Below are 144,179 nucleotides of genomic sequence, written 5' to 3'. Positions count from 1 at the left end.
GTAGTTAAGAAGCTCCTTGGTGGCAAGGCTCCAGGGGTGGATGAGATCCGCCCTGAGTTCCTCAAGGCTCTGGATGTTGTGGGGCTGTCTTGGCTGACACGCCTTTTCAACATTGCGTGGACATCGGGGGCAGTGCCACTGGATTGGCAGACTGGGGTGGTGGTGCCTCTTTTTAAAAAAGGGGACCAGAGGGTGTGTTCCAACTACAGGGGAATCACACTCCTCAGCCTCCCTGGCAAGGTCTATGCAGGGGTACTGGAGAAGAGAGTCCGGCTTATAGTCGAACCTCGGATCCAGGAGGAACAGTGCGGGTTCCGCCCTGGTCGTGGAACACTGGACCAACTCTTCACCCTCTCCAGGATTCTGGAGGGTTCATGGGAGTTTGCCCAACCAGTCCACATGTGCTTTGTGGATCTGGAGAAGGCATTCGACTGTGTTCCCCGGGGTATTCTGTGGGAGGTGCTTCGGGAGTACGGGGTACATGGCTCTTTGCTACGAGCCATTCAGGCCCTGTACAAACAAAGCTGGAGTTTGGTTCGCATAGCCGGCAGTAAGTCAGACTCGTTCCCAGTGAGAGTTGGACTCCGTCAGGGCTGCCCTTTGTCACCGATTCTATTCATAATTTTTATGGATAGAATTTCTAGGCGCAGTCAAGGGATGGAGGGTGTCCGGTTTGGTGACCTCAGGGTCACATCACTGCTGTTTGCAGATGATGTTGTCCTATTGGGGACATCAGGCCGCGAACTTCAGCTTTCGCTGGATCGGTTTGCAGCCGAGTGTGAAGCGGCTGGGATGAGAATCAGTACCTCTAAATCCGAGACCATGGTTCTCAGGCGGAAAAGGGTGGAGAGCCCTCTCTGGGTCGGGGATAGGCTCTTGCCTCAAGTGGAGGAGTTCAAGTATCTCGGGGTCTTGTTCACGAGTGATGGTACAAGGGAGCGGGAGATTGACAGGCGGATTGGTGCTGGGTCAGCAGTGATGCGGGCTCTTTACCAGTCTGTTGTGGTAAAGAAAGAGCTGAGCCATAAGGCAAGGCTCTCGATTTACCGGTCGATCTACGTTCCCACCCTCACCTATGGTCATGAGCTTTGGGTAATGACCGAAAGAATAAGATCGCGAATACAAGCGGCCGAAATGAGTTTCCTCCGCAGGGTGTCTGGACTCTCCCTTAGAGATAGGGTGAGAAGTTCAGTCATCCGGGAGGGACTCGGAGTAGAGCCGCTGCTTCTTCACGTCGAGAGGAGCCAGCTGAGGTGGTTCGGGCATCTGGTTAGGATGCCTCCTGGACGCCTCCCTCGGGTCCACCCGGGAGGAGACCCCGGGGAAGACCCAGGACACACTGGCGCGACTATATCGCCCAGCTGGCCTGGGAGCGCCTCGGAATCCCCCTTGGAGAGCTGGTGGAAGTGGCTGGGGAAAGGGAGGTCTGGGCTTCATTGCTTAGGATGCTGAATATATCTTTGAAACAAGATATTCTTATTACCATTCACAGTGTTTGTGTAGTTTTATCCTAATGCTATAGTGTTTCCCTGGCAAAACACATGTATTGCCTAGGGAAATAGTTTTAGACAATTTTGTCAACAAATGTGTCTAAGACGTATAATAACTTATACTTCATGGCTGTGGTGAGCGGAAACAATATAAATGAAGTGCCACTGTATAAACATAGCAAAATAAATCCTATCACACTCAAACCTTCACTTCTTTGAGTTAATGTACACACAAAAACTGCACATATCCAGTTTCTTTGTGTGTTGTAATGTACAGAGAAAGGATTCAGTGAATGGAAACACAGTGTGGGATACTTCAACACAGATACACTGGAACATTCCACATAAAAACGCCATAATACTCCACCACAGCCTCACACACTCCCAACATCCCCACTCCCCCAAAAACACACACACAAACACAACCCTTTGTACACACAATGTGGTAACAGACTCCTACACTGCAATTTGTCTTGCTGACTACAGAATTACAGCACGTGCTGTCAGGAGGGGCGAAGTGAGGGGGGAGCCGATAACATGCTTCGAGGAAAAGGAAGAAGCAGAGTGAACTGGATTAAGCCAGACTGCCATAAACACAGTCACGTACAGAAGAGCATGCAGGGAGAGGTAAAAGGGGAACAGAGAGGGAGAGAGAGAGAAGTGGTATAGTCCCCATAGCTTCAAAGGCATAGCAGCGCAGTATACAGCACAGCTCTTGCTGAACGTACTTGCTGCTTTAAGAGGCTCACACTGAGAACAGCTGTAGATATCTGCTTCAGCACACAAACATGTACAGGCCTACAAACATCTCACTCACTCTCAGTACAGTCAAACTCAGAAACATAATAAAATACTCATTAGAATTAGATAAGATATTCTAGAGATATAAGCAACTCCTCTCAACTGAAAGTATTTTAGCTATCACAAAGCATCTGAAGAGACAGAGGAAAAAGTATATTACACAGGCACTGTATGTAGTTGGATGCAAAAGTTTGAACACCCCTGGTTATATTTGTATTTTTATGTTAACACCTCCTCTTTCTAGAGGAGGTGTTAACATATTTTTACTAAGAATATATAGTCCATATATAGTCCATATACAGTCCAGCACTGACACTGAGGTGTTTAAAAACTCCAGTAGCACTGCTGTGTCTGATCCATTCAGACTAGCACAACACACACTAACACACCACCACCACATCAGTGTTACTGCAGTGCTGAGAATGATCCACCACTCAAATAGTACCTGCTCTTTGAGGGTCCATGGGGGTCCTGACCACTGAAGAACAGCATAAAAGGGGGCTAACAAAGTATGCAGAGAAACAGATGGACTACAGTCTGTAATTATAGAACTACTAAGTGCACCTACATAGTAAGTGGAGCTGATAAAATGGACAATGAGTGTAGAAACAATGAGGTGGTCATAATGTTATGCCTGATTGGTGTATGTGTATATGCTGTAAAATATCTTCAGTCACTCTTCAGTTGAGGCTGTCTTGAGAGCAAAGAGAGGCCCTACCCAGTATTGTTATTGTGTTCTTAACAAAGTGCTCAGTGAGTTTATGTAGTGCTTTGTGAAAAATATTCAACCCCTTTAAAAATCATCTTAAAGGGTATGTTCAAACAGGGTCAGTCAAAGAAAGAGGATTTTAGTCTAAAGTACAAGTCAGTCAAAAGTCCAAAATGTGTTTTGAACTCTTTGAAACAACTCTGTGGAATGATCTATATATACTGTCTGTTAACAGTAAAAAGTTTGCAAAAGTTTGAAACACATCCTCTAAAGAGAACACACTACTACACATACAAAATACAAAATTTAGGCTGCATTCTATGATTTTTTTTTTATGTTAAATTCAGGAAGTAAAGAGTAATTGGGCATTAAATTATGTAGTCGTGTTACTTATGTTCATTTAGAAAATCAATAAAACATGTCAAAATCATTTGATCAGGAGCACCCAAACTTGTGCACACAATTGAATATATATATATATATATATATATATATATATATATACACACACACATACACTCTTAATGTGTTTTTTCCAGGATTCTGAATTTTTTTATAGAACCATGAACACTCATTTGCATGCTTATAGGGCTCTTTGCATCACAGAATGTTTAGATGATGGTGATGGAGAATGTGTTGTATATAATTTTATATACAGTCTTTTTAAAAAGCATTCTACCAGGCTGAAAATAGCAGAACCGTTTTTGGTGCAATTTAGAATCATTTTCAAAACCAGAACCATATACAACACATTATCCATCAACCTGAAGAACCATTTCACGATGGAAAGAACCCTTTGAGCATGCAAATGAGTGTTCATGTTTCTATACAGAACCACAGTCTTTACTATAGAACCCTTGAAGAATCATCTTTTTTGGAGTGTAGTTCAGGGATAATGACAGTATCTGGTCTCCTGTAATAAATGCTGCACAGATGTCATCCTGAAGACACCTTGCTTTCTCAAACTAAATAGTGTGATATTAATAACAGAAGTAAAAAGTTATCAGCTATTTAACAGTCATCTACTCCACGAAGAATGTAACAAGTAGCTTTACCTAATTTCCTGGTTGAAAATGTGTTTTGTAATGGCATGGCTTTGGAAATACTGAAAATGTACCTAAAGTAGAAGCTTAACTTCTTCTAACTCATCTACTCTGCCACACAGACTATAAATCCCATTTACACTCAGTATTCAGTTGTGCTAATTTATCTACAAAGTCATTAAGATAGATTAAAGGTTAAAACATCACAGTCAATATGAAGAAAGCATATACTGGCAAAATCAGTCATTACTGAATGCACTTCACTGTGCTGGTGATGAAAGTTTTCCCGTCCTTTCATTCAGCCTTGATGGACTTGGCACTAATTAATCAGCAGAACATCCACAGTTCATCAGACAAAACAACACTCATGTCACATGAAAGCAAACCACAATACAAATCACGTGTTGAGTAAGAGGAATGATTGTGAAAGAATGTAAAAAGCTCTGTTGAATAAAACAATGGCTCAGAAATTGCCTTTAATGGTGTACTGAGAGCAAATGAATGAAAAAAAAAGCCACATGGTGGATACACACTGTGATGGGCGGTGGGGACACACAGGGTGGTGGGGCCAGCCAAGACAAAGGACACAGTTATTAACGTGTGTGAACACATTTAAATGTTTAACCACACAAAAAAAACATTCACAAATAAACTCTCTCTTTCTCTCTTACACACACACACACACAGTAACAGATTATCTTGCCTTAACATAGTCAATGCTGGCATACAAATTGTCTTAAGCAGGCAAAACATGCACAACATGCGCACACACATAAAAAGAACACCAAACAGATGCTGTCTCCGCCTTATAAATACACACAAACACACAGCTCAATGGGGTGTGTGTGTGTGTGTGTGTGTGTGTGTGTATATATATATATATATATATATATATATATACACATATATATACACACACACACACACGTAGTCCTCACAAGTATAGCTAGACGTGTACACACACACACACACACACACAAAAACACACTCCAAAGGAAATAGGAGTGTGGCGGATAAAACCAGTCCAACATGACTGATAGAGAAAAAGGAGACCTGATACAGATACTAGAATATAAGAGAGAACACACACATAAACACAGACAGGCAGCCAGATAGACACACACACATACACACACAGTCACACATCCCTACATCCCTAACCTTAACCCTAACCCTAGAGTGAAGAGAACTACATGTAACACAAACATCCCAGTATCACTGTTGAGCAAATTCACAGAGAAGGATTATAATAAGTTAGACTGAAGCTGTTGTGAAGAGCAGCAAAGTGTCCTGGACACATTGTTCCTAGAGCACATGTGTAGAGCTGCATGGTAAACACGCTTCTCAAATTACGCTCTCTCAAATACTCACGCCCCTCTCTCTCTCTCTCCCTCTCTCCCCCACTTCAGTGATCTTCTCTCTCCTTTCTTCTCTATCCCCCCCCCCCCCCCCCAACGGTCTGTAAATATACACATTCCTCTTTCCCATGCTGAGGTAACACACTACAGCCCACGATAAAGTCTCTCTCTCTTTCACTTATGTTTTTCTCATGTCTTTTCTCCTATTTACTCCCTCTCTTACTCACTATTCTTTCTCCATCCAGCTGTCTCCCTTTAGCACTTCTGGGTATGTTGTGCAACTCTCTTAGAAGCCATCCCTCTCATGTTGCTGTAATTTAGCTACCTGCACAGGCATCCAAGGGGTTGTTTTCTGGAGTCTCTTTATTTATAAATGTGCATCTGTTTGAATGTTTTCATGATTAAATGATGTTTACAGGAAAGAATGTTGACATGGTAGAATTCAGGAGTCAATATCTGTGTGACTGAAAAAGTCAATATTTTCTATTGAAAGTTACTGTGAATTGCTGTGTACACAACCAATTTCTTCTACAATCATATTTGGCCAATAAAGACTGAGAGTGACTACACTCTCAATTGCAACTGAAAAAAACGAGAAGCAGGCACTTTAATGACTTCCTGGTGTGTCATTCCTCTGAGATTGTCTTTGCGATTGATTTTGTTCATTTTCAGCTAGCCATAACTGTAGAGAAATCTGATTTATGGCCATAAATGTGTATATATATATATATATATATATATATGTGTGTGTGTGTGTGTGTGTGTGTGTGTGTGTTGTGCATATATATGTATCAAATATTGGACATATATGCATAACATTTGTATACATATAAATCTAATACATGATTGAATAAAGTTATATTTTTAAAAAGATCATAGTTATAAAATCATAATTATTTCATATTCTAATGCTTTTATTGCATTACCTACAGTGTGTTTGCTTTTAAAGTTTAGTTATGTAGCTATTATACTATTTTCATTTGATGGTATGTGGAAAAGATAAAGAAGATCCATAAAAACCTTATGAAGTTAGCCTATATGACTAATATAGGCCATCGATTTGTGAATATCGGTTTTTGTATTTTTAAATAAATGTGTTACACAAATATGCCTGAATATGTTTATATATCGCTGAAATATATGTCCCATATTTGAAAATGGCCAATTTCAAATACACTGTCACATATATGTCCACATGTGACAAATGCACTTGAAATCAAATAAGGAAATCCATATATGCTAATATGTCATATATTGGAAACCTGTATGCTACTGTACATCAGATTTCAGCCATAGCTACTGTTCCAGTGACTTGAACCATATTTCATATATTTAACCAGACTGACCTGCAGTGTGTATAAGTGAAGGTGATGTCATGATGCACTAAGGTTAACATTATGATTACATGGACTTAGCACAGCTAGTCGTAGGTTAGCACCTGTTCCAGTTACTAGCATGGTTATTTGTTCAGCCTGCAATGTGTAAAGTCAAAGGAAACACCTTCATTGACAAAGCGGAAAAAATAGAAATCGACTCTCTGTTTTCTATGATCTGCTGAGATTGTCTTTGTGACTGATTTTGCAAAGTACAGCAAAATATACTAATTATATATATATATATATATATATATATATATATATATATATATATATATATATATATATATATATATATATATATATTAGCTGTTCCAGTGACAAGCATCATGGTTCAACTGTTCAGACACTACGTACAAGCAAAGAAACACCCTCAGTACCAGAAAAGGAAGATGACATTTCAACTGTAGAAAGTTGCAACAATGCAAGGAAATCTAGCTTTTTTTGGAATTCCATGTCTAGCATGCTAGCAGCTTTGATCAGAGAAAGGCAAAAGAGAAACACTAGACAGAAGCTGTCAGTAGGATTACTCTTTCAGAGCTTATCTAAAATTCAATCAAGTCTTTGCTGGCCTTGTGATTGGATTTGTGTCTGTGTAGTTACGTGCCTTATTGGGCCAATTTTCCAGTCACTGGTCAGCAAACGGGCCTAAAAGGTCCAGTTATTTATTAAGCCCATATCTCTGCAAATCTCTGCACGTTTCACTGCCCTGTTATCAACAAAGTGTGATAACACTCTTAAGAGTTGCTGATCTATAGTAATATGTTGGAGTTTAAACCCTTGGGCACCACAGCATGTCTTACTCACCCTGTCTTTATGACTATCTGCTGGCTCACACACCAACTTAAAAACTGGTGCTGTTTTCCCTGCACATCTTGATTTTCAAGTTTACATGTACGGCATTTAGCAGATGCTCTTATCCAGAGTGTGTTTGTGTCTAATTTTCTGTGGTAATTACTGACCTGTTACTGCAGACATGGTTGATTCCAGGCTTGGGAGGCCACAGCACTGCACGGTGAAGCTCTGACATGGAACATTCGGCTCATTAGCTCATTGATTTAGGCATATTAGAGTAGGGGCAGCTATACTATACAATGCTACCATGCAGTGGTATACAGTGGTATTTCCCAAGTCTATGTTTATGCATTATAACCCCAGGCTTATACTATTAATAGCATACACAGTGACTGTAAAAAGGACATATTCAGTACAGTGCATGATAGTGTTAACCCCTTAAACCCTGGTCATATCATTCAGTTATTAACCTTAAGACTTTCTGTAACTACTACAAATCATTCTGTGTAGTTAGGACAGTGAAGAATTGAGGAGTGGGCACAAACACAGGCTATTGCAGTTTAAGCAGTTAAGCTATTAAGTATGTCATTTGATTCAAAAAGGTTTGCATTCTTTCTCCACCAGTTATCACCTCTTCATCACTCTGTCTTTTTCTCTCTCAGAATTTGAGCTATGTGCTGTACACACAGTCCTTCTTTGCTTCATCACACAGGGTCAATCAGATATTGCTGGACAGGAAAGCACCCATCAGGGCTCAAACCCTCTTACTACTCATTTCCTCATGTGTTTGTGGAGCAAGAGCTAATCAGAAGCTGGAGAAGTATTGGTTTCTTCTTTACCTGTCTCTGTTGTACTGATTAAAATGGCAGAATACATCATTACAAACAGAATTAGAATAGCCTCTGTGACAAGCACCTCTATTTGTCCTTCAAAGTCACAACAGCCAAAGTGTTCATTTAAAATTTTAAATGACACTTATTGTCATATATGGGGATTTATCCAAAGGATGTCCAGTCATACACCAGCTGGAACAATAAAGTGATATCATGGCAGTGGCACTGTCTCTGGGCTCTATTCCCCAACGCAGATAAGAAAAATGTACAGGTATGAAATTATGAAACTGCTTCGCTATTTGTGACTGTGAAGAGAAGAGCATGGCAGACTGCCAGTTGCTGAGATGGTATTAATCTAGCTTATGTGTGACCTAATGTCCTGATTCTGTCTCTGAGCCTGTTATGGAAACAAGACAGTAATGAGTACTAATATGAGTATATTAGTAACCAGAGGAGGATCCACTGCACTTCACTTCATTAGGATTTGTATTTACATACGTAAGTGTATTTGTTGTTGTACCTTTCATGTGCAGGACACAAATGTCCTCACTTTGTAGAAAAACAAGACTGAAACTGACATAGTTGGTCCTGACTTACAAAAAGTTGACAAAAAGCTCCATGTTTCATTTTTGTTTAAAAACATTTATTGGGGTTAAGGCTAAGTTTAAGGTTAAGGTTTAAGGTTTAAGGTTAGGCTTCCATTTTTCATGTAAAAACAATGTGGTATATTATTATAGGTACTTACATATATAAAACAAAGGGGGCATATAATTAATACATACTGGTACTTGCATGCCGCTGCCAAAAAAAACATAAACATCTCGGTTTTTGTCAATTTGTATTTTTTTTACAATATTTGAACACACTAGCTGCCCTTTATGTTGTATGAAAATTCCACAATGAGAGGACCAATAGAAAGCTCCAGAATTGTTTGGAATAAAACCTCTTTATGTTAACTTCCAGTTAAGGACATTTTTGCCCTTTTCTGTAAAGTTGCTATTTTGGAGACACTTGTTTTTCTTTGGACACAACAATATAGGCAATATTGGTATATATTATTGCATTATAGGTGTACATATATAAATGATAACTTTACAGGAGAAAGAAAAAACATATTTACTTTTAATATAACCATATAACCAGACAATTTTCCATGTCATTTTGGGCATCTCTTTGCTATCAGGACAGCCTCAAGTAAAGTGACAACAGTGAAGATACTTTACAGCATATACATACACACAGATCAGGCATAACATTATGACCACCTCCTGGTTTCTACGCTTATTGTCCATTTTATCAGCTCCACTTACTATATGTCCACACAAAAAAGTCCTCTATTGTTGCCAATTTATATTTCTCTATGACCTTTCATATGAAAGGTCATAGAGAAATATAAATTTGACAACAATGGAGGACTTTTTTTATGTGGACATATATTCCTAATGTGTATATGTATGCTTGCAATAAAGCACATTCCTTTGTGGAGAGCTCACAGCTGTGCTAACATGACACTATTTTCCAGTTCAGGTGAGCTGTAAAGCTGTGTTATTATGGTTTTAGTGACACATGGAAAATATAGCTGAAGCGAATGTATCCAGTGAAAAATTAAAAGGCACAAGTACTGGAAATGGTGAGTATTGCACATCCTGTGACAGCCTCTGTTTCCCTAAATACTTGTTTATTTCTCTTGTAGCAATAATGAAAATCGCCGCCTTATCATATTGGCAAATGTGCCCTCTCTCTCTCACTCTCTCTCTCTCTCTCTCTCTCTCTCTCTCTCTCTCTCTGGCAAATGGCCTTTGATCAACACTACTCCAATTAGTATGCTGTGCTACAATGTTCTTGCCTTGAATGCTGCGGCAGGATCGTCATGCGCTCTGTTCCTTCATTCATTTTTGACAGGCTCTCTGATATCAGAGTTTTCTCAGGTTCATATCTTTGAGAAATGCGTCATATAAGCTGTTTTTCTGTAAAGCTGCTCTGAGACAACATTAGTTGTAAAAAGGACTATACAAATAAATGTTGTTGTTGCTATATAAGCATCAAAAAACCCTCACATGCATACATACATGCATGCATACACACCCACAAGGTCAGTATCGCACACATGATTCACAAAATATTGTTTATCTCTAACAGCTCTAAATTAACTCTATCTTACAGAGGCCCACTGACTCTTTAATTTGCATTGATTATGCTAGTTAATGGGGGACAATCGTGCAGGCAGGACTACAGTTACTATACATTTCTGTATACTATACAGTTTTGGACACATGATACAATATGCAGCTAAAAATTGCAAGAGCGTAGGTATGAACCTGCATGTAAAGAACCCTGTAAAACAGGCATCCGTGGTTGTTAGTGGTGATAAGATGTTTTACAGCACTGCTAATGCTTCTTGATAAGGTGTATAGATGGGAGCAGAGGACAAATGGAGGGTGCGTAGCCCTAAATGAGCTTTATTCATTGTTGTAGAGGAATTGATGGTCAATAAGTCTCTGGGTGCGGCCCTTACGTAGTGCTTGTGTGCATATATGCATGCGTTTAAATGCGTTTAAAGGGTTTTTGATACCCATATGACATAATGATCGTTGATATGTATGTGTGGGGGTAGAGAAGAGATACTCTTGGAAAAACGGCTTGAAATGTGTATGTGAGCAGGGGGGTGGCGTTAGGATTAAAGAGGAGGCCAGCTGTACTGGGGGGGGGTTGGGTGAGGTTTATATTGGCCAAACACGACAGACTGTAGCTGCTACTATTTAGCAAAGGCTGGTTACTCCTCCCTACGTCACTGTGTACAGGTTTTTAAGAGGCAGCCGAAGCTCCTCGCATCACATCACTGTTTATCTAGAACCCCCGTCTGCTGAGGCGCTGCCTTCTGAATTTCACACCTGACGCGAGGCAGCTGTTTGGATGTTTTCTTCGCGAGCGAAGCTGGTGGTCTAAACAGGGGGGATGAGTCCACTGTGGATTTTTTTCTCTGTCTATCGTTGTTTACCTTCTTGAGTGATTTCAGTCGGAGATATTGACTCCGTGTGTATTTGTAAAAGAGAGAAGGCTCCACACGGACTCTCAAACATTCCTATTGGAATATCTGAAAAGTCACATTGACTGCTGTTATTGACTGCTCCTTGCCAAAATCATAGAAAGCTGCTATTTCGTACTTCGATCGATATCGTGCTCTTTTCGTTCCCCTGAGGTTCTGTGAAGCGCCTGGTTTCCTGTTTGTTTTTAATCCGTCGCGCACGCGATGCTGTTGTGCTCACCTCAGAATTTTTCACACAAGACGAAACGCTAGACACTTTTTGCTGTCGTTTAAAGAAAGACGGTTGAGAAAACCATTCACTCTTTGTCCTACCGGCTCCACAGAGGTGTCAGACAGAGGTGTACTTTCTCGTTTGTGTCCAAACGGTGCCTTCAGGCAGCAGAGCAGCCGCACAGCTCAAGTCTTACAGCGAGTGAACGACTCAACCTGCAAAAATGACGGATGGACCGAGACAAAGAGGCAGCGTGGCGACGGCAGGTAGCGGGGATGGAGCTGCGGGGGCTGCGAAACCTGCCGGAGAGTCTGTGGCACTGAAGAAGGAGATCGGTCTGGTCAGTGCCTGCGGGATCATAGTGGGTGAGTGCTGAGTTATTCTTTAAATTGAGCTTAAAGGGGGTGATATGGTGCAGTCTGGTGCATAGACGTGCTGCCATTCAGTCATGTGGTCAATGTGCTGTCAGCACAAGATCTAGAGTCACACTAATAAGACTTGTATAGTGCTGCATAATGTAATGCATAATAATAATGTTGCTCTGCCTGTCATCTATAATACCACACGAGTCGTTTATTATAGGAATCTTATAGAAGCTCTGCATCTCCTTTTCATAAAGTGCCTATCAGAAGGCTGCTTTCTTCCTCGTTCACAGACCGCAGTCTTACTAGTCAGCTGACTGATGAGGGCAAAGTTCTAAGCCAGAATGGGTTAGAAGTGGCCTCTGTTGTGTCTTACCCAGAACTTTTCCTCACGGTTTGTTCTCACACACAAATTGTGGTATAAGTATGTAAATCTCAAGGCTGCTCTCATTCTCTTCTTTTATCTATCTATGTCATGCACTCACAGCAGTCAGTGCCACTCAGCTGACTGCTGAAGGTAGATTTCTAAACCAGAAGGGGTTAAAGGTGGTCCTGTTGAACACTTTTCCTCAAGGTGTGTTCTTCCCCAAAGGGACAGACAGATAAGCACTCGCTTTGCTGCAGCAGAGTAACTGTATTGCAGAGGCCCATCGACTGTTTTGTTTGGGTTGATTAAGCTGCTTGATGAAGCAGAATAGTGCAGCCAGGACAACTGAGTTCAACTCAGGCTGATAGGTTGTCTGTATTTTAAACAGCATTTGACACAGACAACTGTATGTCAACAAGGCAGCTTTTGTTTTGAACTGATCAGAGGCCAGTTTTAGTGTAGATTGTGTAGTGGCTTGCATTTGTGTTTGCATGAGGAGAATCAGCATAAGAGTGGCACTTTTTCTCACAGGATTGTGAGAGCCAGGTGAGAGTGACCTTGAGGAGAAGCATGGCTGGGAGGTTTCTATGGCAACGGAACAGTCTGAATACATTCAAAGGGATCTCAAGGGGGAGATCGTTCACAGTAGATAGGATGACGTTTGTAGAACTTGCCCTTTTAACGTTCTGATCTGATCCGTTCAGATTGGTAGGCTCTTTGTTACTGCTCCAGCTCATGTTTAGGCCTTTAGTAGTAAAATCTGTGGAAATTTCTACGAAGCACAGATTTAATTTTGAAGAACTCATTCATGATGCAAAGAACCCTTTAGTCATGCGACGGGTTCTTTGAGTGTTCATGGTTCTATCTCGAAGCATTTTCTTTACTAAAGAACCCAACCATTTTTAAGTGTGCAGACATAATCCATGTCCAGGAAACCGGCCCTAAGGATCTTTATATGGGTCCACTCTTCAGCTCCTCACTCTCATAATGGTTAAACATATGTATGCATTTTATAGAGATTGCTCAGAATTAAACAGGAAGAAAAGCTGGCACAAAAATTGCATGACGTAATAATATTCATTTGAAATCAAGTGCAATAACAGCCCATCTGAAATAAGCTTGAAAAACATTACAGTCCCTACAACATCTAATTAACAGTCAGATGAACTACCTTCTGGCTTTGGCCTGGTTGCTCTTCCACACACTTCTCACGTGAATATAATTATCAGCTGACTGTCGAATTGTGTCTCGCAGATGCCCACCGGTCAGGCTTTGTTCTGTGCCTGCTTCACTGAATTTCTCAGAAAGCATTAGAACCACTTTCAGGTATCGCTTCCGTGCACAGAATCTTTAGTCAGCTGACAATGACCCCTAACCCAGATAATTCCTTAATATTAATAGAGCATTAGGTCTAACTGGCTTTGCTCCAAATGGGTCTAGTTGCAGCTTGTAGGTTCTGGCTGTAGGTCAGCAGTGCACAGTACATTGTAGCATTCACCGCTGTTAGAGGAGACACTGCTCTCGCGCAAGTCGTTGTGCTTTATTTTCCAGCTGTTGACGGTCATAGCTGCACCCTATATAAGTGAAGATTTTTTTCCTGTCGAACAACTTGGTCTCTACCCAGCTCACATTTCTCTCTCTCTCTCTCTCTCTCTCTATCTCTCTCTCTCTCTCTCTCTCTCTCTCTCTCTCTCTCTCTCTCTCTCTCTCTCTCTCTCTCTCTAAACAGATTCCATATCAAAATGAACCAAGAACAATAAATGCTGCAGAACACATAACATAAAACTATCATGCAGTAATACTTCTTGAACTTGCTAAAATATTGTTTGAATATTTAAAAATGAGCCAAAGCTAATAAATCACAGTGTTTCTTTACAGTGTACTATGAGCACCTTGACCAATCACAGTTCCAAATGATGGAACAATGCAGGCTATTCTTTAACCGAGTCACTTTGTTGTGTCACTAATAGGTTCTTAATGTTGCAAGGCATACATAAGACATACAGCCTTGTTCAGTCATCTCCAGCTGAGTGGTAGTGGTGCGGTTTCAGCTGGCTCATGCAAATTCCAATATTCTCACTTTCTAAAATGCTAAAAGAGTAGGAAAGCAGTACCTAATTAAGATGATGGAATGAAGAGGACTAACTAACGGGAGTGGGAAAGAGGGTCTAAGCTCATGCATTCTTCACCTTTGCTATACTTGGAACCGATTAGACTCAAACTCAGGTGAGGGGTGCTGGATTACCTGCTGGTCTACTTGGACTACATCCAAAAAGTTGGTGTACATTAGCTGCCCACTAGCTATGACGGTCTGGGCTGTGAAAGTAATTGATGGCTAATCTTTTGGTTAGGTTTTAGGCCCAAGTCACTACCATTCATCAAACGCCCAATTACCTGATTGGAGATTAATCAGCGCTCACTTCAAAGTGCAGTAGCTCTGAATACAAATCAGAAGGTTGTTGATTTGTCACAAAAAAGATGAAAGTGCTGCATGAATAACCATCCTCATTGTTCCTCAGAACTAAGCAGCACCTCAATATAGTTGTGACGCCTGTCTTTGTAACACAGGCATGGAAGCAGAAATGAAAGCTGCTTGTTCAAAAGAAACTGAAAAAGCACAATCTCTAATTTTTACTCAGCGGAAGAGACTTTTTGGGAACATATTGTTTATTGTAGGATGCAGGCTCAATGGCTATTGTTAGTGTATAATATTAATAGTGTTCAATACGGCTACTGTATACAGGATATGTTCTGTTTGTGTGTAAAATCCTTTCTATAGAAAGCACAAAGAGCCGTGTGTTAACTCAAGATGCAAGTTCAAGTTTCTATACTACAAATATACAAGGAATAATAGGGCCGTATGCACGTACTGTTCTCCTGCAGTGCGGCGTGGCCACAACCTACTTCTGCTTCCTGTTGTCATGTTAAAAGTAATGACATTAGTCAAAGCACTGACCAGCACAGCCTGTTATCACACTCAACAAAATTCACCATATATTCTTCCCTATTTACAGTAAAATAAACCCATATATAAATACTACTGATTGGCCATGATTTAGACAGGAAAGCTCATGTACGCTTCAAGGCTGGTGATCAAACAGGCTGACCGATAAACAGTGCAGGAGATTATAGAGCAACAGAGCAGAATCAATAGGGGGTTGGAGGGGATTAGCAGCAGGCAGCCTGTTGGGGAGATTTATTAGTACAAGATAATATAATTGAGATGGTGGAATCACAGAGAAATTTTATAGCCTCTGAATGTACAGCATGGCTGATACAAACAGCTGGCAAATCACAGATAAAATAAAGTTGACACGCTGACATACTACATTGATTCTCTTCAAGGAAGCAAAAGCAGGTTTAATGGACCTGTGCACTGTGAACTCTGCCAACAAAAATGCTTAATGCTTAAAATAAACTTTTTTTTTTTTCCAAAAAACATTCAGAACTTGTTCTACATTTTATAAATCATATATATGCTGTGTAGCATATGGGTAGCTATGTACACGGAGCATTGATAGGTCAATAAAATAAGTTAGGCAAGTCCTTAAGGTTCTCTTTATTTAGATTAGTGCCAAAAGTAAATAGTCCAGTAACATCGGTGCCTGTAGTGACAAAGCTGCTGATGCTGGATTGTACAGGTCTCACACACACACAAAGAGGAAACGAGGAGAAGTATTGGGGACAGGAAGCACTCATGCTCGGGTGTTCCGCTGGAGTCAGCAATGCATGGGTCCACTTTGTGTTGGAATTGCACATGAGCTGTAGTCTGAAAGGAATTCTGGGCAAAACTGGCCATAACCAGAATGTTGGTCTGCTTTGAAGTCAATTAGCACTGGGCCGCTGTGTTTCTAGGAATTAAAACCAGCGAACTAGCTGGAACCAGATCTTGCTTAAGCAAGCCACTATATAATTCCACAATGCTATGGATCATACAAAGTTGTGTATTTTCTACTTTGGTGGCATGCTCCATGCAACAGTTTCACCAGTTTTGGATCCTACCATAAGAAAAGGGGATTAAAGTGGAAATGAATATGGATGATTGGTACCCAGTTGTCTCACCACTAATGATTCACTCATGATTCACTGTTGATACGTTTGAATCAGTTTGCATATTGCTAAAACTTACTTACTTGCTAACACAAATTTGCATGTTTAAGAAGGATGAACAGAAGGGAATATTCATGCAATATATCCATTAAATGAGTAGGTATAAATTGCCATCATATCAGTCCTGATCTTTTTACTAGTCATGAGGAATGTGATACAGCCCATGTGTGACCTTTGGTCTAGTTATCCATGTAAGCCTTGTGCCTGCAGGAGCTGTTGCCCAACTAGGCCTCAGCTTTGCAGATTTATTTAGTTTTGTTTTCTTTTTAATACTAGAGATTAAGATCTCAGCCCGGGAAGCTGACCTAAAGATTAAGATCAGAGGAAAAAACGCTGTTAATGTTAAGCATCCAACAGAGTGACAGTAAAGGCGTCCTAGGATGAAGGTCAAATTATCCTTTTCATGTGCGCCAGTTATTTTTCTTTTCCTCTTTTGTTCTTGGAGCCTGTTCTCAATAGGCATGAACATCTGATGGGTATGGAGGGTGTCAGGAGTATTATTCAGGTTAAAACACATGTGTGCATGCATGCATGTAGCACCATATTCACACGCTATTCATTCACAGGCCATGTTTTGTGTAAAGCTCTCCCTCTCTCTCTGTCACACCCACACACTTGGCCCAGCTGAACTCATTCACCTCACTCTGTCTCCCCATCCTCATTTCTGACTCAGCAAATTACTCTTTCTGTCTGCTGGCCTTGTGCTTCCCCGCTCTCACCCTATCCGTCTCTCTCTGTCGCTCTCTCTCTCGCCCTCTCTGGCTCTCTCGTTCTCTCTCTCTCTCTCTCTCTCTCGGTCTCTCTCTCTCTCTCTCTCTCTCTCCTCTATCTCTTTGACATGCTTATTTCCTTTTGAATCACACAGCCAGGTCTCTGCCTTTCTCTACCTTGCTGGTCTTTTTATTTCTCCCCATTTGTCTCTGTCAAGGGTTTCTCACAGATATTAATGTCCTGTCTCTTTGCACTGAATTGGCCCCCTTAGCTTTCTGTTTCCTCAGTGCCAAATCGAGAATGGCTTTATTTTCTGATATGATCCTATTAGTTCCCGAATTCAGTTACTGTGTGAGATCATGCATTTTAGGGCCCACATTGCAGTTTCTAGGGTGGTCACAATTAATCGACTGAACTCACTGATTTAAAGCTTTGCTATGTAAGTTCTGGAGATTTGAAGACATCTCTGGTGGAAATGTGTAATTACATTCAATGTATAGTAAGACATTTTGTAATGTTGGTTGTGCCATGGACCTCTTCCCTGATGGGATGAATATGATGATTTTGAGCACATTAAAAGAGTATTAAAAAATAACTTAAAAGAATGTGTCTTCTGAGGATGTGAGTTATCCACTCCTATCATTATTGTCAGTATAATATTGATTTTGCACTTGAGACCTAAACATCCAGACAGACTTCTTTTTGAACCTGGGCTTGCGACATTAATGAGTAAAGCCATATGACACGGTCCGAAAGACTCCTGCAAAATCCAGCCTGACACCTCTGACTTTTAAATGATTAATTCAGGCTTTATAGCATGACTCGCACCAGCACACACAGAACATATTTCAGAGTGTTTTTTGCTCCTGACTTAAAACGCATAAATAGTGTGCCTTGTACTGATTTTGATGGCAATTTCCATTTGATTTCATATTAAGAAACAGAGCCTGATGGGCACACCAATCTTCACGTGCAACGTTATGAAATTTGCATGATTTTTTTCATCTTTTTTTTCTTCTTATCTTCTTATCTTTTTCCTTATTGTTCATTAAAGCCCATTTTTTATTGTTTTATTGTTGTTTTCAATTCTATTTATTTGATCGGTTATCAAAGTAATCCTACAGAAGTTGATTAGTAATAAGTTTTATAGTGAGAGCCATAGTAGCTTCTCTTCCCTGTTCAAACCTTTGATGGATTTGCTGAGTGAGTGTTATTACTTTGCCCTTTGACTGCTACGTGTGTTACACCCTTATCTGAATTTGAAATGATTGCCTGTTAGACACACAGGACGCTTTGAAGCTCAAGCCCTGAATGTTTTTTTTTTTTCCAATTTCACTGTCATGGTCAGTGGTTCTTATGAAATATCTCAGCTATCTTCCCTTACTTCCTCTAGTCCAGCAAAACATTCTTCAAATGTGTTAATCAACCATGTCAGTAGAACACAGCACAGTGTTATCAAAAAGCTTAAATACCCCAAATAAATCATAAGTATGTCAAAAGTTTAGTGTTCCACTTCATTAACCCTTATCTGTCTGGCTCTTTTTGTCCCAGGTAACATCATTGGCTCAGGCATTTTTGTCAGCCCTAAAGGTGTGCTGGAGAACGCCAGCTCTGTAGGCCTAGCACTCATTGTCTGGATCATCACAGGTGTCATCACAGCCATCGGAGCGCTTTGCTACGCTGAACTGGGCGTCACCATTCCCAAGTCTGGTGGCGACTATTCTTATGTCAAGGATATCTTCGGAGGACTCGCAGGGTGAGAGTTTTTAAATGGGAAAAATATTGTGTAAACCACAATAGTTATCATGCTTCAGTGAACCAAGACAAAGCATTTCTCATTATTTGGGTTTTATATCACTGACTTATCATTAGTTGACTTTATGAGTGATGCAAACACACAGGAAACCATTGTGTCAGCTGTGGATTTTCCTGGGCCTACATTTCAAGCTACATCTTGAATGGGATGTCTTTCATGAGTAATTGAAAACACTAGCAATTAAAGATAGCGGTATTCATTAATATGTAATTATTAATAGTAATTCTTTGTTAATTTAAGCGTTCTTTGAACAGTCACTAATACAGAAGTCCTTTTATTATAATGTTTTGGATCTCATTGCATTAGCTTGATGAAGATGTAATGTCCCAAAGCTCAACGGTATAAGGAATTGCAGACATTAAGCTAACAAAGTTATCAAAGCGGAGTGTAGACAAAATAAGCTTCTCCCAGAGCAAATGCAAAATGAATGGAAAGTGGCTGCTGTGTTTCCCCTGCTGTTTCCAACCTTCCACACAGCTAAATCCCACTCAACCAGACCTCATACAGTCCTTGTGTTAAATGAGAAAACTCCCTCACCCTTTACTGCCCTAACACTAACCCTGTTAGTGCAAGTGTGTCCAAATCAGTTGTTAGCTAATAAGCCCATGCGTGATAGCTGCTGGACTGCACTAAGAAGACATTTTCTAATACTAATACACAACTTATGATAGGCTTATGCATTACTTACATACCATTGAGTATCAGTGATGGATTTAAATTGAAACAAAGAAGTGAATATAAGCTTTAATTCAGAAGTATTTAAATATATTTTGGTGGAACCATACAGAAATGACATGCCCTTTCATATGCCTCCAATTCATGCCTCAATTAAACATAAATAAAATACATTTTTTGTGTATGGTAGGAAATATTTTGCCGTCAGTCTTCTTGAAGTCTGTGACTCATACCCATTAGCAGATATTATGTATCTGTTGTTGTAATGCTTCTGTTGTGAAGTCTCGTGATGGCATTTTCAGTTCTTCCTTGTTTCGTAGGTTCTTCACTCATGTCTGTCTTGAGTAAGTAAAATATGTTGATTGAGTGAAACTCGGCCACTCAAGAACAATCTACTTTTTGACCCAGAAAAAATTCCGTAACTGCTTTAGTGAAATGGGTCAAGGTGGAGTGTCATGTTTTTAGGTATTTGGTTGGATGTGAACAATTATAGTGTTTTATATACTTTCAGTTCAGTCAAAAAAAAAAAAAAAAGCTATAAGGTGAGCCAATTTCACTGGTTTCCATGCCAAAATCTTTCACAGATGATGTTGTTTACTTTGGATCTGTTCCCTTTTTCTTGACTCTTTCTTATTTTACCACTCTGGTACATTTTCATCTCTTCTGACATAAGACATTGTCCCAGATATCTACAAGCTATTTGTGTACTTTTGCAACAAACTGTAAACTGGCCTTTTTGTTCTTAAGAATATTCAGTAGGTTGTTATAGTGGTGAACTCTGAGATCATGCTTCTTAATTGTGGTTTTGACTTATCCAAACCTGCATCCTGGATGGCCTTCTTAATCTGTTCAGTATTTTTTCTTCATTATTGAAAATATAATTTGAACGTTTCTTGCTGTGGTCTTCTACAATCTGCCAGCCTGTTTGCTATTGCAGTGCCTACTAGTGCATTTATGATGTACCAAACCAATTTGATTTCAATGCAGCTAATGTTTTGACTATGGCTGTGATTTCAGCCTCATAGTGGCTGGCTTACCTTGCAATTAAACTTTTAAGGTCCTCATATAGATCAACAACAGCATTGCAGTAGCAGATGCAAATACTTTATCTAGAATCAGCTAGAATCAGTGATCTTTTATTCCTAATGTAAGTGCCTTTGACTTCACCCTTTAAATGGGTAGTGCCCCTCGGTGGGTCCGCAGTTTTATTACACACTTCTATAATTTAAGAACAGCTCAGCCGGTTTGAATTGAAGTCCCTGTACCACATAGTAAGCTTTGCATGTAATGAGCCTGGGTAAAAACTGATAGTCTGCTTATGTCACAGTTGTTGTTTCACTTCAGAACTAGTATGCCAGAGCATTATATCAGTGTGATCACGTTTGTGTATGTGTATTTTTTATTTTTTTTACAGGTTCCTAAGGTTGTGGATTGCTGTGCTGGTGATCTACCCCACTAACCAGGCAGTCATTGCTCTGACCTTCTCTAATTATGTCCTGCAGCCCCTCTTCCCCACCTGCTTTCCCCCGGAGAATGGCCTACGTCTGCTTGCAGGCCTCTGTCTATGTAAGTCCTGCTGTATACTGATGGGGGGTTTTCACTTATAGCTCAGTGGAACAAGAAGAGAAATTCTGTGAAAAGTCTGGATTCTAAGCTTCCAGTCAATACCACACCTGTAGTTGTAAGTAGAAAAGAATATATTTTATTTTGATGCAAGAAAAAAACTATTCTTTATTCCTGACATTGGAACAAACAAAAATGTCAGAGTTGTTGACTCGACCCTGTGGTAATAGAATATGAATGGAATTTTTGCGTAATGAACTAGGTAATGAAGTCTGTAAATATATAATTACATTTGAGTAATGTAGCAAAAACAGTAATACATTTTGACCTCTAAAGGCAAAGAATATGCAGCATGCACAAAAAGTCCTGAAAAGCCCCATAAGAACACTTAAGACATTTCAGACACATTTTAGGACCTGTTCCCATTCCTTGTCCTCCCTCCACCAACTCACCACAAAAGAAACAACAGTTTATATGTACATGCTTTATTTCCTCATCTGTTTGTGATTTTCTTGTTGTTCATACCAGAACATATTCAGTCATGGTGCTTGCGCAGCTTTTTCTTGTAAAGGCGCTGGGTTGCTATAGCAACTCACCTTGTGTAGATGGTGGTCCCGTACTAATAGTGCTAACCCAGAAACAGATTTTTACAAGTGGTTCACTTGTAAAATAAGGACATGCAAGAGGTCATTGACACTTGATCAGTGTTACTACTCTGCAAATGCAGCCTGGTTGCACTGGCTAAGCAAGTCTGTGGGCTGTGATTGTTTTATACTGATCAGAAAATGTCTCAGTACTTATCCAGGATCAGCTGTACACTGTTTATATAATCAGACTGATCATTATACAAAAGTCAGAAAGCAGGAGTTATTCAGTTATTTGCTTCTTTAATAATTAGGTCCCTACAACTAAATAGTGAAATATTTAATATTGAAAGTAGTGTTACTGATTCCATGAAGCAATTTCTGACATGTGCACTGAGTGTTGCTTGCATGTAGGCCAGTAGATAGATCTGAAGCTGAAGCAAGCAATGTAAAGATTGGTGGTGTGAGATTATTTCACGTTTGAGACAAACAGTTGTAAAAATGCTCACTGCAAAATCTCTAATGGAAGTTTAGATTGGAGGCTTGAGAGTAAGGATTCCAATAAGTCCTATTTTAATTAAGCATTTAAAGAAGACCCATGCCAGTAAGCACAATAAAAATGCAACACAGGCAGGTGGAGATGGATAGATGTGTGAAGGACAGAAGATGGATGAGTGGATTGCCCTGTGGGTCATCACCCAGCCTAGAGCATAGCCTTTAGACAAACCTCACACTAATGTTACAAATACTACAGGGTGTGTGTAGACAGATCTGACAGAGACAGAGAAAAGGGGTGAGAGAGAGAGAGTGCGAGAGACAGAAAAATAGAGAGAGAGGCACTGGATAGAGTTATCATTGCTGTCATAGTCTCAAACCACATCCAAAATGTCCTTACTTTTGTTAAGTACATAATTAACCTGTGCATTACTGTAACAAGATTTTGTTCCAAGTAATTTGGGAGAAATCATGAAATCCTAAATTGGCCCTTGCCATGAAAAAACAACTTTAGCTTGCTCTTTTGAAATAAGAGTTGTAAACTCTTATATGTATATGTAAACATTGTTAAAACTTCAAAACCATTCTCTACCCAGTCCAGGCGATCTATATGTGGAATCTATGCTGCAAAAACAGCACATTTTGAATTCATTGTTTCTGTGATGTCATAAGTCATATATGTCATTTATGTCATTTACATATAACCACCTACTCAGCCAACATCACTTGTATCTCTGCCCATTCATATTGAAATTATATGGAGTATTATAGCTCTGAGTGCTTTTGAATGAGGTGCAGTACAAGACAGCAAATCAGAACAGAGCTCATTTACCTTTATCAGTCATAAAGGCATGCTAACAAAAACAAACTGTTTAATCATAATGGACACAGAGAGGCTGGAAAATGGTCATATAAAATGAATTATGGCCAAAATGAACATGGGCCCCTTAACACAATGTAAAAAGCAAATGTCATTTTAAAACCAAATACAAAATGACAAAAAATATTTTTTATATGACAGCAGTGATATATTTGCTGGTATTCACAGGTTTGTGCTGTTATCTTAGCTTAACTTTAACATCCCCAGTTCAGGAACCAGAATATTTTATGATATCAGAGACTGACGCATGACTTAGTTTATCTTTGTACATATTCAGATGATAAGCATGTTTGTTTTGGGGGTTTTTTTCCAAGCATACCTTGAAGTTGTTTGAATTAGGCAGCCTCTAAGACACTGCTCTGTGTGTTCTGTATGTTTGGGGAATGTTCCTCTGTCCTGGTTTTAGCTGTTGAGCTCTGGGCCTTTGGGTGGTAGGGGTTGAAGTGGGCCATCCCTGCCTCTGCCTCTGCTCTACTTCTGCTGTTTCTCTGTGATTGACTAAGGCACTCAAGACTCACTGTGTTTAGACTTGTTCTGTTGGCCAGATCAAGTAGATGTCAAGCAGCCAAAGCTGATTGGAGGAGGTCTCTTAATTTTTTCATCTTTGTTTTGGTTTACTCAAGAGAAAGACAGGAAGTAAAGGAAAGGCTACAGAGGAGATGCTGTTTAATCATTGACTTAGCTTCTGTATTTCACTTTTTCTTGACACACCAATTGTGTGTTTGCTTCTGTCATATTTAAACATCCTCCAAAAACGCTGACCGAGTGAAAGAAAACTAGGAGAATAACATCTTTGCCTGTTTTGACAGATGTGTATTTCTCTATGTCTCTGCTTATGCTCAATTGTTTTTGCCAGCTTGTGTTTTTTTAACCTGGTGGTGTGTGCATAAATCTATTTTGCTACTTGTGATACATGCAGATGGTGTGTGTTGTCCATGAGACGAGATGGATGTAAATGCCAGTCTCCATTACGTGTGTGTATTTGTGCCTTCCCCCAAGTAATGTGTGGGGTGCTTAGATTACCTCACTGCTTCTCCTTCCATCTGATGGTGTGGTGCAATGTCCTTGTTTTTCTTTTTGTGCAGAGTACAGTTTCAATAACATGTCAAAGCTCCTCCCTCTAAGACATGCAGTTCATTACCCAGAGTCCTTGTCTTTTTATCTGAAAACATGACTTCAGAAGACTTTTGTCCACACTGCACCCTGTAAGCTAGAGTTCTTCTCACATGTAAACAAGTCCTGTTTTAAAGATAATTAATTACAATTTATATTTAATATTATAACCCCTGTCAACACTTGCACAGTATAGTATAGTCTTAAAACTCAGCTTGGAAGCCTGCATGGATTCTACTTATACATACACCAATCAGCCATAACATTAAAACAACCTCCTTGTTTCTGTACTCTTTGTCCATTTTATCATCTCCATTTACCATATAGGGACACTTTGTAGTTCTACTATTACAAACTGTAGTCCATTTGTTTCTCTTTATACTTTGTAACCCCCTTTTAACCCATTCTTCAATGGTCAGGGCTCCCACAGGACCAACAATATTACAGGTATTATTTGGGTGGTGGATCATTCTCAGCAATGTAGTGACACTGACGTGGTGGTGTCTTGTTAGTGTGTGTCCCCTCACTGTCAGTGTGTAAGTGTTAGTGTGTGTAGAATGGACTAGAATGGACAGTGAGGGGACACAGTGCTGTGTCTGATCCACTCGTACCAGGGCTGCGCACACTAACAAGTCACCATCACGTCAGAGACAGTAGCCCATCTGATGCTGCACAGTTTTTTTTTTTTTTTTTTTTTTGTTTTTTTTTTTGGTCATCCTCTAGTCCTTCATCAGTGGTCACAGGACACTGCCAACAGGACACACTTTAACCCCTAGCAGCCACAGTTATTGCTAGCTATAACAAATTATGGGGTATTTTGATACAGATTATTTCTCACATTTAGTTTGTTGAAACAACCAGATAAACTCTGCTGAATGTGCAGTATTTGTCTTTAAAAGTAGAAAGAGATATTTCATTATGATTTGAATCTGATGTAAAAGTACTTGTGTATAGCATTGTTTTTGTCCTTTGTTGAAATAGGAGGTTGGAATGGAAAGCTTGAATTCAGAGTGTAGATCAAATGTAAATGAAAGTCTATACACAGGTAATGGTATGGTAAACAAAAAAGGCAAAATCCTCACTAAGTGCTGAATATGTGTAAAAGGTGGTGTTTTTAGATGGGGATTTAGCAATATGTGTGCACATGTTCAACTGAACCTGTGATCAGAGCTATCTAGGAGCTTTCCAGAAGTTCAGGGGTTGAAGTACACTAATGTTCTAAGAATTAGCTGAAAGAAAAGGTTGCCATGACACTTCATTTTATGATCCACAACTGCACTTTAGTCATGTGTCTGTAGTACTGTGTGTGTGTGTGTGTGTGTGTGTGTGTGTGTGTGTGTGTGTGTGTGTTAGAGCCTCAAAAGCTATCTGTCATTTTCTAACTCGTCTAATCCTATTTGACCTGTTTTACTAGACTCCCAAGACTGTGCAGCTAAATCAGGAGGATAAATAGGATATTTATTTATTCATTTATCATTTAGAATTAGAATTTCTTCCACTCCCTGAGCTAGATGGTCAGAGAATATGTATGCATGCATAGATAAATAGACAGTATTTATATGGAAGATGTTTTTGTCATTTTTGTTCTTCTGTATGTGATTATATGAACAGACAGGATCTGATCCACTTTTAAATGCTTTATAAATCACAAGACCTCAGTATCCCTCATAAAGGGTACACCACCACAGGAGTGAGTGGGTGCATGTTTGTTTCCTTAAAAACAATCATGGACATTTCTAGGAATAACACTGGCCAGATCCCAGGATCTTAATAAATTTGGCAATTTCAGTGATTCTGACTCGCTAATTTACACATTTTACTACAGATTCATTAACCACAAAGCCTCATTCCTGGACAAGATTAAAGTCTACTCTTTCACTTATCTGTAATGCCAGTGGTGATTAAGCAAAAGACTTAAGATTAATCTCAGTCTGAGAAACAGGCACATAGTATGTAAGTGTGTGTTGTGTAAGGATTGCTCATGATTTTCAGTTAATGTTTCAGCTTGGCTTGTGCCGACAGAGGAGAGTATCATGATTAACTGATAGATTCCATTCATCGTGTTTGGCAATATAGCTGGATGATTTAAAATCAGAAAACAAATCATTTGCAGCTTTAAGACGTGCAAATGTAATCATATTTGTCTTGCAATCTTTGGTGGTCTTGCTTGTTAAACAGATAAAGATGTGCTGAAGCCTTCCAAGCAAAGAATGGCTTTCCACATGAAACACAAATGAGGGCTTAAATGATTTTGATGTGGTCCAAGCCTATAATTGTTATTAAAAGCTAAATAATAATATATAGACTACACTAACAGTGAAAACTACAATAGCAGAATCCTGTAGACTTCACTGTAAACACTAGCCACTTTATTACTTTAACAAGAGCTGACATCGCACAATTTATTAAACCTAGAGCAAAATCTAACTAATCAAACCATACTAAGAACAAAGTTAGTTCAGACGTTTCCAACCAGAAACTCAAGCATGTTCATTTTCTCAGCAGTTTAAACAGGCTGTTGTGTGGTTCACCACCTAACCTGTCATGTTGAGATGGTTTATTGAAGAAAGAGACCACAGAAAGGAGCCACCTCTCTGTTTATTGGAAAGTGGCTCTTACTTGACTGTCACCACATGACTTTGGGGTGATAGTATATTGCACACGATCTCATCAGCCCAGTTCCAGAGTATAATGTTCCTTTATTGTTTAACACTAATTCTGTCTTTTTGCCAAAAGGTTGGATCTTGTTAAGAATATTTGACATATCTATCTAATATCAATTGTTCATTTGCTCATAATTCATTTTCTCCTAAATGCAGCCAATGTGCCATATCTACAGATAAAAGACCATAGAATATATATTGCACTACAGAACAATGAAGAGGTATCAGTGTGATACAGCTTAATAATCATATGTATGAGCTTGTATGTAAGCATGTATATTAATGTCCTCATGATCTCTCTCTTTTAGTGTTGCTGACGTGGGTGAACTGTGCCAGCGTGCGTTGGGCCACCCGTGTGCAAGATATGTTCACAGGAGGGAAACTGCTGGCTCTCATCCTCATCATCATCATGGGCATTGTGCAGATCTGCAAGGGTATGAGCCATCTGCCTGCATGAGTCTGTGTATGAGAGAGAGTGAGAATGAGAGAAGAGAGCGAGCGAATATAACAGGCTGTCCATCTGGGACTGTGTGTGCTCGAATCTGTCTTCAGTCCACTCTGTACTTTTACCTCACTAATCTGAAAGTGTGCTAATAGACTGAAAATATGTCAACATTAACTGCAATTGCAAGTCTATTTAGGCTGACCCTGCTGCACTGAATTGAATGGACTAGAGAGGCATATTTAATTTCAGTTCATACTTGTTATTAGCTTTCCCTATTGTTTGAAGAGAAGCCATTGGGTTCAAAACCACTAGTGAAGGAAAGCTTTAATAATGCTGTTTTTACAGCATGAGCGTCACTGGGGATTAGATAGGATCACGGTACAGAGGAGGTGTTATTGGAGGTGTTATTCCACGGACTGTTCTGATATGGCCACAGCCACAGCTATTATCAAATGCTGAAAGCAGAAAGAAAACAGGACTAATGTGTGCTTGCCACCATCTATGTGTGACCGTCTTGTTGGTCAGTCATGTGTGTGGACAGACTAATAGAGAAGGACAGAGGGAAAGGATAGTTCAAAGAGGGCACAGAGATATGACCCACAGACCTTTTTGACCATATTAGTGGAATAAAATTGCACTGGAAAAATGTATTGATTCACCAGTCATAACACTCTATTTAGTATTTAGTCATTTTAGTGTGTGTGTATGTGGATGCCTGAATATCAAACTTAATTAAGCTTTTTGGACTTTCCATTCCAAAATGGGCTTTAATATTGAGTTGAACCCCCCTTAATGGCTATAACACTCTTCACTCTTCTGGGAAGACTGTACACAAAATTTTGGAGTGAGTCTGTGGGAATTTGTACCCATTCAGTCAAATGAGCATTTGTGAGGTCAGCCACTGATTTTGGACAAGAAGACCTGGATCACAATAACCATTCTAATTCATCCCAGAGGTGTTCAGTGAGGTCAGGGCTTTGTGCAGACCACTGGAGTTCCTCCACACCAAACTCGTGTCTTAATGGACCTCGCTTTGTGCACTGGGTCACAGTTTTACTGGAAGGGACCTTACCTAAACATTTGTAACAAAGTTGGAAGCATATAATAGTCTGAAATGTCTTTGTATGCTGTAGCATTAACAGTGCCCTTCACTAGAGCTGAGCCCAAACCTTGAACAGTAGTCCCAGAACATTTTCCCTCCTCCACCAAACTTTACTCTTAGTAATATGCATTGTGGCAGGTAGTGTTCTCTTGGCATCCACAAAACCCAGATTTCATTCTTCTGACTTGGTGTAGATCTAGCAGGGTAGAAATGTCATGAACTAACAGAAAAAGATGGCATCCTATGGCACTGCCAGGTTTAAAGTCACTAAGCTCTTCAGTATGACTCATTTTACTGTCATTGTTTGTCTATTGAGATTATTTGGCTATGTGCTTAAATTTAAACACCTAAACCCAACAAGTAGGAAGGATGTCCATATACTTTTGTCCATATAGTGTAGAAGCAGTCCTAGAAATACTAAATGTTAGCCTGTTAAACACCTATTATTTTATGTAGAAAATATTGATCTTTCTCAATAATAAGTTTACTTTATAATCTGTTTTGTAATATTTCTTTTGCGATTTTTCTCTCCCGCTCTTTTTCTCTACAGGTGAGTATTACTGGTTGGAGCCAGCTAATGCCTTTGAGCCTTTTCAGGACTATGATGTTGGTCTGATAGCCCTAGCATTTCTGCAAGGTTCTTTCGCTTATGGAGGTTGGAACTTCCTTAACTATGTAACAGAAGAGCTGGTGGATCCATATGTGTAAGCCTTCTAATTCTGCTCAGTCTGATTTTCACACAGCATATAGCATGCCATGCAATAATCTCAGTCATAGCCAGTAGCTAATCTTAGCTTGATGTTAGTAATCCACTATGTTCTGTGGTGCATGTACATTTCTTTGAATACTCTTTGTGGGGGCAGTGGGAGACAAATTAACCTCCTAACCCAGTTTTCTGGATAAAACCAGACAGAAAAAAAAATTAGTCATTAGTAATATATTGAGAATATATAATGTGTTGCTTGGCAAGCAAAATAAATCTCTTCCAAGCCATATTGGTTCTTAGTGTCTTTTCTCCCATAAAATTGGTCAGAAATTCAGGTTATTCAGGTAATAATAATTCATAATAATTTGGTTCAACAGTTACAAGAAAATGATTGCTAGAGGAATAAACCTTCAGAGGAGCCATGACAACTAATCTTCTCCATCTATTTCTCTCTCTCTCTCTATGCAGAAATCTGCCTCGTGCTATCTTCATCTCCATACCCCTGGTGACGTTTGTCTATGTTTTTGCTAATATTGCCTACGTCACTGCCATGAGCCCTCAGGAGCTGCTGGCCTCCAATGCTGTTGCTGTGGTGAGTATCCTCTTGATTGGACAGGATTAAACTATCCACCAATTACAGAAGACATGGGAACAACTGAGCATCAGACAGAACACATTTAAACTAATGCTTTTGGCTTTGGAATGAATTGATTTCTGTGAATATATTAGTGGTTATTGCTGAGAAATTTTGTTTTGTTTAGAATATTTTGTGACATATCTAACTAAGTATCAATTGTTCATTTTCACAATTGATACTTGTACTGACTCCCAAATGTAGCCAATATGTCATACTTACATACAGGGACCTCAGAATGTCCACAGGTTAAGATGGATTTCATAGAACAAAATATATTCAACAGGCCTCCTTCACTTCCTTCTGCTCCACCCTCTCTCCCTGTGTATCCCTCTTTCTCTTGTTCACCACTCTTTTGCTCTCTCCCAGACGTTTGGTGAGAAGCTGTTGGGAGTGATGTCATGGATCATGCCCATCTCGGTGGCCCTGTCCACCTTTGGGGGAGTCAACGGCTCCCTATTCACTTCTTCCCGGTCAGTCTCTCCATCCATTCATCCATTTATCCATGCATAGTTTTTTTTTTTTTCCAAATGCAAACTGGCCTTCGCCTTGGGCCCATTGTCTTTGTACTGTTTCAGCCAAGTTATATTCTCCCTTTCTTTTTATATGTTGTCGTTCTATTCAGCATCATTGTCTATCACTCCCAAGCCATGACTGGTCACTTCAGATATGTCGTATTGTGCCTTTTATATGTTGTAATAGAGTAGTACTGTTTCTGCTTGCTTCTCCAAGTCTCTGTCTCTGTTCCTCTCTTCATTATTTTCTCTTTCACTCAGTTCCCTTGATGTCCTGATGTCTCCTTTTGAATATAAGAACATACAATTACCTCATTCTTCTCTTTTCTCTTTCTCCATCTGCCAGGTTGTTCTTTGCTGGTGCCAGAGAAGGCCATCTCCCCAGGCTGCTGGCTATGATCCATGTGAGGCGCTGCACACCTATTCCAGCCCTACTCTTCACTGTGAGTGTCTTCATACCCATTCGTATTCATACAAATTATAGGCATCTTTATATATAAGAATTTTTTAAAGCCTAACACTAAAATTAACCCCAATGACCAAATAGAAATCCCTTTCTTTGTTTTCCCTTTCAGTGTATCTCAACTCTTCTGATGCTGTGCACTAGTGACATGTACACACTTATCAACTATGTGGGTTTCATCAACTACCTCTTCTACGGTGTCACTGTAGCTGGGCAGATTGTGCTGCGCATCAAACAGCCAGACATGCACCGACCAATTAAAGTAAGTGCAAAGAAAGAATAATGACCCTCATTAGCAAAACATGCAGACTTTCCATTAGCAAAACATGCAGACTTTCCATTAGCAAAACATGCAGACTTTCCATTAGCATGCTTTAGGCTACTGTTATTCATTCCCAGTCATGATTCAGCTAATCAACTAATTATTAAGCCAATTGAATCGGGCCTGTCTCGCAAAGCTAGTTCAACATAGAAACTGTTCCTAAGTTTCAGCTTCACAAAACCTAACAACACAATGAGAGTTAACAAGTTTCTCAGCTAACTCAGCTTAGATACTCTGTTATTAATCTCAATGTGTTTATGATGAACAGCTAATGAGCCAAACACAAGGAGGAGTTGAGCATCATTAAAAAAATTAGAAAGGAATAAAAAATAAAAAAACGCTATCTCTACAATAATAGTGCCTAATGGCATAGTAATTGCTTTATATTTTTATTTTCTATATAGTACAATTTGCCTTCCCTACAATAAAAAAAAAACAATGTTCTTCATGTGATCAACACCACAAACATCACAATGAAAAAAGTAACTGGAGGGGTACACGTCCATCATCCCTTATTAGTTAGGAGCTTGCCTTGATTGGTTCAAGAGCTGTTCATGATCTGAAATCCTGAAATTAGCAGGTTAGGCATGCAGCACAGGTACCATGCCAGTCTATCCTGGTAAAAAGTGATCCATCATGAGATAAGCATCCCTAGCCATAAATCCTGCCTTGTGAGACAGACCCCTGGTGTGTTAGTGCAGTGAAAACAATACAATGCAGTTTATTGTGCCTCCAGGAGCTGAGCTTCTGACCAGTTGTCCTTAAGAGCTGATATAGCAATTACATAGAGATGAATATGAAACTAAGGAGCTGAATGCCAGATATGTCATCAATGATACACTCATAGGCAATGTTCCCTTTATCTTGAATTAGAGCTTTTTATGTCCTACTGTGATTCTTATCATTATATAAAAGATGCATGTGCCTTCCTATATTTTTTGATGCATTGTGATAGTTTCCAAGGAAGCTCATTCAGAGGGCAACTTGCAATTCAGCTGTTGTCAGAATAACAGTAAAACATTGTGTGACATATTTCTGTTTACACAATTTCAAAGTGTTCAAAATGGTAGTTTTGACAGACAAAAATCAATGGATTTTTTAGATTAAGTTCTTTACAAAAGCAATATTCAGCAAAAATTCAGTTATGAATAGAGGAGTTTAGTATAAACCGCAGATATTTGCCTTGCCTTGGCCTTAATGGGTTAAACTGTAATTGCCTGTAAGTGGGTACACATTTAATTTCATCAGCTCTCAAAACAAGACAGCTTACATATTACTTTCATAATTGGTTGATAAAAGCTGAATAATGAACCTCCAGTTTAGTGTGTTAACTACAGGATGAGATACTGCATATTGCATAACACTGACTTTTTTTGTGATCTCAGATCAGTCTGGTGTGGCCGGTGATCTATCTGCTTTTCTGGGCCTTCCTGCTGATTTTCTCTCTCTACTCTGAGCCTGTGGTGTGTGGCATTGGCCTGGCCATCATGCTCACTGGTGTGCCTGTCTACTTCTTGGGTGTCTACTGGGATAACAAGCCTCAGTGCTTCAACACGTTTGTGGGTAAGTACAACAAAGATTACAGTTCCTTGCTGCTCTGTGACAATGTTATGGTAATAATAATAAATGCAGATTGCTGATATTAAGAGTAATATCTAGCTCTGTCACCCTGTCCTTCCTTTGATTAATCCTTGTTTCTAGTAGCCACGTGGCGTAGACACCAGCATCCACACACACACACACACACACACACACACACACACACACACACGCCTACCTACACGCACGCACACCATTTAAACCACTTATCACCAGCATCAACCACTTCAAGACAATAATTTTAATTTACTAGGCCGCACTCCACACTCTAATCTAGCTTGTTTTAGATGTCAGAAGCATTTATTCTGTCATGCTAACAGTATAAGGTGGGTAGAATCTAAAGTATATTACTTGTATATTGCATGTATGCATTCCTTTGTATTGTGTCTGAGACAGCGTTCTAGGAATTTGCTTTCTTTTCTTTCATTTAAAAATAGCCACATTTGTGGCATTTAGAATTTGTGTTAATAAGAATAAATTAGAAGGCAGTATTAGGCATTAAGATTCTACTCCCTGTGTAATGTTGCTGTTTATTATGACAGTAGAGAGTCGATAATTCCATTGTTTTCGAAGGAGCAGCAATACAAATTTCCACCATGGGTAAAAGCAGAAACTTTTTCTGTCAACTCTAATGCTTTAATGAACTGGATGTTGATTTTTGAAAACTAAGCAAAATCATAATGGCTAACCCCTGCCTCCTAATGTACCTCGTATCATTAGTCATTTTTAGTGCCATGTAAATACATCGTAAAGGGGTTGGTTTACTGACACATATAAAACATTGTTTTCCTCTGTAGAAAAAAAATAGTATTCTGAATTTTCTCTTCACCATTTTCCCTGCAGATAAGATCACGTGCCTGGGTCAGAAATTCTGTGTGGTTGTGTACCCAGCAGAGGAGGAGAAAAACGAGGACTGCTGTGGAGAGGAGATGGAAATGAAGACGGAGACAGCTCCCCTCTCAGGAGCAGATGAGGGGGAGACGTCAAAATCCGCTGATTACTGAACACAAACACAAAATGTGCATACACATAAACATGATGCAGGGTGCCAGTCTGACACATACTCTACTGGAAAACATGGGTGAAAACTCATGAATCACACACTACTAGTACACCTTTCTGATTTGCACATCAGCTGGTGTTTAAGGAGGGATGGTATTGGAAGATAGAGCCAGAGGTCAGAGGAGAGAGCGAATAAGAATTAACCTTGATGCTAAAAGCTGAAAAAAGCAAAGCATTGAATGTACTTGATTGTAACATATATATTTTTTTTTCAACTGGAATGAATTATATTACACCTGCACAATTTTGTCTTTCAGCTGACTTACATTTGGTAGTATTTGTGTTATTGTAATATATTTTACATGGAACGGATTTACACCTTGATTCACGTAAATTCAATGCATCTCTTCAGTGTCATGTAGCAGTCCTTTATGTATAACTGCCTGTCTGCATTGGTCTCTATGTAAAGGCATTCAGCTCTATTCCTTGGTACTGCCTCCACTTCCAATGGAGTTACAACTTTAGATTCTCTGATGGGATAAGAACTCCAGAATGTGCGTACAGCTATTGTCAAATTAGATCAGTGTTATTAATTGTGGTTTCAACTATAACATCGTAATCACATCATTTACTTTCCATTCTATTGTTGTAACTCTGATCCCCCAAACCCAGCTGAGATTACACCTCTACTCTGAACTATAGCTCTTCAGCCACATGGATAAACACATAGATAAACACTGCCACATTTAAATCCACCCACACTGCTTAGAGCAGTATTACTCCTTCTTATGAAACCATTTTCATTGTTTTTTTTGTTTTTTTTTGCTGTTGTTTAGTTTGAATATGCCAAAGTATTTGGATTTTGAAATCTCATTTGAGATCATTAAGATCATTCAGCTACAGCAGTACACTAAGAACCATTTCTGATTTTGATTCCAAAGCATTTCTGTTTTTATCTCTTTTCCTTAATTGTCATAGCCTAATTGTTTATTTTTTGTCATGTTCTGTCATTATTATTATTATTTTGTGTCATTTTCAGTCTCTGTCAGTTGTTTTTATCTGGATGATAACTCTGGGATTTCCTTTGTAAGGCAGAGGTAGGATATATAAAGGTATATATATATATTTAAGAACCAAGTTTTGTTGTCTAGAGTAGTTTTCTACCAGAAACTTTCTCTGGTGTGAGTACAGTTCTAGCTCTTTACATTGCCTTAATTATAACACATGACAGCCTGTGCTTAAGCATTCTAATGATCAGTGTCATTATCACTATTGAACAATTATTTTGTTTTGTTTTGTTTTGTTTTTTCCTTGATATTTTTAAAGATAAAAGATCTTTATGAAAATCCAAAAAAGCTTTGAAAGTGTTGACTGGTGACATTCGTCTGCATTTCTTTTATTCACAAACCCTGAAATCACACATCTACAAACTAAATACTCACATACATATGATCAGTTGTAGATAGTTAAGTTATTTTAGTAAATTGAAAGCCCTAAAACTGATGAAAGTTGAGAAAAATGTCTATTTTTATTTCTAGTGGTCAGCTCAAATAAGCTGTTGGTTACGTAAACATATTTTTTATTGAAAAGCAACAAAAAGGAGTAATGTAGTGCTATTTTTGGTCTTTACATGTGATTGTGGAACAGATGCATATAAAGCAATAGTGGCATTATAAATGTGTGCTTGATCTAAAGATATGTATTTGCAGTCAGATAAATAATTTCATATTAATAGTCGTGTATTAATACTCTGATATTATATAGATGTATTATAGATGTTAATGTGGGTGCAATAACTAACTTTATTTGACTGACCAGGCCAGGCCTCATCTTCACCTTCTATCTCATACATACTGTGATCATACACATGCTGTATTCATGTTAATTCTCAGATTAATATCTAGAAAATATACAGGTGTAGATGTAAATATGGGTGCAATATCTGACTTTAACTGAGCAAGCTCAGCTGCTGATTTACCTTCTATATCATGCATACTGCATCAGACACGTGCTCTATAGCTCTATACTGCCAGTGTTCAATAAAAACTCACTTTTGTCATAGCTGACTCCTTTAAGATGGTCCATATTTGCAACTATTATCCACCAAAGAGTAGACAAAAACAAAGAGTAGACTGAAAAAAGTGATGTATTAAATTTACTTGGTCCACATTTATATATAATTGTCTCATAAAATTGTGTTGATGTATGAAATGTTGTTTACGTTAAAATGATGGATACATTGGAATCAGTTCAATTCAGTGCAGCACTTTTTTCACTGTAGAACAACCTCAAAGCTACTTTTGTTATCTACAGGTTTTGAAACAGCTGTGTGGACCTCCTGCACATAATGCAGAGGATTTTATTGACTGGCCAAAATACTACATAGTATAGATCATATTTTACTACTGGAGCCCTCAGTTCATGTACTACAGGTGTGAAAGAAATTAACACGAGTTACAGTTTTCACATAGTCATTTTCTGATATTCAGCACTCCATATGACAAAATCAATGGAGATAGAAGGGATCAGAGGCTGCTGTGTGGCTTTTTGTGGTCACAGGGTCTTTGTGTTTGATGACACATGATTTGTCAATGTGCCTATGTATTGATGTCACACTATATTGATGAAAACATGACACTGCGTGCCAATTGTTGCTGTATTTGTTTTCCACTCACAATGGATAAATGTAGTGAACATATATAGGTGCTATAAAAAGCAACAGAATGTATAGATTCCATTAATATTCATTCATTTCAGAACACTTAGTAGTGGATTTGGACATGAGCTTCATCCGGATCAAATCAGGATGAAAGAGAAACCTTTCCTTAATACATATACTGACTTTTAGATTATATTCCCATTCAAATCAGTAGGAATCCCACCACTACTGTTATGAACTATTACATGAGTGAACTAAAGTGTTATAAATACAGGTTAAACATGTACTTTTCAGTGGAGAAGAACTGGTTGCATTTCGAAAATGTTTGATCAAAAAAAGTGCAAAACAGGTTTTTGCTTTAGTTTAACCCAACTAACAATTTTCTTATGAATTATTTCATTTTTATGTGTTATTATGAACAGGAGACTCTAAATTACAGTGATGGGCTTTATCTGTGTGTAGAAAACTAGAATACCAGCTCAAATTTAGTGTACAGAATGTAGGAGCCCTACACTAATGCTGCAATTCCATTCAACACAAACTGCCCATGTAGGTCTATTCTGTAGAGTCATGCACACTTTCGAGAGGACACTTTGAACACCATGCTAAATATTGGCACAATCCACAAGACCATGATGTTTTCATTGTATATGACTGTACCCACCATCAGCAACAGGTGATTGATGTTAGTGATATTCTGAATGTCTACCACATTAAATGTATGGAAGTCTCTTATGTTTATGTTATGTAGGCTTTTGTATATGGCAGTATTACTCAAGTTCATATAATAATCCCACAAACATTATACCTGGGTGACCTGTTTCTACTGAAGTTATTTTTTCTGGTTTCTTATGGGTTTTGTACTCTTCTCAACTGTATATAATGAGAGATGAATAAACCTATATAATGAAGCAAGAAAGACAATTGTCTACATCTGTAAAGGCCAAAACAGTTTGTTGTGAATTGGTGCCCCCTCTAGAAAAAAAAGAGATTTGCCAATCATACGTTATGATCTAATAACACTGTGTGCTGTATAATTGAAAAATACAAGGAATTTACAAAGGAAATCAACGTGCTTCAGAAAAGCTTTCAACTGTATTGATGTTAAACTGTGCAATGTGGAGTTTTATATATGTATATATCGCTGCTGTCAGAACCAAAACCTTGTATCTCCATTTTTGTCATTTTTCAGTTTTTGGCATTATCTAAAAATGTCTGATGCTCTTTACATTGTGTGTGAATTTCAATGGACCAAAAGAAACGTCCCAAAATGACCAGCCATTGCCATTGAGAAGCACAAAGACCCAAACAAGAATCATTCTACAGAAGATATTCTTTAGAAACTCTGTACCAAGCAGTCACAGCTGACTTGACAACTCTTCATGATAAATATGTATTTTCTACAGGTTTGGTTAGTGTCCAAGACATACACTGAAGTGAATTAAATCATTGGTAGTCATTGTTTCATTGATTTTTGTACTAAAATTTAAATTTTGTATATATTAAAGCTTACTTACAGTCAGGGAAACAAGCCCTTAATAAGACAACAGTAGCCCAAGAGTAGAAGTTGAATGCATTTATGTCTCAAGTCTAACTCGGTGTTGTATATTAGGATGTACAATGCAAAAGTTGAAGAATTCAACACTGTTTATTGTTTAAATTGAGAGATGTTACTCCATCCATTTATACTTTGCTGTATATATATATATGTTTTAATACTTTTGTGTACTGTTAATTGATACTCAATAACCAGCAAGAGTGAAAAATGCCAATGTGATGTTTTATTGACAAATAATTCTACGGCATCAATTTCACATTAACAATGATTACTTCTCACCGCTTTAAAGTCATGTTAACAAACGGATCAGGACAGTGCTCCATGAAAGATAAGTTAGGAGAAGAGGGGAGCTGACAGGAAGATGCTGCAGCAGTTTACAGAACAGAAGTGCAGTGGAGTTGACACCATGGAGTTTAAAGGACATCATTAAAGGAACGGTGGCAGAACCACAACTGTGCTGTTGGGGCTGACTGGATACTACAGTGGCGAAGTCTGGTGATTATAAGGCCTGCAGGTGGTTCCTGGGATGTTGGTGTTCTCGCCCCCCTCTGAGTGCAAGAACCAGATGCAATACAGAGCCTCCCTGGATTTTATAATCTGCTGCTGTTTTCTCATCGTTCCTAAAAAAACAAAGAGAATATGCTGAAACACACTGAAATATTGTATTTTTATGACTGTTTTCATTATAAAATGTTTTATGTTTTAGTTAATTCAGCTATATTTTCAGGGCTATATTTTCTAAAGTGCTTATGCTCAGAATTTTTTTTTCTAAATCAAACATTTAAATTGCATATTGACCAAAATCCATGATAAGTAAAGCCTGCAAAGACAGGTTAAACGTTGTGAACAGTAAATCTGAATGTATTCATGCAGAGCACAAGCGCAGGAAAAACACTAAAATGTGCAGGGATCCCACTCTAGGATCAAGTTTGGGAACCACTGTTTCGAGTGGGAGAGTGAGGAGAGACAGAGAGGAGAAACACAAAGGAGGGAGAGGAAGAGAGGGGATAGGAAGAGAGGGAAAGACAGAGAGAAAGAGAGGGAAATACAGAAAATCACTGACTTAACCAAAGTCAAAGACCACCCTATAAATACTATTTAAGTAATGTTGACCATTTTGGTGGTCTATTAGGTCTTGCTTGGTTGTTAGGAGTTCCTCTGTAACTTTATCAGTTTTTTAAATCCAGATTTAAAACTCCTATATATATATATATATATATATATATATATATATATATATATATATATATATATATATATATATATATATATATATATATATATATATATATATATAACATCTTACATCTGTTTCCCACTGTAGATGAGCCTCTGTTGCTGAGGGGGAATGCCCTCTTTCTCCTCCACTCTTTCTTTTATTCTCTCCACCTGAACGCACAAAGCACATTACAAGGCAAACATATCACAAATTGCCTTTTTTACATCAAAGAAATGTAATATTACCTTAAATCAAATGAGCTACAGTATTAACAAAAGGGATGCACAACCCAGTTATCAACATCTAACATCAGTCTAGTTACAGTAACATACAACAGGTGCTGAAACAGCTCTGCTCCACTAATGCAACTGATTTAACCTACCTTGTCTGTTGGCTCGATGTCAATTTCAATTTCTTTTCCAGTCAGGGTCTAAAAGCACCATAATGTATAGTCAGTAAATGCTTTGCTATTATTTTCCAGGTCCCCATTACCACAGCAGAAAAGACATTTTCAGAGAGGATGGTCACTATAAGCCACAAATTTGGGTTGCTATTATGTATTAAGTCATTTCCATACATTCACATGCTATAATAATGTAAATATGTTAAAACACTACAGCCCAGTTTCCCAAACATGGATTAAGCCTGGTCTAAACTGCAGTGTTGGCTGTGATTAATCATTTTAAATGATTTTTAGTTTATAACACGTCACTCCAATTCATCACAAGGGTGGCTTGAGCTCCATCGAGAACACAGTTCAACTGCTGGGAGGCTTAATACCCAACTAGCTGACTCCTGGCACTGGGCATGGTGACCATGGGCTCACATGCAATTGCTCCATAGCATCCCAATCTTTTAACGTTTGTTCTGCATATTAGCTATTTGTGCAGAACTGATTTGTTCATCTACTTAAAGTAGCCGAATTCACTCATTAGTAAGATACTTTGAGCATGTAGAATAAAAAGCAGCATAAACTGCTACCTTCTCTCTCTCTCTCTCTCTCTCTCTCAGAGCAAATGAACAAAACTCATGTCTGAACTGAACCTAAGCAGCTCACTCTGGTGGGACCACAGCTCTATTTTAGTGAAGTAGGCCAGATTGCTAAGAATATATGAAAGAGGATGAATTTTTCAAGTGTTGGTAGTATCGATGCATACCTCGCATCTGGGTTAATGTGTATTAAATCTATTGTTTTAGTGGCTGAGTATTTTTAACAGGGATATATGATACTATGGGAACCATATCAGTATTGGTAGGTAATTGCTTTAAGAATTATTGGCCAGATCTTTATATTTGACCAATATTTCAAATTGATATTTAATGAGGCTAACAAATTACTCTGGAGAAGCAGAATGTTTAGGAGATGCAGGATCGTTGCGCTCAAAGGTCTGAATTTCATTCATTTTACTGCATTTGCAACTCTGTAGAAATATATATTTCTCTGTAATCCTAATCCAAGTGGATCTCAACTGCTATGTTTTATAAATGTTTATGTACCACCATCAGTAGAAACGTAAACAAAACTGTCTGAAATCGACATCAGTGCACCTCTCCTTTATAGTAAGTGACAGTGTACTTTTAAAAAACGGTTCTTTAGTAAAGGCAGTGGTTCTATTCAGAACTATGAGTTTTATATAGAACCACTCCAAGATTAAATGGCTCTTTACATTGGGAAATAGTTTTATACTGAACCTTTTTATACAGGACCAATAAGCATTTTCTATTGCTGAAATTCTGTTTAAAAGATGTTTAAGGTTTTCTTTTATAAAGGCAATGATTTTATATAGAACCATGAACACTGAAAAGAACCATCTGCTTGCTTACATGGTTCTTTATATGGTTATTCAGATTGATGAGTGATGTGTTGTATACGGTTACACATAGAACCTTTTTGAAAATGGTTCTAGCTATATAGTTAGCACCAAAAAGACTCTTCCAACTATCGCTACAAGCCTGACATCGCAACGATAGAAGAACGCTTTTCGGTACTATAAAGAACCTTGTTCAGAAAGGTTCTATACAGAACCATATACAACACAACTATTTCACCACATAAAAGAAATTTAAACGTGAAACATTATATCTAGAACTCTTGGTTCAAAACAGCACCACTGTCGTTATTAAAGAACCCTTGAAGAACCACCTCTGTTTCAGCCAGCTAGTTAGGCGAAGTGAGTAACGTCGTCGTAAGTTGACGAACTCTGACCACCGGCTTCTCCGCAGCTAAACGGAGTGTTAAACCACAGCTGCGGAACCCAGAACGGCCTCGGGAGGACCTAAACACCCCGCCTGCTGTGTGAGGCCGACTGAGGTCGGCGCGCAGCCCTGACCGGGTTTAAGACGTTGGGTTAGTTAACTTGGCTCCAGCCAAACTGAACGAGCTCTGACGCCGCTAGCGAACCGGCTAACCGGCTAACCGGCAGCGGTAATGAAACAGCAGGAATGTCCGCCTCACTTACCTTAACTTTGATCAACATTGTGGCTTTTGTGTAGTACGAACACGCACAGCGAATAAAGGCAAAAATAAAACGAATACAGTAGAAAAGAGCAGAGTATTCCTTTATCAAGAAATCCCTCGATTTCACTCTTTCACTAATTCAACAGAAGTTCCTGAGCAACTCAAAAACATTTCCTGCCACCCTGTGGCACTGAATAAAGGTTCCGACAGAAAATATTAGGCTACATTAAAACAAATCTTAGATAATGATATCTATAAAAATTATAGACATATTGTAATTAAAATTCAATTCTAAAAAAACAGGTAAACCATCTTTTTTTAAGATATAAACGATTTGTGCTGGAACTAAAATCTGCAGCGTCGGTGCGACAGCAGGTGTCTAAACGCACCGTCGTTTAGTAGTCCATAAAGACGGCGCTGTGAACGAGCGCGGGCGGGAGATTTTAGTTTGTAAAACTACAGTTCGTGTTTTGCTGTAGATCCGGGGCAAAATATTACCGCCTTGACATGTACGTCAAGTTGGTGCCCGGAAAAAAGTGATGCGCATCCTTCCTGTCCTCTTTCAGAAATTCCAGCGGTGACAGTGTCCACAGCTCCAGGAGAAGGTAATGCCGTAACAGCGCTTTTAATGTAACGCACTTTCACCTTCACCTCTGAAATATGTGTATTTAGACTGTAATTAAGATTATGTGTCAGCGAAACTTGCTTATATAGCGGCGTCCTCGCTAACCTAGCTAGCTAGCTTGCGACAGATGTTGTCAGTTTTGTTTGGCAGGCTAAGAAACAGTCCACAGAGGTCTGTACACTTGGCTTTGTATGTAGCTCCAGGTGCCATAAGCCTGGTTAGTTATATTGCAACCGTGAATTCGGTTTTAAACTGATTAATCAGCTGCAGCCTGTACGCTTTCTGACATGTGCATGACATGAAGCCGGCAGGGAAGGGAGGGGTATGTGAAGGGTTTTCCCTCTAGCCTTCACATCATAAAGCCTGGGAGTTTTTCTTGTTTGTCTGATCAAACAGACGGTACAAGGACTCCTACGCACAGCTGCTGTGTTTGAGTTTAAACAAAGAGGGACACTGCAGAAGTCTCAAGGGAACCGAGAAGTCAAGCCAAACAGCCATGCCTCGCATCGAGAATGACATCAAGCTCGACTTCAAGGACGTGCTGCTTCGTCCCAAACGCAGCACCCTCAAGTCCCGCAGTGAGGTAGTTAAAATACTCATTCATTTGCTTCTTAGTTAATGTGAAACAGAACAACCTTCTTGCTGCATTGTATGCTGTGTATCACTGCAGCTAGAACCCCTGTACAAACCCTGACTGTTTCAGTTTTACATCTTATGTTTGCACCATGAGTCCACAGATTTTTCAGAATTTCTGCATTATTCGGTCATAGAGATGTAATCAATGTAATTCAGTGTCTTTACAGTCGTGGTGATGGGAACCAAGTGTCTTAGTGTCTACAACACAAATATACTAATTTCATTTACTATCCAAAACGACCAAAGCACCTAGATGTCTTCCGTGCTTTTATATGCAGTGACAATGATAAAATACTGGTAAAAGTGGACAAAATCTTACAAAAGTACAATAAAACAATGTCTCATTAATCAGGAAAACACAATCGTAACAATTTCGTGGAATAGCTTTCTTTGAGGGAGCTTTCAGAGGCCATGAATGCTTCAAACATCTGGCTCCTATCTGCGAACAGTTCAGATTCTGTAAATTTCTCTAAAATGACATTTCAAACCACTGCATTCAATTCCCCATTAATATAAAAGTGAATTCACTTACTACTTCATTTTTCTTCATATCACTGCAGCTGGGACCCCTGTGGAAAGCCAGAATGTTTCAGATTTCAGTTATTCTTGCTAAAATGCTTATGAACTTATAGGGATACCTCTGTAACCATTAATATCCATTGTATCCATGTATGCATTAATACCTTCCCCTTTCCTGTATTCTTTCTCTGTTCTTTTATGATCTTTCTCTCTCAGGTGGACCTGATGCGCAGTTTTACTTTCAGAAATTCGAAAGGCAGTTACAGAGGTATCCCTATCATAGCTGCTAACATGGACACAGTTGGAACTTTCGAGATGGCTGTGGCGCTGCATCAGGTAGGGCTGAATTCGCACAGCATCAGAAACCTTTTGATCTCTCAGAATGTCATATCCTTGTACTTTAAGGCCACTGTGGTTATGAAAACTGAGTTGTGCTGTCCTGAAGGTCCATTATTCTGTTGTTAAATGCACTTTATCTTACAAACCTCCATTTTCTTACAGTTCTCACTGTTCACTGCCGTACACAAACATTACTGTGTAGATGACTGGAAAGAGTTTGCCACAAAGCACCCAGAATGCCTAGAAGTAAGAAAGCATGTTTGGCTTCTATGTCTCTGGCACTTCATTTGTTAAGGAGTAATAATTGGACTTTACTGCTGTTCACAAAGGTCACATCGTTAACATTTTCTCTCCCTCTTCCTCAATTTTTTTCTCCACAGAGCGTGGCAGTCAGTACAGGGACGAGTGAGGCTGATTTTGAGAGGCTCGGCGCCATTTTAGCAGCTGTCCCTCAGGTCCAGTACGTTTGTGTGGACGTAGCAAATGGATACTCTGAACATTTTGTGCATTTTGTCAAGGACGTGAGGCAGAAGTTCCCTTCACACACCATCATGGTCAGTTGTTAAAGCTTATAGCAGAAACAAAATATTATTTATCCAACAGATCTAGAGATTGTCCAGTGCCATTTTTGTCTGCAGTTGCTACGATAGTAATGGTTATGGTTGTAATCATGATTGTAAAGTGTAAACATTATTTTCCTTCAAGGCTGGTAATGTAGTGACTGGAGAAATGGTGGAAGAGCTGATTCTCGCTGGTGCTGACATCATAAAAGTGGGCATTGGTCCAGGTGATAAAAATCAAAATGACGCTATTTGATTCAGTGTTTTTGGGTTTTAGATAGTTTTGCTCAGTGCCACAAATACATCACTGTTTTGTGCATATTATCTGTTGCTATGTATGTACATCCTTTATCCTAGTTATGTCTTTGTGTATGTATCTGGCATGTACAGTTCTGGGCAAAAGTCACCCAAGCACACTGTTTAAAACCATATACTTCAGCAGTGGGTGCAGCAGTTTACTTGTTAAAACATCATATATCATATCTGAGGACATGGCTGAAAACTAAACTTGCCAATGAAAAGAAAAGGTTCTTTTATTTATAATTTACCATTTTATTTCTGCTTTTGAATTAACAGAAAGGAAGGGACTAGATTACTAGTTTAACTTGAAACGGTGTAATTTTTAAAATAAAATTAAATATTGGCATCATGAAAAAATGATGCTCCATGGTTTCACAAAGGTGCCTCTGCAACAAAGTCAGCAGTCTGAAGTTTCTCCTGCAGAGGGTTCTGTTGGCACACATGTTGCTTTAGAAAAAACAGTCATAAACCTCAGCAGGATTTACTGAACTCACATGTTTGCATTACCAACTTCCAAAATGAGATGTTGAAAAGTTTATTACCAAATAATACTGAGTTACTCTGTATGATTTATGTAATTTCTATTAAACATTTAGTTAAATCACTCAGTGTTAAAAAGTCTTAAGTTAAACACTTTCCAGAATGCAAGTAAAGCAGACTTTGTGTTTCACTGTTGATCTGCTGCTGCTAGTACTATTTGAATGCATTTTTGATGGTCAGTGCAGAAGAGCAAAGATAAAAAACAGCATTTTGGTCACTATTTCTCATTTTCATCTCTCAATTCGTTGTTAGATTTTGACATTTCATTACACAGCTATTTAATCTTTTGCCTTTTTTGGACCAAATTTCAGCCATTTTTCTCTTTCGGCTGAAACTTAAAAGAGACACTTTTGACCATTTTCAGTGCATCCCTCATTAGAATGGAGGCAGACAAACCTAAATACAGTAACAAGTATTTCTCATTTTGAAAAAAATTAGTTGGTATCTTGTGAGCTAAAAAGATGTTTATCAGTGTGCTTAAGTGTCTTATTCCATCTTGTGAGCTAGTTTAAAGAACATTTCTCATTTTCAGAATTCTCCTAACCATCCCCAGCCATCACATGGATCTGTTAGATTCCATCATGATTTAACGTAACAAAGCCAAAAAAGTACTGGATGATAAGAGAGGTTTGGGAATAGTTAAACGAACACATTGGCGTATACAAAATCACAATTTATTGTTTTTATGTTATTTACACTTATTATGAGCAAGTAAATGCTGAATACTCAGATAAATAGGTTTTTAAACATAAATGTCTGTTTGTTTGTGTAGGCTCGGTGTGTACAACCCGTAAGAAGACAGGTGTGGGCTACCCTCAGCTGAGTGCTGTAATCGAGTGCGCTGATGCTGCACATGGCCTGGGTGGACACATCATCTCTGTGAGATATTCACTGAGTAGCTATGGACAACTGCTTAGGCCATATTAGTCACTCTTATTGGGAGTAATGGATGATCTTGCTAGATTTTAAATATTGTTTCTCACTCAGGATGGAGGATGCACCTGCCCAGGTGATGTTTCTAAGGCTTTCGGTAAGTGACTGCTCTAGTTTTTCACGACACTCGAACAGACCATTTTACTTATATTTGCTGTTAGAGGAAATTAGGGATGTCAAATGATTAAAAATGGAAGCACCAGTGTCTGCATGTTCCAACCAATGAGTGTATATGTCATATATACAGTCAATGGTTCCAATTCTTCCATGATTATAGCCCTTCGCTCTTATTCTCATTCATGCAACGCTTGTTACAGTGAAGGCTCTTAAGATGAGCTGGTGCTTCTCTTGCTGTATGTTGATTTTATTCTCAGGTTCTTCACAAGCACTGTCCAGTGTAGTCTGCTAAAGGTGCTGGAATTAGTTTAAAAGGCTTTATTTGAATGAGACAATTGCCATTTCTGAAATAGCAACTTACGGCATACTGCAGTTAGGCTTCAGCCTGAACTAATATGGATGGTTAAAAGGGTCAAACTAGAAAAGTAGGCTAATGTTTTAAAAAAGTACTGGCATAAGTAATGTGTGTTAACTTTAACTACCACAGAAATTATAGATACTATTAAGATAATTCTTCTTTACTACATCTGCTACTATAGCCAAAAGATAAGTGTTTTTTGTGCTCCTAGTGTCTGAAACTCGTTGAACTTGAATTTGATTGGCTATTGTGTGTGATGGACAGGTGCAGGGGCAGACTTTGTGATGCTAGGTGGGATGCTGGCAGGTCACAACGAGAGCGGGGGTGAGATCATTGAGAAGAATGGGAAGAAGTACAAACTTTTTTATGGCATGAGCTCTGACACAGCAATGAGGAAGCATGTAGGAGGAGTAGCAGAGTACAGGTAAGAGACAGTGAGAGAAAGACTGAGTAATCACTGAGTGATTGTTGTCTTGGTTAAACTCACTACATTTTAATCAATATTTGTATACTGTAGAACGTTTAATCTGCATTAAAAAAAATAAAGGGAACACACAATATAACTCCAAGTAAATCAAACTTCTGTGAAATGTGGATGGTATGAGGGTGGGGGTTGTGCTCACAGCCCAACACCGTGCAGGACGCTTGGCATTTGCCAGAGAACACCAGGATTGGCAAATTCGCCACTGGCACCCTGTGATCTTCACAGATGAAAGCAGGTTCACACTGAGCACATGTGACAGATGTGACAGAGTCTGGAGACGCCGTGGAGAGCGATCTGCTGCCTGCAACATCCTTCAGCATGACCGGTTTGGCAGTGGGTCAGTAATGGTGTGGGGTGGCATTTCTTTGGAGGGCCGCACAGCCCTCCATGTGCTCGCCAGAGGTAGCCTGACTGCCATTAGGTACCGAGATGAGATCCTCAGACCCCTTGTGAGACCATATGCTAGTGCGGTTGGCCCTGGGTTCCTCGCAGGACAGTGCTAGACCTCATGTGGCTGGAGTGTGTCAGCAGTTCCTGCAAGATGAAGGCATTGAAGCTATGGACTGGCCCGCCCGTTCCCCAGACCTGAATCCGATTGAGCACATCTGGGACATCATGTCTCGCTCCATCCACCAACGCCACATTGCACCACAGACTGTATAGGAGTTGGTGGATGCTTTAGTCCAGGTCTGGGAGGAGATCCCTCAGGAGACCATCCGCCACCTCATCAGGAGCATGCCCAGGCGTTGTAGGCAGGTTATACAGGCACGTGGAGGCCACACACAATACTGAGCCTCATTTTGACTTGTTTTAAGGACATCACATCAAAGTTGGATCAGCCTGTCGTGTGTTTTTCCACTTTAATTTTGTGTGTGACTCCAAATCCAGGCCTCCATTGGTTAATAAATTTGATTTCCATTGATGACTTTTGTGTGATTTTGTTGTCAGCACATTCAACTTTGTACAGAACAAAATATTCAATGAGGATATTTCATTCATTCAGATCTAGGATGTGTTATTTGAGTGTTCCCTTTATTTTTTTGAGCAGTGTATATAGATTCCCAGCAGCTGATCTTGTTTGCTACTTACAAGGTCTTAGTGTGAAAAGAAAGATATATGCTCAGTTTGCTAGTTCAGACTGTGACTTCAACATAAGGTGGTAATATAAGTTTGAGGGAGGGGAGGAGAACTCTAAGAACATGGACTGCAGTTCTGGGCAGCTTCTTCTTGGAGCTAAAAGGCTGGTCACCCCTTTTAACTATGGTATGACTGATGTAAGACTGAGGAACAGAGGAGAGATGGGGTGGAGGTGAGGATTGCAAAAACAGAAGGTAGAGATGGGAGTTCATATGCCGTTACATTGGAAGGAAGAAGGGTTTCAGACAGGACCCTCCCCTAAATTTCAGTTAGTCCACAACTCCATTATGTACTGGATTATGTACTCACACTGTGGTTTGAAATAAAGAGAAATGTCAGTATTTATAGTTGCTGATTAAAACATTGACAGAGCAGCACAACCTTCATATGTCAGTCTAATTCTCAACAACTGCTATAAAGAGTTTGTAATCCAGTAATTAGCACAGTGCTGCTGGGTAATGGTGCATGATGGTTGTGGTCACTGAATGTATCTTTTTTGTGTGTTTGGGTGCAGAGCATCCGAGGGTAAGACGGTTGAGGTGCCATATAAAGGCCCAGTGGAGGACACCGTGAGAGACGTGCTGGGAGGTGTTCGCTCCACTTGTACCTACGTAGGAGCCGCTAAACTGAAAGAGCTGAGTCGCCGTACCACCTTCATTAGAGTGACTCAGCAGCTTAACACTGTGTTTGGTACTGATAACTAGACCACTACTGTTGCAGGTGACCGCTGGGCTGATCTGAGAACAGTCCAGTCTCAAGATGTAAACAGGTCCTTAATGAGCAAAATAGCCATGCAGTGGGTAATATATTTTATATAAATATATTTTATATTCTTTCTCTAGTAATAATCTGATACAATGAAACATGCGTTTAACTCATACACAGCACACACCAGCGCAAACCGCGCACATTTTCCTGACAGTGTTTTGTTTTCGGCCAGTTCATGAGGAGTTTTAAAAATTTCGTAAATGTTCAGAATGTAACGAAATGGCATCATCTGTATTAATTTTCTTGCCCATGTCTTCTGTCTCTCACTTAATGGTTTGGACTGCACTAATGAAGCGATATAGAGTGTACACTTCTGACATTGAGGACCAGTTCTAATATTCCAGCCTTCACTGCCGTTAATTCATTCACACTGTATGTATTTGTCTTAATATTTCAAATATTGTTACTGAGCCTTATTTCTTTTATGCATTTTAGGAATTATTTTAGTTTTCAATTTTATTTATATTTTTAAAATCGGCACTCATTGTATTGGACCAAATGCAGAAAGCACTTCCGCTGTGTTTGCCATTCCACATCACTCTTCATTTCAGTATAACTGTCTTAGTAAAGTCCTCTATGCACCGATGAATAAAGGAGACAGCTGTTGGTAACGGTTTGATCCTGTAAGCAGTTTATGTAAAAGTGTTCTGGTTGTGCTGGACAGTATAGAGGAAATGTATATGCATGCTGGTATGAGACACTGGACACATTCATTCCGTTACACAATTCAAGAGTGTTTTGAACAACCCTACCTTTCAGTTTTACATGGAGTATCTGCAGTCTCCATAATCCTTAGTCAGGATTGTATTGTAGACTGTGTTCAGTGATTGATGTGCATCTTGATGATGTATACTCTGTTTCTGACACATGCTGCTTGTAATGAATGTCATATAACTGAAAAGGTAATGTCCATTTGGCAGTTAAAATGTTTTTCTTACGCAATTGGCTGCAAGTTTCATTTTTTATATAAGTGATTCTCATAAAAACATTTTACACCTTTTATTTGTGTGTGTGGCTGATATACTTGTGGGAGGTTCTACATACTGAGTTTCCCTTCAGTCTTTCTGATTCTGGCTGTGAAATAGTTCACAAATGTTCCATGTGTTGAATATAAAGCTAATTAAAAAATGTTATTATGAATCATTTTATCTGTGTTGAATTTGTTCTTTCATTGATGTTTCTTATGTTCAAATTACAGATGTGTAAAGACAGATGAGCGCTTGATTTAGACTAGAATGCAAAAACTACAGCCTGTGTTTTCAGATTGTCATTGGGTGGAGCAGAACACAAAGAAAATGAATAAATTTAAGGCAAAAGAGAAAAAGCTTAGGTTAACTGAGGGTGACGTGCAACCAAAAATCATAAAGGCCACAAGATCAAAAGTTATCAATATTTTGTTTCCCACATTGAAATCCTTCATTAGATGTACAAGACTCAACATGATGCTCATTTAAGGGGCCACACCTGTTCTTAATCTTAGTGAGGTATTAAATTGTTTTGATTCCTTAAAGAAGGATCATGTTGAGTTGTGTATTTCTGATGAAGGCGTTGAAGGTGGGAAATAAAATATTGTTAACCTAATAAAGTGTTTTTTTCAGGTATAGTGTAGAATGTGTTGCACCTTTTCTTGATAAACCTTCACAAGTTCAGACCATATCTGAATGCACAGCAGGTAATAACATATACTGGGCAAAAATGGGCCAGACCTCAAATGTAATGTGTTTTACTGATTTACCTTATCATAAACCCTATTTGGTCTCACAAAAAAGAAAAACTAGCTTGGAAATGTTTTTCAAAGCAAATCAGTAGAAAAATACTGACTACTCTTTCTGTAAAGCATTCATTCATTCATTCATTTTCTAAGCCGCTTCTACCTCAGGGTCACGGGGGGTGCTGGAGCCTATCCCAGCAGTCGTCGGGCGGAAGACAGGATACACCCTGGACAGGTCACCAGTCCATCGCAGGGCAGCTTTCCGCAAAGCATTTTTTTAAAGAAAGCAAAGGGTAAGATATCCCATATTACGTTACTTTATCCATTTGTTTATTATTATCCATTAAAAGCTTTAATGCTTTGCCATTTTGAGTTGGGCTCTTTTTTTTTTTTTTTGCTCAGGCGTGTACAGTTAGGTGAAACCTAGACAAAACAGTGGTAGTGTTGTTCAGATCAATTACATGCAGATGGTATTTGTATACAGTAGATGTAAATCTTCTTGTAGAAATAGTGATGGATAGTTATTGAAACACTGCTGCAGGGGTCAGCACACCTCCAAAGTGGTGGGACAACACAACTTGGTTCTGGTGGCTGATATATTTCTTTACACTGTCTGCAGTACGAAATCAAAACATACTCTGTAGTTTAATTTCTGCCAGAAAGACTCAGGAGGCAAAAGTGAAGGAAGACATTTGATGATCTCGATGGGATTTCAGAAGTTGAAAGATAACAATTCAGTAAAACTTAAAGGGTCTTTGGTGCAGGTCCTGTCCTTGGTTCAGGTGTAGAAGTGTCAAGAAAGATAATTGTTACATAGAACCTTATGTTTCCTCCATGTATTTTACCATGTAAGTAATTTATTTATGTTTTTAAATCTGCACTTGCTGGAACAGATTCATCAACGTAGTGGTAACAGCGCTAAGCCATGCAAAATACACAACACAGTAGAAAAGCTATTATAAAGTCACCTATTCATAAAGTCTTTTAATGCTGCAGTGTTTTCACCAGTGTACTAGGCAAGAGCAAATCAAAGCTAATATATTAATGAGGTAGTCGTGGGCTGGAAGTTAGGGAACCAGCCCTGTGACCGGAAGGTTGAAGGTTTGATCCCCTTGACTGACAGTCCTATGACTGGAGTGCCATTGAACAAGGCACCTAACCCACAAATGCTCCCCAGGTGCCGTGGATAGGGCTGCTGACTGCCAGTAAGTGTGCTCACTGCCCCCTAGTGTGCATGTATGAGGGTGTTTCACTGTACAGATGGGTTAAATGCAGAGGTCTAATTTCACAGTGACAAATGGTTCAGTCTTTTTCTTCATATCCATTAAAGACATGTGCTGGTGAAGCTCCGGTTTGGCTGCCAAAATGGATACAAAAAAAGAAACAAAAACAGAGAAAACCAATAATTTTAAAGAAAACATGGTGACACAGGAAAAAACTGGAACATATAAATGCCACAGAAAGTGTAATATGAACTGTTAAATGAAATGTGAAAGAAAAGCGGAGTCTTAGCACTCAATGTTTAACTCAAACTTAAAAAACAAAGTATCTTTATCAGAAAATGCTGTTGATATTAGAAAAAATGGTGTATAAAAATCTAATTATTGCATCTTACAACTCAACTTTTAATTATAGGAATATTATTTTAGTATTTAGAATTTTTATTTTAGTATGTGAGGTTTTATTTCTCATTAACATGCAGCATTTTTTTCCCACAATTAAAAATTAAATTGACATGCTGAAATTATGATCTCCTGTTTTATCAGAATTTTCATTTGTACAATTCCATTATAGTAAATTTTAAATGTTGACTGGTTATTAAGTTTAGTTTTTACTTATTGTTGCTACTAAAATGTCATTTTCACATGAAGCAAATTACTCTTCACTTATGTGGATGACAGGCTAAACCTGCTTTCCACAATCAGGAGGGGTTCACCAAACATGAAATTCGCTCCTTGTGTACTAGTGGGGTCAGAAGGTTTGGCATGATGCTCAAAGTATCTTTTATAACCCTGTGTTAAGTCCAGGGGATTGGGGTCGCAAACATGAGAAAGGTGTGGTGAAAGAAGAGAAGCGATTTATACACAAGAGACTTTAAGCTAGAATTCCACCACATATATTCTACAACATATGCAAGATGGACTCTTTCAGTAACAGTAACAAGCCTTTTTAGAAACCAGAAAAAACAGCGATGTGACCTCCCACAGAATACCCCGGGGAACACAGTCGAATGCCTTCTCCAGATCCACAAAGCACATGTTTACTGGTTGGGCAAACTCCCATGAACCCTCCAGAATCCTGGAGAGGGTGAAGAGTTGGTCCAGTGTTCCACGACCAGGCCGGACTCTCTTCTCCAGTACCCCTGCATAGACCTTACCAGGGAGGCTGAGGAGTGTGATTCCCCTGTAGTTGGAACACACCCTCCGGTCCCCTTTTTTAAAAACAGGCACCACCACCCCAGTCTGCCAATCCAGTGGCACCGCCCCCGATGTCTAAGCAATGTTGAAAAGGCGTGTCAGCCAAGACAGCCCCACAACATCCAGAGCCTTGAGGAACTCAGGGCGGATCTCATCTACCCCTGGAGCCTTGCCACCAAGGAGCTTCTTAACTACCTTAGCGACTTCGGCCTCAGTAATGGACAAGCCTATTCCCATGTCCCCAGACTCTGCCTCCTCACTGGAGAACGTGTCGGTGGGATTGAGAAGGTCCTCAAAATATTCCTTCCACCGCCCAATGACGTCTTCAGTCGAAGTCAGCAGCACACCATCTCCACTATATACAGTGCTAGTGGCACACTGCTTTCCCCTTCTGAGTCGCCTGACGGTTTGCCAGAATCTTTTCGGAGCTGACTTAAAGTCACTTTCCAAGGCCTCACCAAACTCCTCCCATACACAGGTTTTTGCCTTGGCGACGACTGAAGCCGCAGATTGCTTGTCCTGTCGATACCTGCCAGCTGCCTCTGGTGTCCCACAGGCCAACCATGCCCGGTAGGACTCCTTCTTCAGCTTGACGGCATCTCTCACCTGGGGTGTCCACCACCGGGTTCGAGGATTACCGCCCTGACAGGCACCAACTACCTTACGGCCACAGCTACAGTCAGCCACTTCAACAATGGAGGAACGGAACATGGCCCATTCTGAGTCAATGTCCCACACCTCCCCTGATATCTGGTCAAAGTTCTGACGGAGATGTGAGTTGAAGATCAATCTGACAGGTTCTTCTGCCAGACGTTCCCAGCAAACCCTCACTATACGTTTGGGCCTGCCTGGTCTGACCGGCATCTTCCCCCACCACCTGATCCAACTCACCACCAGGTGGTGATCAGTTGACAGCTCAGCTCCTCTCTTTACCCGAGTGTCCAAAACACATGGCCGCAAGTCCGCTGACACGACTACAAAGTCAATCATTGAACTGTGGCCTAGGGTGTCCTGGTGCCATGTGCACTTATGGACATCCTTGTGTTCAAACATGGTGTTCGTGATGGACAAACTGTGGTTTGCGCAGAAGTCCAAAAACTGAACACCACTCGGGTTCAGATCAGAGAGGCCATTCCTCCCAATCACACCCCTCCAGGTCTCACTGTCATTGCCCACATGAGCGTTAAAGTCCCCCAGTAGGACAATAGAGTCTCCAGGACGAGCACCTTCAAGCACCCTGCCCAAGGACTCTAAGAAGGTTGGGTACTCTGAACTGCTGTTCGGTGCATAAGCACAGACAGCAGTCAGGACCCGTTCCCCAACCCGAAGGCGTAGGGAAGCTACCCTCTCGTCCACCGGAGAAAACCCCAACATACAGGCACCGAGTCGAGGGGCTATGAGAAAGCCCACACCTGCCCGCCGCCTCTCACCATGGGCAACTCCAGAAAAGAATAAAGTCCAGCCCCTCTCAAGGAGATTGGACCCAGAGCCCAAGCTGTGTGTTGAGGTGAGCCCGACTATATCTAGCCGGTATCTCTCAACCTTGCGCACCAACTCAGGCTCCTTCCCCGCCAGTGAGGTAACGTTCCAAGTTCCAAAAGCCAGTTTCAGCAACCGAGGATCAGAACGCCAAGGCCCACGCCTTCGGACACTGCCCGATCCACAAAGCACCAAACCCCTACTACTGCCCCTCCCATTGGTGGTGGGTCGACGGGAGGGGGGACTCATGTAACTCCTTCGGGCTGGGCCCGGCCTGGCGAGCCCCTGCCCCAGGCCTGGCTCCAGGGTGGGGCCCCAGTAACCCTTTCAGAGCTTCAAATGGAAAAAGTGTATTCAAGTGAGGAGAACTGCTTTTACCCTTTTAAATTGATACTGATCTTGATATTGTCCAAGGCTTGAGAAACTTTTTGGAGTGAAATGTGCAGAGCTGAGGTTGGTGTCCTATTCACCAGTTTCTTTTAATAATTTTCGGTTACACCTTAAATGGTGCTGCACACTCCTTATTTAACTTTGCCAATGTAAATACAGTTTTCCATTCTTTTTTCTGTTATCAGAAATACACAGAAAGAGGGTGACAGATGATAATTTAAGCTCAGCTTGTAAATCTTTTTGGAATTAAAAATTGTTAATAAACAGAGATTTTGGAGGCTGTTTATTATAAATGTTGTTGAACTGTATTTTAATGAACCAATATAAAACATTGCTTTATTATTTGTGTTTACAGAGCTTGTAAAGAAAGCCCCGCTGGTGACATCTTGTATAAATAAGTTGTGGCCACGACTTAGTAAGACGTGGGAATTAGATGATTAGGTGGTGGCCACAACTTAGTAAAGTGTAGGAACAAGATCCTAATGCGTGTCCACGACTTAGTAAGCTGTGATCTCATTCCCATACCTTACTAAGTCATGACCATGCATTAGGACCTCGTTCCCATGCGTTAATAAGGCGTGGCCACGCATTATTTTTATCTATGCAGAATGTCACCAGTGGGTCTCCGTACAGAACACACATGAAACAGTAAATGTGTTTAACACAAGAAACCGGTGTCGTTTGTCATGTTAATGTAGATCATTTAGAAACATGGACCCTCAGAGGGCCAGATTCATAAAATGCACTGTCAGATTTATTGTGAGTTTAAGAACAAATAGTGTGGTGGTAGGACTTTTTTCATGTGGATTACTGGTGTGTTTTACTGCTTGTATGATGATTGCTCCAGCAAAGACTGTTATGTTATGACACGCACTGCAAATATAGATTCAAGATGAGCAGTAGCAGATCCTTCAACAATTTACACATAGATAACCACAACAGCATTTTAACAATCTTCCACAAAATGTTTCCCACACCTTCAATTAAATGTAAACAGCTGAGTGATTCATTAGTTTTGTTGCAAAATGTCTTATTTTTTGTTTCTCTCAGTGGATGTGACTCTGGATGCTGATACAGCCTACCCCTTTCTCATCCTGAGTAATGATGGAAAACAAGTGAGATGTGGAGACACAGAACAAAAGCTTCCTAAAAGCCCAGAGAGATTTGATAAATGTCCCAATGTTCTGGGAAAGGAGGAATTCTCCTCAGGAACATTTTACTATGAGGTACAGGTCAGTGGGAAGACTAAGTGGATAATTAGGAGTGGCCAGAGAGTCCATTCACAGAAATGGGGAGATTAAATTGAACCCACAGAATGGATTCTGGACTGTGTGGTTGAGGAAGGACAATGAGTATAGAGCTCTTGCCGGTCCCTCATCCATCCTCTCAGTGAAAGAGAAGCCCCAGAAGGTGGGGCTGTTTGTGGATTATGAGGAGGGTCTGGTCTCCTTTTATGATGTGGAGTCCAGATCTCATATCTACTCTTTCACTGGTCAGTCATTTACTGAGAAACTCTATCCATTCTTCAGCCCCTGTGATATTGATGGAGGTAAAAATTAGCACCACTGATCATCTCAGTTGTCAATCACAATGCATGAATATCTGTTCTTCTTAGTATTATATATTTACACAGATCAGGCATAACATTATGACCACCTCCTTGTTTCTTCACTCATTGTCCATTTTATCAGTTCCACTTACTCTATAGGTGAACTTTGTAGTTCTACAGTTACAGACTGTAGTCCATCTGTTTCTCTGATACTTTGTTAGCCCCTTTTTACCCTGTTCTTCAGTGGTCAGGAGGCCCATAGACCCTCACAGAGCAGGTACTATTTGGGTGGTGGATCATTCTCAGCACTGCAGTAACACTGACATGGTGGTAGTGTATTAGTGTGTGTTGCGCTGGTCTGAATGGATCAGACACAGTGGTGCTGCTGGAGTTTTTAAACACCTTAGTGTCACCGCTGGACTGAGAATAGTCCACCAACCGAAAATATCTAACCAACAGCGTCCTGTGGGCAGCATCCTATGACCATTGATGAAGCACTAGAGGATGACTAACACAAACTGTGCAGAAGCAGATGAGCTATCGTCCCTGACTTTATATCTACAAGGTGGATTGACAAGGTAGGAGTGTCTGATAGAGTGGACAGTGAGTGGACACAGTGTTTAAAACTTCAGCAGTACTACTGATCCACTCATACCAGCACATCACACACTAACACACACCACCACATCAGTGTTACTGCAGTGCTGAGAATGATCCACCAACCAAATAGTACCTGCTCTGCGGGGCTGTGATCAGTGTCTGGGCTGCTATGGAATCTGTGCTGCTGATCAGAGATTTGAAAGATTTCTATCTGTACAAATGATGAATTATAAACATTTCACTGCTTGTCCTGTTACACTGTACTATGGGAGATATTGATGACAGTAGATTAACATGATTTGGATTGTGTAACTGAGTATTTTACATGAACTAGACTTTATCAATTGGCAGTCTTTAACGAGAATTATTTATTCCTTTTCAAAGACATCGATGATGAAGTGTTCATGGATAACAAAGACGGTGTGGGGAACTATTCACACAATCTGTGTAGCAAGTATAAAAATGTAACTTTTTAAACATTTGGCCATAAGGAACATAAAATATAGAAGTTCGGGAATTACATTGAAATTCACTGCTACAATAACATTAACCACAAATTGTGAGTATTACATAGAGGAACAGTTCAATAATAAAGTGAATATGGAAAGTGCTTTATCACTGCAACAGTTTAAGTCTTTATTGTAATTTACCAAAAACCAAGGATTATTTAAGTAAATTTAGTCAATTTAAAGTCATTGCTGTGAAACTTGGCTTGTTGGACTGGATGGATATGAGCTGTTTACAGTCAATAGGAACAATAAAATAGGAAGAGGCTATGACAAGTTGTTTAGGCCAAAATTCTAAGTAACCTCTCACACTCACTATCAAACCTCTCACACTCACCATCAAACCTATCAAACTCACTATCAAACACTCTCACATTCACTATCAAACTCTCTCACCACACCATCAAACATCTCACACTCACCATCAAACATTTACACTCACCATCAAACGCTCTCACACTCACCATCAAACGTCTCACACTCGCCATCAAACATTTACACTCACCATCAAACGCTCTCACACTCACCATCAAACGCTCTCACACTCACCATCAAACGTCTCACACTCGCCATCAAGTGTGAGAGGGTTTGATAGTGAGTGTGAGAGGTTTGATTTTGAGTGTGAGAGATTTGATGGCGAGTGTAAATGTTTGATGGCGAGTGTGAGACGTTTGATGGTGAGTGTGAGAGATTTGATGGTGAGTGTGAGAGGTTAGTTAGGATTTTGGCCTAAACAGCCTTTCATAGTGGGAGGGAGGGAAGAAGGGAGGGAGTGACCAGTTAAACCGGTTTTCCTACTTCTACAGAAAATGAAAGGACTCCTGGCTAGACTTTCAGAACAGAACTCGAAGCCTAACGAGAGAGATTTTCTCACTTTTAAAGTTCAATATGTAAAGCTTGAGTGTGGTAAATGACAACAGAACTTTCAAAATTGTAAAATAGTGTTTATTACTCTGTGGCAATGAGAAGAAACTGTTCTTCAAGGATGAAGTTTCTCTGTGTGACACTGATTTTCTTTGTCTTCATGGATTCTCAATCAGGTATATTCAAAGTGTGCATGCTTACTTTGGGAATTTCTTACTGCACATTCATAAACAAACAACAATTAACAGAATTTACAGTACTAGCTTTTGTTTATTTTATTTTAGGGACAGCTGGAACCATCACAATAACCACAATCATTATTTTTATTGTCTTTGTGGTTGTCTTTTGCATCTCATTTGGCTGATTAGCTATCATGCTTGGTAATTATAGCTAGCTTAACTCAGTAGCTGACATGAAAAGACTGAACTGATATATTCTGTATGGAGACACTGACACAAATGTCTGCAATTACACAGAATCATGTGTAGAATAATGCAAAGCTTATATTTTTCTGCTAAGGGTGAAACTATGAGAAACACTTATTCTATAAGGGTAGCATCAGAGGTGTGGACTGGAGCCATTTTGACTTAGGACCTGATTCAAGACTCGAGTGTCAAGACTTGACACTGACTTGTTACTTAGTGACTTGTTTCCACCTCTGGCTGGCATAAATAATAATAGTGGTGGTTTTATCTTCTAAGTAAGAATTTGAAAAATAGCAAATTATACATTAACATACCATTCTCATTTACATTGTGGTGAACTTGTTGGTCATGTAACAGTGTTTGGTGACTTTATCTTCACCTGGAAGAGCAAAGAAGTTGATAAATTGTCATTGACTTTAGCTAGAATGTTAGCAGACACAGAGGAGCACATCCTGGTCTTGGCCCTTTGGTGCCGGACCGATGATCAACAGAAAAAGGACACTTCATATTTTCTGGTACAGTTCTGGTACTTTGGGCAGTAGAACAATGCTTTATATGTTGTGCATATATATATATATATATATATATATATATATATATATATATATATATATATATAAAGCCTTACTAAACATAAAACTAAATATGTTTCTCGGTGAAATGAAAGTTATGACTTTCAGTTGTTTAGCTGACTAATAACCTTCTTAAAGTTAAAAATGTACTGGTTTGTTTGTTTCACAATACAGAGTGTTTGAAGGTGGTTGGTCCAGCTGCTCCTCTTCTTGCTGTAGCTGGTGAAGATCTGGTTCTGCCCTGCTCTATCCAACCCAACACCAGTGCTTTAGATATGAGAGTAGAGTGGTTCAGAGTAGATGTAACAGACTCATTAGTCCATCTTTATAAAGACCAAGAAGACAAAAATGAAGGACAGATTTTAAGCTACAGGGGAAGAACAGCACTGTCGAAAGAGGAGCTGCAAAAAGGCAATGCTTCTCTCAAACTCTCAGCAGTCCGAGCCTCAGATGAGGGAGCTTACAAATGTCTTGTTGAGGCCAAATCCTGGTATGATGACATTACTGTTAATGTCATTGTTGAGGGTAAGAGACATTTACTTGGTTGATTTTCACTGAAAGTTCAGCAATGCCACATATTTTTGCTGCTGTATCCATTATTGTTTTTTACCTTCAGTATGGATGTGGTAGATGTTTAAACCCTACAAAGAGAAAATCTAGTGTTCCTATGACATACATGATACCTTTATAAGCCCTGAATGGCACCTGAAAAATATATTTTTGTTCTAGCTGATATGTACCAGCCTTTATTCCAAAATGACACAATTTGATAGCTTTGGAGACAACGGCAATCTCTAAAGATGACTATCAAGTTTTCTTTACTTTATCTTTTAGTTTACTTGCACATTGCTTTCATATCCTCAAAACATCATACATACTGAGGCAAAGCAGGAGCTTAAACATTTCTGTAGTGCAAAGAAAAATATAAAAGTATAAAAAAGGTATAAAATGACAGTAATGCTTTATGACACATTATGTCAACTATAACATGGAATATGTATGAATGTGTATGTGTACTGGTTATGTCGTGTTCTGAAGATGTCATTTTGTCAGCATAAAAAGTTAGCTAGTGATAATTCTTTTGATGATCCCTGCAGTTCTGGGAACTCACCCGGTGATCACTATAGAGGGTTATGACAACTTAGGAGGGATCAATCTAGTGTGTGAATCTAGAGGCTGGAATCCTAAACCTGAGGTTTGGTGGCTGGACAGAGAAGGGGTCACTTTGACTGCTGAAGATACAGAGACACACAGAGACACTGAGGGCTTCCAAGTGAAACACAGCATCACTGTTTACGATAGTGGCTCCAACAGATTCTACTGCAGACTTCAACAAAAGCATCACATGACGGAGAGAGACATTATCATCTCGGGTAAATGTGAATTTCAACATTTCTTTACAGTTTTGGTCATAATTGACTGTACATGCTCATGACCCCAGACAATCGCTTGATAATTTTGTGCAACAGATCCTGTACAGATTAAACACATTTTTAGTTCAGTTACAGTTTCTTTCAGTTTTCAAGCAGTAGGAAATAATCACAGATACTTATTTGTTATTTGGGTATCTGTGTAAACATATTCCTCTTTACTATATTTAAATATTAAATAATATGTAATATTAAATGATGTGTAATGTACATGTATGTATTATAAACATCCTTACCCATGAAGAAGGACAACTGCTATGTTGTCTAATTTCATCACATTTCTATTTCAGGCAAGGTCTTTCATGCATGGAAGTTTGCTGTCTTCAGTATTTCAGTTTTAGCAGTCATCTTTGCTGTTGTCTTCACTGTAACTATCACCTGTGTTTGTCAAAAGAAAGGTATTATTTTTAATTAATCTTAAAAAGCTTAAAGCTGTATTGAATATGTATTTAATATATTACTTAATATGTAATTTGGGGCTTAAGAGAAATTATATATTTTGAGGATACTTCTAAGGAAAATACTGGGAAGTTGCTGAAAGCGACTTGCAGCAGAATATTTTTGTTATATCAGCTGTGCTGCCCTTAAAGTTTCTGTTTGAAAATATTTGACACGTTTAGTGAGCAGAATAAGGAAGTAGTTTTAATGTTTGTCTAATGTTTGATTTAATGATTGGTATATACTCTTGACTACAGATGTTGTAGACTTTATAAGTTGACTACTTAGTTGTAGTCTATATAAACTGTGCAGAACTCTGACAGAATTAGAGGATTCATAGTTAACCTGGTACTAAAAAATCTGAGTTTATATGTCTAATTATATGCTTTAGCACTGTAAATTAAATATGTTTTATTCATTATATTGTACATAGTGTTGTAATGTCTTCATTAATAATTACTAGTTTATCTGTTTTAGCAATTCAGAAGAGATTGGAAGAGCAAGGTAAAAATAATTTTCAACAAAAATTCAAAAATTCTTTGGCATAAACTCTGACATTTAGTACATTAGATGGACTAGGTCAGAGGTGCCCCTTCTGGTCCTGGAGATCTACCAATCTGCAGAGGTTAGGCTCTAACCCTAATCTAACACACCTGATCCAGGCAATGAAGACCTTCAGGGGCATCTGAATATTACAACCAGATGTTTTGGATCTGAACTTTTTAGGGTTGTAGATCTCCAGGATCAGGATTAAACACACTGGCATTAGATACATTTTACGTCTTGAGATTTCATTTCATGCACATTTTTGTAGTGTCTCATTGTGTTGCCCTTATTTTTATTGTCCCTTTTCAGAGATTCTAAGCAAGAAACTACAAAATGGTACATATATATTTTTGTCTTCTATCTAGACGACATTATTATTATTATAAACCTCTCTTTCTTAGAGTTCTGGGAGTTTTTAGGTTCTGAGGGTAAAGGGTGGTAGATTTGCACCAGTAGTCAAGGATTTACATGAAATAGACCCTTAAATTGTGTTTTTATGTACTTGATTCTTGATTCAAGAAACTAATCAGTGGATAATTCAGCAAATATATATTTTTTAACATATATACTGAATAAAGTTATTAGAGTAGATTTCACAACTGTGATTTGTTTTCTACCATCAGTTCACTTATTTGAATCAATTATTTATGTTTCCAGATTTTGAAAAGGAGAGACAGTATGCAGGTGAGGACTTCTGACTTTTTGTCTTTTTGAAATCAGGACGTCTGTGATGAAGACATTTCTGTCTCGAGAGATGGATATAAGTTGGAAAAATAGTTCTTAAATGCAAACCTGGATTCTCCACAGTTTTGTTTTGTTGGTTATTTGTTAAGCTGTTTTGATGTTTCTTAAGAATAATGCAGCGCATAGATAACACAGTGTTTCTTTCTAAATGACAAAGAGGCACAATATATATGAGCCAAAGCCAAAATAACAAGGATAATAGCCCAAACAAATAAACTCAAGATACATGAATGAATAATACAGTCCAAAATCCACTAAAACCATAAATTAAGTTTAAATTGACAAACTTTAAAAAGAGTGCAAACAAGGAAGAAAAGGAAATGGCTACAAAGTACACAATCACTGATAGGAGCTCCTAGAAGAGGGTGTGACATACCTTTTGTACTTTTTTGTACAACCCCAATTCCAGTGAAGTTGGGATGTTGTCTAAAACATAAATAAAAACAGAATATGATGATTTGCAAATCCTTTTCCACCTATATTCAATTGAATACACTACAAAGACAAGATATTTAATGTTCAAACAGATAAACTTTATTGTTTTTTGCAAATATTCACTCATTTTGAATTTGATACCTGCAACATGTTCCAAAGAAGTTGGGACAGGGCCAACAAAAGACACATGGGCTCAGGAACACTTCAGAAAACCGTTGTCAGTGAACACAGTACGTCACTCCATCTGCAGGGACGTCCTGCTTATTTCAGCAAGACAATGCCAAGCCACATTCTGTACGTGGTACAACAGCGTGGCTTCGTAGTAAAAGAGTGCAGGTACTAGACTGGCCTGCCTGCAGTCCAGACCTGTCTGCCATTAAAAATGTGTGGCGCATTATGAATCTCAAAATACGACAACGGAGACCCCGGACTGTTGAGCAACTGAAGTTGTACATCAAGAAGAATGGGAAAGAATTCCACCTACAAAGCTTCAACAATTAGTTTCCTCAGTTCCCAAACGCTTATTGAGTGTCGTTAAAAGGAAAGGTGATGTAACACAGTGGTAAACATGCCCCTGTCCCAACTTCTTTCGAACGTGTTGCAGACATCAAATTCAAAATGAGTGAATATTTGCAAAAAACAATAACGTTTATCTGTTTGAACACTAAATATCTTGTTTTTGTAGTGTATTCCATTGAATATAGGTTGAAAAGGATTTGCAAATCATCGTATTCTGTTTTTATTTATGTTTTACACAACATCCCAACTTCATTGGAATTGGGGTTGTAGATTTCAGTTTAGAGTTTCCATTATAATACTATATTTTATAATATATAATCATAAAGAGGTTTCAATATAATACTGTAAGAATCTAGAGCACATTTATTATGTTACATGCTTTCAAAAGACATTGTAAATATGGCTATAAGTATTTATAAAATTGCATCACGCATCATATTTTTAGTATGCATTTTAAATTGTTCAAATGATGTTATAATTAATATTTATAACATGCTATATTGTCAGTGCCAAAGAAACAAACCTATCGTCATAAACTCATGCCATGATTTCTTTGAGCAACTTATGAATTCTGATATTTTAACACTTTTATAAGAACTTGTAGGTTGTACCTGAGAGCTGTAAGTGAAATGTGTTTTAGACTTTTAGAATAAGAAAGCTTGCTTATTTATTTATTTATTTATATTGTTGTTAATTATAATGATTAAACTAGCATAATATGACTTGTTATATGCTAACAATTCATAGCGGGTACCTATGTGTAATGCATTTTTATAAACATTTATTACCATGTTTGTAATGCCTTATGAATTGATTATAGCTTGTCATGAATGTTTTTATAGGTTTTTTTAGACGTAACATTAATGGAAAGTGTTACTAGAAAAATATTTTAATCTGTTAATGTAGTTCTTAACCTCACTTTCAGTTAGTGTGAATAGTTGGATTTAGACCTCTAAGCAAAAGCCTTTTGACCCCAAATAAAAAAGTAAACCCAAGTTAAAAAGGCATTCAGTCTAAAAAATACATTTTAGGAATAGTTAAAAGTAAAAGGCATGTTTGGGACTTTTATTAGCTCACAATTCTGTGGTGCATAGCATGGAGCTGTTTTATAGTTTTATAGCCAAGTCAAAAAGAAACGGACTATAATTATAATGGTTACTGACATTATTTAAGTGATTCTTTTGATATTAACAGTTCTATTTTGTCTGTTTTCAGAAATCCAGAGGCAGAGGGTAGAAGACGGTAAATTTCTTTTCAAGCCCTACACGTAAAGTCTTTTTTTTTTTTAGATTTTCATCTCTAAAAATGCTGCAGCGAGTGAGTACCCTGCTGAAAATAATCATAGTAACCATTAAATATTAATATTCGTTCCTGGTTATCATCCAGTAGCCACTAGTGTTCTCTTGTGTTTTCCTGATTAGCTAATACAGTGACCACTAATTACAGGTTTAATGCATTACTTCATTATCTTAAGACTTATGTACAGTCACTACAACCTCTTGCTAAATATTTTGGAATAGTTTTGCTCAAGTGTTAATCACAGCTGGAAATCCTGCAGTTTAATCAGATCATCACTGAACCTAGCATAGTTTTCAGTTCATCTGTATAATTACATACATACATAAGGTATTTAACTTAATTTTGTCTGGCATATCTGCCACTGTATATTGATTAAACTCATTTCTGTCCTCAGAGTTTGAAAAGAAAATGAAGCATGCAGGTAAAAATGGCTTTTTTTTCTTTTTGTTTTTGTACTGATTAATCACTCAAGCAGCACGCACAGAAAACATCTACAATAGATGGGTAACCTCCATAAACAGGTCAAAGGCACAATGCCCAGCATGATGAAGAGGCAGACATATGGCTTTAGTTTTACTGAAACAGATCCTGATAAGCTCAGATGTTGAGGTGCAGGGAAGTGTTAAGCAGGTGTATCAGCACTGAGAGGACCTAGCGAACAGGATAAGGAAAAGAGGAGAATGGTAAGAGGGTTATGGTGAAGATGGTAATTTAAGAAAAGAAATGCATCCTTGAGTAGTCCAACTGGCCAGCATGTTAACAGAGACACAACGGTGTCAATTTTGAATGAATAAGAAAGTGCCACCAAGTGCAGAGTCCACAGTCAAAGTACAGAGTTAGAGAGCACTGAAGTAAAACCTCCAGTACTTAGATTACACGCCATTATTCTTCTCAGGCAGGGCTAGTCATCCTTCTGGTGATTTGAGCAGAGGGAGGGTAAGTGGCTTGTCTGGGCATGCAGACATCTAAACCTGGGGAAAGCAGCTGGAAGCTGGGGTGGTGGACATGGCTAAAGTATGGCGATAAGATCTTTCACAGCAGTTCCAAAGTCCTGAAGCCTGATCTGAACCAGCCTGGACTAAATCCAATCTAAATGGAGGTGCCTTCTGCTTTTCAAGAGTAATCAGCTGCATCCATAAGTGTTGGTGAAGTCTGCTGTAGTGAATGGTTTAAAGATGTAAGATGAATGCCCAGGAATATTTACTAGACAGATGCAAAGTCAAAAATCATCCAGGCTACTGCAAACAGGCTACAGTAGACATTTCAAAAACTTAAAATACAATAAACAAGTTGAGACATAGATCTGGCAGACAGGATGATGTAGGATAGGAAAACTCGAAAAACTAATCACAGACAGGAAGTCTAAACATTGTTTAAGGCAGATCTGTCTAACTGAGAGCTTATATGCTCCAGCTAAAATGATCTCAACGGGGATCCAGGCAGTGGTCCTAAGTCCTTTAATGAGTAGGTGTGTCCAAAAAAATGAGTTACTGAATGCATTTGTATTTCAGTCATCCTAAATCAATGGCTTCACATGGATATCTGTCTTTCAGTGAATGTGACTCTGGATGCTGATACTGCAAGCCCAAAACTCATCCTGTCTGGTGATGGAAAACAAGTAACACATGGAGACACAAAACAGGATCTTCCTGACACCCCAGAAAGGTTTGACCATTGTCCCTGTGTCCTGGGAAAGGAGGGATTCTCCTCAGGAAAAATTTACTATGAGGTGCAGGTCAGTGGGAAGACTAAATGGGATTTAGGAGTTGCCAGAGAGTCCATTAACAGAAAGGGGAAGATTACACTGGACCCACAGAATGGATTCTGGGCTATTGTTCTGAGAAATGGGAATGAGTACAGTGCTTGTGTTGGTTCTTCCATCCTCCTCTCTCTGAGAGAGAGGCTCCAGAAGGTGGGGGTGTTTGTGGATTATGAGGAGGGTCTGGTCTCCTTTTATGATGTGGAGTCCAGATCTCATGTCTACTCTTTCATTGGTCAGTCTTTCAATGAGAAACTCTATCCATTCTTCAGCCCCTGTAATAACAAAAGAGGTCAAAACTCAGCTCCGCTTGTTATTTCTCCTGTTTCCGAATGAGGTTTTGTCTAAAAATCTTAGGATCCTTCACTGTAAGGTCACACTGAATGGAAGCACTCTGTCTGTGTGTGTGTAAGTGAAAGAGTTTTAATGTTTTAATCCTAAATAGTCTTCCATTCTTTTTTGTTCACACTCTTTCTGTGTAATCTGTACAATATTCCACAGTATTATTTCATTAATGTAACTTGCACTTGCAGCTATGGTGTCATATAAGAATACATGTGCAATGTGTTAAATTGACTAGACTAGAATGAGAATCACTGAATCACTCAGATTCAGACGAACATTTAACAATAGTCTTTTGAGTTACATTCTCAAATGCCATATCTAAAATATCCTCCTTTTAAGACATTTTTCAGTTTGCACCCTGAACAAATATTTCACATCATATTAATGACATTTAAACTCATTAGTAAGAACACATCTATCTATTACTCTAGATTTTTGTGAAGCTATTTTAAACCCATGGTGTGGCTTCAAATATTGCATGCAGAAATATCATAGGTTTGACAGTTATTCGGGAATATTATATAAAGGAGTTAAACATTAGTATTAAAAATGACCAAGAACTGAACAAAAGCCAAAAGGTTTAGTGCACAGCTTTAAAATTTTGCTTTAAAGCTTTTTTTTTCTTTTTTTACATGGAATGTCATTTTCTCAAGCATCAACAGTTCTATATGCTGATGAATGTATTATTATAAATGAATTTTGCTATTATGAATTTAAAAAAAATAATAAAAAGTATTTTTAAAAATCACAAAAAAATTAGTTAGATATATTTTTTGATTGGACACATTTCTGGATGTTTTTATATGATTATTTATATTTAATATCAGCATCATGTTTTTTTGTTTGTGTATTTCCATTAGCAAAAGATCCATGTATATATATATATATATATATATATATTTCCAGGTAAAGCCATTGTTAAGCTGGACTTAATATGGGTGAATATTGCACATGATAGAAGCACTTAAGTCTGAGTACAGACAGAAGTTCAGACAATAAACTCACTCAAGGATTCTTATTGGTTTAGCATGGTGGTCTTGCCTGGGCTGGCTCTGGTTGACCATCAGCTCATTTGATTAAAATTCATCCAGCAAGAGAGAGAAAACACAGCAGGGTGTGCGGCATTGTTTCATAGAAATGTACTGTGGTCTTTCACTCCAGTCTAGCATGTTATAATCAGTGCGCAAAATGTGTGTGCAGTTTGCAGTGTGCTGTGGTTTTTGGGGGCTCCATATTGGCTGGCTGTTAACTCACTCGCCATAGCAGCACTGATGCTAGCTTCAATGTCAATAAAATGTTTGGTTTACAGTTCCTCTTCTGAAAATGCTAATTTCTAATTTGATAATGTGCCTTTCCACACATTAACTGAGATCTCACGCATCTGCTCTGTTGGACAAACTAATGTGGTACAGCGCCACCCTGAGGCAGACCTTTTATACAAGGACCTCCCATATTTTTTTATTATCAGACATTCTGATAGATCAAGAGGTTAATTAGGAAGTCCTGGGCCCCCCTAGTGTCCCTAGTGTGCCAAAGGTATTTACTGAAAAAAAAGAAGCTGGACAATTCCACTCGTTTACATTTACATTTTTATCCATTTTTTCATTATTTTTATTAAGGACCGTGAACTTGAACTGAATCCATAAACAACAGCATTGCTAAAACATATTCAATGTAAATATTAATGAAAATGGAAAATATGTTAGATTGAAATTAAAATTGGAAATATTTATACCCACTGTCCTTAATCTGTATGTGCCTTATGTCACTTTATTGTTCATTTCAGACACCTTCTTATATTAATGTTTATTTATTTTTACAATTAGTGTTTAGTGTTTATTTAGTGTCTATTTAAAATTCACATATTTCGTGTTTACCATCTATTTAATGTTATTGCTACACCACTTGGTCTGAGAGTAAGGCAATTTCAAAGCTCTGTATGTCCTGTACATATTGTATCATTGACAATAAAGCTGACTTAAAGACTTAAAGAAATATAGAACAGGTTTAATAGCCTGTCAAAAGAGATATGCAAGGAAGATTTTACTGTGCAATCGAATCTGTCTATGTATCTCTTTGAAATTGTTCTAGGTACATCAGGAAAAACTTTCACACAACTCATGTCGGTAGGTTATAAAGGTCCAGAATCCTGTGTCCTGGGTGGGCACACATGGATGCAGGGTTTGACTAAATTATTATATACTGCTGTTGACGGAACCAAACCTTGTATCTCCAAAATGGCAATTTTACAGGAGAAGGAAAAAACCTACTTTACTCAATGGAACCAGATTTTTTCCCAAGTCATTTTGGGTAATTTATTCTGGTCCAATCATTGTGAAATTTACACACACCACAGTGGGTCACGGGTATTTTCGAATTATGTCAAAAACTGAAAAATGTCAAAAATGGAGATACAAGGTTTTCTTATGACAACAACTATATATAGTCACACTAATGGCATGTAAAAATAAAAAGGCATGTAAAATAAAATTTTTGTAAAATAAAAACATGAGTGTAATAATGTTGTACATAAGGAATATTAGAAGAATTAAGAAGAAACTAATGCAATCTCTTGACTTAGGAAACAATTGAAAGAGCTGATGTCAAATGGTGTAGTCACAATTATCAGGAGTTTTTGAAGAGGCGTTCTAAGACCAAATTTATCTCACGTTTTTAAAACCAGACTATAATCTCTCCCTCTCTCACTCATATGAACACACTAACAGGACGAGAAGGAAGACACGTGGGGCAGTAGGGGGAGCTATTGAGCTATTATACAGAAACGAAAGTGAACCTTCTCTTGTAGCTCTGGTCTGTTTACGTTTTGAACAAGTTCTGGGGAAGTGTGCACACTCAGGTAAGTGATAAGTCGAGAGAGCTGCTGTTGTTTCTGTGTATAGTGGTATTTAATCCAGGTAGGTGTGACAGGAGTTTACATAACTGCAAATCGCGTAACCTGGGTTCACACAGTGGGCAGCGAGAGGGAAGATTTATACAGACACAAACCTGTTTACAGTAATTTGCCGCGTTGTGTATCGCAATAATGTCCTATTTCATATCACATTCTGCCAATGGAACCCCTGCAGCTCAACGATGACATGGATTAAAACACAACTAAGTGAGCGCCAAATGTAGCCCTGAAAACCAGTCCGACGCCACTCTGATGCTTCTGCTCTTCACGCTTATCCTGGCACACGTTTTACTCATGCGCTTTACCCTCCAGTCGTGTGGTTTAGAGCTCCTTGGTGCTTGAGCACAACCCTCCAAACGACCTTCAGGTTCAACAGGAAAAGGTTTCTGACAGATTAATGCGGATAACGGGGGGTGGGGAGTGGGGGGCTTGCAGAGCCAGGAGAAAAGTGGCACAAGTTACACATAATCACGGCTTAGCTGCATGGCACGCTAACGCGTACTCCCGCGAGACAGTGCGCGAACAACAGGATGACGGCCTACAGATACAGCCCATCCATCCATCCATCCATCCATTTTCTGAGCCGCTTCTCTGTCAGGGTCGGGGGGGGGGTGCTGGAGCCTATCCCAGCAGTCTTTGGGCGGAAGGCCAGATACAGCCCATACATTGCAAATACTCCCGAAATGTCCTCTTCTCGCATAAAAATCCTACTTTTCATCCTAACGACCTGGAAGCAATAGAGGAATCGATCAGTACTACCATCAACTGATACTCACGAATCATGAATAAGAAGACGGGGAAAACAAAACCAAGATGAACCCAACTCCTACCGGCAAAGGACCGCGTCTACCCAGCTCACCGGAAGACCCAGAGCTTCAAACAAAAGCTGCGCTACACTTAGAGGTCAGGGACATCTTCAGTCCATCGACAACAAACCGAGCAGTCTCGATGCGAGAGTTTCACTCTGAAGTTCTCCACGAACAATTCCAAGCGCTGTGTGACAGCCTGGAGTTCAGCCAGCAACAAATCACTGAGCCGTCTAAAGAAATCAAAACCCTGCAGACCTCCGTTAGCAGCCTCGCATCCCACCCGTCAGCCGTAATGAAAGAAAATAAACAAATGAAGGAAACTCCCACCCGATACAGCTAAGATTGTTTTCTAATAAGCAACTCACTCAATCAAAATATCAAGCATACACAAATCCACCCCATTACAATGAGCGACCATGCCCCTGTTTCAGTCATCTGGGAAGAAAAACAACATAAACCAGTCCTTGGCGGCGTTTTAATACATCTTTGCTTAATGATGCTGCATTTTCAACCTACTTCAAAGGAGAACGGGCATCCTTCCTAGAAATAAATGACTCCCCAGAATTCCAATCTACAATATTATGGGAAACTGGAAAGGCAGTATTAAGGGGGAAAATAACATCATATTTCATGTATAAGAAAAAGAACATAGAAAAAGTAACATTAGAGCAAAAAAATAAAGAATTAGAAATTACAATAGTAAATAAACCCACAGAAGAAATACATAAAGAATAAAGGATGTATAAATTCCAGCTGAATAAACTGATAAATGAGAAAACTAAATTTTTACTACAAAGACTAAGACATGAAAACTTTGACTATGGTAATAAATCTAGCAAATTCTTAGCAAATCTCATTAAAAGAAACAGAGAAAAAACTATAATTCCAGCCATCAAGGACCCAGTGGGAAAGATTATGCAGACCCCAGTTGAAATAAATTATTCAATCATTCACATTCATAAATTATTATGAAAAGCTTTTGTTTTTATTATCAGACCATGACCCAAAACCAGAAGATATAAATACTTTTCTCAAAAATATTAAAGTACCAAAACTAACAGCAGAACAACTGCAGTCACTAGAAGAACCAATATCTTTAGAAGAATTTTACAAAGCACCAGGTCCAGACGATTTCCCAACTGAGTTTTATAAACATTTTTGGCAAATATTAGCACCAATCTTCATTAAATTAACAATGGAAATCAAACAAAATTTGAGATTTCTCACTGATATGGATACAGCCACAATTTCTCTCCACCTCAAACCCAATAAAGATCCCACCATACCAAGCAGTTATTGGCCTGTATCACTCATCATTACAGATATAAAAATCATAAGAAAGGCATTAGCTAATAGAATAGAAACAGCTCTTCCATCTCTTATTCATCCTTACCAAACAGGTTTCACCAAAGGCAGACGCTCTTCCACTAATATGCGCCGGCTACTCAACATTATCCATTATGCTGCTGACCAGGAGTCACGAACAGCAGTTGTAACCCTCGATGCAGAAAAAGCCTTTGACAAAGTAAATCAGAAGTTTCTGTTTGCTACATTATGTAGGTTTGACTTCGGAGAGTCATTTATCCAATGGATTAAGATTTTATACACCTCACCCATGGCCATAACATCGTAATATCACAGCGTTTCACTCTTCACAGAGGCACTAGACAAGGATGCTCTCTTTCTCTCCACTTATTTGCTTATAATATTTATAGGATTATATAATCCACTTATATATTTATAGAACCATTAGGGGTGTACTTTGTGTACTTCTGGTGCCGGTCCCAAGCCCGGATAAATGGTGAGGGTTGCGTCAGGAAGGGCATCCGGCATAAAACTTGAGCCAAAACTATCATGCGGATCACAAATATGATTGCCATACCGGATCGGTCGAGGTTAACAACGACCGCCCCCGGTGCTGTTGACCAGCAGGGTGCCGGTGGAAATTGGACTACTGTAGGTCGAAGACCATCAAAGGGGAGAGGAGGAAGGCGGGTTAGAAGGCAGCGAGAGAGAAGGAAAGGCAGGAGTGTGGAGGTTAGAGTAGGGACTCTGAACATATGGACAATGACTGGTAAAGGCAGAGAGCTTGCAGACATGATGGAGAGAAGGAAGGTAGATATTCTGTGTGTCCAGGAGACCAGATGGAAAGAAAGCAAGGCCAGGAACATTGGAGGTGGATTCAAACTGTTCTATCATGGAAAGACAGGGCAAGATGGAGGCAGATGATCCGCTGTGGCAACCCCTAAAGGGAGCAGCCGAAAGAAAAAGAAGATAGAACCATTAGCTGCAGCAATCCGCCAAAATATCAATTTTGAAGGTATTCAGACGTTAAACACTCAACATAAAATTAGCTTATGTGCACATGACATCCTACTTTTCTTACAAAAGCCATTCTACTCAATAAAAGAAATTATGCAAACTATCATAATTTATTCTGAAGTCTCAGACTACTCAATTAACTGGTCCAAATCTTCTGTTCTACCAATAGATAAGAACCATTGTCATACAGCACTACAGACACATTCTATTCCAATAAGCACTAATTTCATTGCATATTTCAGTATCAAAATTTCCCCCCAGCTTTCAGAATTACCCAAACTTAATTACATCCCCCTTCTCAAAACAATAAGTGATGACCTTCAATGATAGATAAACCTTCCCCCTTTCCCTCATAGGTAGAATAGCTATAATCAAAATGACAATACTACCCAGAAAAAATTATTTATTTTCATTGATACCTCTTCAGCCTCCAGTAACCTGGTTTAAGACTTTAGATACCATATCATAATTTCAAAATCACAAACTCTCCTCTCTCTCTGAATATTAACTCCCCCATCTGGAATAACCCTGACCTCCTTTTAAATAAAAAAAACACTGCATTCTACGTCCTGGATTGATAACGGCATTACACACATTAAACATATCTTCCACAACAGCACCCTGATATCATTCTCATATCTCAACCAGATCCACAGCACTGGCACCAATCAGTTCCTCAGATTCCAGTTAAAATCCTTACTGTGCTCCATAATTAAAGGGACTGAAAATCTATTAGATCTACCCCTTGCAATTTCAATCTTTGAGTATATCCTCTCCAAACAAACTCGTCAAAAATATACTTAATTAATTTCTACATCAGACGCAAAAATAACCTTGCCGATTACACAATGGATAGAAGATCTATTCATCACTCCCAGTGCCGATCTGGCTACAGATATGCAGAAATAATATAAATCTGATCTCAGGATCTAATCTACAGCTCTTACAATATAAAACACCCATAGAATACATTACACTGGACAAAAGGTGTTTAAATGGGATTTACCAGCACTGCAATCTGCTCTCATTGCACACTGAATACCACAGATAACAATATCCATGCCATGTGGCACTGAACACCTATAAAACATTTTTGGCAAGAAATTATTAATCAATTAGCGCTCTGTCTAAATTTTACTATTCCCCTATGCCCTGAATTATGTCTGTTAGGCGACATATCAACAATCTATATGACAAAGAAAACTTCCATCACCCTCCTCACAGCCCTAACCATCGCCAAGAAAACCATCCTCATGAACAGGAAGATAAAAAAACGCCATTACTGTCACCTACTGGAAAAGAAGATTACTACTACAACATCTATCTATGGAAAAAATATCTGCTTCCATCAAACACAAAAACATTCAGTATGACGCGACCTGGACACCAGTTATTAACTTCTTACAACAGTAATTTTCCACTAAATCAACTTTACTGAAGAAGCTGATATACTGAGATCCAATACCCAGTTCTAAACTATTCTATACAATCATAAACTCTACACCCTTTATTACCACACCCACTCACTCACACACATGCTGAATTCTACCTACACACTACCTTTCATCAAGTCCACTTTTCTTACTACTACTATTATTATTGTTGTTATTATTGTTATTATTAATCTTATGTTCCTTTTTTCTTCTTTCTTGTTTTATTTTATTAAATTTTAGTTTTTTTTTATCATTTTTTTGTCTATCCACCTGTTTGTTTTTGCTTGTATGTCCTCCCTCATGAATGTGTCACAGATAAAAAATAAAATTTCACTTATTTTGGCATAGTTTGGCTGATAAAATTTTGTAATCTAAAGACAATATTACGGTACTTTATTATACCCCATGTTGGGTAACAGGTGAGTTAAATGAACTGAAGGGGCAGTCAGTCTTAAAATGACCGAAAGGCTAATCGTCTGACAGCTAAAATTACTAGCTTAGTCATAGCATAGCTTACTTGCACCCAGCCAGAAAACAGCAAGTTTGAGGTAAATATGTTGACTTCTCAGAGGTCACAATTGCCAAGAATATGAAATATAATATTGTCACTAGTTTTTCCAAAACATTTTATCAAGATGTATGTAGTTTGGTTCATTGGCTATCTAAGGAGTAAAAATTATGTATTCCCATAGACAATGTGATTCAGAAAAGTGGCACATGTTACACATAATCAGTATGGAAATGGCTTTTCAGTCTGACAAAGGCTCACATAAAGGTATCCTGATCCTTCTTGTGCGTTTAAAAAAGGTAAATCTGCAATTGATCTTATTTAGATTAAGGTGGATTATTGTAATTCCTAAAACACAGTACTTGCATCTGTTCCTTCATTTCTCTGATGCATAATCATTGTACCTGATTTGGATATGTGCTACACAAGGTATTAAAAACTACCTTTTCTCCTCAGACATGGCTTGTTCCAGCGGCGTTGTGTCTGAAGAGCAGTTGGTGTGTTGTATCTGTCTGGATGTGTTTACTGATCCAGTCTCTACTCCATGTGGACACAACTTCTGCAAAAAATGCCTTGGAGGATATTGGGACAACAGTGACTACTGCCACTGTCCACTGTGTAACAAGAGTTTTGAGAACAGGCCAGATCTCTCGGTCAACACTTTCATCTCTGAAACAGCTGCTCAGTTTAGAAAATCAGCTGAGCTCAATGCCAGCAGCTCTGCAGAGGACAGTACCTCCAAACTAACCAAAGTCCTGTGTGATGCTTGTACTGGTGTCAAAAAGAAGGCTGTGAAGTCTTGTCTTAACTGTGGAGCGTCATACTGTGGGAGTCACCTAGAGCCACATAAGAACATTCAAATTCTCCAGAAACACAAACTTACTGACCCAGTGGAGAACCTGCAGGACTACATATGCAAGAAGCATGAGAGACCCCTGGAGCTGTTCTGTAGAGATGATCAGACATGTGTGTGTCTGTTTTGCACTGAAGGAGATCACAAGACTCACAACACTGTTCCCATAGAGGAGGCGAGTGGTGAGTTGGAGGTAATGACTAAAATGATGTTTTGATCTATTTAATCCCACCAGTCACACACTGTAAAATGCCAAACAACTATATAATGATAAATTTAGCCTTTTGACAGCGTGGATTCATCCATAGCGCAGTTGTGATCTGGATATTCACATTTTCCTAGCTGATGTGTTTAAGTGCCTGTACAGTTTACTGATGGTTATTCCACTTTAACTCAGTTAACCTACTGACACATTTCACTCAGCCGCTGCAGATGTAACTCAGTTACTGCCATATTGCACACAAGCACTACCATATTTAGCCAAAATTCATGTGGTCTTTAATTTGACTGCGCTACTGGCATTTTTCACTAAGCCACTGGCATATTTAACCAGAGACGATTCATATGATGTACAATTTCAGCTATTGCCATATTTCGCTTGGTTATTATTGTTATATTCCACATGGTTATTGATGGATTTCACTTATTTTGGCATAGTTCGGCTGATAAAATTTTGTAATCTAAAGACAATATTACTGTACTTTACAATATTATACCCCATGTTGGGTAACAGGTGAGTCAAATGAACTGAAGGGGCAGTCAGTCTGAAGTCTTAAAGTGACAGAAAGGCTAATCGTCTGACAGCTAAAATTACTAGCTTAGTCATAGCATAGCTTACTTGCACCCAGCCAGAAAACAGCAAGTTTGTGAAGAGTTTGTTAGTCAACTGTATGTAAATCTTTTCAGTTAATTTTATTGTTAGTTTATCATGTGATTGATCAACTGTCTAAGGAGTAAAAATTATGTATTCACATAAAAAAAATGTGATTCATTATATTAAAGTTCTCTGCCCATCTTAGCTACTTTTAAGTAAAAGGAAAGTCATCTTCAATTCTGCAAATTTGGTCAAGTAAAAAGATTTCATGTAAATGGTCATAAAATTTCTGTCCATAGGCTCAGAGGGAAAAAATCCAGACATTAGTGCAGAAAATGATTCAAGACAGATTGGAGAAGACAGACAAGATCAAACATTCAGTGGAGCTCAGCAAAGTGAGTCTCAAAATATTTCTTCATCGTTGCTTTTTGATGCCCAGTTTATGATTATGCTAACAGAGCAGCTGCTAGAGATGATAACAGCATGACCGCACTTCTTCCACTAGAAAAGCACAGATGATAAAACTGCAAGTGCTGCTGAACTCTTCACTGCTCTGATCCGTTCCATTGAGAGAAGCCAGGCTGAGCTGCTTGATGTGATGGAGGAGAAGCAGAAAGCAGCAGAGAGGCAGGCTGAAGACCTCATTAAAGAGCTGGAGCAGGAAATCACTGAGTTGCAGATTAAAGATATGGAGTTGGACCAACTCTCAAATGTAAAAAATAATCTCCAAAAATTTCAGGTCAGTGTCTCTCTGTGTATTCAATAACAAGACATAACATCACATAACACTGCCCATGCTGAGGGATTTCTCCTCTCTCCTGCTGGACTGCAGATTTACCCATCACTGTGTACCCCTCCACACACCAACAACTGGGCGGACATCAGACTCAACACTCATTCCAGTGAGGAAATTCTGAGGAGATCATTTTCACAGCTTCGGACAACCCTCAGTGATGAAATAGTAAAGGAAATACAGAAATTAAGTAAGTGAGCACCAAATCTAGCTTGAAAAACACTGTCTAACTGCTCTGCTGTTTTTATGTCTTTGTGTATCCCTTTAGGTTCTAAAGTTTTGTATTTAGACGGGTTTAATTTAAAACATCAGTGATATGGGGGATAAAATGTACCTGCTTTAAGATGCACTCTACAGTTTCATGACCATGCTTGCTATTAACTGTGTCCCATAATGGTGCCTTGCTTATTTTATGGATTTTTTGTAAACGTACCCAAAATGTCAGGTATAACTTATTATAATATAATTACATACATAGAAATTAATAACTCACTCATTTAGTGGTGCCTTCATTCTCAGGCTTTATGTTTTGAGTAATTCAGTCACATGGTCACAACCAGTTGCATGGAAAAAACATAAAAAATCCAAAAGTAGGTAGTTAAACAGTTTTTTTCATACTCCCATAGCAATGTCATCTGCAAATTGTGACAGTAATCACACAGACAGACAGACAAGATTCACCCCAAAGACCCTAAGGACCATAAACGTAACTTTATTCCAGTTTTTATTAGTATATTTTGATTACAGTTATGTTATTTTAATCTGTTTTGAAGCAGATAATCAGCACACAGTGAGAGCCAGTCAGGCTAAAGTACAGCCTCCATACAGTAGGGTTAGTAACGCAATGTTGCTTTTCGCATTTTCAGAAATTATATTTACATTGATGCAGATATTTTATGTATTTAACTTAGTGTCTCAAACAGAGAATTGTATTGTATAATTTTGTTTGCATTAATCCATCAGACTTTTTTGAGGAATAACAACTTGCCCCCAAGTCTGTTATAGCTAAACCCATGCCTATGATGTACACTAGCATTTACACTCCCATCATATTTGGCTGAATCATTTATAAACGGGAGGTTTTGAAAAGAATCCATTTTCATTTGTGGCAGAAATATCTGGACTGCCCATTATTTATTATAAAAATAGTATTAATCTGAAATCTCAGTCTCGGACCAGATTGTTGTTAAGCAGTGTACAGTTCTACAGTACTGAATTAATCAATGGACATAATAAACACATAATAAACCAGAAAATATGAATTACTTAAGTAACAAATTAACATATTCAGTTTACCATCACTGGCAAAAGCATAATTATGTGGTATACATATTTGTTAAAAATGTCATTACTGATCATGTTATTCTGTGTTTTTAGAGCAGAGGCGTCAACAGAGGGAAACAGGTACAGTGATCCATCTAACGTTAATTTAGAAGAATTGTTGGAGTATTTTTGGCAGTTGGATTGCTTGATTAACCCACTAATGTACATATCTGAAGTTTTACATTTCCTTTCGTCCATATCCTCTCTAAGCTTACCTTAGCACAAATCTAAAGTAGACTTTCAAATCAGTCAAACCATATGGCTAAAAAGTGTTTATCATTTGTCATAAAATCTTTTTTTCAAATGGAACTACTGACTTTAACAGAAAGTCCAAATTAAGTTAATAAAAGCGTAATTTAAACATTCAAAAGAGTGATGTTAGATGTTTTATCACATATCACTTTAGTTGTAGGACATGAATTGGTTAACTGTTTTTGACAGCTCTTTTTTGTTTGTTTGTTTTTTTTATCACAGACTGGGGAGTGCTGCTTCTAATAATACTTCTATTTGCTTTCCTTGGTGTATTCCAGTCTTGCAACTTATGGCTCCTGTTCTATGCCGGTATACTATAATTTAATTTCTTTTAACAGTGACACACTCAAATGTACATGTTTTATTAATTACATTCAACCAGAAATCAAAATTTACCCTTTTATCTTGTAAGTTTGTCATATTGAGCATGATTTATTATAGCACACAGTTTAAAAGACATAATTATTATTTTTATATAGTCTTCCATCAGACTTCACCAAGGCCGAGCAAGCATGGGAAAATACACAACTCAATTCCAGAAAAGTTGGATCCGTATGTGAAATGCCATTAAAGATAGCAGTGACTAGTAATCTTCCTCTATGCTGTATCAAATTGAAAATGTTTTCATTCTTTAATTTAATGTTTTACCTTATGATAGTTCATTCCAAATCTGATGCCTGCCACGCATTCCAAAAAAGTTGGGACAGGAATGTTTACCACTGTGTTACATCAATGACATCCATTATTTCCATAAACACTCAGAAACATGGGCTCATCAGGCCACCATACACCTTCCAATTGTGCATCAGTCCATTTCAGATGAGCTGAAGCCCAGGGAGGTCAGCAGTGTTTCTGGGTGTTGAGTATGACTTCCGCTGTGCAGAATACAGTCTTAACTTGCATTTATGGGTGCAATGATGGTCAGTGTGTACTGACAACAGGTTTTCAAAGTATTCCTAAGCCCATGTGGTGATATTATTGACAGGAGGTTTTTAGTGCAGAGCCGTCTGAGGGGTCAAAGGTCATTAGCATTCAGTTGTAGTTTTCAGTCTTGCCTACTACACGCAGAGATTTCTCTAGATCCTCTGAATCTGTAGACTATATTATATACTGTAGGGGTCAAATATTTATAATACTTGAATTGATGCTTTTTTGGCAATGTGGCGAGCCTATACCCATCCACACTCATAAAGGTCTAAACCCTTCCTAGATGACCCTTTAATATTCAAGTGTTTTTTTAACATTTCACAATGTCCATAACCTTAAATTGCAAGTGTCCCAATTTTTTGGAACATTTAGAAGCATCAGTTTTTAGAAAGAGCATATGTTTACAAAAAACAATGAAGTTCATAAGATAAAGCTTACATAGCAAGTCTTTGTACTGTTTTCATTCAAAAATGTGTCAGAATGGATTCATAAATCATTGCGTTCTGTTTTTATTTGCATTTTCCCATTTTTAAACTTTGGTTTGTACTATCACTTACTGTTCTACAACCCATTTGGAAATACTCACCAAAACTGCTCTTTTTCCTGTTTAAACTGGAATATCCAGTAAACATTTAGGTTTTCAGCATGAGTCTTCTTAAATGGACTCAAAATTAGCATCTCATTTTTATTAACAGGCGAAGTTACATATATCCATGTTTACTACTTAATATAAGATGAAGACAACATGAGTAAACACAACATGCAGTTTTTAAATAGTCATTCCATTTATTGATCTTAAAATGTCTTAAAATTTTTATTTTACAATGACTTCACGCAAAGGTCAGTGCAGATCATAATTCTGCATGAAAACACATTTAGTAATATATATCTTCTTTGTGTTTGACATTTTCAGTGGATGTGACTCTGGATCCTGATACAGCAAACAACTACCTCATTGTGTCTGCTGATGGAAAACAAGTGAGCTATTCAGGCACTTGGCTAAATGTCCCATACAAGCCCAAAAGATTTGAAAGTGATCCCTATGTCTTAGCAAGAGAGGGATTCTCCTCGGGAAGATTTTACTATGAGGTGCAGGTCAGTGGGAAGACTGACTGGGATGTTGGAGTGGCCAGAGAATCCATTGACAGGGCGTGGCGGGTCTATCCTAACGCTAAAGATGGAACGTGGACTGTGCGTCTAAGGAATGGGAATAAGTTTTATGCTTGTGCTGGTTCTTGTGTGGTTCTTTCCCTGAAACAGAAGCCCCAGAAGGTGGGGGTGTTTGTGGATTATGAGGAAGGTCTGGTGTCCTTTTATGATGTGGAGGACTCAGGCCAGAGGTCTCCTATCTACTCTTTCACTGGTCAGTCTTTCACTAAGACACTTTATCCATTCTTTTGCCCAGGTTTGGTTTATGGATCTAAAAACTCAGCTCCACTCATCATCTCTCATGTATATAATGGCCTGGCTACACTGAGGCAATTTGAAAAATATATGTAATACATGTAATGCAAAAGTAAAATCTTTCCATTGCAAATATTTTTACAGCGTTTCCCCTAGATTTCTTTTGTGAAGCCCAGTGTCAGCCCCACACTCCAATTCCTAATTGAAAGAATTGTTAAGCTTGAGCTAACAGTTGAATCAGAAGAGAAAACAACATGCTAATATGTAGTGTGTATGCACTGCTGTGAGTTTCCCTGTAAAGCCCGAAACAGTCATTATACAACATACTGATGAAGATATGATGACAATAGTAGATAATTCACTTACATGCTCAAAAGACATGTCTTTCACCAGTTTTTGGCTGAGTTCTCTTTGAAAACTTTTTCAATACACTCACAATAATCAGATTCATCTGCTTGGGGAAGTGGACTGAAGCACAACTGATGTTACAAAATGTTCTGCATGTTGCATGCTATTACACATTTCCCTAGAGAGGTCTCCAAATCGTCACATCTTACATATTGTCACTTAAGATGTCATCAATAGCAGGTAAAACTGAGGAAATGTTTTTGAAACAGGAAGTACATGTATCTTGAATGCAAATCATTTTGGGGCCAAAAAACACATGGCAAAAGGAGGAACGCTGAAAATGTTTACCTGTTACCTGGAAAATGCATTTCCACATTAAATATGCTGCTCTCTTACTGTATATAGTAGCACAGTTATAGTAAACAAAAAGTAAAATCTAAAAATTGGGAAGACTTGGGAAATATCTCACCTGACTGTATCCTAGCACACTGTACTGTTATTCTTATGATAATAATCAAATATGTGCTGCTTTTATTGACTACCCTAAACAATTGCATGTTTTCATTTTCTGACTTGTCTAACCATATATATGGTTTTAATTATTTGTTTTGATTTCCTTTATAGCACACACTCATGTCCAGTAAAACGTGATAGCCGTTGGCTACTAACTCATTAAAGAGCTTAACTAAAATCTCTCTGTGCTTTCTCTTCCTCTGCTTTCTATAATCAGCATCATTTGACAAATCCCACATCAGTAATAAACACTTTTGTAGACTTCATAACCAACCAGTTCCTTTAATGTCATGAGTTGTAATAATATTAGTACTTAATAACAATACTACTACTAATAATAATACCTATAAATATGAACAATACTACTATTGCTACTGCTACTGCTACTACTACTTCTACTACTACTAATAATAATAATCATCAAAATAATACACTATTTAGATAGGAGACCTTTCACATTGTTCTGCATTTTTAGAACATTTTTGTCCTCCTTCTTTCCCTTTCTTCATGCAATTATACAACCAGATCAAAAAGCAAACATTTGTCTTTCTTTATTATGCTGATCTATTTATTCTTTGAGAGAAAAACTAAGTACAAGGATACAAAGCAAAACCATAATCTATGACTCACCTGACAGCTTGTATTGCAGTTGGCTGGAACATCAAATAAAAGATTCATATGCCAGGATATTTCATATTCAGATGACTTGTGACAGTAAAGAGGTCAGTATTGTGTATGAGCTGAAACAAGAACACAGAGGAAACAAATTTGAATCTTTTACAGTAATTGAAATGAGTTATCAATTGACTATTAAAAAATTGCACCTATCAAACTTAGAAGGTGCCAGGAAAGTCTACAATAGCACATAGTTCCTTTGTTAGCATCACTGTTTGTTCATGATTTACATGTGATCCTACTTATGTATTATACCTGGATTATTCCTGTCACTGAAGGAGAAGTAATGATATGACATCTTTAAAGGGAATGAATGGAGTGATTATCATAAGCAGGAAACAGTTTCTGCATAATGTCGAGATCCGTCTCACCAGTCACATTAACTGCTCTTTCCCCCTGTCTCTGTATTCTGAGAGAGCGAGTGAACGAATCAACACTGACACAGGTGAGTGGAAAGCTGAAAAAGAAACAAATATAGCAGAAAGGGGTCCTTTTTTATTTAAAAGATGGAAATTGTTGAATGTTGGTGCTTATAAAGCTTATATTCAGAGTGTTTGAGTACTCTTAGTTCCAAGGGCATAAGTTAATGGTCTCAGTCTCAGCATCATTTTGAGGTAGCTGGAAAGTTTTTCTGTTATTAAATATCAACAAAAAAATAAACAGTCCTTTCCCTAAATGTTTAAATAAAATCTGTTCACTGCTAGGTGAGGATCTAATTAATCTTTCCAACATGGCTTAACTGTGTCTTATTTATTTGTTGATGTTCTTTGGTTCCAATCAAAATGTTATTATGACTTTGTTTTCATTTCATAATAAAAATGGATATTGTTTGGTTTATGTTCAGTTGACTTTAGGTGGTGAATATGTTTTTAGAGAAGTTCCAGAGAATGACCCCACCATCATTTGCTTCCAAAAGTTACAAAAGAAGTTGCACTAAAACTATAATATAATAATGATTAGTAATATCTTTAGGATATATAATATTTATTTTGGTGTTTACCAACATATGAGATAAAAATATATGTCACATATAATAAATGACAATGTACAATGAACTACAAATTCATTTCCTTTTTTCTGATTTCTACTTTTTTATATTCTAAAAATATTTAATTTAGTCTCAGTTTTGACTTGAACTCGACTACTATAAAGTCTTGGTCTTGACACTAAATCGAGGCATCTAGGTCTCAATCTTGACTTGAACCCACCTCTAGTGGTTTTGAACTCAACACATTCATACAGTGCCATCCAGCCATCCTCAACTGCATATCCAAGTCCGGGTCGTGGGGGCAGCAGCCTAAGCAAAGAGGCCCAGGCCCCCTCTCCCACACCTCCTCCTCCAGCTCTTCTGGAGGGATACCGAGGCGTTCCCCACACAGTCGAGAGATATAATCCCTCCAATGTGTCCTTGGTCTTCCCCAGAGTCTCCTCCCCATCGTACATGTCTGGAACACCTTCCTAGGGAGGCATCTAGAGGCCATCCTTACCAGATGCCCAAACCACCTCAACTGGCTTCTCTCAACGTGGAGGAGCAGCGGCTCTACTCCGAGCCTCTCCCGAATCGCTGAGCTTCTTACCCTATCTCTAAGTGAGAGCCCGGTGACCCTGCGGAGAAAGCTAATTTCAGCCGCTTGTATCCACGATCTCGTTCTTTCGGTCACTACCCAAAGCTCGTGACCATAGGTGAGAGTCAGAACATAGATTCTGGCTCAGCGCTCTCTTCACCATGACAGACTGGTATAGGGTCCGCATTACTGCAGATGCCGCACCAATCCGCCTGTCAACCTCTTGCTCCATCCTTCCTTCACTCATGAACAAAATAAGATAAAAAAGATATTTAAACTCCTCCACTTGGGGCAAGAATTCTCTCCCAACCTGGACAGAGCATTCCACCCTTTTCTGACTGAGGACCATGGTTTCAGATTTAGAGGTGCTGATTTTCATCCCAGCTGCTTCACACTCGGCTGCAAACTGGTCCAGAGAGAGCTGGAGGTCCCGGCTTGATGACGCCAACAGGACTACATCATCCGCAAAAAGCAGACATGAAATCCTGAGGCCACCATACTGGACACGCTCCGCCACTTGGCTGTTCCGAGAAATTCTGTCCGTAAAAGTTATGAACAGAAGCAGTGACAACGGACAGCCCTGTCGGAGTCCAACCCTGACTGGGAACCAATCTGACTTACTGCCGGCTATACGAACCAAGCTTCTGCTCTGTTTGTACAGGAACTGAATGGCCTGTAACAACAAGCCCCTCACCCCGTACTCCCGGAGCACTCCCCACAGGATCCCCCGAAGGACGCAGTCAAATGCCTTCTCCAAATCCACAAACACATGTAGACAGGTTGGGCGAACTCCCACGCACCCTCCAGGACCCTGGTGAGGATAAAATGCTGGTCCAATGTTCCACGACCAGGGCAAAACCCGCATTGTTCCTCTTGAAGTATTCCTTCCACCATCCAATGATGTCCCCAGTCAAAGTCATCAGCCCCCCAGCCCCACTGTATACAGAGTTGGTCGGGAACCGCATTCCTCTCCTGAGGCGCCTGACAGTTTGCCAGAACCTTCTCAGTGCCTGTCAATAGTCTTTCTCCATGGCCTCACCAAAACAATGCAGTTATGTAAAATACAGCTTAAGCAGTAAGTTCAAAGGAAAAGGTGATCAGGTAAGACTTTCATGTGAACAGACCTAAAATAGCTCAGCATCAAACAGGACTTAACAATGACCTTCCTCTTTTCATTAGTTAATTCTGTTTGCAGACATACCAAACCTGGCAGCAATGATGATTGTTTAGGTAACAGGGCCCCACATTATGTGTCATATTTATTTTAAGAGTGCATGAATAATAACTATAATGTATAGTTGAAGTCCATATGTATTTGAAGTTGTAAGTTATTATATTTGAATATAGTAACCATAACTATTGAATAGTAGCAATTGAATATTCACCCATTGAATCTGCTGCTCTGACATTATGGCTACCTGTAAAAACAAAAACACAGGACATTTCTTTCTTCTTTGTGCATGTGAATAACATTGCAGTGCTGCACACACCAGGCATGAAAATGGATGCACATAATTAGGAGTAACATCACTACATTTCAACTCTGATGTAAAAGTATAAATTTACATTTTAGACTGTAAAATGAATACCTTGAAACATTGCTCACTTTGTTGAAATCTCTTCTTCATTTTGTCTCAAAGAATGATGAGGGGTTAACAAAAGTCTTGAATTTGTTTGTTGCTGTCAAACATACTTAATCTTAAACACTGAGTCGATTTATACTGTCATGGAAATTCCATTGAATATTTTTGTAATAATTTTTTTCTGATTTTAGATTTGCCCAGTTGCCCAGTCATGGCTTCAGTCAGTGATTTCCTGTCTGAAGATCAGTTCCTGTGTTCTATCTGTCTGGATGTATTAACTGATCCGGTCTCCACTCCATGTGGACACAACTTCTGCAAGACCTGCCTTACAGAACACTGGAGAATCAGTCAACACTGGCATTGTCCATTCTGTAAAGAGAAATGTGTAGATCCTAAATTTGAGATGAATACAACACTAAGAGAAGCTGTGGATCACTTTAAAAGGAGTGGCCTGGATAACCCTGAGGTTCTTTGTGATGTTTGCATTGGAGTCGGGCTGACAGCCCTGAAATCCTGCCTGATGTGTTTGACATCTTACTGTAAGACTCACCTTTACCCTCATGAGCAAGTCCCAGCCTTAAAGAAACACAAGCTAATAAACCCAGTGAAGAACCTAGAGGACTACATATGCCAGAAGCATGAGAGACCACTGGAAATGTTATGTAGAGTTGATCAGAAATATGTGTGTGATTTCTGTATTAACACAGACCACAAGACTCACAGCACTGTTCCGATAGAGGAAGAGAGCAGGAAGACAAAGGTCTGTTGTTTTTGATGCACTATGATTATTATTAAGTCTCAGTTAACACTTATATTCTTAATTTAGGGTTTTCCTTTGCAAAATGGCTCTAGTTCAGCAATATTCATAGGTCATCTTGTTGAGCAAGACATTGTATCTACACCAATCAAGCATAAAACTATGACCACCTCCTTGTTTCTGTGCTCACTCTCCATTTTATCAGCTCCACTTACTCTATAGGAGCACTTTGTAGTTCTACAATTACAGACTGTAGTCTATCTGTTTCTCTGTATACTTTGTTAACCTGTTCTTCAGTGGTCAGGACCCCTATGATCCCTTACAGAGCAGGTACTATTTGGGTGGTGGATCATTCTCAGTGCTACAGTAACACTGACATGTTGATGGTGTGTTAGTGTGTGTTGTGCTGGTCTGAGTGGATCAGACACAGAAGTAGTCTGTAGTCTATCTGTTTCTCTGTATACTTTGTTAACCTGTTCTTCAGTGGTCAGGACCCCTATGACCCCTTACAGAGCAGGTACTATTTGGGTGGTGGATCATTCTCAGCGCTACAGTAACACTGACATGTTGATGGTGTGTTAGTGTGTGTTGTGCTGGTCTGAGTGGATCAGACACAGAAGTGCTGCTGGAGTTTAAACACTGTGTCCACTTACAGTCCACTCCATTACCTTGTTAGGTAAAAGGGGACAAACAAAGTATGCAGAGAAACAGATGGACAACAGTCTGTAATTGTAGAATTGTAAAGTGCACCTTTGTGGTAAGTGGAGTTGATAAAATGGACAATGAGCATAGAAACAACGTAATGTTATGCCTGATCAGTGTATAGTACTCAAGAGGGAGATGGTGAAGGCCATTTCTAATTTTAATGGATGTTTTGGATCATTGTCTTGTTTTGATATTTATCCTCTTTTAAGTCACTCTCTTCAGTCTCTTCACTAACATGGGACATTATTTGTTGATATTTAGTAGAATTCTTTTGCTCCTCTATCCTCACATTTCTTGTGACACTGGCCGATACACCACCCAAATGCATAACAGATCTATCACCATGCTTAACATTTGGCAAGGTGTTCTTTTATTGAAATGCTTCTCCCTTTTTCTCCAAATAGTGACTGTAGTCAAAGAGTTAAATTTTTGTTTTATCAGACCACAAAATTTGATTCAACAATGCCTTTGGTTTATATAAATGTTATACTGCATACTTCAGACAATTACTTTTTGATGAGGTTTCAGGTATTGTTAATTTCTGATGTCTTTTCTGTGTAGACAATGTTCATCTAGAAACACTGCACACAAGGCTTACATCACCAGTCTCGAGCATTCTTCCCAATGCTCCTTGGCAGTGACGGGGGGGTTTTGCTTTGCATGCTTGACTAGACTACAAGCAGTTTTTTTCCTAGATTTTTCTTGGTCTTACATTTTTGGCTTGACTTCAACAGTTCTCCTTAACTCTTTTCTTGTTGATATTTTAGACACTGAAAATCACAAGCAGAAAGTGTTCTTTTGCTTCTTAGGAATCAGTTATCTTTACTTTCAGATCCTCAGACAGCCACTTAATTGAGCCAATGGCTGTTGAATGTAGGCACTCTAAAAAAATCACACAATTTATTATACTCTAGAATAGTCTACAATTGACAAATAAGTTCACCCAAAAAGAGTGGAGTAATGATCTGGACCTTACAAGACAGGCTGAAGACATGCTACATTTGATTTTTTTTAATATATGACATTCTGCAAATAAAACGTTTTTAATTTGTAGAACTGATACTGACATTGATAATGAATAATAATTGATAATCAAATAATGGAAAGGATTATTAATTTGCTTCATGCAGATGTTAACTTTTTTTTTTGTGTACAAAATTTACAAAACATGTCATTTGACCAGGTGTGTATAAACGTTTGCATTCAACTGTGTCTTTGCTCTTCCTTTTCTTGTTTATAGACACAGCTGGGGCCAGTGCAAGCCAAAATGCAGTGGATGATTCATGAACGTCTGATGAAGCTTCAAAAGATTAAACATTCATTAAAGCTCAGCAAAGTGCGTAAAGACTCTGCAGTCATAAATGTGAGACAGTGTGGTAACATGATCATATGATGTTTAAATTGAATTTAGATCAAGTATAGTGAAACATTAAAGTAATATGTTGTTTCCATCAGAGAAACACAGAGAAAGAGAAAGCAGACAGTGTTGAAGTATATACTGCTCTGATCCGCTCCATTGAGAGAAGCCAGGCTGAGCTGCTTGAGGTAATGGAGGAGAAACAGAAAGCAGCAGAGAAGCAGGCTGAAGAACTCATTAAAGAGCTGGAGCAGGAAATCACTAAGTTAAAGAGGAGAGACACTGAGCTGGAGCAGCTCTCCCACACTGAGGACCACCTCCACCTCCTACAGGTCAGTGTCCCTCTGTCTGCTCAGTTGCAATGCAGCACATCACACAACAACACTGCTCATGCTGAGGGATTTCTCCTCTCTCCTGCTGAAATGTAGATTTACCCATCACTGTGTACCCCTCCACACACCAACAACTGGACTGACATCAATTTTGAACCATATCAGAGTGTAGAGACTGTGAGGAAAACTCTGTCTGAACTTCAGAAGAGTCTGAATGAGAAGCTGTATGAAGCTGGTAAGAGCATTTTAAAGATAATCAATGGAACATAATGTGAAACTGAGATTATCACATTGGAATATAGGAGCAAAGTATCTAATGGCTGATGAATTATACAGTGTTCTAATTCATGTTTTGATGTGGCTAGTTTTTAGAGAAATGAAGAGGTCTAATGAGTATGCAGGTATGTATATATTTCTCTCATCTTCACATTCATTTTATCCATTATTCCTATTAGAAATGTCTGTAGGAGCTTGAGAATTGTAATCACATTGTGACCTAGTTTGGGATTGTTCTGTTATATTGGCAGGGTTTGATCTTTGTCTTTTCAAAGTTTTATCTTAACAAACTCCAGAGAAATGTTAAACACCAGAATATGGAAAAATTGGTTTATTGACAATGTGGATCCATACAAACTCCCAGTCAAGTAATGATATGGATATGCCAATCTTACCACCCCATCATTTTCCAGACATTTTCATAGGTGTTGTGTGGCTTAAGTACCTACTCTTTCAAGTAAATTAGAATTTTCAAGTCACTCAAAGCCAATTTGCAGTTCACAAATAGTTATTCAACTCAGCCACTACAGATTTAACTCTGCTAACATAGTGAGATATTTCACTAAGCCCCTAGCATATTTAACTAGTATTTTTCACTCAGCCATTTGGCATATTTGTCTCCGTTACTGGCATATTTCATTCAGTAATCAGCATATTTCACTTAGTTACTGGCTTTTTAACTCTGCCACTGGCATATACCATGGTAGCTTGTTAGCAAGCATTGCTAGCCTAGTTAATTAGGAAACTCATGACAATGTACTGTACCAATTTAAATACCACAAATGTTCATAGTAAATCATGTGTGGATTGAAGTTTACACTAGAAGGACACCCAAGTCTTTAAGAGAAATGGACAAATTCTAATCTGACACCTCAGCTAACTATGCTAGCCTAGTCATATTGTAAACTACCTCACCTCAAACCATTGAGCTGGACAGCAGTGAGTTTGTGAAGCGTTCATTAGCTGATACCAAAAACGACAAATTTACTAAATTGTGTTGAACCTTTTATTCCATTAGACCTATGTGATAAAATGAGCTCGTGTTTGATGTTTATTAGCACTCTGAGTTCCTTTATTTTCTGCTTTCCTTAATTTTGCTTTGATATGGTAGTAATGTAGATCCACATGGTAGTGAGCTACAGATCAGGCAAAATCAAGGTAAGCAGGTATTCTGAATCAGTCTAGACCAACTACCCTGCAACAATGGCGGATCACCCATAAGACACATTCTCAAGCCCTATATATCCATCAGCCCATATTTGGACCTTCCAAGTGTTCTTAATCTTTTTCAGTGAATGTGATGCTGGATCCTGAAACAGCTCATCCCAATCTCATCCTGTCTGATGACGGAAAACAAGTGAGACACACTTGCAGACAACAAAATCGACCTGATGACTCACAAAGATTTGATACATGCTGTAATGTCTTGGGAAAGGAAGGATTCTTCTCAGACAGATTTTACTATGAGGTGCAGGTCAGGGATAAAACTGATTGGGTTTTAGGAGTGTCCAGAGAGTCCATTAAGAGGAAGGGGGTAATTACACTGAGCCCTGAGAATGGATTCTGGACTGTGTCTTTGAGAAAAGGCAATAAATACGATGCTAATGATATTACTCTGGTTCCCCTCTACCTGAGAGAGAAGCTCCAGAAGGTGGGGGTGTTTGTGGATTATGAGCAGGGTCTGGTTTCTTTTTATAATGTGGAGTCCAGATCTCATATCTACTCTTTCACTGGTCAGTCCTTCACTGAGAAACTCTATCCATTCTTCAGCCCTGGTAATAATGATGGGGGTAAAAACTCAGCTCCACTGATCATCTCACTTGTGTCTAAGAATTGATAAGCAGTTCAACTTCAAAGAGTTAATATGTTTGCAATGGAAAGATGTGAGAAAAAAAAAACTTTAGACTAAAAGCCAACCTTAAAATTTCAATGTATGAATTTTTCTAATTTGTTGACAGGAAACATTTTATAAGGCACTGCACAGACATTTAAAAGATAAAAGATAAGGCAACTGCCAGAAAAATGCTACTATATAGAATTAATTTGCAACTAATTTGTGATACTGTCACACAGTAGAAGTATGTAATCACAAATGTGTGTTTTCTCAGTACTACATAACTGTCATTTCATTATTATTACTGCTACTGCTACTGCTACTGCTACTACTACTACTACTACTTGTACTAATAATAATAATATAGAACCTTATTTCTGAAATCATTGGAACGAATAATGCTCCCCTTCATGAGCTCATATGCACACAAATGCTTAAAATACATTTGAAAAACATCTCACTGTCTTAGACTGAGATTTTAGATTTTAAGTATTCTGTCATTCATTTCTGAAACAACTTTTCTTCTGTTTTTGCTGCACATTAATTATAATCACTCAAAGTGAATAAGTCCTTCCTTTTTCATTCATCTGCTGCTGCTGGAACACAATTCCAGATCAGTTCAGTGTAATTTCTGGTAACATTTACTGCAAAGTCTTTTGTCATTAATAAAATGAAAGATGTACAATTACAGATTAAGATTTAATGAAGGTAAACATGGTTATGATAATGAGTTGAGTAAATCTATTAAAAAGTCTCCTGTTGATTTTTTTTAAAGGCTGTTTCATGCAGCAGTATTATAAACGGGAATTCCACCAACGTTTCAAAATTTCTAGATAATTCAATCAATGAGACGTAAACAAAGTCATTCAGAGTGATGTTATAAACTTTTGTGAAGCAGTGTTTAAAAGCATTAACGCCTATGAAAAGGCTGGTTCCTATCACCAAACGCCACTGTGAACATTTCTGAATCTGTACATTTCTCTACAACTGAACATTTCACATCAAGCCACTCTAAATGACTCTGTTTGTATTTTAGTGATTGTCCAGAAACGGAAAACTACTGAAATTCCCTTTAAAAATCTTTAAGCTGTAACACATGACAATCTATAACAGCCTGCCCTCTAACACTTCTGTAGCACGTTCAGTAGATGATAATGGCAATGGCCAACCAAAACAGAACAGCAGAGATAAAAATAAAATAAAAATAAAACGGTGGTATGTGAAGGTGCATAGACTAACAACACATGACAAACAAGCATTGTGCATAGTTGTGCATAATAATAGAAACACGTATCACATACACACACACACACACACACTCTTTTGCTTTCCTCTGTTAGGCAGGACAGTAGGAGGAACTATTGAGCATTTACAGAGAAACTGAAGTGAAACTTACTTGTATTAGGAGCTCTGGGCTGCTGGTGTCCTACTTGGATCGCAGTTTCGCCACTTCTACTACTGACTCAAACATTCTTTGTGTACCCAGACAAAACTGACACTCGGGTAAGTGAGGATAAGCAGAGCGCTGCTGTTTTTAATCCAGAAATAGGAGTTTATACAGCTGCAAATCAATTAATGTGAACGTAGACAATTTACAGCTCAGTGTCCACAGTTTAGAGGGAAGTCTTATACAGATATAAATATGTTTACATGATTTGTAATGTCTCCATAAGCTTTTTATGTTTTTCTAACATATTGTTTAATAATGGATACCTTCGGCAATAAAATGGATAAACAAAAATTGCTGTACTGTACTGTGATGATTTTCATATCCTCACTTATCCTCAGATTTGTGTTTTACTCTTTAATTGTGTGGGTGAGTGTCAGGTTGGAGCTCATTACTGTTCTATATTTGAGCCAAACCTCTAACACAGGTTTAGCAGGAAAAGGTTCCTGAAGACTAAGGCAGAGTAAAGGGGAGAGGCAGGAGAGCACCAATTAGCAAGCTGAGCAGTCTGGGAAGGGGTGAAAAGAGTTACTGTTACTGTTACTGTATTGATCATTTACTTGTTTATTGGAGTAATTGAGCTACATTTTTGTATATCTGCAATAATAACTTGAAAATATTTCTAACTTGTTTAAATAATTAAAAATAATCTGAACAGGCAAAACTGAAGCCAAACATGATATTACATGAGAAAAAAGTTTTGATCACGAGACTAATCACAGTCTGCTCTGCTAGAGCAGGTTTAAATATTTATATTTTAACAGTATAAGGAACAGGGTTTACATTATACTACACACATTCCATGGTTAGATTATTATATACGCTTTTGTAGGTTTTCTCTTACCAACAAAGTAGTTTAGAATGGCTAAAAGACTCTGCATAATTTACATTTATTACTGTTCATTAAGTCTATTTTTTGGTTTGGGATTTTGGATTTTTGGGTAGATTACTCAAATACAAATGATGAAGCACTGTCCAAGACAAGCTGCATATGGTACCATACACCATTAAAAGTCAGCCTTGTACCCTTCCATCTCCACCAAAATATGGCTACTAAATAAAAAAGGGAAAAAGCAGTAACATATTTATTAAAATACATCATGCATCTTATTGATTTGAAAATTGCCCTTTCAAATTTTGCGATTTTGATATAAAACAATCTTTCAGCCCTACACTCAAGAGAAAATGTAAATGTAACTGTAGACATTTCTATGAGTGGTTGTCCATGTAAAAACCATCTGATAGTCCGATGTACGTATGTACGTGAGCACTCATCCCAATCAGGTGTTTAAGCCACACCCATTGCTAACAGGTGTGTAAAATCAAACATATCTAATACAGCAAACAGCTCATCCTATCTGATGACAGAAAACAACTGAGATGCGCAAACTTGCCATGCAAATTTAAATCACCATGACACACACTGTTATGGATGTGCAAACCCTTTCATAGCAACCCTGATATAATTTAAACATTGAGGTCTAAACAAAGTCATTCAGAGTGGTTTGGTATGAGATCATAGAGAAATCCTTTAAAGTAGGGGTCTAAAATTGCACCTCAAAACTATCATGTTTCAATGTTTAGGCTTAAGGCAATGTTTATATGACCATTTTGTGTAGTAAACTCTTGTGAAGTAGCCTATATGGACATTTAACTCTTCTGATGTTCGGTTCCTTCCACCACCGCTATAAAAATTTCACATCAAACCACTCTGAATTACTTTATTTACATGTTATAGATTCAGTTCTGCAGAAAAACTGGTGGACTTCATCCTGTAAGAAGCTTTATGTTGTCTGTACCTGTAACACTTGAGGAGCTTCTGTTAGTGCATGCACTCTTACACTGACTGAGCACTTTATGGAGGCGACAATGAGAACAGCCAACAAAAACAGAACAGCAGTTGTGCTCAAAACAGATGGCACAATCGTCAGCGTCCTGAATGTTGATGTGGAGGTGGAGAAGTTAAGAGCAGGGTCAAAGTTCATGCTGGATGGAGAAGTCAGTTGAGTGTGCTCTCTGTAGGAGAGAAATGAAGATATGCAGTTTAATGTTTATGTTAAAGCAGAGCTCATTAATTATGGCTACTTTTAAAAGTTAAAAGTTTGAATTCATCTTTTTATTCAAAACCTCAAACATGATGAACTGTTTATTAGTGTATTCTTGTAAAATGTATAACATTATGAAATATAGCAAGAAACAAGCAAGATGAAAGGACAACATAATTTTCTCTTTCTTTGTAATTTACTGACCTCTCACTGGATGTGGATGCAGCAGAAAGTATGTGAGAAGAGACTGGAGGAATGACATCATGGTAATGACATAATCTCTTGTCTGGACAGTAAACTACACCCCGATAACCAGCCACCTACAGAGATAACCCAAAGATTAAAAAACAATAACACCCCACAAATTCAGCAATGTCATAAGGATCACAAGCAGCAGTTTGATAATAATTAGTAATGTAATAATTAATAATGTTAAAACAGCTTGAATAAATTGTCTGAAAGCTCACAGGGCCAGCGAACACTCTACACAACTGTCTCCTGCTAGCTTCTAGTCTAATTAACATTTTGGCTGTCCCATTCCTTGACGACCAGAGCTGAACTGAGCTTCAAACAAATGACTAGAAAACAGAGAGTTTGTTTAACTTACCTCAATACTCTCACCTGCAGGACAGTTGAGCCAATCAGAGCCCTCCACCTGGATCTGATACATGTTCCTCCCAGTGCACCTGTGCCTGTAACAGCAGCCTGCCACAGATACACTGAGGAAGGAATGATCCTATAAAACAGAATTAAAGGGCCCAAATCATGAGAAATTGATTTTCCCTTAATGTCTTGAAATAAAAAGTACACAGCAAAATTCTCATTGCTGACCTTTTCAAAATTACAGCATAAATCAAATTATATGAAATGGTTCATTGCAAAGAAACTTATCAGATCAGATTTCTTTACAATGGTGGTGATAGGAACCAGGAGTTGCAATATTTGCAACACAAATATAATCTTTTTTTTGTTGTTGTTGTTCAAAACTACCTGTGAACCTACACCCCTTCTGAGTTCTTATATATGTATCGCTGCAAGGGTCTAAATAATGGCAAATCTGAAAAAAGAAGTGTTCTTTGGGGACTATTTTGTCTTTCAACACCTAGCAAAAACCTCTTTAAGGCATATATTCCTCACAAATTCATGTAATAAGTTTGTGTGATTTGGCTTTTAGTGGCATTAAATGCTTCCCATCTAGTTTCTGTCAAGGACACCATGAACAATTCACATTAAAATCACTCTGACTTACTTTGTTAACACCTTAATGACCTTATTATGCAAAAATTAAGAAAATTTGTGGAATTCTTCATTAACTTCTAAAGCATTTATTTCAGTTCTGTGGGAAGTAAAAATCACAAAATGAAAAAACACTGGTGATTTTGCTGTATTGTATTATTTTAAAAGATTTAGAGTGAAAGAGAAAAATAAAACAAATAGGGCAATGCTGTTTTGATCTATAAAGAACTATTTTTGTAAATGAGATGTGTGAATACAAAAAACTTTATTTAATTTTAAAGAATCTCTATATAATGTAAAGGTCCATCCATCCATCCATTTTCTAAGCTGCTTCTCCATCAGGATCGGGCGGGCGTACTGGAGCCTATCCCAGTGATCATCGGGCGGAAGGCAGGATACACCGGACAGGTCTCCAGTCCATCGCAGGGCAGATAATGTAAAGGTTCTATACCAATTGAATTTCTCATAGCAAGCCAAGAACCATTTAGGACTTTGTTATATATAAAGAGTCTAATTGCACAAAGGATGTTTGGTACCTCTCTAATGAGGCTGGAGAGAAAACAGCGGCTTTCTGAGCGATAGATCTCTCCACGCCACTCCTCTGCTCCATTCCCTCTTTCATTCTCTTCTTTCCAACACTCACTCTGTAATGGAGAGGAAACAAATACAGCATTGAGGAGCTGTGAATATGAGACCAAACAGGCCAAGGCTGATAGGAAAAGAAGGTGTGCTCTAAAGAGTCAGAGAGGAGAAAGGCTCTGAACACTTACCCCATTGGCCAAAGGTTTATAAATGCGACAACCCTCTAAATACTCATCACTCTGGCACTCCCCCTTGTGGAGATGAAGGTAATGGCAGCCCAGTCCACTGAAGAAATATGCAGGCCTTAAATATGAGTTCAGTCACAAACTATAACCAGTAGTACAGAACTCCTAACAGAGTAAAAGCATCCCATTTGGAGCTTCTCCTTGAACTCACACAGTAACTGAGACAAATCAATGTAAATTATGGAAGAAGGCTAATTACCTGCCAGTACAGAAGAAAGATGAGAACTTGCAGGTGGAAAGAGATCCAAACAGAGCACCTTCACCTATAAACAAAGCGCACACAAATACTCCATTCTATATGCACTGATGTTCAGTGCACACATAATGTATATATTTTGTTTGTTTGTTTGTTTGTTTTGACTCTGTACTCCAGCACATTGGATTTTGAATTAAGCAGTGTTAATGCAGTATGCAGAATGTCATCTTGAAATTCAGGGTTTTTATTCTTATATTGGCTGAATCATACAAGCTCCATTTATACATTGTGCCTACCTTTCAGGAGCTCATAAGTAGATGAACATAATCTTTATAAAAGTGCACCCAAAAAATGAACCAATAGGGTTACTGGACTTACAAACTGGGAATATGTCAACAATAAATACATTATTTGGCTGCCCTTAAGCACTTAAGCAACCAGTTTATGGAAAATGAAATGAAAAATGAAATGAAAAAATAATGAAAATGCATTTCAATAAATGAAAACTGTTTATGCCAAAGAGAATTCCATTCCACTGAAAATAAATTGCAATGAGATAAACAGCTAAAATTTATGTTGGTGTAAAAAAGTTCTTATACACCAAACTTGTTTTAATTTTATCCAGGCTCTCCTGTAAACTCTACATTGTTTGATTGAATGGAAATGTGTGGCATAATTGATTTAGGTTCATACAACTACTTATTTTTTGAGCACATTATGTTTTGTACTTGGCTGCAAATTACATCTATTTTGGAAGAACTTATGTTAAAGCTGTCATGTTGAACTTTACCCCCACTGTAACTGCTTCATTCTAAATCCTGAGTACAGACTCAAAACATCTACCACACTCAGAGCATAAGAGAAAGATAAAGCTAAAACACTGTAAAATGTAATATTTATTAGTATTTTTTTACTTATTTTATTATCTTTTTTTAATAAATGCCTACTGTCAGATAAATAGTTTAACATGAAATTTTCTCAGATGCCCATAACCTCAGTAGTCAATGTCTTACCCTCTCCCCACACCAGGCTCTGGGCTTGGCTGAGGTTGACTGAGTACCATCCTGTGTCCTGCAGGGCAGAGAGAGTGACCAGGTCAATCCGGACCAGAGAGGGTTCTGCCAGTGCAGCCGTCATGATAGAACCTTGCAGAACCCGAGCCTCCCAGTGAGAAGAAAGACCACCAACACCAGCATCCTTGTGAGGGGTGATTATGAGTGAAAGTCAGTTAGAAGTTCTTGAAAATTGATAAGTATATATACACTACTAATAACATTACTATGTTTACAGTATATCTTATTCAGTATATTACTGTCATTCCTGTGTGTGTGTGTGTGTGTGTGTGTGTGTGTGTGTGTGTTTACCTGGTTCTCCAGCGGAGCTCCCAGTTCAGTGTGTTTAGAGTTGAGGTGTGCATGTAGAGCTTTTATCACACTAGGAGAGTAAAGCCTCATCTGTCCTGTTGCATCTGTGTTAGTCACATGACCATGAGAGCAGTAGCCCACTGCTAATACACACAACAACAACACATCATTACCAAGACAAGCTATAACACACGCAGCAGTAGATGAGCTATTGCCTTTACATCTACAACTTGGATGATCAAGAAAGATGTGTCGAATAGAGTGGACAGTGAGTGGACACAGTGTTTGAAAACTCCAGCAGCACTGCTGTGTCTCATCCACTCATACCAGCACAACACACACCAACACACCACCACCACATCAGTGTTACTTCAGTGCTGAGAATGAAACACCACCCAAATTATACCTGCTCTGTGGTGGTCCTGAGGGGTGGGGGGTGGGGGGGGGGGGTAACAAAACATGCAGAGAAACAGATGGACTACAGTGTGTGACAAAGTTCACCTTTATGGTAAGTGGGGGTAATAAAGGAGGTGTTTGGTAAGGGTATTTTGCTTAGGCTACATTTCTCAGTAATACATTTCTCACAAATTTGAGGGTGTATGGACTGTAACACTGTGTTAAAACTACCAGCACCAAGTGGATGCTCTACTTCAGCATACCTGGCTCTCATTTTAAGTGAGTGCTATATTACAGCACCCAAGAGCCTGATTAAAATAATCAATCATCAACACAATACAATAATTACGTAAAATACTTTCCTGTTACAAAAACAGTCCTTATGGTGAATCTTGAGAAATATGTCTGATTGCTGTCAAAATTCACATATGACATTGCTATATTATGTTAGGCTGTACCCCACATACCCTCATACACCATAATACATACACTGGATTAAAATATTAAGGGCTAACATAAACTCAATATTCACCTATAAATGTCTCTCTGTTACAAAAAAGTCTTTAGAAGTCTCACTGACTCTGAGAGGTGAGGAAACAGTCTCTCCATGTGCTGAAAAGTTCTCTACTGAAACCCAGCATGTGGAACAGCTCATGGATCACCGTCTATCAAACAGCAAAGATAAAAGAAAAACTCTCACACCAATACAGGCATGTTCTTATTTTCTTCATTTTCTTCAATTTCATTTCATTTCAAAGCACACTCACCTGCACCACGTGCTGATGACTGAACTCCTTCATGGCCAGTGGCTCTCTGCAGATGACCATGACCCCCGCCACAGGTCGCCCCTCTGCATCCATCTGACAGTGGGCAGAGTAGGCCAGCACACTGGACTGGGGGAGATGTGAGAATAGGCGGGGTTAAAATCACCAGAATTAACCACAAACTGTATTTCCTCATGACAAATCTACATTTAAAATGATACAGACAATCAAAAATAATGATGCAGAAAAGTGCATCACATTTATAATATAAAAATGTATTACACATTTATACTCATTGTATTCTGTTGATGTGTGTGTGTAACATTTTACATTTACATTCATTGAATTAATTACATTTAGATTCAATTTATGAAATTTTAGCTGGCAATTACCATATAAAAAATTACTGAATTTTTGTTTTTATTTTTTCAGTTGAATATAGCACATATTAAATATATGACACCAACTGACCACAGACACAGCTCAAGCTCACATAAACAAACATTACTCACAGCCACCCTCTAAGGGTGAGACATCACTAGAAGTGAGAACATTTGTTATTTTTGTCAGCATGACGTTTCTCAATAGATATGCTTTCTGCATATGGGCAATATTGCCCAACTGTGGGCAATAAATGCTCGATAAATGTGATCGGCTAAAATAATTGTGATTAGGCAATTATGTAATAATTGTAATAGATCTTCATATCATATTTAGATGATCCATGAAATCTTGACTTCATTACTGTCTTAATATCATGTGCCTTGATCAGTGTAAGCAAATGGAAGGACTGTTCTCAGATTAATATAAGACTTCAAAGGGTATTAAATCAAAGAGACATTGCTTACATCAGCTCTGCATTTATCAGTGCTCTGTGTGAGCATGTAGAGCAGGAAGTCAGTGTCGGGGACCCCCAGCCCATCTGGTTTGAGCACTTGCAGGTTTGGTTGGTCAGGATGTGGATAGACAACATAGCCACTCAGGTGATCATCTGGGATCTGTCAATCAACAGCAAGCAAGACTTATAAGATCTGCGTAGACAAATATTTGCTCTACAGTTTCATTCTAAAGAGATATGTGGTGATCAAATCTTCACAATAATCTTGATAATCAAAACTAGACAATTAAATAATCAAAAAAAAAAAACACAGTATTTTATTTAGCATTTAATAACTTCCACAAAAACTAACACTAGAATATTGAATGAAACAATAACAAAATACCTTCTATTAAAAAGCTGAAACAGAAGGTTTTTAAAAGATGATTCTTTAGTAAAGAAAATGGTTCTATTTAGAAACATGGGCTCTGTATAGAGCCATTTGCAGGCTTAAAGGGTTCTTTGCATGGTGAAATGGTTCTTCAGGTTGATGGAGAATGTGTTATATTTGAACAGGGTTCTGTTATTGTTATGATGTCAAGCTTTTAACAATAGATGAACCCCTTTTAGTACTACATAGAACCATTTTCAACAAATACACAAGACATTCTCCATCAGTCTGAAGAACCATTTCACCATACAAAGAACCATTTAAACATTCAAATGGTTCTATATAGACCTCATTGTTCTAAATAGAACCATTGCCTTTACTAAAGAATGCAAGAAGAACTGTCTTTTAAGTGTGCAGTTATTTAAATCTCCAAAGTATAAGTGATTTCCGAATACAGCAATAAAGCTAATTAATATGTGATAATAAATGATTCCAACATTTTGATCTGTAGTGTATGAATAAAAAGCTGACGTACTGTCACACCCAGACAGCTCTCGGTTCTGTACTTCTCGTTGGCTCTACCACACCTGAAGAGAGCAATACAAAGTCCCGATTGAGTAATTATAGTTATTATGAAATGATGGTGAGGGGCAAAGGGGTGAGTTCCATGCATTCTTGTCATTTACATACTAGAAGAACAAAAGAAAGTTCATAATTAAAGTAATATTATTATAAATTAGAAAAACTACATTCTTAAATGGAATCAAAGGCAGAAAAAATATTCTAAACAGGTTTAAATGAGTAGTTTTCTTGAACAGTAAAACCAAACCCTGAAAAGGCATTTATGTAGAGGAGGGAAATGAAGCAGACCTGTTGTAGTTAGCACTGCTGCTGTTCCTCCAGATGAATCTGCAGTACTTGTTGATGTCTCTGTTCAGCAGCAGCCTGCCAGTGACCCTCATTACTTTGGACACATAACACAGCAGTGAATGTAACTATAAGTGCAATTGTACAGTTTAATCCCCATCTTAACATTATAATTTCCATTACAATGATACATAGAAACGTTGTTAATAACAGAAGTGGACAATAATCAACTGGCTCCTCAGGTAGGTACAGTGCCAGTGTTTGGACACACCTGATTGAATATATGTTTCTAATAATCTTAAAGACAGGGTTGTGCCTTAACGCTAGGATAAACATAAATTGTGAAGTTCATGCCTTGTTTAAATAAAAATATAGGACTTTTTATCAGCATATAATTTCATATGTTATTCTTTTTATTATTTAAATGGTGTTCTAATATACGATACTATGCAAAAGCTTTTATTGTTTAGAAAATAACTAAGCCTGCAATAAATATAAATAAACAAAAAACTATACATTGTGATTTGATGTGTGAAAAGTCAGGAACTAAACCTGTAATTTTATTAGAAACAAACAGTCTATTTTTCTTACAGTGCCTTTAAGACCAACACTATGTGTAAATGAGATCTGTTCTGATTGGTTGTCCTGTACTGTGCCTCATTCAAAAAGCATTCAGAGCTAAAACACTGCTTAGAAGTGCAGTGTGAATGGGTGGGGCTAAACTGCTATAGACTGAATAGATGACTATATGTAAGCATGTTGACATAACAGAAACAATGAATTACCTGAGAGTAAGTTGGACACAGTGCTGACAGCTTCACTAACTGCTGCTTCCACTCTCTCTCTCTTCCAGTCTGAGAGGACGGGGCTCTGTCTAGGAGTCCATGTGTTGATTCTAATTGGCTGTGGTCGAACAGCTGCGGCTTCAGTCTGACCCCTGTTCATTCTCTTAGATCTGTGAGACTGAGGATGTTCATCATCTTCCTCAGCAATGTTGGACACTTTGTGTTTGATTTCAGCTTCATTGAAGGACCAGTGAGACGAGCTGGGCTGAGAGGTGGGTGGAGACACCACTCTGACAGAACTCTGCACCACATCAGAGATGCACTTTCCCGAAACACAAAGAAGCCACAACAGCAGCAGTAAAGAAATGTGGTTTTGAACAGCCTTCATCTGAAAACATCACACAATGTATGGCTGGTTAAGTTAGCCACAAACAGGGACAGTGACTGGACAGCTTTGCTAGAGTTTCTTCCTCCGATCCTGATCCAAATCACGTAATACTGATTAAATGAGTATTTGCATTTTCATAGATCATGTAGCTACATGGTGCCCACTTTTTCACATTAGTCAGTAAAAACAGCTTTCACATCTTATTTATGCACATTAATGTGTGTCATGCAACAATGTTTAAAAACTTGAAACTGTAATTATACTAGGTTATTTTAATTATTTTAAAGTGCTTTTTTAATATATGCCTTCTACCACACCACTACATTGATACATTAATTGATGTGATAATTTAAATATTTCAGGTGTTGCCCTACTTTCTATTACTATTACTATTATTTTTAGATTTCCATTTTTATAATGTTTAATATTGACTTATGACCCAGTTTTATTCCATCTGAGACGTTACTACAAAACTATTGTTCTTATTGATTTTTTGCACTTATTGGTATTTTCATAGCTGTGCACATCCTGAATTGATATATTCTGTTATGTATTTCAACTACTTACACAAAATAATCATGTAAAGTCATCGATATTTAAAGACAAACCAGACTATCAAGCAAAGCCACAACATTTAGCATGTTTTCCACATGCTAGTAGAGTGAAACTACTTCCCACAATTGATACTTCCCTTTTCTTTAATATAGACTGCAAAGTGGTCAGATAATCAGTTAACTAAGATTGAAGTACATTTTTTAAAAAAAGTATGCATGAACAATCTTGGGATCAAGTTGTACTCACCCGTACCTGGCATTCAGGACTCCTTAGAAACAGCCTTATGGCAACATTGCCTCTTTTTCCTCTCTATAGAATTGGATAGAACTTATAGAGTGCTGGGATGACTCCTGTCATGATGAAACAGTGACAAGGACAATGAAGGCTTTGATGTGCTAATAAGTCTTTATAGTCCTGCATGTAGCACCTCTTTACTAGTTTCAGTTGTACTGACCTGCCAGCACTTCCTCTCCAACTTAACACGCCTTCCACCACTATGGAGGAAATGAAAAGGCTCAAAACTTGAATGCAATTTAAGGATAATAATGATGAAACACTCACTCATGGTAAAAGTGCAAATCATTTATTCATTGTGAATTTTCTAGTTCCTTTAGCATATATACAGTGAAACGTCCTAATAAAATCACTTAAGTTTCCTTTCCAAACCAAAGCTTTCTATTGCAATCAACACTGACCAGAAACACATTACTAGGCATTTCGAAAAATACATTCAGTAATAAAACAATATTGACAGAGGAAACAGAAGTTATCCATAAGAGCAGACGAGATCATATGATCATATTTATGGCACTAATATGTTTCATTCATTGACCACTGAGCCAAAAGCTGAATCTAAATGAAAAGGTATCATCAGAGCAACCGTGATGTTGTTCGGCTTGGTGGTGCATACAATTGCCTCAGGCACCAAGAGGGATTGTCTGAGTGACTGCATTCACGCACAAACATACACACACTCTAACAGGTGCCCACACAATCTTACACACTTCAAAATTATTGCCACAATTGCCATGCACTACCGTAGACACAACCAGGGTGAATACAAAAATCAATGTGTAAACTTTTGTGCACGTGTTTTTATGTGCAAGTACATACAGTCACATCGTGTCTAGTGATCTACAGGAAGCTCATTCAAAGGCACTTCTGAGGAATACACACAGCTAAACATATAGCAGTATGAGGTACATACACACCTACAGCACTGTGAAAAGTCAGAGATCACCTCATTTACTTACTTTCCAGTCAAAAAGGCCTTCAAGTGCTAGTCATTCATTTTTCAACAACAGGAAAATAAATTTACACAGAAGCTTCAGCAGCTAAATATATTATTACATTTTAATTACTTGGTCCACCCTTTGTCTTTATTACAACTTTAATTTTTTCCTGCAGACTTGCTTTTAGTTTTCCAAAGACATCTGCAGATTTTTTTTTTCCTCGGTTCCAACATTGAGTCGCAGTAGTTGGTTGTATTTTCTACTCAAACAAATTCAATACTGCTGGGTTCTGGACTCTGAGGTGGTCAGTCCATTGCTACGAGAACACCCACATCTTTCTTTGAATTTCAAATATTCTAATTTTTGTCTATTTTCTTTTCTCAGTATCAGCTTGAAAGTTTCCCATTCTTTCAGACCCATAGCACTGACATATCTTTTCACAGTACAAGAATCTCTCATAGACGAAAGTCTTAAGTACTGCTTATCTAATGGTGACTGTTTTAGTATGTTTTAGCATTTTTTAATCACTTTTTGAACTCCACTTTTTGAAACTCCTGTTTTTCTACTTCTTTTCCCAATACTTTCCCATTCCTTATGCAAGTGGATTATTTTATATTTAAGCTTCTCAGGAATATTTCTAAAAAAATATATAACGGTCGTATTGACTGGAAATTACATGAATGAGAAATGGTCTCCCAAGTTTTGCACAGTACCATATACATACAGAGATGTAAGTAAAAGGAACTCTTTGATGCTCCGATTGAAAATAAAACCTACGATGCCAGACTGCATATGTGGTGCAGTATATTTAGCAAAGGCTAAGACAATACAATTTCATTAAGAGAGGCTAGGGAAGATTCTCTGTGCAAAGTTGTCCTCCATCACACAATCTCTGAGTAAGTGCACATCCAACATACAAACATAGATCCACATACATACTCAAGTCTCAATACTCCATAATCTTATGACAGGCAAAGAAACTCATTTGAGTTAAGGCACCTTGACAGCACAGACTACAACTAAGATGCTGCTTATGTGCTGCCCAGATCATAATTTAGTGGTGAAAAACTAAAAGTTTGCAAGAGGAAACAAAAACCAGAAAGGCAACAGAGCAATGGAGAAAGCAGCAGCGGTAGCTCAGGTCAGCATGGGCACATCATCCTCAGAGATTGTGTCATCAGTTAGAGGGATCAGCAGCACCTCGTCATCTGAAGAAGAGGAGGAAAAGGAGGGGGAGGCCGAAAGAGGACGAGCAGTAGAGGAGGATGAGGGTCTGAAAAGAGAGATACTCAGCCCCAGTGAATGGAAGAGAGAGGCCAGTGAGGGACTGCTGGGTGGAATGGCAACAGGAATGGCGTGTGGTGTTTCTGAAGCATCGGCAGGCTGGCTGGAGGGAGGAGGTGGAGGTGGAGGAGGAGGAGGAGGAGGGGGAGGCGCAGCCTGAGCCTCTGCTTGCTGTTGCTGCTCTGTCGGTTGGGGGGGCACTTTTTGAGTCAAGGGCTGATTTGCCACTTCCCTGGCCAAGGAGGAGCCTCCAGAGCCTGACTGATTAGACTCTTGGCTATTAGGAGCAGCTTCTGTCTGTTGAGAAGTAGAACTTGTGGTCTGCGTGGACCTGGATGCAGGCCTAGGAATGATGCCCCACCGCCGCAAGCGACGCATTGCACGGCGGACAAAACGCGGCCTGCGCCGTCGCCGAGGGGAGGAGATATTGTCCTGTCTGAGGAGCTGAAGCAGTCCTCTCAGAGAAAGAGTGGTGGGCTGAGAGAGGGTGGGGAGAAAAAAAAGAAAGTGTAATCAAACACTAAAGAGCTACACCAAATTACTTAAATGTTCATTTAATAACCAAAGTGGACTACTGTGCATAGTTAATCTCTCATAGTTAAACTAATAAAGGAGTAAGAATTTAAATGCTATTGTGCCTCACTGTAGCTCACTGTCAGAACTTTTGCGACTGTCTTTGCTATGTCTCAGGATTAATAATAGACTCATTCTTCCTAAAAGAATGCCATGCATCTACAGATGCAGCCAAAGCCAAACCTGATACAGCCGGAGCATGGCCACTTTGAATCAGCAGGAAGGGATTAACTATTTTGTGGCATTTTTCTGAACCATGTGTGAGCTACTGGACTATTAAGATGTCTAAATAATGAAATTGAGCATGTGAATAAAACATTAACAGTATTACTGTACTGTTAGGAAATTCTCTACAATCTTTTATGTTAACTACAGCCATGCATAAAACAACCAGGAAAAGTGGATAGAACTGTCCAAATTAAAATCTGTATCTGTTAAGCCTGAATATTTTTTTTTCTTCACCTCATTGGGATTCTCAGTGGGGAAGTCGTCTACTGGAGGAATTATTCCCTGAGCAATCAGCTGGCCATAGGAAGGCGGGGCCTGTTGCTGGATAAACTCTGCCTCTTGGCGGCTAATTGGGGCAAACAAACTAAAGCAAAACAGAAGAGATCATACACAGTCATCAAAATGAGCAAGAACATCAGATACATGTCAGTGAAGCACTATCTAATACTGTGGCCTACAAGGATAATTTAAATCAACAACAACAAAAAAAAAAAAAAATTGAGAAAAATTTCAGATGACTGACAAATTAAAAGGAAAAACCAACAGTAAGTGTCTTAATAAGGTGTTGGGCCACAACAATCTGCCAGAACAGATCTCTGAAACTGTACTGGAGGGATAGAACAGCATATTTTCAAAAGATATTCCCTCAACTGGTATTTGAATGATGCTGCAACACCAGTACCACAATACTGTAGCACACGCATAAATTCTCCTTGTGACTCATTGTGTGCAATTTTTCATTTACAAATTTAATGCCAGTTTGGTGATTAAAGAGCAAGTAATGATATTTATATTGCAACTTGTCTAATATGAAGTACATAACGTGTTTATTTAGCCCACAAAAAAAGTCATTCATTTTGGTAAAGAAATCAGAACCGGCCATAAAAATTCATGCTAGGTACACCCCTAATATTTATTGATATCTAATTATGAATAGTCATGCTTCCTATGGACATTAGCCAGTTGAACAGCTGCTGTGATGGAACACTCTTTCATTTATATTTTTTTCCTCCACAACTGAGGTCCACATACAGTGCCCTCGACAAAGACTGCCACCCTGGTAAACATGAGCAAAACAAGTTGTAAGAAAAAAATATTGTTATTACCTACCCTTTTGATCTATCACTAAAATAATAACAAAAACTCTAACCTTTATTTAAAGTAAATGCCTGAGGAGAGGAAAGGAAAAAAAAAAAAAAAAAAAACAACACACACATCTTAAATGTACCTGTATTCACGAGTGCGAAGTGAGTACAGCTTGCAGGTGCAACCCATAGCAATGACCAGCAGCAGTCCACACACCAGACTACCCACAGTTGCAGCAGTGATGACCTTTCGAGGCAGAGTCATGGTGCAATTCATCTCATCAGTGCCATCCTTACAGTCCACTTGTCCGTCACAGCGCCAACTTTCAAATACGCATCTGCACAGGGAGTCAACATATTTTACATTCATACACTTCCTCTGATGCACCATAATTCATAATATTACAACCTCAATTTCTCCAGTGCCCTTTGAAATTCAAACACCAAACAGATCAGGTCATTAAACATGTACATACATCATAATAAACAAAATGTCTAAATGTAATGATTTTACATGCAATGCACCAAGCTCATAATTTGGACAATCACAGACTCACATTTAGCAGGCTGAAGATTCTCCGTAAGTGGGCATTATTAGTAATCAAGTAAATTTTGGTGCTTCATATCATCAACTACATTAAATAACTAACCTTCTAAAAACTGGGAAGAATCAGAACATTTACATAAGCTGTATAAAAGAGAAGTCCTTTTATGGACCCGTTAAATGCATAATAGCATAGCTTGACTTTACAGTATTAAATGTTCCCTTCAAATGCACCTACGCATTTATCCACAGGTTTCCTGCTGGTTGAATAAATGTGTTCCTTTTTTCCTTCTTTTATTATTTCCATTTGACAAAACATCTCCCTTCCTTCCTGTGAAGGTACAGCCCTTTGGAGTTTTGGCATCAAAAGTTATCTTCACATGTGCGATACTACAGAAAAGGCTGTAAAATGCCAGAAATATTCCAGACGTTTCTGGAGCAAAACTGTTTAAATCTCTCAAACAGTCTGGCCAGTCTCGGCATGTTTTAAACCAGGCTTGGTCTAGATGCATTATGATGTTAATTAGATTATGATAATCAAACTGTGCCGTCTCCATGAGCATATCTTAGATAGACTAGCGAGCATATATCAATATCAAACCACTGGGATGCACATAAACACATTTAATGCCAAATTTAATTTAGCGTGTCCTTGTTGTTTGACAGTTGCTATATATCTGTTTCTGTAATAACACCTCAAGGGTATTTATTTAGACTGATTTCACCTTCATGTATTTTAATTATTTGGTATATTTGTTAATACACCTACACCTTTTTTAAAGTCCCTCTCACAACACAATGCGTTTGTAATAAACTTAAAACATGCACTAGAACTGCAATAACACCACAGTGCGTACTCCTACACTTACCTGTCGCTGTCGCAGTGGAAGGTTCCTGGTTGGCAGACAGTGCATTCCCGCTCATCGCTGCCATCAGCACAGCTCAGCTGGTAGTTGCACCTCTCAGTAGCGATGTAACACAAAGGCCGGCCAATTACATGACCTGCCCTCTGCACTGGCCCACAGGGGAAGTGGCCAGCCGGGCACCCTCCACACCCGTCCTCATCCCGACCAGTCTCTGGACAATCCCAATGACCATCACACCTCTGCTTCTGTGTGTAGCAGCCCCCCTCAGACCCCTTACACAGACCCTCCCAAGGCAGGCAGTAGTCAGCGATTCGATAAGTAGCATTGAATCCCCGCCCCTCAGAGCCAGCTTGTGCACGATAGGTTAGAGACAGCAGACCAGTCTTGGACTCCACCTCCACCGTTTTTAAATTAGATGTAGATGTGATCTACCACACAAAAAGGAAAAAAAAGTAAAGGTTTCTTTAATTTTAAAGACATTACTGGCATCAAAAAGACATTACTACAATCTCCCAAACATAATTATTATGTCAAAAACAATGTCATACTGTGTGCCCACGTATGGGTGGAGTGTTCTCAAACTTGATAAAGTGGACTAAATTAAAGAAAAGGTTTGATTGGTCCACACCAAACAAGACAGGTGTTAAAGCACCCTATGGTAAACCTGAATTCTGAGTCCAAATATATAGCAAATGACATTTGCCTTGAAATTTACTAAAAGAAAAGTGCCAATCTAAAGCCTTTAAGAAAAAGATAAGACTAATAAGATTAATATAAATAAGATTAATGATAAGTATCAACTTCACCTCAAAGTAACTGTACAAATCAAGCTGCAACATATTTACGCTTTAACATATTTAACATATTTGAAAAAACAAGTTAGTTAGCTAATATCAAAGAATAAAATCACTATATGATGCTGAACACTTTATCCATTAAAACTATACTAATAGTGTTAAATTCAGCTTCAAATTCAAAAATGTAAACATTCTGACCCAACCCTAGTTGATACACTTTGTATGTTAAGAATTACAGAGTTAGCTGTTTTATGCATAACATTTGTGTAATCCTTTAACATTCAATTAGTGGTCAGTTTCTGATTGGATATGTTTGGTTAGTGGACTATCTCAAATCCAGCAATGACACTGCAGTGTTTAAAAATCTAAGCCACACTGCTGCCGATCATTCTATTGTACAATATGCATCGACAAAGTTAGTATACCTGAAAATAGGCTCAATGAGTGTAGGTACATCAAGGGTACACCTACTGCATTGCATGCCGAAATTTGCAAACATAATCCAGCTTTTCAAACTACATGCACACCACACGTTCACACACACAGTTACTGCACACTCACAATTTTAATGACATTTCCGGCACGGTCTGGCTGGTCAGTGATAATAAGGGTGTCTGCTGACCCCAAGTCCAGCTGCTGCAGCTCCAGCTTAAGGGGCCGTGGGTCCTGGGGGTCAACTGTCCACACACACTCCATTTGGCTTCCTGTCAGCAGAGGTGGGATGAAAGAGCCATAAAACGCCTGCAGATAGCCTCCACATGGCCCTCCTTGAGAGAGAAGTGGCACATTGGGTTCTCTGTGTGGCAGATGGCCCTTCTCTATGTCAGAGTACATGGCTACACTGGTGGGGGTTTTACTCGGGAGGGGTGAGGGGTTGTGGTCTGAGTGAGGTTGGAGGTTGACAAAATCGCAGCCTTCTTCATCAGAACCAAGCTCATCGCCTTGCCCGAGACATTCCACTTGGCCGTTACACTGCCAGGATGCAGGAAGACAGCGTTCACTGTAGCACTCAAACTCACCTGGGTAACAGGGACCAGAGCCTGGACACAGACAGAAGGCAGAGGTTTTATATTCCTGTACAACTGCCTTGATCGATTGACTATAAAGGACATATAGTGTCATAGTGTCCTTTCTACCTTTAATGTATGACAGGCGAAATCCTGCAACAGAGTAGAAGTGTGGGTAGTAGTGATGCGTTACTGTGATGTTTCCTCCATACAACTCGATTGGCTTAGGCAGCTGGTTACCACAGAGTGAGATGGGTGTGCCATTAAGCGGTGCCACGATTACCCATTCCCGGTCACATTTCACAGTAAATTGAGAAAAACTTCAAAAAAAAAAAAAAAAAAAAAAAAAAAGACAAGGATGAGAAATCAGCAGCAAGACAAGGCATGACATGACAAGAATCTCCCTTTAATGTAGAATACTTTACTATGCATAGAGAAATTTTACTATGTGTAGAAGGAATATATGAAAGTGTAGCAATTTTCAGTGTACCTTAATGAATTCTTGAACACTATCACTTGCTACTATGCGATTTCAAGTAGTTCTGCAATTTGCCTTACAGTGTCTGATTGTGATAATCCATTTAATTCCAGATGTCTATACAATACCTCAAGTTCAGACCTAAAAGGGCCTGGATTACATGGAAATTAAAAAAACAAAGCTCTTAAATAAACAGACTACTTCTGGGCTTTTTAAGTGTCTGCAGACAGGATGTTTCCCCACATCTCTTGTCACACACTGACTATAAATAGTTGAAACAGAATCTTTGACTTGCTTCTGAGAAACTGGATTTTGACCAGCTTTCTAAGTTGAATAGTCTCTTTTTTAAAGCCACTGGTATAGCAGTGCATCTTTTCTCCACCTATTCACAAATATCTGGTGGTATAAAACCACACCTTTTGGACAAAAAGAAAAGTTTCTATATTCTTTATTTATAGCATGAGGGGACAGTACCTGAGAATGACACGCTCGCCCACTTCCGAGATAATTGTCCAACTGCAGTTAACTGGCCTTAGAAGGCCATGAAGGCTTGAGCTATAAATTTCTCCTTGCCTGTCCTGTTGTATTTTTGGTGATTTGCCACAATACACTGCCAGAAAAAAGGGGAGTACAGGGTTATACAGAGTCATAAACAGCACTGTAAACAGAATTGTCTCAAAGGTTCTACAATATAACACTCAATTTATTGCTACAATAAAACAGACAACAATTTAAATTACCTGACTTCTTGTATACAAAATAACAATTGATAAAATGTAAGTATTTATAAAAGATTTTTCTTATCTTTTTATTTCATGGGAAAATAATCACGGTCTCAAAGAAAGTTTATCAAAAAATACTTGAGGAAAACATCACACATAAAAGTATAATGTCACAAAGTTAAAACTACACTGAAGAACAGTTTATGGTCCATATCCATTTAAAAGTCAGCCAACATAAGAAACGGGAACTATATGATAAAAGAACTAGAAAGAGGATATCTGCAGAGCCCAAATTTGATTACACAAGCAAACAACCAAGTCTTGTAGATCAGAAAAGAGTAAACTGATACTGGTAAACAACAGTCCTAACATTTCTACAAGTACTGCAAAGGCTTTCAAAGCTTTATCAACATTGATATGTTGCTATCAAGTCTATCACATCTATAATATCATGAAATATATTTAAATCTCCAAAACAATACTATAACACTAGTTTACATTTATTTACATACATTTTACCACACAGTTGTTCGGAGAACTCCAAATACCACCAGTCAACATGCATGTTTTGTTGATTTTCCAAGTAAACATAAGTGCAATAAAATATGCAGAAGTGTGTTCTCTGTAGAGAATGTGTTAACTTATTTCCACTTTGAAACGAATAAAACATGTAATTCAAAGAACAACAGTCTAAACTGAATACAATGTGTGCATGGCATAAAATTTAAGTTGCAAATCTTTTCACTCACTCAGGCTGGAGGCCCGCTCCAGGATGCAGGCTGCTGGAAAGAGACAAAATCAACATTTTGGTCACTGGTAACACTTTATAGTATACAGTACACAAACACAAGTATGCACAGTAAAAAAAATAAATAAATAAAAATTTGCTAATTTAGCTAATATCCCACACCAGCAGAAACTGGAGAGACAGCTGCAGCAGCTCCATTCGTACTCATGAGACAAGTAAAGCTTAATCTCTCTTACATTCCTTTCATTTGCACTCTATTATGCTACATTACATCTACATCAATTATCCTTTACATTTCGACCAATATGGAATCAGTTATCATACACAGCACTTTCATAAACTCCACACTTCCAGAATATAATCTGCAACTTAAAAGCACTTTTATGTAGTTAGTTATTTACGTAAAGGAAATATTTTCACTTGTAGCTAACAAGCAACTCACCTGCCAAAAATAAAATACTGAAGACGCGAAGGCTGCGAGAGGCAGCCATGCTGTTTCGTACAAAAACCCACAATGTTATTGTGTGAAGCAAATTAAAAGCGAGTCCAGCTCCATTGTAAAAAATAACGTAGAGAAATCGGTTAGTTTTCCACAGCAGCGGATGTCATCGCGGCAAAAGCTTCTTGCTGTGGATGAGAAACACATAATACTAAAACATAGAAAAAAGACAGCAACAGAGGGTATTTTTTAGAAATTTCACAAAGCAGGAGTTTTGGGTGCAAGAGGAAAACTTAAGTGAGGGCTGTTCACTGGATAAACGGCTCGACTTTAGGCTCAAGTAACTAAACAACTACAACAAACAAAACGAGCAGACAGAAACAAAATTAACGTTAACGTTACTTGCTGAACTGTTTGGGCCAAGTTAATGACACCATATAAAGCTCACAGATCTGTAAAGCGGGTCTACAACAGGACAAAACAAGAACATAGAAAATGTATATGAATGTTTAGGAAGTGCACCGTATGAACACAGCCGAGACCAGTTTCCCGTCTCGTTCTTCTTCTCAGCCCAGCAGTGACGCAGACTCGCGTTTGGTTTCGATTATAAACCGCACCAACACTCACCGTCAAACGGAGGCATTTCGACACATATCAAACACATTGTACGACACATTTGGAGTTATTCTCTCTGTGAGCTCCACTGACAGCCTGCTTATGTCCCTCGTAAAGCTCCGGTCTGTCTCCGCTTCTCGGACTTTGTTTAGAGCTAAACTAAGCTAACGCTAGCGAGCAGCTGGTTAAATCTCTTTTTTCACTTTTTCCTTCAACGACAGCACAACCGTACCCCAGATTTTTCTTCATCCATCGACCACATCAACTACAGTTTCGTCTTCGCGTGTCGTGAATGGAAACAGGCCAGCTTTCGTACCTTTTCTTCGTATTTCTTTTTCTGTTGTTGACATTCACTCTCCGCCACTTCCGCGTCGGTCCGATAGAGATCGAGCGGCCGCCCACGAACGTCCTGGCGACGTCATCGCGTAACTGAGCAACCAATCGGTGACGTTTTCATGCGTGATCCCCGCGGAGAACTTGTAGAGGAGAATTACCGCTCTGCAGCGTCTCCGGGTTTCCTCAGACGCTAGAGGGCGCTCCCGAGTGAGTCCAAAAATGAATGGGTTGATATGGAGCATTTGAGCAAAATCATAGTTTATAAATGCTTAAACATTTTAATGCAAACGAAAACAATAATTTCCTGAACACGGAACGACATAAAACATTTTAACACCGCTGTTATATTTTTCAGAGTTTTTAAACTCGAGTTATAGGAGTTTAAAACACCACCTCATGCGTGTTCATGACGTCAGTGAGCGCGAACAGCCAATGAGCTGCTCCTCTCGCCAATCAATCAGCACGCTCTACCAGTAATGCCCGCCTCCTGCTGCCCAAAACCCGTTTGCTGTAGAAAAAGGAAATATAAGGTAGGATTTCTTTGTTTTTTTTTCTTGCTTTGTTTTTTGTGAAATACATCCTTCAATTTTCTAAAATTAACGTTCTGTGTAAGTGATTAGAAACCTTTTAATCCTTTCGTTATTTAGCCCTTGAGTGCAATTTATTCCCATTCATTTAGGAATCACTCGCTGGCGCCCTCTGGTGTTTGGCAGTCCTGTTTTGATATAACAGGGGAAATAGGAAGTGGCCAGGAATTCTCCTCTCTACAAGTTCTCTGTGTGATCCCCGTTGACTGTATACAGTAATACCGCATATCAGTCACTAGGGGGCGCCGCTGCAGCGTGCTGTGGCGCTGTGACCACCATCTAGTTTTCACTTTTGAAACCATCGAAATAAGTTCGTAACAAGTTACAAACGGAAAAAATACTGTTAAAAGTTATAGTCACGTTCTTTGGTAGTAAAAATGCAGACTGTAAGAGCAGATTTGCGAACCATCCGACACAATATCACTGCCGAACTCCCAGTTCTCAGTTCAGCTGATGAAATTATTTGCCCCGATAAATAAAAAGCACAAAAAAGCACGATTTCAGGTTTTTCAACCATGTAATCATTCAAATGAACACGTGCACTACATTCTAAACTGTTTCTTATGTTTTATATAGTATAACAGATTCAGCCTTTGTCAAAAGTTTAGCCCAGCTTTGCGTTTAGTGTAAATCAGAAACAATACTCGGTTCTGGTGGTTGTTATGGAGGTTTTTTGGGTCAAAGACTGCCATTTAACGCCCAGAGAGTTCAGCTGATGCTCTGAGTAAGGAGGGAGGCTGTTTGTACAGGGGGGAGGGAGAAACTTTTTTCTTTGCCTCTTCCTCGCTTTCCGCACTGTTAGAAAGAATAGCACGAAACGATCAACCACGTCTGCAGCTCTTCACACAGCAAACAGAGAGCAGAGCCGACAAGATGAGACACGAAGCGCTGTAGAGCGGCTCATCATCATGCTCACGGACAGCTCTGCCTTTCTCTGACAGCTTTTTCCTCCAAGCTGTTTTTGCCCAGACCTGTAGCCTGAGTAGGTTTTCATATGTGGTGATTATTATTTAAGTTTCATTTACACTTTTGGGCCAGTTTCACGATTTACCACACCTAATTTAACTGCCTTGGGCATTTTTCGGGCTTTTGTTGGAGAGAAAAGGACACGTTTCAGGATTTCCCCCCCGCTTTGGAACCATTTGACTCTGGAAAAGCAGAGGCAGAAACATCAGGCAGAAGAAGGCGGAGGGAAAAGTTGTTTTTTGTGTGTTTCTTGTGTGTGTTTTTGGAGGCTTGCAGGAATGTTAAGGCCGGTGCTGCTGTTGCTGCTGACCACCATCCTCCTGACTGAGAGGGGAAACGGCGAGAAAGAAGTCAGACCAGAGGTTAGTGCTCTGCTATCCGTTTGGACGCAATTAAAACTAAGAAAGAGCCAGAACTCATCAGGAGCTCTGAGAAGGTGTGATCTTCAGCCCTTTGCAGAGGCCAGATGTCCTCATAGCTGGTGCAAGCAAGGGGAAAACAGTTACACAAACAAAAACCTTTACTTGAAGTAGTAAAAGATTTCCTTTTGATTAGGCTAAGGTTGGGTTAAAGGGGAATCCCACCGAATTTTCAAAATGTCTGCATAAGTACATGGTTAAGACGTAAACAAAGTCATTCGGAGTATTTTGATTGTGAAATGCCCTGATCTAGAGAAACTTAGCAAATTAGAATTGTTCACAGTAATGGTGATGGGAACCAGACGTCTGAAAAGTTGAATTTGTCCATAAAAAGCTTCGTTTACAGAAATTTTCTACACTAAATGGTTATGAATGTGCTGCCTGATACCTGAGTTTAAGAGAGATTTGAAATAAACCTTCGGTCCTGGTTTCCTATTATCAAAAATACAGATGAAAACCCACTCACATCAGACCACTCTGAATGACTCTGATTACATCTTAACAATTGAATTATGCAGAAATGTTCAAAAAGTGCGGGAATTTCTCTTTAATTGTTGCACAGCAGTATTTAATTACAACAAGATGGAAGACAATGGGTACACCCTTCCAAAATAACAAAGGAAATAGTGTGTGTCTGTGCCGCATAGGCCTGAGTAGACTCACATGACGAAACCTTATAAGGTTTATTTAATTTTTATGAAGTTTGTTTATGTGCTTTATAGAGATGGCATGATATATTTTTTGTCTATTCCAATCACGATACTGATACCGATATTTTAGCCATAAGTATCGGTCAGTACCCATATTGATATTGGACTGATATCTTTTCTTTAAAACTATTATGAATTTTGAATTGAAGCACTTCACTTTAAATGACCACCTGAAAGAAGTCAATCATACTCAAAACAAACTTCCCAAACTCTCTACTACCCCACACGAGGAAATACACAGATAAATGCATCACATGGGAGTGAATGCTATTTCAGAATAAGGTTGTTACAGAATTAAATCAGATTCTTTATTTTTTCTCTCTTTGATATCTGACCAGGGTTTTGGCTCCATATCAATTCCCAATGATACCAATATGCCATCTCTAGTGCTTATAAATGTACTTATAAAAGCCCCTCCATATACTATATGAACTACACGTGGAATCTGTGAGTAATAAACGCTGTTTTGCTTCTGGTTCCAATGTTTTTTGCTAAATTGTGAAATACAGGAAAAGCATTAGTGTGAGTAAGTGGCAATGTACATCTGGCCTCTTACTCAGCCAGCTGCAGTCATTTATACGACTGCATGTGTGTGTGTGTGTGTGTGTGTGTGTGTGTATTTGTTCGATACGTTTTTTAGGACCAGAGGACAGAAAAAATGTCCTTACAAAATGTGTGTAAATTTCCAAAAACACAAAATGTGTCCAAAATGTGCATTATTCAGTGTGTCTAGTGGTAGTAAATGCTTAAAATGTAAGATGTTAAAACACAGTTATTGCCAAAACAAGCAAACATAAAGTAAGCAATTGTGTTTATGTAATATATTTAATTTATGCGCAACCACATTTTTTTCAGTGAATTGAGGAACTTTTTTGACCCTTAATTATGAGTATGCCTTGTGTTTTAAAAAGGTAAAAAGTAAAAATATTTGTTTCTTTGATTATGGTTCAGGTTAGGATTAGGTTCACAGACACAGTTTTGCTTAGGATTGTGCCATCACGAAGATTAAGGTTATGCATTGGGTCAGAATCAATTTTAGTGCTTAGTCTAGGCTTAGAATTGCAGAGTAAAGATTTCATATAAACAACAATTATAAAAATATGTATCTGCATTATGCATGTATGTCCGCATAACTCAAAATATATATTTTATATTCTACATTTTAAATAGTACATAAGTGGTTAGTATAACTCCTCTAGTAATGTTACCACATGCAAATGTGCCCCCTTCAGCTGTGACGAGGTGAGGTTTTTTACCCTTTGTACAACGGGTTCATAAGACCATTTTCCCAGACAGGGATCAAGCCTAGAGCTGAACTAAATTACACGGACTAAGGGGATTCACCTCTGATCCATTTTTAGCCTAGAACCAGTCAGTGCCTGGGAAATCAGCCCTGACAGTAATAAAACGTCTCAAGCTGACATCATCTCCGTGTGTTACACGCAACCTGTGATCAAGCTGCTAATGTCTGCTCCAGAGATGACTGTCTGGTAGAGACACACAGCAGTTAGAAGAATGAACAGATAGAATAATGCTGTACATTCAGTTAAGTTTTGGAGCGTTTTATTCAGATGCAAGCCACAGCTGTAATCCAGGTAATAGATCAGACAGAGTGCATGAAGAGGCCGACTATGAGCTTCCCTCTGTCTCGCTCCTCCTCTTTCCAGCCTTCTCATTTTTAAACCACTGCTGAGGCAGCCAAGGCTAAGGGTGGAAAATTCAGCCCTGGCACAGACCAGGCCCTTCCAGGTTTTTTTTGCAGACGATAACAGTCTCTCCAAATGGAGTCATGCTGGAGTCATGTGATCTGAGTGAAAGGTCACACCCAGGGTCAAATCCCAGGTGCAAAATCACATGCTCTCTTTCTCCTGGCTCTAAATGTATTCAGGACAAAAAGAGCATGCGTTACTATCAGCTAGGGCTGGGATTGCTTATGTTTTCAATACTGACAATGTAATGAGAATTTTGGCTTTCATACAGGCTCTGTAACAGAATATGTATGAACAAAAACAGCCTGTTTAATGCTAAGGGATAAAGAAAGGTTGAAAAATGGTTGTGTAAAAATGGACTGTCTTAGTACATGAACCCACACATGTGTTAAAAGTAGACTCCAGAGGAAAAAGAAAAATGTAGGCTTTTAAGCGATTATGTGCTGACACCAATGCGTCTTTTCTTTGTCACTGTAGTGTATGTTTGTGCATGTCATTAACTTCCTAGCTCGGGATGATGTCATCTTAATCATTTTCAACAGAAATGTCTAGAGTTCTCATTTAAAACTTCCCGAGCAATCCCAAGATACAATAGGATACACTGTACAAAGTCTAGTTATGGCTTAAAAAGTTAGTGTTCAGGTTGCCTTAAAATTTAAAGTTAATTGAACTTCAATTAGTAAGTTAGCAGTATAAGAATCTTTGTTTATGTTGTTTATGCTGTTTATAAGTTCAGATAACTCAAAAGCTTTAATACAAGCTGAACGGCAACTTTTTAACGTTAAAACTGTAGGCCTACTGCTGTTGTTACAGGTGCTGTTGTTGAGATTTTTATAAGGGAAAAACCATAGACCTTATGGAAAACAGCTGGACGATTCTCTTTTTCTCCTTCTCGTTCTCCCCCACAGCCTGAAGCCCGCAGAAAGATGATGTATTTATCCCAAGTAGAATTACAGATGTTGTAACTGTACTAGATTCCTCACTCAGTCTGCTCTGAGTCTTTGTGTGCAGTGAAGAGGCTGCATTGGTCTGCAAATGTGTAGTGCAATATCTAAACACTGGCATATGTTGGCGATATTATCATAATATCAGTAATTAGACATTTTTGTCTGGTTTGCAGACTTGGATCTGGTACTCTTGAAAGGTTCACTGCCACTGCTGCTAGAGAAAACATTTTGTGCTGTGGTCTAAAGCTGCTAGTTTAGGCTAGTTAGTTTTTTGCAAGAGAGTAGTTTATTTGTTTATTTATTTATTTGCCTTCAGTAATGCAGATAAACTATGCTACATGAAGATGCAACAAACATCATTTTTGTAATACATCTGGCCAATGATAATTTGCTATTCTGTCCCTAATTAGGCTTTTAAAACAAACTCAGTAAGAAAGATGTCCAGTTACTTCATTGTCTTCAAGTCGTTATACCCAAGTGTTGTTGTACACGTTGTACACCATATTCTACTTTTTCATGATCGTGCATGAGATCAGTTTAAAAACTCATGGCTTGGTTTGGGTCTGGTTGTCAGGTGTGGGTGAATGTAAATAGGTCAGTGGTGTGGGCCACTGCGCGCCCAGGCTGTGTGAGACCGAGACTCGGCCGCTGATGACCACAATTCTGTGTTTTTTCCATTGGCACAAACCTGAAGGGAACAACTGAGTCAGTTTGTCTCCCTCCAGTTCAAATTCAGCACCCCCCCTCCCTTTTTTCTCTGTTTCTTTCTATCCTTTATCTCCTGTCTTCCATCTTTTTTAGCCTTTGTTCTTCTTATCTGCAAGAAGTTTTGCCTTCATTTTTCTATCACTTCCCTCTCTTCCTTTATCTATACAAAATGCTAAACTTTCTAAAGAAAGAAAATCAGATCAACTTTGAAAAACCACAATGACCATTTTAGGCTGGAAATTCTTACTGCAGTCATTTCTGCTTCCAGTCCAACGTCACATTGTTATGGTGAAGACTGAGTTGCTTAGTTGGCCCATGTCTGTGTCATGTGGTCAGACGGGACAATTCCAAGATGTTGCAACAGTGCAAAACATCCAGTGTCCTTCTGAAAAACAGTTGCTTAGTCCTTGTAAAATACTGATTCATAATAGGATGCCACAAATCTCAGAATGGCAGAAAGCAGAAGGAGACCTTGAGGTCACCTTCAGATTTTTGTAGGAAAGCAGAAGTTTGCTTCGCTGGCACATCTGTAGTTGAGGTCATAGCATATGGTTGTGCTTAGAGCGATGTTTACAGTATTTTTGCTTCTCACTCTTAAAAAATGGTTCTTCAGCAGTCCTTTAGTAAAGGCAATGGTTGTATATAGAACCATGGACACTCAGGTAACTATCTGCATGCTTAAATGTTTTTGCATGGTGAAAAGGGTCTTCAGATTGATGGAGAATGTGTTGTATATGGTTCTGTACAGAAGCTTTTTGAAAGGTTCTATATTGCGCCAAACAGGGTTCTGCTATTATTATGATATAACTTTGTCACAATATCAAAGCTTCTGTGTAGAATCATATACAACACATTCTCCATCAGTCTGAAGAACCTTTTCACCATACAAAGAACCAATTTCGCATGCACATGGTTGCTTGAGTATTGATAGAGTGTCTGTCTGAGAGTCTAGAGCATTTTGCCGCATAACATAACATAACATAACATAACATAACATAACATAACATAACATAACATAACATAACCACCTACTTTGATAGAAAAGGGCAGTTTCACTGCCATACACTAACTATAGACTGTTGTTTTTAAGGGGCGTATAGGGTGGACGATTTTCAGAACAGGTCTACCACCAGAATGGACACATGTGCAACAAACTGGCATACGTGTTTTGCTTTGAAAGGCTCAGTCACGATGTGCAGGGCAGGTTACCACTTGCAAAAGTTTGTGTCCAATCTGACAAACTGATAAAACTCACTGCATGAATGTAAATATGGACATGCAAGTATTGGAATGCAGCTGACAAAATCCCAGTAATTGTGACCAGTCTAGCACTAAATAAATGTCAAACATTCCAGGTACATGTGGATGAAACATCTGAGGCTCTGTTTCTGATTAGCTGCAAAAACATAGTCCAGCTCATTAGCAACGCGTTTTAAAATGGAAACTCAGTAATATGTAGCTGTTTTCATTTGGTTGAATGTCTTTTTGCACACATTCTGTGAATTCTGTCCAACCTCACAACTGTTGCTACTCTATTAAAAAATCACTGTAAAATTACAGTAAATTACTGGATACAGTTTGCATTATTTTCACAGTAATTCACTGTATGATAATAATAGTAAATAACAGTAAAATAGCAACTGTATACTGTGACTCACAGTCACCTACACATTTACACTTATTAAAATATGGTAGTCTCCTGTATTTTAACATAACAACTGTAAACATAGTACAACAAAGTAGCCAGCAATTTTATTGTAAATTTATGCAATAAAATTTTAGATTATATATTTTTATTTTACCTGACCAATAAAAGTGTTCATTTTTTTGGAAATTTTAAATAAAAGATTACCTCAAATAAATTAATATAAAAAACTTATTAATTACATTTTGCACTGTATATATGCACAGAATATCTCAAGTAAGCATAAACATTTTACATATATATATATATATATATATATATATATATATATATATATATATAGTTTTATAATCTGCCAATTTCAGTAAACAAGACAATTTTTCACAGTAATCTGCTATGTGGTTAAAACAGAAAATATGTTTAAATTAGTTGATTTGACAATAAAATGATAAGTAGGATTTTTTGTGTGTGAAATTAGTGTTAACTATTGTGAATTCCAGGTCATAATTAATCCCGTACATGGCAAGGACTCACCAGCATTTCTAAAGTTTTACCACACACTTCAATAACCTAAGAATACCTCAGCGAGTTAGCATTGCAATCCAAGTAGTTAATGAATAATAGGCCTATAGTATACACCAAGCCTGGGATTATAAAGGGTTAACAGAGTACGAAACAACACACTTGTGGGTGGAGTTCGGGTAGATCAGTTGGAATAAAGTGTATAAATGAAGGAAAGCAAGAAAGGAAGAACTCGCAAAATTGGTCAACATTTTGACCTCTTTTCCCAATTACCAGCGATGCCTGTGGGCTCTCCTTTCAGCCTTCTATTTCCTGTTATATACATAAGCTTTTGTTCTGTATTGTCATTGTAACTGTACAAAAGCAACCGATGGCTAACATCTCCATTGCTGTGAGGAAATCCAGCCTTTCTCAGACTGCTAGTTCAAGCTCAGTTACCACATCTATTGAATAGTTTTCATGAAGTCATTTCAAAATAAAAGACAAAACCCTGATCTTTGAGCAGAGCTCTTGGCTTGATCTGAGTTCAGAACCTAAAAGCAAATCCATAAATAAAGCCTAGACCGACTGAAACTTAATAAGGCTACCTGTCTGTATGGGGCAGTCACTGACACACTGACCACACAGTGATTTGCACTTCACCAGTCAGCGGGGCTGGCGAGGGCTTCTAAATAGAAGCTTTGACTTTCACCACTGGGAGTTTCTTGGGCCTGGTGCAAGCTGGGATTGCTGGCAAGAGTAAGAGGAGACCTGAGGCTTCAGTGAGCCAGAAGAGAGCAAGATAGAGGGATATAGGCAATGAAAGAGTAGAAATAGTTGATGCGAAGAGAGGAGAAAAAAGAGGACGATTTCAAGAATGAAGCAGTATATGTAAGTAAAAGAGTAGAGAGAGAAGGAGAATTTAAAGAATGCAAAAGAGAATAAGAAAGGAAAAAGAGAAGAACAAAGAAAAAGAAGGAGGAAGAGAGTGAAAGAAAGATGAAAAAGGCTGAGGGGGAAATGTATTCATCCCTCTGAACTGAGTGTTTTCCCAGCATAGGGAGAGCAACCACAGAGCAGCCACGACACACTGAGCGCAGTCAGAGAGAGAGAGGGGAGGGAGGGATGGAGTGAGAGAGTGAAAGAAAAACGAAATTAACACTGTAGCATAGTACAGCGCTCTGTATTCACTTACGCAACGCTGTCCATAAAGCACTTTCCCATCAGACAGGTTAGAATATCACAGCATCAGCAGCATAATGTGTGCATTGATATGTTATAACTATATCAATGTAAAAGTCCACCAGAATAGCAGTTTCTTAATCAGGGATTTTGGTGTAGCACAGTAATCGCTACTGTAGTGTAATCGCAGTAACAGTAGTGCTCCTTACGCCAGCACATATACTAAAATTAGATCAATACAGAAAAGATTAGCATGGGAAAGGATGACACGCAAATCCGTGAAGCGCTCCATATTTTTTGAGGTCAGTCGTGGGCTGGAGGTTAGGGAACTGGCCCTGTGACCAGCCTTGTGACCAGAAGGTCGCCGGTTCGATCCCCAGAGCCGACAGCACATGACTGAGGTGTCCTTGAGCAAGACACCTAACCCCCAACTGCTCCCCGGGCGCTGTGGATAGGGCTGCCCACCGCTCCGGGCAAGTGTGCTCACTGCCCCCTAGTGTGTGTATTCACTAGTGTGTATGTGGTGTTTCACTTCATGAATGGGTTAAATGCAGAGATGGAATTTCCCCATTTGTGAGATTAAAAAAGTATCACTTATTAAAATGCAATAGTAATGCTGTAATGCTGCAGACTTTAGCCAGAACTAATTTGCTGCTAATAAATTAATAGTGCTGGTTCTAAAATATGGTTGGCTAAGCCACATTCAAAGCCACTGTAAGCGCATTGGTATACACGCATATGACTTCACACATCAGTTGATTCTGTATTAATGCACCAAGTTATTAAAACCATTATGCTGTTCATGGGAGAAACAAATTCAGTCAATCGGCCAAGACGTGTTTGGTGTCTGAAGTTGTTTTTTCACCAGAGCTACACTAACCTCCATTAGTTTTGAGCTCCATTAGCATTGTAGCTCCAGTGCAAAACTAAAGAAGTCTTGGATGATTGGCTACATTGTAGACTGGCTACAGTTTTGTCTGCCTCTTTTGAGTAGATTAATTACTTGCATTTTTTTCCCGCTGTCTGTTTTTTTTTGTTTTATTTAAACTGAGTCTTTTTTATCTCTCTACTCATTCTTGCTGTCTTATTATATCTTTCATCTTTCAGTAACATTGAACATATTTTGTTCAAGGCAAAATGGACTAGAGTTTCATCTTTGTAGGTGAGCATGCAAGTCAAAATTTGTAAAAGGGCTTTTATTATGCTATTTTTATTTATTTATTTATATATCAAGAAAGTTGCAGTTCTGCTGTCTGTTTTACTTTACCGTATTGCTCGCTAGCAGCTCAATACCGAGTCACAAGATTTCACACACAGACAGCCAACAGTAGTTGGCTAGTTAATCTGACAGTATCCAAGTTGATTTCCATTCCAGTAGTGGTCGACAGAGAGAGGTTAAAAATGACAATGCTTGGAATAATTGTTTACAACTGCAATAAAATGTCTGTAACACATCGCCTCTTGTGGCTTATTGCTTTAACATCACTCATAAAATGGCCAGTAACTGAGCACAGTTGTCACATATGAGCCAGTTTATAACGTTACTGAAACTGCTTATGTAAACTGTTTTGAGTGTTGATTACTTTAGTAGCTTTGGGCTGACGTTTTGTATACTCAAAGTTTGAGCCAAATTAAACGGTGAATTATGTGTTTGAGCCAGTTAACATTGAGCTCATGGTTGTCTTAAACTCTTAGACGTCTCGACTGGTAATGTTTGTCTTTAGGCCCACCGCTCCCTTATGCAGTATATTCCATAAATATCCTTCCTTCTTGCAAAGACGTCCTTTTCACAAAGCAGTTCAAGCCTAGGGCCAAAATACAAACCAGTTTCATTGACACACTGATGTTATCTGTGTGTGTCCCCAGTGAACCCTCACAAGCTTTCATCCCCCTGTGGAAACAGGGTGGGGATAGAAAGAAAAAGCTACAAAAGGGAGAGAGTGGGAGAGAAAGGGAGAGGGAGAAAGAGGCAAAGAGAGAGAGAGAGAGAGAGAGAGAGAGAGAGCAGTTGTGAGGATTGAGGTCTGAAGTATTACTGAAGAATTCTTTGTAATATCTCTGACTGTGTTTGTGGTCAGAATGGAGACAGAGGCTGTCTGAACCATAAACCGGAGTGTCCACATATGCAGTCTAACTCACTCACACACATCCGTTTGAATCCTAATGGAAATTATGCTGCAGAGTGTTGCGTTTCAGCAGACTCTCATTAGGGTCATTTGCTAAGAACTGAGAAGGGGTCTTTTCTTGACCACGTTTTGACACAGAAGGTGATACACAGACTAAGATTAAGGGGAGGAAGAGGGGGTCATGTGCATTCCAGTTTTTAGAGAGGAGTGAATGCCCACCCATACCAAAAAATAAATACTGCATCCTTGTGACTGACGTTTTTTAACAGTCTGTTGTGATTGCTCTTGGGTGTTACATTTGGCAGAAATATTATGATAATAATAATACTACTACTACAAATAATAATAATAATAATACATTTCATGTCCAGTAGCTCAGCAGCCACCATTAATGATAGCTAATGATATACATGATGTAGTGATCTATGCTGTTCACTGGAGTGCAGTCAGCGAGATTATAATGCGCTCAAAATCATTCTGGAATTCCATTTTATGATTCAGACACTAGGAAAAATGGCCCAGCCTACAGTGACCACCCTTTGTTTTTCATTTCCAGTCAAAATTAATTTATTTTTTCATTTCTTCTAGAATTTTCTGCTTGTCTTGATCCATGTAATCCTGAACAAATTCAGTGATGTTGAGGTCTGGACTCTGGGGTGGTCAGTATATTGTTATGAGAACACATTCTCTGTATATCTCTCCTTTTTCTCAGTGAGTTTCTTGACAGAAGCTGAGTTGTCTTCTCACAGTGGAAAGATGGTCAGAAACTCCTGTGGATTTTTTCAGATCTGAAGAAAGAGTGGTGCTGGGTTTTCTCCTCTACTCACTCTCAAAGATTAAGCCTTTAAGCACTGCTTACCTGATGGTGGCAGATTTGGTGGTCTACCATTTTCTCTGTGTCGTTTAATCATTTTTTGAACTGCAGTTTTGGAAACTCCTGTTTTTTTCACTTTCTTTCCTTTGACTTTCCTTTCAGTATGCAAGTGGGTGATTTTGTATCACATTACTTCAAAAAATCCTCCTAAAATGAATAACTTGTACTTCATAGCCATTTTGACTAGAAATTAAATAAATAAAAAAGTGCTCTTTGACTTTTGCACAGTACTGTAGATAATACTGCCCTAAATGCCAAATCCAGTCTGCTCGCAGTCTGGGTCTCTGATGTTTTAACCACATGTAAGGTCCAGTGATAGCACACTGTGTATTTAGGGTGTAGTGTTTCTTAGCAGGACTGCTGATATTAAAAAGAGCTCCTTTTTGTTGACGTTTCTTCATTTTTGGAGAAACATTTGCTAAATTTGTTTTAGTTTGGTGAATAGAGCACAATGCTGAGAGGAACCATAATCAGGGGTTGAGATACAGTAGCTAGATTACAGGACTTCTTTAGTTTTGAAAAAACAGAAGTGTGTGTGTGTGTGTGTGTGTGTGTGTGTGTGTGTGTGTGTGTGTGTGTGTGTGTGTGTGTGTGTGTGTGCGTGTGTATGTGTGTGTGTGTGTGTGTGTGTCCAGTGGGCCATTAGCGTGAGTGTGTATTTGAGTTAAGAGCTTTATTTAGCTTTTTCTCAGTGACGTCTTCAAGTCAGGTCTCATTCACACAAAAAAAGGAAGTTTATCAGGATGGGGTACTTTGAAGCTTCAAGCTGTAGACTGACCGAAAGTACAAGACGAGCCAGAAGCTGTAATTACATTTTATGTGTTTTATTCTATGTGCTTTATTACTCTTTTCACTTTTTCGCTCTCTCTGTCTATATGTCTGTCTGTCTGTTCTTCTCTCTCTCACGCCCTTTCATCTCTCTCCATCTGTCCGTCTTTCTCTCTCAAGCCATTTTTGTCTCTTCCCATCTGTCCTTTATCTCTCTTTGTTTCTTCTATCTTTCTTTCTTTCTTTCTCTGTCTTATTTCTCACTATTTTCTTTCACTATTCACTATTTCTTTCCTTTTCACTATTCACTATTTTCAGCTTTCTTTCTTTCTTTTTTCTTTCTTTCCCTCTTTATTTCACTTTCTCTCTCTCATTTTCTTTCTTTCTTTCTTTCTTTGTCTCTCTCTCTCTGAATGTGTATTTTTATAAGGCTGTACTTGGTCACACCGGCAGGTTCAGGTACAAAGTCAGCTTGGCATCACTCTAGGCAGACTTAACCACCTACACAGCTTCAAGCTCAGTGAAGCCCACACACAAACGCCGGACAGACGGACACACACAGGCACACAGGTTCATTTAGGGTCATAAGAAGACACACATCCTCTTATTCAAACTCTTACACAGTTTTTCATGGACAGACTTGTGTATAAACAGGCATTCATTGGCCTGACATACAGTGCTGTGTAAAAGTCTAAGGCATCTGAGGAAATTATATCACCACTGCCACCTGGTTTCTCTGTCTTTTTCTCCTGATGTGAAACTTCCAGTTACCCATAATCAGACCAATAACAATGGCCGAGAATTACTTGAAAAAAACGTGTTAATTTCCATCACAAGAACATTTTTCTTTCTCTGTGAAGTTACTATTTTTGGAGATATGAGGTGACATTTTGTACAGCTGTTTATCGAGGCAGTGTGTACACATTCAAAAAACACCAACATTAAAATGAATACAAGTAAACAGTACATTGCATGGATGAGTGCTTGAGTTTAACTATTTTCAAATCTCTGCTGGATTAAGTGTAGTAGTAACAGTTTCTATCCGGCATCTGCATCAGCTAATCGTTCCATTAAATTAAATCACGTACTGCTGATGGGATTTAATAAACTATAGAGTGTGAAATCAGAAGCCAAATCGGTGTTCTTCAAACCAACATCTCAATAACTTTTTTCAAAACAGAAAAATCTTGCTACATCTTACTGTATTTATGTTTACAGGCAAAAACACACAGGCAAAATAAATGTTTTACACCATTTTCTTATCTGCCTACGACTTTTACACAGTCTTGTATTTTGGCAGTTCTGAGTAGCATATTTATTTCAGACATTGTACCAGCTTGAGGTGTTGATAAATCAGATGAGTGGGAGGAAGAAAGCCATATAAGGAAAACTGCAACATGTGAACTAATTATATTTGATGACTGTCATTATATGAGGTCACATCTAGATCTCTTCCTCTTTCTTGTCTGTCTGTCTCTCTCTTGTCTCTCTTTCTTCCTCTCTTAGGTATGGCTACAGCAGTATGGTTATCTTCCTCCTGGTGATGTTCGAGCACAGGCCATCCGCTCCCCAAAGTCCATCTCCTCTGCCATCTCAGCCATGCAAAAGTTCTATGGCCTCACCGTTACAGGAACTATGGACCCAGTCACAATCGAGTGAGTCTCAAGCCAGCCAATCACAGCACAGGATACTGGTGCAATCAATGGGGAAATGAACACCATTTCCACTAAGCAATATACTTCACTTTATTTGTTTAGCTAACAGAGACAGTGCAGACTAAACAACAACATCATTGTTTTATGATGTAAATAAGCCAGATGTGGCCACCTGCTGTTCCTCAGCAGGCTGATGCTTAAACTCATGAAAAACACTTCCACACACAGACAAAAAAAAACACCTCAAGGCACAATTAAAAGGACATACCTCACAGTTTAGTGCTAATTTGTGTCAGTAAAGAGAAATGTGGTAAAATGTTGCACTGGTACTTTAGATATATATATCTTGTTATACATCAAATGTTATACATGTTTAATGTATATCAATATATAAATATTGGTATGTATCTTATTATACAGTATGTATCCATATGGACACTTTTCATTTATATCCAGTAAAACAGCCAGTGCAAGTTTTTCATTGTCAGGAAAAAAGCAGAAAGCACACACTCAACAAGCACCTTAGGAACACCTCCTTGTATCCACACTTCTTGTCTGTTTTATCACCTCCACTTACCATAGTGCTTACTATTGAGGTTCTCTTTCTAGTTCCACATTTACAGACTGTAATCCATCTATTTCTCTGCATACATTGTTAGCTTGTTTTACCCTGTTCTTCAGTGGTCAGGACCTCCCCAGGACCACCACAGAGCAGGTATTTTGGTAGTGAATCAGTCTGAGCACTGCAGTAACAGTGATGTGGTGGTGATGTGTTAGTGTGTGTTGTGCTGATATGAGTGGATCAGACACAGCAGTGCACTATTTTTAGACTGACAGCGATACTGAGGTGCTTAAAAAACTCTAGCATCTCTGCTGTGTGTGAACCACTCATACTACACTAACACACCACCATCACGTCAGTGTTTCTGCAATGCTGAGAATGATCCACCACCCAAATAATACCTGCTCAGTGGTGGTTCTGTGAGCGTCCTGACCACTGAAGAACAGGGTGAAAGGGGGCTAACCAAGTATGCAGAGAAACTGCTACAGCCTATAATTGTTGCGAAGTGCACCTATATAGTAAGTGGAGCTAATAAAATTGACAATAAGTGAAGATACAAGAAGTTGTTTCTAATAAAGTGCTAGGAGAGAGTGTATTCAATAGAAAATTACACTGAAGCCTCAACAACTAAATGTAATATTACTTTTCAGTATTTAGTTTGTCCATTATTTGCCTTCTATAGTTTTCAAGATATTTGTTTACAGTTTTTCAATGAAATCTTCAGAGATATTCTTCTACACCTAAGAAGCTCAGTCTGTTTCCATTTTCTGCTTCCTACTATCCAAGTAATCCCAAACACATTCAGTAGTGTTGAAGTAAAACATCAAACCCTAAATCTTCAAAAAAAATATGTGTCCAGGCCACTAATTGATAAAAATGAATAGGATGTATAAATATGTCTCTGTTGCCAGGGCAATGCAGCGGCCACGCTGTGGAGTTCCAGACAAGTTTGGTTCAGAGCTGAAGAGCAACCTGAGGAGGAAACGCTACGTCATACAGGGACTAAAATGGGAAAAGAGAGAAATCACTTTCAGGTGGGACCTTTAGCAAAGAACATTCAGACAACATTCATGTAACTTGTCCAAGTAGTGGTAGGTCTGTTCACTAGAAAACATACACAATATACAGTGTTCAGACACCACCCATTGTACTGTTGTTGGGGTGGATTTACAACAAAGTACAAAATGACATTAATTTTAAGTAGATTTGTTTGATTGATGGATTGAAGTCCATAAAAAAACCTCATGCTTAAAAAAAGATCATGAAAGGACACACTATTGAAAGTGTACGCCATTTAAATGCCTGTGCTTGTACAGTTTAGATTAAATAGCTAAATTTCTTTTATATTGATAGACAAGTAAATAAGGTTTATTTACTTGAGCTACTCAAAGTGCTGTAGAATATGTAAATTAAAAAATACAGAATTGCATTTCATTATAAAACATGAAAAGAACAAATAAACAAAACAGATACATGAACAAACAAAACAATATGAATTTGTACTGATGCTCTGGTGTCCCTCTAATTCTCAGTATCCAGAACTACACTCCTAAAGTGGGGGAGTATGCCACTCATGAGGCCATCCGGAAGGCCTTTAAAGTATGGGAGTCGGTCACGCCCCTGAAGTTCCGGGAAATTCCATACAATCAGATCAGAGACAGGCCTGAGAAGTTTGCTGACATCATGCTCTTCTTTGCTGAGGGTTTCCATGGCGATAGTACGCCATTTGATGGGGAGGGTGGCTTCCTTGCCCACGCGTACTTCCCTGGTCAGGGGATTGGAGGGGACACGCACTTCGATGCAGCAGAGCCGTGGACGACTGGCAGCGTCGACCAAGGAGGTAAAACACGAGCTTTGCTCCAATACAAAGGTACAACTTAAAGCTGAGGTTATATTACATGAGTTCTACCTCCATTATTGCCACAGTTAACGATCAGGCTGGGCTGACTGGTCACCAGACTTCAAATAATGGGATGCCTGGAAGTAATATTTTGACCAGAAAATGAAGAATTTTGTGACAATGTAAAATCAGAGAAAATATAAAACATGTTTGATGATAATGTAGCAGCAGTCATCATCTAGAGTGTGCAGGTATAGAAGGTTCATCTACGTCTATCACAGTTATACTACCTGATTGCAATTATATGTGAAGAGCACAGTTATATAAGATGACTGGAGCCATTTTCCAAAGTTTATAATCATATGGTTATGCCATAACAAACAGAATGTATCATGGGTGAGTTTCATCTGTTGGGTTAAAGCAAATGCATGTAAAGGAGGTTCAAGCTGCATCGACAGCTGGGAAGCAAATAGGTAACCAGACAATTTGACCACTATGGCCTTGCACTTGAAAGCTGCACTATGTAAGACCTCTCTGGTGGGAATGTGTGCAGATGAACATTTTTATTCTGTCAACAGCTTATAAAATGTCTTGGTCTTCATCACTTTTTCTCTCTCCTCTATCTTTCCCCTCTCAGGTAATGATGTGTTTCTGGTTGCTGTGCATGAGCTGGGTCATGCTCTGGGTCTGGAGCACTCGGGTGACCCCTCTGCCATCATGGCTCCATTCTACCAGTGGATGGAGACCGAGAACTTTGTGCTGCCTGATGACGACAGGCGTGGAATTCAGCAGATTTATGGTTGGTATGCTTTTCGTCTGGTCTTCCAATGTTGCTTTTATAGCTGTGCTCAGTAAGAGTAAATACAGATGTATTCTTTCTGCTTTTAGGCCAACTCATTTGTTGATAATGAAACCTCAACTTTTTATACATTGATACTTAGGCTGAGTTGGCATGGACTTTTTGGAATGTTGTTTTAGAAACAAAAGGTGCTACAACCACATAAAAAATGTCATTTAGTAACTCTTGTTTGATGTGTCTGCTGAATTTATAAGGAAAGTTGAATGTTGACTGCAAACTCACAAATTTGATTACATAATATTTCACATATGTTTTATAAGTTCCATTTAAGCAGCAAGATGAAACGCAGGACATTTCTATAAATAAAATTAATAGTTTCTCAACAGTTTAACCAAAACACTGTATACACATTTAATAAACCCTAATATAATAATGGCTTATCCTCCTGTAGGTGCAGGATCAGAAGAGCCCCACAAGCCACCTGCACCACACCCCACACGCAGACCAGACAGGCCCACTTTTGGACCTGATATCTGTGAAGGCCACTTTGACACCATTGCCATCCTGCGTGGAGAGATGTTTGTCTTTAAGGTACATAAAGACTCGGTGCATAATCTAAAATATTTCCATTCGGACATACCCAGAAAAGTGTGCCAATACTATCAGTTGCTGCTCATCTTTGCTATTGTGTCAGCCAGTGTCACTTTCATAATAAAGCAGGCCTAAAATAGCTAGCTGTGTCTGATCTACTACCCACATTTCTGGGTATTTCCAAATAAAAGTTTTTTTTTAACCCTTAAATAGCCAAGATGAGACAACAGTTTCAGACTTCTATAACTCACACACTTCTGTAATGTAAAAATAATTTGGCTAACATAGTTTCCATGTCATTTCTGAGTAATAAGCCTTGGGCTATAATAAGCCTGTGAATTTAGTGGGGTTTAATACTTTCATATTTACTCAAATATACTTGTATACTCGTGAGAACAGAAGTCTACCTTTTACTCAGCTGCAATTAGCCATTCACATCAAGATTCTAATTATGTTATTCTTTTAGACCAAAAGTGTCATAAAAAGAAATAGAATAAAAACAGAAATCAGTGATTTGAAAGTCCACTTTACCCTGTTTTATATTAAAACAGTACAAAGACAAGATATTTCATATTCTGCCTCCTTATTTTTGTACATAAATGCACATTCTGGGGCAATTTAAGACTAGGGAAGTTGGGAAATGTTCAAAAATGTCTTAAACAGGTGATGCAATATGTTTGGGTTTGAAAGGAGCATCTTTGCCAACACTGTAAAGCATAGTAACCTTGTTGCCTTACATTTCTGAGTTCATTGAACTTTAAATAAGGAACAGAGTATTTCATCCTCTACAGTGCACAATATCATTAGCAAACATACATGTACCTAGACAACATTCACTGCCTTCTGTTCTAAATAGCATTTCACAGGCTTTTCCAGCTTTTTGGGACTGACTGTTGCACTAAGAACATCCACTGCAGCTATGAAGTGAATAGAACTCAGTGCATGAAGATCTTCTGGTAGTTCTTTACTTCAGTTCCTACTCCTGGCACCAGCATAGATGCTGTGCTGAATGCAAAACATTTGCAATTCTAATGTTCTAAGTATTTACCCAAGTCATACTCTACTATCGACACTAGCACCAGTGATTCACTTTGTGTTTGTATAGCCACATGCAATATGTTCTAAAATAATTTACCAGCCCCTCTCTCTCTTCTTTAGGAGAAGTGGTTCTGGCGAATGCGTAATGGAAAGCCTCAGCAGGGTTACCCCATGCCCATCGGACACTTCTGGAAGGGTCTGCCTCCCTCCATCAATGCTGCCTATGAGCGTGCTGATGGCAAATTTGTGTTCTTTAAAGGTAAAAGCTTCAGTGTTATTACTCCTTTATTAATTTCCATAGTTCATGATTGTGTTGATGTGTAGAGTTGCCAGGTTTTTAGGTACATCACAAATTTTCTCACCTACCATATACCATATTATGAAGTCATGTAAAAATTTGGGTCAGACTTGTTTGGCTTGTTGGTGAAGCTAAGTACATATCCTTTACAGAGAACACACTGCACATTTTAATGCACAATTACTGTTTATTGGCTGAATTTTACATACTGATAAAGAACATTTAAAAATTGCCTAAATCATGAAATGAAAAAAAAATCGCCTGTGCAAACGTAATGGCACATTTTATATTTTGTTATATTTTCCAACTCGGACAATAAATAGAAATTGTGCACTAGCATTTTGCAGAAACAAAAGCTACATTTACATTTGTTCCCTGTAGAGATTATGTTAATTGCATTTCTCTCAGAAAATCAACAAAACATATTATTTGCACCAGGGTGTTTAAACTTTTGCAGTTACTGACTGTAGCTCAACTCAAACTGTGCACAGTCACCCTCAGTCGATTCATCAGTGGAATCCAACATAGGACTACCACTGACAAATATTACTGGGTGCTGGACCACTCTCAACACAGCTTTGACTCTGACAAGTAGCAACATTTGAGGTTTTACAAACCTGAGTGTCACTGCAGGGCTAAGAGTGGTCCACTAACCAAAACTATTCAGCCAACAGTGCTCTTGTAGTCCAGAGACTGACTGCTATGAAGAGATAGATGATAGCTAAGTTGTGCATGGAAAAAGACAAGTCTCTAACTGTACATCTATAACATACAGTACTGTGAGAAAGTCTTAGGCACCCAAGACACATTTTCAAAATCTATTTATTTGTGTAATATGTGCTTATTTCTAATTCTACAAAATTTCTAGAATATTAATTAATAGTGATTTTATATATTAGGGCTGTCGAGGTTAACGCGATAATAACGCATTAACGCGATCTCAATTTAACGCGATTTAGAAAAAGTGCCGTTAACGCAAATTCTGTTTGGCCCTGCGACTCATCCGTAGTTCATGTTGAGACTTGACCTTGCGCGGCGTCTCTCATTAACAGTAAAGGAGTGAGTGTCTGTATTTACATGCAAAGATTTTTGCCAATCCGATTGAAAACAATCGGATTACAGACTCAGACTGAGGTGTTTACTCTCACTCTGCTCAACAATCTGACGAAAATCTTCGTTTACATGCCCGCTACACGTAATCCGATACAAAATGACGCGCATGCGTGGAGCAGCGCTTAGAACGTTACCATGACAGCGAACATCACGTGAGGTCCAGTCGGCGCGCTTGTGTTTTAATTGCTTTAAACTGGCGTCTGTAAAACTCAGAAAAACGTCCTTCACGTGTCCTTATTAAGGAAGACGTCGTGCTCCGCCATGTTGAACGGTATAAACATGCGCAGAACGTTCTTACACGGTCCGATTGAGTGTAATCGGATTTGGGCGTTTACACGGATATTATTCTTCTATTAAACGGATTATTTAGAGGTTTACCCACCTCGTTCAATCGGATAGAAATTGTATTCTGATTGGCCTCATAAGTTTATTCCGATTGAGGTGTTTACATGGACATATTCTATTCCGATTGAGCTATTATTCGGATTATTAATGGATATTAGGATGCATGTAAACGCGGCTAGTGAGTAGCCACATTTACATGCTGTTTACAGTGCTGTAGTAGACACTATATGTCTTTAATGAAGTCCAACTTTGTGTAATTTATTTTTGTTTGCGCAGTACTGTGAAGTCCTATAGGCTGTGACTGAATACTATTATTATTATTAATTATTATTATTAAGTCCCAAAACGGGACCCATCCGTGCAGTGAAACACCACATACACTCTAGCTCACACACACTAGGGGGCAGTGAGCACACTTGCCCAGAGCAGTGGGCAGCCCAATCCGCAGCGCCCGGGGAGCAACTGGGGGTTAGGTGTCTTGCTCATGGACACCTCATGTGCTGTCAGCTCTGGGGGTCGAACCGGCAACCTTTTGGTCACGATGCTGGTTCCCTAACCTCCAGCCCACGACTGCCCCACGACTGAATACAACTTTAGCACAATTTAAGTTTTATTTTAGTTTTTATTTTCTTTTGTTATACATGTCTAAACTGAGACACAGTAGTATGTGACTAACAGTCACATACTACTGTATGATTGTATGAGACTACAGTTATGTGAATAACTGTATAAAAGTCTGAGATTAACCGTGATTAAATTTTTAAATCGTTTGATAGCCCTAATATAAATATATATATATATATATATATATATATATATATATATATATATATATATATATATACACATACACGTGTGTGTGTGTGTGTATACATAATAAATAGTGATGTTTAGCCATTTTCAAACCGCTCCTTGAGGAAGCCCAGTATTATATATAGTTAAAGAGCAACTTTAGTTGGTTTGGTTTGACCAATCAGTGCTTCATTAAATTGTGCTCATGATGTAATTGATGATATTAACGAGTCTCTGTGGTGGCTGTGAAGGTGTCAAGGAAAAATATGGATCGAAGAAATTCTTGTTACTTGTTTTTTTTTTTTTTTATTCTTGTTTATTGTTTTTATGTTATTTGAATTATGAATATGACTTTATTCTAATGTATATTAATGATAAACTTACTGCCAAGGTAAATTGTTTAAAAATTTGCTTAGATGCGTAAAACTTTCGCACAGTGCTATATACTAACAAGTTAGGTGTTTCTAATAAAGTGTACACCTGTTCTCTCTCTATTTCTCTCTCTCTCTCACACACACACACACACTTTCTGTAGGTGATAAGTACTGGGTGTTCAGCGAGGCCATAATGGATCAAGGATATCCTAAAACTTTTAAGGAGCTGGGCACAGGCCTTCCTAAAGACAGGCTGGACGCTGCCCTCTACTATACTCCCACAGGAAATACTTACTTTTTCAGAGGCAACAAGTGAGTGATCTCTTCTTCCTACACACTGAGGAAGTGGCATTGTGTTTGGCGACAAAGGAAGCCACAAAGCACTAATTCTAGCATGATTATGACCGGGTTGTCTATGAGGTTTTGTGTCACTTGTGTCACGCATGATGTTACTTCCTCTTCCACTTTTGTCTGATTTGGTTATCCCCTGTGTTCTTTCTCCAAAAACCCTCCTGTATTTTATTTCTTTTCTCTGGTTCTGCTTGCAGATATTACCGCTTCAATGAGAACACGCGCTCTGTGGACTCAGATTACCCCAAACCCATCAGTATGTGGCAAGGAGTGCCTGAGAACGTGAAAGGAGCCATTATGAGTGATGATGGAGGTAAAAGAGAAGGAACACTGGGGGTGATACCTCCACATTTTAGCCTTTGAGGGATATAGGAAGGATATGAGTAGGGGTTGTGGCATTTTGGTTTAGGTAGGAGGTTCTGAATCAGCAGAGTACTTCCTGTCTATGTGTCTGTGTGTGAGTGTAGTCATTAGGTGCTTGACATGTTGCGGAAAGACATGTTGATGTTGTGGCAACATTTGTTTTTTTGTACAAAGCAGTATCTCTTATTGGAAAAAGTAAATTCATAAAAGTTAGAGATGGAACAACACAACTTTTTCTTTTCTCCGATATCAATACTGATGTTGAAACCCTGAGTGTTGGCCAATACTTACCCAATATATATATTTTTTCTATAATTTAAAATGAGCTACCTTTAATCAATACAAGCATCTAAACTATGGTATAATGTTACTTAAACTACTTAACCCTTTAAAGCCAACATCCAATGGCTATTTCTGCACTGTAATCTGCTCTTCCCAATCCGTTTATATAGTGATAAAAACAAGGTAGCACACAACATACTGATTCTATATGCTGATAAGTTTCACTTTAGTTTAACGCCTGTGGCAGCAGCTTTAATTAAATTTAATGAGTCATCGCCAAATTCTCAGACTGGCTCTCCAGCAAACCACTCAGTATGACATGGTTAGACTTCTACTAGCAGCAAGAAGAAATACAAAGCTAACAGCATCACATCACACACTGAATGTGTGTTATTTCAGGATAGATCCCATCTAGCTTTTCCTGCAGATACTGGCCAGACACAGATACCTGGTATCAAATCAGTACCATCTCTACTAAAGAATAAAAAGTAAAACTAAAAGATTTGCTTATATTGGGGTTAAGGGTAGGGTTGGGTCTGGTAACTCAAACACATTTAGCTACAGTAATACAGAAGTCAATGGAAAATGTTCTGTTGATAAAGGTTGCGGATTTTGGAAAATTCATTTGACTGATACCTGCTGTCTTTAGTTATTAGTCATTAACCGACAAGCCTAAAATCAAGGATGCGCCCATCAAAACGTTAATTTAAACAGTCAAAAGCAAATGCTCACAGTCAAACTGCATTTTATTGATTTAAAATGTCTCTGCAAATTTTAGAGCACAATTTCTATTTATTCGCAAATTTTAACATATTGTAAAAAAAAAAAAAAAAAGCTTGTGAAATGTGTAATAACTTTTGCTCCAGCCACATTTTATGTTTTATTTATTCACTTTTCTTATTGCCCTATTAGCTGCAGAACAGTTGCCCATTGGTTCCTCATGCATACAATTTATAAACATTCCTCAGTTTGAATGATAAAGGCACAAATTCAAAGTTCTGTTTATTGCACATGAAATGAAATGAACATTTTTAATGGATAGCATTGGTCAAACACTTGTTTATTTGTCGGTTAACGGTTAATTGGTTTAATCATTTGCATCCTTACTGTTGATAATTACTCACGTGTTGTATGTACTGACAGTGTCTAATCTACAGTGTATCTTCCCCTTGTTCCTTCCACTTTATAGCCTACACCTACTTCTACAAAGCCAACAAATACTGGAAGTTCAACAACCAGCAGACGAAGGTGGAGGCAGGCTACCCCAAATCCGTCCTGACTGCCTGGATGGGCTGTGAAGGGGAGGAGCCTAAAAAGAGGACCGGGACGGACGAGGAAGTGATCATCATTGAGATGGATGAGACATCAGGGGGCTTTGCAGGAGGGGCAGCAGCCATAGTAATCCCCCTCTTCTTGTTGGCTTGTGTGCTCATCACTCTGGGAGCGCTGCTGTTCTTCCGTCGCTACGGCACCCCACGACGCCTTCTGTACTGCCAGCGCTCCCTACTGGACAAAGTTTAGAGACGGAAGGATGAGAAGAGGAAAAATAAAAACTGCAATAAATTGTATTTTGGCAAAGGAAAGCATCTTAAATTTAGTCAATATATGTGATATATCTCATTAAGAGGTTGTTGTCAGACTAATAAAAGATTATTTGATTCATTTTTAGATGTTTTAAGTCATTTTACTTGAAAAGTTGAAGAAATTCTTATTCCAGGACGTAATGCTGTCTGTGGAATAAGATATTACTTATAATAAGAGAAATCTGCAGACGCAGGTTGAATAATCTTATAATATTCTTATAACAATCTCATAATGAGAAACATTACATATATTGACTACATTTCAGAAGCTTTCACCTGCCTATGTATCATTTTTTGCAGTGAAGGACTGTAAGAGGACTGAAGGTGGGTGGAGAGTAAAGGCGATAGATGGAGACGATGAGGACTTGAGTTTGAGATTGTTTACAGAACCACAGAGATGAAAAAAGGAAAGAGGGAAGGATTTAATAAAGCAGTTGAAAAAGGGAATGATGCATATTGTCTTAGTAGTTACTTGTACAGCTCTGCCAATATGAATACAGCCAAGAAGGAGAGAGAGACCCAGAGGAGAAGAGGGAGCATCCCATTGCCTTACTTTTATTCCCTCTTTTACATTGAATGAAAATAAAGCACTTTTTTATTTGATCATCTCTCCCTCTTCCTCTCTCATGGTCTCTCTCTCCCAGATCAAACGACTCCAGCCAAAGCGCTGTATGATTGACGTTTTCTTTGTTTCGCTTCTCCTAAATATTCATCTCGTCTTTGGTTTTACCTCTTAAATTCAGATATGCTCCACAGTTTCCCCCTTAATAAATATACCCTTCTTGCACCAGTGCCTTTCACCCCTAGGCTGACATGAGTGCTTACATTTGGGGACTACAATTTGTCATCGGAGGCCAAAATTTGTCATATTGTCCAGCACCCCTGTTTTCTATAGATGTCCATGCATGTGGAGTATAAATGTTGACCCCCATAAATATATAGAGTTTATTTAGTGTCAAAAGTTATTGTATGTGAATTGTATGCATTGCTGAAATTTTCATTTTATAAACTGCAAATTCACAAAACAATTTTGTAAATATGTCAAGTGGGTTGCACTGTCACCTCACAGCAAGAAGGGCCTGGGTTTGATTCCCTGGCCAGGTTACCAAGGTCCTCTCTTGTCTAGTTTGCATGTTCTCCCCATGTCTGAGTGGGTTTCCTCCCACAGTCCAAAGACAAGCAGTCAGGCGAATTGGAGATGCCAAATTGCCCCTGGATATGAACGTGTGTTTGTGTGTGAATGTATGTGTCTGTCTGTTTGCCCTGTGATGAACTGGCGACCTGTCCAGGGTGTTTCCTGCCTTAGATAATGTGTGTGTGTAACTTCACTGTAACAAAAACTGCATATATACGCTTATCATGTGACATTTACAAATCCTTATCAGCATGTTCAGTTTGTATTTTCTGACTCAATTCAAGGATTTATAGATTACCACTTTAAGTGCATTGTTTTGGGTTTGTAACTGCAACTTGTAGAACTTTGGTCCAGCCCACTGAAGCCATATGCTAACAACTTGAGATGTTTCTGTTCTCAAGTATCCTATCTCAAAATCCTCAAGTAATCGTGTGCTGGTGATTCATAAAAGTATGTTCTTTGAAAAAGTTGTCAAAAAGCGTTCTTCATGTTGATGCCATAGAAGAACCACTTTTTGTTCTCTGACCATATAGTTGAGTTCATATATAATTCTTTTTGACAGAAATTAAACTCCATATTAAATTGTGTCTTAGTAAAAAACACATATCTCAAAAGTAGGAGCTGCTGTATGCGATAGATCAAAGGCGAAAGGTCAGTGGTCAGGGAGTGAAGCTCAGCTCTGGAGGGGAGGCTCATTTACATTTACTCCAACAGAGCCTAGCTGGCTTGCAGGTACAACTCCAGATATTAATGTTATAAAGTGTTTGTTACCATGTATTATTGTTATTAATGTTATTAATGATTAATATTGTTGTTATTATAACTATGGTTATTGTTATTATTGTTTTCCACATGTAGTCTTGTGCATTTTTAAGTGTTCTCATTTCAAGTCCTGCTGGACAGAGGCAGAATATGACTGGTATTAAAATGACTTCCAGTTTTTTTATTGTTGTTGTTTTATTTTTGGGTTTTTTTGGGTTGTTTATGTTTAAAAGGAAAATTTCAGGTGATTCCAGATGGTCTCACAAAGAATTGGTGTGAATTACTCAAAAACACATAAAAAATGTAGGAATTATTATGAAGAGGATCATAAAAATAGATCAATCTCATTGAGCTTGTTGTATTCGGATGATTCTTTGTGGGAATCCTTGATCTTTTGGGTGGAGTGAACAGTTTTTGAATGGAATAAACCTGATTCTGGAAAAATAAAATGGTGCTATGGATTTTCTTGAATGCACACACATCCACATGGAAATGTAATCAATAATAGTTTTTAACAATGATAATAATAATGATATTTATAATGAAAATGATATATTGTAAATGTAAGGGAATGTGATTTATTGCTTGTTTTGTATTTTGGGAATGAACAATGAAATAAAAGTATTTTGTGGAATGTTATTTCCTTTCTTCCTGTATTTTGTTCAGTTCTAACCTCTCTGGGTGTTCCCCCTATCCTTGGTTTTAAAGCGTAAGCAGGAATGCTTATTATGTTAAAATAGCTGTGTGTGTGTGTGTGTGTGTGTGTGTGTGTGTGTGTGTGTGTGTGTGTGTTTTGATGCTGTTTCACATGATCCAGTGTAGAACAGAATGAAGTGAAACAGTCTGTAGTTTTCAGGGAGGCTGAATGCTTGATGGATCATGTGAGGGTGTGTATGTGCCTGTTTCCAGGCTTTGCAGAGCGAGACGTGTAGCTACTCTCAACTGTCCTTAAAAAAACACAGGGAATGTACTGAGAGTCCTTCTGCCCCCAAGACTCACTAAACCACTTTTTCAAACTGCTCTGCCATTTCCTTTTTGGCCACTCTTTCTTTTTCCCCTCCTCTCTCTCTCTCTTTTTTCTTTTTCTCTCTCCTATTTCTCCTCTTGCTGCAAAATTGTTCTCTTTTATTAGGCTCCAAACTGAAACCATTCCTTCCTTCACCACAAATATCTATCTGTTTTTCCTCTCTTTATCCTTCCTGCTGCCCTCCCTAAAGCATCCCCGCCCTCTCTCTTTCTCCCTACCCCTCCTCTTACTCGTTTTCTCTCTTTCTATCTTTCTCTTTCTCTCGCTCTCTCACTCATTTTCTGTTGTTCTCTCTCCTCTCTTGCTTTTCCTCATTTTCCTCTTTATCTCTCCCCTCTCTCTCTCCCTGGTTCCTTGTCTCTCCCCATTCCCCCTCTGTCTGTTCATTTACTCTATACTATGCTCTCTCTCTTTCTCTCTCCCCCACCCTCTCTCTCTCTCTCACTCCCTTCTTTCACTCTCTTTTTCTATTGTTCTCTCCTCTTGCTTTCTCTCTCGATCTCTTCCTCCTCTGTCTGTTCATTTATTCTATTCTATGCTCTCTCTCTCTCTCGCTCTCGCTCTCACTCTTGCTCTCTCTCCCTCCTCAACAGGTCTCTTTTCCTCTGTGCCCATAGTTAACGGCATCATATTCCCACAGTGAATTACTGACACAGGTTTTTTGAATGTTTATATAACCACTTAATCCAAGTTACATATTTGACTTTTCCACATTTGCAATTTCTCTTGGAGGATGAGTGTAAAGAGTAGAGGAGAATAGAGGAAAAAGGCCTGCAATGTCTCAGCAATAATAATATGTGCCTTGTGTATCACATACATCTGCAAGTACCTATATGTGTGAAAATATATCCTGTATGTATTATGTATGTATAAGGACATGTAATAGTGCTATGGATTTTCTTGAATGCACACACATCCACATGGAAATGTAATCAATGTAGTATTTAACAATGCTAATAATTATATTTATAATGATATAATTATATAATTTATAATTATATATTGTGATTTACTGCTTGTTTTGCGTTTTGGGAATGAACAATGAAATAAAAGTATTTGTGCAATGTAATTTCTTTTCTTCCTGTATTTTGTTCAGTTCTAACCTCTCTGGGTGTTCCCCCTATTCTTGGTGCCTTGTGTATTATATATATATCTGCAAGAAACCTATATGTGTGAAATATACCCTGTTTGTGTTATGTGTGTAAGTACTTAAATATAATAAGTATTTAAGTCTAACCCTAAACTTAAACCTTGGTGACTAACAAGAAATGGCTTTAGGCTTTCAGCTTTCAAAAATGCACAAACACCACACACACACACATATGCATTCCTACAGCTGGTGAGCAGAGTGCGGCCTAGACAGCTGCTTGCAATTGAGATTAAGTACGTGTTTGAGTAATCTACGTTATAATGTATCTCATCACACACTTCTAAAGACTCTCGGAAAGTTTCAAAGAGTGTGTGTGTGTGTGTGTGTGTGTGTGTGTGTGTGTGTGTGTGTGTGTGTTAAAGACAAGGCTGGTCTGCAAAAAATTATTTCTTGGCAAAAAAATAATGTATATGTAACGTATCTAACATTCCTTATAATCGTTCATATAAGGCTTGATGTAAGTATAAAATAAGCTTATTCAACTTATTTCTAGAAATAATATTTAAAGTGTAACCCAAGGTATCCATACACCTATTTTAATCCTAAAAATGTTTGTTATTTGATTTATCAAGACCTCACTTGCTGTACTAATTGAACACCATTAAAGTTTAAAATGTACAGCTC

At 38.5% G+C, this 144,179-nt stretch overlaps 9 protein-coding genes and 1 pseudogene across 11 annotated transcripts; 7 read left to right on the top strand and 3 right to left on the bottom strand.

Annotated features, from left to right (window-relative positions):
* Positions 1-11,171: 11,171 nt before the first annotated feature.
* On the top strand, positions 11,172-37,363 carry slc7a8a (solute carrier family 7 member 8a). Its single transcript, XM_017718744.2, has 11 exons — positions 11,172-12,027; positions 18,764-18,968; positions 21,118-21,269; positions 27,310-27,435; positions 29,099-29,252; positions 29,723-29,846; positions 30,258-30,361; positions 30,750-30,846; positions 30,979-31,128; positions 32,574-32,751; positions 33,631-37,363. Exons 1-11 carry the CDS (start codon positions 11,886-11,888, stop codon positions 33,789-33,791), a joined length of 1,593 nt encoding a protein of 530 aa, XP_017574233.1. The 5' UTR covers positions 11,172-11,885; the 3' UTR covers positions 33,792-37,363.
* An 844-nt stretch (positions 37,364-38,207) lies between these two features.
* On the bottom strand, positions 38,208-41,860 carry nedd8 (NEDD8 ubiquitin like modifier). Its single transcript, XM_017718756.2, has 4 exons — positions 41,685-41,860; positions 39,608-39,655; positions 39,313-39,395; positions 38,208-38,626 (listed from the first exon to the last, which is right to left on the bottom strand). Exons 1-4 carry the CDS (start codon positions 41,700-41,702, stop codon positions 38,506-38,508), a joined length of 270 nt encoding a protein of 89 aa, XP_017574245.1. The 5' UTR covers positions 41,703-41,860; the 3' UTR covers positions 38,208-38,505.
* A 274-nt stretch (positions 41,861-42,134) lies between these two features.
* gmpr2 (guanosine monophosphate reductase 2) lies at positions 42,135-50,145 on the top strand. The gene is made up of 10 exons (XM_017718747.2): positions 42,135-42,288; positions 42,705-42,891; positions 43,680-43,799; positions 43,965-44,048; positions 44,183-44,356; positions 44,508-44,589; positions 45,975-46,081; positions 46,190-46,232; positions 46,875-47,034; positions 48,746-50,145. Exons 2-10 carry the CDS (start codon positions 42,805-42,807, stop codon positions 48,933-48,935), a joined length of 1,047 nt encoding a protein of 348 aa, XP_017574236.1. The 5' UTR covers positions 42,135-42,288; positions 42,705-42,804; the 3' UTR covers positions 48,936-50,145.
* Positions 50,146-58,496: 8,351 nt separating this feature from the next.
* Positions 58,497-67,651, top strand: LOC108440042 (butyrophilin subfamily 2 member A2). Its single transcript, XM_017718746.1, has 10 exons — positions 58,497-58,691; positions 59,687-60,037; positions 60,610-60,885; positions 61,233-61,340; positions 61,858-61,884; positions 62,236-62,262; positions 62,584-62,610; positions 64,840-64,866; positions 65,318-65,344; positions 66,477-67,651. The coding sequence occupies exons 1-10, from the start codon at positions 58,613-58,615 to the stop codon at positions 67,016-67,018; spliced, it is 1,491 nt and encodes a 496-aa protein (XP_017574235.1). The 5' UTR covers positions 58,497-58,612; the 3' UTR covers positions 67,019-67,651.
* Positions 67,652-69,789: 2,138 nt separating this feature from the next.
* Positions 69,790-83,755, top strand: LOC108440035 (E3 ubiquitin-protein ligase TRIM39-like). Its single transcript, XM_017718739.2, has 8 exons — positions 69,790-69,884; positions 75,467-76,056; positions 76,977-77,072; positions 77,183-77,416; positions 77,510-77,660; positions 78,848-78,874; positions 79,268-79,354; positions 80,886-83,755. The coding sequence occupies exons 2-8, from the start codon at positions 75,469-75,471 to the stop codon at positions 81,470-81,472; spliced, it is 1,770 nt and encodes a 589-aa protein (XP_017574228.1). The 5' UTR covers positions 69,790-69,884; positions 75,467-75,468; the 3' UTR covers positions 81,473-83,755.
* Positions 83,756-86,245: 2,490 nt separating this feature from the next.
* On the top strand, positions 86,246-93,035 carry LOC108440041 (E3 ubiquitin-protein ligase TRIM39-like). The gene is made up of 6 exons (XM_017718745.2): positions 86,246-86,820; positions 88,763-88,858; positions 88,978-89,211; positions 89,308-89,446; positions 89,577-89,612; positions 90,780-93,035. Exons 1-6 carry the CDS (start codon positions 86,272-86,274, stop codon positions 91,322-91,324), a joined length of 1,599 nt encoding a protein of 532 aa, XP_017574234.1. The 5' UTR covers positions 86,246-86,271; the 3' UTR covers positions 91,325-93,035.
* Positions 93,036-93,826: 791 nt separating this feature from the next.
* On the bottom strand, positions 93,827-103,734 carry LOC108440047 (leishmanolysin-like peptidase 2). Its single transcript, XM_017718752.2, has 15 exons — positions 103,646-103,734; positions 102,457-102,844; positions 101,675-101,768; positions 101,340-101,391; positions 100,445-100,594; positions 99,600-99,725; positions 99,413-99,497; positions 98,437-98,579; positions 98,086-98,269; positions 97,076-97,139; positions 96,820-96,916; positions 96,586-96,693; positions 95,421-95,549; positions 95,018-95,133; positions 93,827-94,784 (listed from the first exon to the last, which is right to left on the bottom strand). Exons 2-15 carry the CDS (start codon positions 102,842-102,844, stop codon positions 94,553-94,555), a joined length of 1,968 nt encoding a protein of 655 aa, XP_017574241.2. The 5' UTR covers positions 103,646-103,734; the 3' UTR covers positions 93,827-94,552.
* A 232-nt stretch (positions 103,735-103,966) lies between these two features.
* On the bottom strand, positions 103,967-114,423 carry lrp10 (low density lipoprotein receptor-related protein 10). 3 transcript variants are annotated; one of them, XM_017718734.2, is made up of 10 exons: positions 114,250-114,407; positions 113,406-113,590; positions 112,965-112,997; positions 111,968-112,103; positions 111,145-111,335; positions 110,570-111,048; positions 109,215-109,639; positions 107,945-108,139; positions 106,951-107,080; positions 103,967-106,392 (listed from the first exon to the last, which is right to left on the bottom strand). In XM_017718734.2, exons 2-10 carry the CDS (start codon positions 113,452-113,454, stop codon positions 105,769-105,771), a joined length of 2,262 nt encoding a protein of 753 aa, XP_017574223.1. In that variant the 5' UTR covers positions 113,455-113,590; positions 114,250-114,407; the 3' UTR covers positions 103,967-105,768. The 3 variants fall into 3 exon arrangements, with proteins under 3 accessions (XP_017574223.1, XP_017574224.1, XP_017574225.1); XM_017718735.2 differs by having other exon boundaries at positions 105,769-106,392; positions 114,334-114,423; XM_017718736.2 differs by having other exon boundaries at positions 105,769-106,392; positions 112,965-112,994.
* A 1,301-nt stretch (positions 114,424-115,724) lies between these two features.
* Positions 115,725-142,017, top strand: mmp14a (matrix metallopeptidase 14a (membrane-inserted)). Its single transcript, XM_017718742.1, has 10 exons — positions 115,725-116,268; positions 129,002-129,150; positions 130,624-130,746; positions 131,245-131,552; positions 132,190-132,351; positions 132,803-132,942; positions 134,101-134,239; positions 137,064-137,214; positions 137,451-137,566; positions 139,088-142,017. Exons 1-10 carry the CDS (start codon positions 116,185-116,187, stop codon positions 139,417-139,419), a joined length of 1,704 nt encoding a protein of 567 aa, XP_017574231.1. The 5' UTR covers positions 115,725-116,184; the 3' UTR covers positions 139,420-142,017.
* On the top strand, positions 123,926-124,025 carry LOC119262732 (annotated as a pseudogene).
* Positions 142,018-144,179: the final 2,162 nt, after the last annotated feature.

This window comes from Pygocentrus nattereri, chromosome 2, assembly GCF_015220715.1.
Source record: "Pygocentrus nattereri isolate fPygNat1 chromosome 2, fPygNat1.pri, whole genome shotgun sequence".
In the NCBI taxonomy this organism is placed as follows: Eukaryota; Metazoa; Chordata; class Actinopteri; order Characiformes; family Serrasalmidae; genus Pygocentrus; species Pygocentrus nattereri.
This window is presented reverse-complemented; position numbering and strand designations above follow the sequence as displayed.

Excerpts from the sequence above, each read along its gene's own strand:
- slc7a8a (XM_017718744.2), top strand. The coding sequence starts at position 11,886 with ATGACGGATGGACCGAGACAAAGAGGCAGCGTGGCGACGGCAGGTAGC. Across the intron at positions 21,270-27,309 it reads GCTTGCAGGCCTCTGTCTAT|TGTTGCTGACGTGGGTGAAC; the intron begins GTAAGTCCTGCT and ends TCTCTCTTTTAG. Across the intron at positions 27,436-29,098 it reads CATTGTGCAGATCTGCAAGG|GTGAGTATTACTGGTTGGAG; the intron begins GTATGAGCCATC and ends TTTTCTCTACAG.
- LOC108440041 (XM_017718745.2), top strand. The coding sequence starts at position 86,272 with ATGGCTTCAGTCAGTGATTTCCTGTCTGAAGATCAGTTCCTGTGTTCT. Across the intron at positions 88,859-88,977 it reads ATTCATTAAAGCTCAGCAAA|AGAAACACAGAGAAAGAGAA; the intron begins GTGCGTAAAGAC and ends TGTTTCCATCAG. Across the intron at positions 89,447-89,576 it reads TGAGAAGCTGTATGAAGCTG|TTTTTAGAGAAATGAAGAGG; the intron begins GTAAGAGCATTT and ends TGATGTGGCTAG.
- mmp14a (XM_017718742.1), top strand. The coding sequence starts at position 116,185 with ATGTTAAGGCCGGTGCTGCTGTTGCTGCTGACCACCATCCTCCTGACT. Across the intron at positions 132,943-134,100 it reads GAGAGATGTTTGTCTTTAAG|GAGAAGTGGTTCTGGCGAAT; the intron begins GTACATAAAGAC and ends TCTCTTCTTTAG. Across the intron at positions 137,215-137,450 it reads TACTTTTTCAGAGGCAACAA|ATATTACCGCTTCAATGAGA; the intron begins GTGAGTGATCTC and ends TTCTGCTTGCAG.
- lrp10 (XM_017718735.2), bottom strand. The coding sequence starts at position 113,454 with ATGGCTGCCTCTCGCAGCCTTCGCGTCTTCAGTATTTTATTTTTGGCA. Across the intron at positions 111,336-111,967 it reads GGCGAGCGTGTCATTCTCAG|TTTTTCTCAATTTACTGTGA; the intron begins GTACTGTCCCCT and ends TTTTTTTTGAAG. Across the intron at positions 106,393-106,950 it reads CCACTGAGAATCCCAATGAG|CCCACCACTCTTTCTCTGAG; the intron begins GTGAAGAAAAAA and ends ACCCTCTCTCAG.
- nedd8 (XM_017718756.2), bottom strand. Across the intron at positions 39,396-39,607 it reads ACATCGAGCCAACAGACAAG|GTGGAGAGAATAAAAGAAAG; the intron begins GTAGGTTAAATC and ends TTGTGCGTTCAG. Across the intron at positions 38,627-39,312 it reads ATCTACAGTGGGAAACAGAT|GAACGATGAGAAAACAGCAG; the intron begins GTAAGATGTTAT and ends TTGTTTTTTTAG.
- LOC108440042 (XM_017718746.1), top strand. The coding sequence starts at position 58,613 with ATGAGAAGAAACTGTTCTTCAAGGATGAAGTTTCTCTGTGTGACACTG. Across the intron at positions 61,341-61,857 it reads CTGTGTTTGTCAAAAGAAAG|CAATTCAGAAGAGATTGGAA; the intron begins GTATTATTTTTA and ends TATCTGTTTTAG. Across the intron at positions 61,885-62,235 it reads GAAGAGATTGGAAGAGCAAG|AGATTCTAAGCAAGAAACTA; the intron begins GTAAAAATAATT and ends GTCCCTTTTCAG.
- gmpr2 (XM_017718747.2), top strand. The coding sequence starts at position 42,805 with ATGCCTCGCATCGAGAATGACATCAAGCTCGACTTCAAGGACGTGCTG. Across the intron at positions 44,049-44,182 it reads AGCACCCAGAATGCCTAGAA|AGCGTGGCAGTCAGTACAGG; the intron begins GTAAGAAAGCAT and ends TTTTCTCCACAG. Across the intron at positions 47,035-48,745 it reads GGAGGAGTAGCAGAGTACAG|AGCATCCGAGGGTAAGACGG; the intron begins GTAAGAGACAGT and ends GTTTGGGTGCAG.
- LOC108440035 (XM_017718739.2), top strand. The coding sequence starts at position 75,469 with ATGGCTTGTTCCAGCGGCGTTGTGTCTGAAGAGCAGTTGGTGTGTTGT. Across the intron at positions 77,661-78,847 it reads AAAGGAAATACAGAAATTAA|AGCAGAGGCGTCAACAGAGG; the intron begins GTAAGTGAGCAC and ends CTGTGTTTTTAG. Across the intron at positions 78,875-79,267 it reads GCGTCAACAGAGGGAAACAG|ACTGGGGAGTGCTGCTTCTA; the intron begins GTACAGTGATCC and ends TTTTTATCACAG.
- LOC108440047 (XM_017718752.2), bottom strand. The coding sequence starts at position 102,844 with ATGAAGGCTGTTCAAAACCACATTTCTTTACTGCTGCTGTTGTGGCTT. Across the intron at positions 97,140-98,085 it reads GAGCCTGGTGTGGGGAGAGG|GTGAAGGTGCTCTGTTTGGA; the intron begins GTAAGACATTGA and ends CTTTGTTTATAG. Across the intron at positions 95,550-96,585 it reads TCTCCAGCCTCATTAGAGAG|GATCATTCCTTCCTCAGTGT; the intron begins GTACCAAACATC and ends TCTGTTTTATAG.